The sequence below is a fragment of the Pholcus phalangioides genome, unplaced genomic scaffold, assembly GCF_987345545.1.
Source record: "Pholcus phalangioides strain wild (caught in Gottingen) unplaced genomic scaffold, Ppha-v1.0 ptg000017l_1, whole genome shotgun sequence".
In the NCBI taxonomy this organism is placed as follows: domain Eukaryota; kingdom Metazoa; phylum Arthropoda; class Arachnida; order Araneae; family Pholcidae; genus Pholcus; species Pholcus phalangioides.
Window position 1 is genome coordinate 1 of NW_028301610.1, and position 140,628 is coordinate 140,628.

Here is a 140,628-nt window from a genome sequence, read left to right on the forward strand (position 1 = left end):
TATACATTAGATCAGTTGAATCCACCTTTGACGCTGGGGGGGGGGGGCAATGCCTTCCCAACGCCCCCCCCCGTATCTCCGCCCATGGGCCGTCACCTCACATACAAGCACTTCAAAAGTTCGTCTCAACATCCACTTCTTATCACTCTCCCAGCGCTGCTGAAGGTGTGAAAAGTTCACAACACACACATAATATGCGTGATTGTTGCCTTAACAGAGTAATGAGTGCATGAATATCCGTGACTAGAAAAATGTTATACTTACTACTTTTGTAGGCAAAATAAGGTTGAATAAAGATAACATGCGGATTTATCATACACTGGCACTGTTGATATTTCAATATGGTCTTAATAAGTAACGTAATTTTGCATCCACTTTAGCAATGTTCTGTACTTTTTTCCTGTATTAAAAACATTGAAGAATCACTTTTATTTCTGGTTCAAAAGTATGGATACGAAACGCGTTTGTATTTTAGATATACAAAAATATTCGGTTATAGCGAGTTGAAAATTAGGAAGCATTCCCTACGTGTAAAGAATTTTCAAAAATGCTCATTTTTCCCCTCTTTCCATGAATTAAAATTCATGTTGAGTGGCAAAATATTCGCTGAAACATGCTCTAAAATAAAGATAAATACTACGCATGAATGTACGTAGCTGCCGTTTTTTCGCGATTTGCAGCAAATAGCTTAAAATTTTAAGTTACAAAACAATGGTTGACACGAAGCTCACTATTTTATATTTTTTGCTCCTTCAAAAGTTAATAGGACCTTATTTCGTGTAAGTACCTTTATTTCTTCTGGAAAAAAATTGGCATTATTTTTATAAGTCGGGATGGATAGACATCAAATTGTCGATTAAAAAAAAAAAAAATTCATTCATGTTTGCTTCTTCATTTACTTATTGTAATTAATAAATTTTATAGAAATAAAAATTTACAGTTTAGTTTGAGTAATGTACACTAGATGGTGGACCAAACACATAAGGGACATGTTTTGAACCTCCTGAAATTCAACGTTTCTTTTCTGAATGGAATCCAAATAAAAATACACAATATAAATAAGCATCCACGTTAAACCAAAAAATAATTCATATCTGAACAATCAAGCTGTGAAATGCAAAAATTATTAAGACAAGAGTAATTGGAAAAATGGACGTGGATTTTTCAGTTCAAACATTGCCCAGTAGATGGCGACACAAGTCGCCAATTAAGTTAAATAAAAGGGTTAAATTTAAATATTGAAATAAAAGCATTCAAAATTCCGATGCCATGGGCTGTAACGGGAAATGCTTTTATCATACAAACAATCTGGGGAAATAAGTCTACGCTTAATTTTTAGTTTTACGCAGTGGCGGATTAAAGTCGGTCAAGGCTACTGATCTATAAGTGGAGCGAGGACTGTGCGAGCCGTCGTCCTACGCGACCGCATCACCCTTTTGGAGCGAAGCGGGCAAAGCACTTCCTCACCATGTTAATGCAATGGGGCAATTCCAAATACGGGACATGTACATTCCGTTTTTTTTTCACTTTTCGGCCAATAATTAAAAAAATAATTTCTTTATCTTCAAAAAAATGTAAAAATGAATACTTACTTTCGTACACGAAATACCTTGTCTTTTCCAAAACTTAAGAGGGACTATTTATTTTATAAAAAAAACAACATACATTCATTTCTAACATTATGTTTAGCATTTTTTTTTCGAAAGCTTCCACTTCGAAAATTCATAGCAGTGAATATTTCCGCGAATTAATTGCTGAAAAAGAACTTTCAATGCAAGAAATGAAATAAAAATTAGAGAGAAAAAAAAGTTTAATATTTTTTTTCAAACATATATACAACAATGTGCACATACAAGTTTTTTCCAATAAACAATTTACAAACAGGTCCACAGGGAATAATTTAGGATATTAAAATAGCAATTCACAAGAGCACTCATGTTTGCTATCAAATAATTACTTAGTTACAATGCAAACCTTTTATCTAGTATTTTATACAAACTCTAAATTTGAAGGGGTTCCCCCCCCCCCTCAACATATGCAATTATTCACAGCATATAAGAAATTCTTTACATTTTCATTAGATTTATTTTCATCATGACTCTATAACTGCCATGTTTTCTCACATCGCAAGGGTACCAGAAACTATCACTTTCTCCTCTAATTAAGACTTGGTAATAATTATAATTATTGCATACATAGCTCAGCAGTAATCAACACATTAAGGAAGATGACCAGGTGGTGGCCCAAAATTTCAATAAAAGATATTTCACAGGTGATACATTAGAATTTGAATGAACGCTTGAAACTATCCAAAAAACTACATTAAATTGGCATTTTCACAATTATGCAATCGAAGCTCAAGGGGGGACCAGAGGTACCAACATGAAGAAAGCAGGGCATTGCGTATTCATTAATTGGGAGTTGACATGGAACAACACGTAAGTCACAAATCAAATCTTACAGGACCTAACATATAGACAGTAAATTATTAGAGAACAGGGAGTGCTTCCTTGTGCTGTAACATTTTCAACATATGAGAAAGCTTCGCTCATGAAACCTGGGTAACATTCGGTAGAGCTCACTCATGATCTCAGCATCGCTGGGTGGGGAAGGGTAAACTTTTTTCACAAAGTAAGTGCAAATTCTTTCATACATGATGTGTATCGTCTCCTACTCGGTTTCACATTTTTATTTCTCAGCTGATATACTAGGAGTTCAAATGGGACAACTCCAAAAGTGTCTTTTAACAAGGTAACAGTTTGCATGGGCATTCCACGTACTTTCTGCGCCGTTGTTATCATTGACGTAAGATCTGATATTTTTTTGTCCCTCCATTTCGATCTTTACTGGAGCAGTTTTATTTTGCACCTCAGTTCAGCTTTGGTGGGACTATCTGACTTTGGCACTTCAGAACTGATCTGGAAAATTAGAGCAATCCTCCCTCGACAAAGCAACTGTAGCCAGTTCTGATAATGCCTGTAGTAGCTGCTTCAAGCTCATTTTTGCCATCTGAATCATCAGTGTTCGCCATGTTGTCATGATTGTGAACAGCAGTTTTCAACCTTTTAAAAATCTGCAAAAAAAAAACCTAATTAAAATATTAATTTCATATACAGTAAACCTCTTCTAATGGTCACCTCCGAAATACTGCCATATTTTGTTGAAACCAAAGGACGCTGTCTCAGACTTAACATTACAAGTAACCTCCGATCAACTATTTCTGAACGATCACTTAACACTGAGCTGAAGAAACATGCTCAGCACAATGAGAAAAATTAAAATTCAAGTTGATTTTCAAGGCAGTCCCCCCCCCCACCAAATTATATGAAAAGAAAGACTGTATGCTTTCTATTCCTGGGTATAAATGCTAGATAGGTGTTGAAGGCAGTGGAGAGGGGAAAAAATCTTACAGATTAGAGCGGGACAACATAAGACATGCTGTCAACACTAATACACAAGCTGTCCAATAACTAGAAAAGATTTGTTTATGTGGCACTCCCTACTTCAAGGCATGGTTCAATACAAAAAATGGACCTTGAAAATAACAATTGAATAGAAATATCCAGGGCATAAATTTTTTGGGAGGGATGTGTCAATCTTTTCACATGAACATCTTCAGCTATCGGACTGAACATAAAAATGCCCTGGAAAGAAGGCTTTTATTTATTTTAGATGGTCCTGTTAGTGGCAGCTCTTAGGAGGTTTTACTGTAATTTTCCATTATAGTTTGCAAATAAAGTTTTCTAATTTTTACACGAAAAACAGAAGTTGTCAAGATTTTGAAAATTATATAAATATTTATAACTATATATAATATATATATATATATTGCAATATAAAAACTGTGTACAATAGCAATTTGACTGTTCGCCGCATAATTGAATACACTAGTTAATCAAGTATTATGTGCCAGAACTGTTGATAATCATTTAAGTGAGGCCGATTGTACTTGAAATTTGAAACCACTTAACTGGGAAAAATAACTTAATATCTTATCAGTGGAGGGCATTTAATAAGTGATCAGCGTCACTTCTGCAAAGGTTGAGGGTGATGTGGAAAATTGAATATAGTAGAAACAGCATGTTCTTTCAAATAGCATTGAGAAGAGGAGTTATAGCTGTCAGCTGCGAAATTCTCAGCACAAATGTTTTAGCAGCATGTCAAGACCTTTCTTTCACAGCTTCCACCCATTATTTAAGAACTTCTGGGTTTCGAAGAGGGAAACATTTATTTAAAAAAAAAAAAAGTATATTCATTACCAGGCTTCAAGAAAGCAATAGAATCAATCATTGTTCATAATAGTAGCTTAACAATGATAATTGATAATTATACATTAATAATATAATTAGATATTATGAACATAATTATAACACTGATGATTAAGATACATTTGATTTTATATAATTGGCTTTTCATATTTAGCAAAAACTGATAATGTAAATAGTATTAATTGCATTTTACTACTCCTCATTCTCACATTATTTCCCCAAAATTATTTTTACCAGAAACAGAAAAGTTTAGATCCTTTGTTTCTTTGATATTTACACGGGATAATTTTAGTTATTTAAAGCATTATCAGCATTTTTCAGACATAAATGCAATTTTTAATGAAGCATATTTTGTCAGTATTTCTGTAATAAAAATTCTAACCCCAACAGTAAGTAATAAGCAATTTCTACACGATTTAAAAAAATATTTTTGAAGTTTAAAATTCATTGGATATTAATTTGTTATTTTGAATTATGCTCATTAAACAGGAATTGAACGTGAAATGAAAACTACATGCGTTTAATTTTACAATTGTAGTATAAAAATGAATGCATCTTTTAACATAAAACCATGCGCAATTACTTATGAAATTGAAGTTTATTTCCACCTTCCTTCAATTTCATCATTGGTTGGACCAATTATAGGCAGAACACAGTATCAGCATTTGTGTTTGTGCAGATGGACAACTACATTAGTGAAATAATACGAAAACGAAGTCGCGTCTTTGACAGTTGCTTAAATGCGGTCTGACATTATCATTTTAATATGCCTCGAAAAAATTTTTTATGAAAAAATCGACAGGACCCTCCCTTACATAGTTAAAATTGAAACAGATTTCTGGAATTTTCTCCTTACGCAAATGATTACTTTAAATATGGATTTGTTTACTTTATTCGCCATAAAATTCCCTGCAAAATTCACGTTATTATTTTAATATACCTCGAAAAAAATTTTTATGAAAAAATTAACAGGACCCTCCCTTACATATTTAAAATTGAAACAGATTTCTGGAATTTTCTCCTTACGCAAATGATTACCTTAAATATGGATCTGTTTACTTTATTCGCCATAAAATTCCCTGCAAAATTGACATTATTATTTTAATATACCTCGAAAAAAATTTTTATGAAAAAATTGACAGGACCCTCACTTACATATTTAAAATTGAAACAGATTTCTGGAATTTTCTCCTTACGCAAATGATTACTTTAAATATGGATTTGTTTACTTTATTCGCCATAAAATTCCCTGCAAAATTCACGTTATTATTTTAATATACCTCGAAAAAAATTTTTATGAAAAAATTAACAGGACCCTCCCTTACATATTTAAAATTGAAACAGATTTCTGGAATTTTCTCCTTACGCAAATGATTACTTTAAATATGGATTTGTTTACTTTATTCGCCATAAAATTCCCTGCAAAATTCACGTTATTATTTTAATATACCTCGAAAAAAATTTTTATGAAAAAATTAACAGGACCCTCCCTTACATATTTAAAATTGAAACAGATTTCTGGAATTTTCTCCTTACGCAAATGATTACCTTAAATATGGATCTGTTTACTTTATTCGCCATAAAATTCCCTGCAAAATTGACATTATTATTTTAATATACCTCGAAAAAATTTTTTATGAAAAAATTGACAGGACCCTCCCTTACATAGCTAAATATTTAAAATTGAAACAGATTTCTGGAATTTTCTCCTTACGCAAATGATTACCTTAAATATGGATCTGTTTACTTTATTCGCCATAAAATTAGCTGCAAAATTGACATTATTATTTTAATATACCTCGAAAAAAAATTTTATGAAAAAATCAACAGGACCCTCCCTTACATAGTTAAAATTGAAAGAGATTTCTGGAATTTTCTCCTTACGCAAATGATTACGTTAAATATGGATTTGTTTACTTTATTCGCCATAAAATTAGCTGCAAAATTGACAATATTATTTTAATATACCTCGAAAAAAATTTTTATGAAAAAATTAACAGGACCCTCCCTTACATATTTAAAATTGAAACAGATTTCTGGAATTTTCTCCTTACGCAAATGATTACCTTAAATATGGATTTGTTTACTTTATTCGCCATAAAATTCCCTGCAAAATTCACGTTATTATTTTAATATACCTCGAAAAAAATTTTTATGAAAAAATTGACAGGACCCTCCCTTACATAGCTAAATATTTAAAATTGAAACAGATTTCTGGAATTTTCTCCTTACGCAAATGATTACCTTAAATATGGATCTGTTTACTTTATTCGCCATAAAATTAGCTGCAAAATTGACATTATTATTTTAATATACCTCGAAAAAAAATTTTATGAAAAAATCAACAGGACCCTCCCTTACATAGTTAAAATTGAAAGAGATTTCTGGAATTTTCTCCTTACGCAAATGATTACGTTAAATATGGATTTGTTTACTTTATTCGCCATAAAATTAGCTGCAAAATTGACAATATTATTTTAATATACCTCGAAAAAAATTTTTATGAAAAAATTAACAGGACCCTCCCTTACATATTTAAAATTGAAACAGATTTCTGGAATTTTCTCCTTACGCAAATGATTACCTTAAATATGGATTTGTTTACTTTATTCGCCATAAAATTCCCTGCAAAATTCACGTTATTATTTTAATATACCTCGAAAAAAATTTTTATGAAAAAATTGACAGGACCCTCCCTTACATATTTAAAATTGAAACAGATTTCTGGAATTTTCTCCTTACGCAAATGATTACCTTAAATATGGATTTGTTTACTTTATTCGCCATAAAATTCCCTGCAAAATTGACATTATTATTTTAATATACCTCGAAAAAATTTTTTATGAAAAAATTAACAGGACCCTCCCTTACATATTTAAAATGGAAACAGATTTCTGGAGTTTTCTCCTTGCGCAAATGATTACGTTAAATATGGATTTGTTTCCTTTATTCGCTATAATATATATTGCAAAATTCACATTATTTTAATATGCCTCGAAAAAAAAATTTATGAAAAAAATTTACAAACAGAAATTGAGCGTGAAATGAAAACTACATGCGTTTAATTTTATAATTGTAGTATGAGAATGAATGCATCTTTGAACATAAAACCATGTGCACTCACCTATGAAACCGAAGTGTATTTTATTTTTTCACATGTTCCTTGAATTTCATCATTGGCTGGAGCAATTATAGGCAAAACACAGTATCACCATTTGTGTATTAGCAGATGGACAACTATATTAATGAAAGAATATGAAAACAACTGAAAGAAACACTCAAGATAGAAGTTTTTCCCATTGCTTACATGCTGAAATAACAATGTTTTGCCCGTCTCTCTTGCCCATTTTTGTATTCCTCAGCGTTGGCTCACGCACGTCTATGTTATTGTATAGGGAGTCTTCACTCCAGTTTACTTATGTGACCTAGTGCCTGAGATTTGTGAATCCCTGGTAGATAAATACTTATAAATCCAATGTGGCACGCTTCTATGAAATATTTAGAATGGGCCGCTTTTTCATTTAATTTGAAAAAAAATTAAATGCTTAAGTCACACATTTTTCATAACTGCACACACTTAATAAATGCTATAAAGGGACAAGAAAAAATGTAGAAAATATCTATAAAGATAAAACCTCTGGAATTGCTTATCATTGCAAAGTTTAAAGAAAATGGACTATGATATGAGAAAAGACATTGTAAAAATTTTATTTCATTTATAACATAAAAGTTACAAGAATAATCCATATAGTAAACTGATGTTTATATATACACAAATAAAATATACACTTTAGGGCAAAGTGTATTGCAAATATTTGCAATAACAAAGAAAACGAGCTATGAATAATACAACATAAGATAGCTCTGTCTGTGAGACTGAGCTATGTTGAAAGTGATAGACCCTTATACACCTTGATTGTATAACACGAGAATGAACAGATGAAATTGAAATGTTACTGTTACAAAAAAAAAAAAATTTTAAATACGCAAAGGACTATTTAAAATTTTTGAAAATGCAGGAGAATTCAATCAGTGCTAATACCTTTTTACCCAAGAGACCATAGAAAAATATCATTATACACAGCAAAACCTCTCAATAACAGACACCCATGGGATGGAAATTTTTGTTCACTAACAAGACGCATCTGTTAACTTTAGTGTGACCATTTGTCCAGTATTTGCTAGGACATTCTCGTAATGCAACGTAATTTAGGCCATCTCCCAACTTTTTTTTTTTTTTGTAAAAATGACTCATTCCCCCCCCCCCCCCATGTATTTCCAACGAAGCCTTCTTGAATTTTTATTCTTTATTGAAATCATTTTCCAACTTATAAATTACATTATGATAATTGCAACTGTAAATGAGAATATTCATTTCACATTCATTATTTTAAACCTTTTATTTCGTAGAATTCATTGTAATCCACTGCAATTTGCATTAATGCTTCATTTCCTGCCATTGGCAATTTTCAGTGCTTTCAGAAATAGTTGGCAATTCTGGCATTGTTTTTGGTGGCAATATGCAATGTCCTGTATTTTCCTTTGAAATTCCAATGTCCTGCATTTTTTTTTTGGTCAGCCTAGTTAACGTGAGGTATCTGCTAACAGGGAATGTCTGTTACTAGGAAGTTGATAACACACCAATGAGATGAAAATTTTTGTTCGCCAACAAGTATCTGTTAATATGAGGCATCTGCTAACACTGCTAGTGGGAAGCGTTTCGCTGACAGAGTGCCCACTATAAAAGGTTCCACCGTATATCACCATTATGAGATTTACACCAAAATAGTTATATATTTTATCACAAAAAATGAGTAACTTTGCCTGGTTTTAATTTATACAAAAATTGCCACGTTTTTAAGACAAATAAATTCAATTGGTCGAATGGTCGACGCGTTTCGGCTCTTCAATGGAGAGCCGTCATCAGGACCTCGTGGTCAGAGTTCACACGGATGAGTCGTGGAAGAGTGATGTTTACGTCTGGTCGTCCGAAGAGTTCGCCTTTGTATTTGCTGCGTCCGAGTGGCGAACTCTTCGGACGACCAGACGTAAACATCACTCTTCCACGACTCATTCGTGTGAACTCTGACCACGAGGTCCTGATGACGGCTCTCCATTGAAGAGCCGAAACGCATCGACCATTCGACCAATTGAATTTATTTGTCTTAAAAACGTGGCAATTTTTGTATAAAAAAAAAAAAAGTTATATATTTGATTATTGTTATAGAGTAGGGCTCGACAAATCCCAGGCACCAGGTTATCAAAATCAGTACTGGCATGTAAAGCTTTCACTGTCGTTGCTAAATTGGAGTCTAAGAGAGAGGATGTTACAATATATTTTGATTTCATGACAGTGTGTCTGTCTTCCTACTTGGAAAAGGGGGGGGGGCAGTCAATTATGTCTCAGAAAATTAAAAAAAACCAAAAAACAGGACTTGCAATCTACTACATTTGTATTATTTGGCAATATATTGATGATTCCCTCCTCAATAAAAATCAATTACATAAATTTTGGTGATAGGATTTGGTTAAAAAGTAGAACAAAAGTAGGACAAAGTGAGAGCTCTGCCAATCTGGCAGTTTCTATGATGAACGAGGAAGGGTTTTCTATTCTATCTTCGATGAAATCGTGATAAATTTGTATATTTGCAACCCTATTTGCGGCTGAAGCTACCTACACAAGCCTTTGCTCATTGTTGGTTCAGCTCTCGGATATGATTTATTGTAGAAACAATTCCCACAAGTACATAACAAGTTTGGCTCGCTAATTTACAGTGAAACGTTGGTTAACCCACTAACAACGACTTTGATTTTTTTTAAAAACAAAAAATGAGTGGAATCGCTTCCAATATTTATTGGCAAAGAAAAAACTTAAAATTTAGAATGGCAAATTTTCTTACAAACTGGCGTTAATGGGCTAATCGTCACTCGTTTAACAGTGAGTTAATAAAAATACAGGAAAAACTAGCCCTATGTTTTAGGGTCCAAAAAGATCTGATCACTGCTATGGTCTGTGCAAATGCCATCAGTGATCATTGATTGCTCCTGCTTGTAATTAGTAAATCCAAAAAAACCATATGCTTTCAAAAATTTAACGAACATATTTATATGAACTCATTGCCTATGAACTATTATGCCCAAAAAAGTGCTTGGATGGACCAAACAATTTTTCAGAATGGTTCCACAATGTTTTCGTGTCTCAAGTTAGAGCTCATATGGCCGAAAAGCAATTGCCACAGGAAGCACTGCTGTTAATGGCTCCAACACACCCCTCTTGTGAACTGAAAAGTGATGATGGCAAAATAACATGCCTCTTTCTCCCAGTGAATACAACTTCACTTATCCAGCCTATGAACCAGGGCATAATTGAAAATATAAAGCACGTTACAGAAAAGCTTTTATCAAAGGCTTGCTCTTATATGACTGTCAAAGAATTTTGGAAAAGGTACACAACATAAAGGACGCTATTTTCAATGCTGCCACTGTTGTGTCTTCTCAGCACTTACAAAAAATTATTTTCCTTTTTGTGGCAACACCACAAAAATTCAATGTCAAGGCTGTCTGGCCAGAGAGCTATTATTGTTTACATCTGCCGGTCGCATCTTTGTACATGTCCCTGCTCTCGTCCAAATCCCCAAATCCAGTGTATTATTTTAAATTCATTTATATTTGTAAATAGATAGTTGTTTTATTGTTTAATCAACTGCTTCGAATAATATAGTTATGTCTCAAAGCCAGCTCACATAACTATATATTGGTGACCCCTGTTTTCCCGAACCCGCCCAATATGGCAACCGATTCTACTGATGGATCCACCACGCAAGGTCTGCAAACACAGCAATCAATCAAGCCACCCCGTTTCTGGTGTGAGACACCAGCGTTATGGTTCGTGCACTCGGAGGCCCAGTTTAAAACAGCAAGAGTGACAAGTGAAGAAACTAAGTGCAACATCGTGGTCGGCGCCATGGACCAACGACTGCTCAATGTTGTCTTCTCAGCACTTACACCACTGCTTAGGCTGGCCTTATATTGAAGTTTATATTGATTTTTTGTAAAATTAAATACAATATGTATGTACCAGAACAGATGCAGTATGGTCCGCCACGACTTTGGCAACTTTTTCCTCACAATAAGTCGCTAAGACCATCGTAATGGGGCTCTGGGTTGCCGTATTATTTCACATCTTTCCAGTTTTTGCTTTGTGATATTAGGTGGCATTAGCTTCACCAAACAGGAATTTTCTTTTGTTCACCGCGTTTTTTCAAAAATTCCAAACAGCCATTTTTTTTCATTTCGAGTGTGTCTCTTCGATAATTATTCCTTCTGTAGCTCGCATCATTTGCATTATCATCTACTGGTCAGGTTGTATCATACAGTTTTATTATTTCGTTGTATTTATTACTTATTCATCCATTGTCATGTCTTCTGTCTTATCGGTTTATTATTTAAAATGAACCTAGAAAATTTTTCATGCCCGGAACTCCTTATGCCCCCATCCGTTTATTATTAAAAAAAGGATCCGGGTTTTAGTTTTTAATATATAGAATATTTATTTATTCAACATGCCCGGAACTCCTTATGCCCTGATCTGTTTATTAAAAAAATGGTCCAGGTGTAATTTTTTGTTAACTGATATTTTTCCTATTTTTATGCTTGGTGATTTCTATTATGTTTTGCACGTTTTTTTTTCGGCGTCCGTAGTTTCTGATGGCCTTGGCGACTTTTCGTCGGGCCATCAGACATGTTTGGCGCCAAGTGGCGGACCATTTCACTTTTAAAGGATTTTATTTTCATTTTCTTCCTAAGCCTGCAGTGAAATCATGTTACTGTATATATATATTCAGAGGCGCTATGACGCGTCAAATACCCGGAATTTCGGAAAAGGATACATAAAACTTTTGTTCACGCGCCCTCCGGGATGCGTTCTTTCCTATTTATAAGAAGAAAAAAGTAGAGAACCCTCCCACTTTCTTTTCTTTTACAGTGTATCATGATCGCGCGACCTTCAAAAAGTGGTTTTACTACTTTGTACACTGTATTATATTGATATACACACGAATGAGGTGAGGGATATCTAGTTGCTTCCCTGAATGAGGGGCCGTGTTACTGTCAAAATTTTGGAGTTTTTATTCCCCTGCGGATTTTCTCCCTTCTGGTTACATACCGGAAATTATAGTACTTTTGCAGCTATTTGCTGGCATTCAAAGACGGCGTCTAATATGGCGTAAATTCACCTTGTTCCTACAATACTGTGAATGCACATTTTTGTAAAAATCGTAAAGGATTGGAACGCTCGTTGGAATTGTAAAACTTTCCCGAGATCGTGGAAAAAACACAGAATCTGTAAAAACTCGACCTTGAATATCAGCAGTTTTGTCATCCAGCTGCTATGTAGTCAGTTTCAGAATAGTATCAAAGAAATTATTTTATTCTAATATTTTAATTCTCTACAAAAATATTTTTAATTTTTGATCTTTGAGTGGTGGGGGAGAAGAGACCCCTTATACCCCCAAATTTTGGTTTGGGAAAAATCCGGGTTTGGAACCCGAAATTGCGCAATGGTAATCGGCTAAAAATGTGATTTTTCTAAAGTTTTAAAATTTTGAGTTGGTTATTCCTTTGAAAAACTTCTGGTTGCCACGGCGATCACATAGACCTACAACACAAATATGTATACATTAAACTTCAAATGCACACATTACTAGTTTGGAGGATGGATGCAGGGCCACAACTGGGAGGGGGAGAGACAGGCGGGTCTAGTGTCCCAGTCTCTGGACTAGAGGGGGCACCAAGTTCACCCTTTATAACTGCTTCTTCTACATTACATGGGTTTGCCAAAATGTGTGCATGCCCCTTTGAGAAAGTATCTAGTTGCAGTGCTAGATAGATGGCACCATCTACTGAACACAAAACACGCCAAATGCTGGGCACACATATAAGCACACTGTTAAATTTCTCCACCACAAATCTCACATAGCTCCCATATTCAGGTGTGAAAACATGCGGCAGTTAAATGACAACACATATCAGTGGTGGACCATCAGGGAGGGAAAATAAAATTACTTTACCAGGAAAACCAAAGTATGAATAGGGAATCAGAAAATAAGTGTCTGAGAATCTAATTTGCTTTAAATTTAATCAGAAGATATTGAAAGTGCTAAGATTTTTTTAACGAAATGTAAAATCAATCAGAAAGGAATTTATAGAATTATTTATTAGTAAATATATAAATGTGCAACCCCCAACTGTTAAAGTGGATCCTGCTTACATTTTTAAAAAACCGTCGCAAAAACGTAAAAAGGAAAACACTTTAAACGGGAAATCTTAATGAGAATTATTTATTGTTAGGACCACAAAAATAAGTTGTACTAAGTGGAAAAACGTTTTAAATGGGAGAAACGTTATAAGTGGGATCAACTGTATGTTTGTTTGATTTATTATGTGCGCGGAATTCCATACGTTAAATTCTCAGTGCTAATGAGCTTCTTTGCAAGCTTTTCCTACTAGTAGACAATGAAAGTAAATTAACCATTTTGGATAAAACACATTTTTAGAAATGAAATTATACTTGATTCACAGATACCTTCTTCTCCTACCCAGAACATGACCCACCGCTGTCTCAACGAAGAAATATAAAAGACCTGGGGCATGCTGGAAAAAAATTCATAGAGATACCAGTGAATTATGGTGGGGGGGGGGGGGGGGTGCATAATTTTTTTTGAGAGGGACCCACTTTCACTCAAAAAGGACCCAGATAAATTAGAGTACAGCAGCATCTCTGTATATTAAAAGATTTCAGTTAAACTGTCACAGCCCTGGTTCGGATAGTGACAGTTAATAACTTCAGTCATTTCATATTATAAAATAGGGTTTAAAAAGAATATTACCTGAAATATCATTTTCTTTTTTTGTGATATGGAGCAATAAATTTGGCAGTTATGGGTCATGCAGGCCTACAAGAAGAAAAAAAAATTAATTTAAAAATATCTACATTTTAGTTTATGCGAAATGCGTCGCATCTGAGTTCTACAAACCTCAGAACAAATATTCCAGCAGAAATGAATATTTTTGTCAAGATCCACATAAACTATATAGCAATATACACTCCAAGAGTTCTATAATTCTAAAAGAACACGGAACAGCAACTTGGTGAGTTTCAATCAAGGCAGGGCTCGAGAAATCCCAGGTGCCATGGCAGCTAAAAAATCAGCATTGCTGCCTAAAATTTTCTATGAGTGATGACAAACATTGTTTAACAAATTTCAGGCGCCAGGTCACTATAGCAAGTATAAAATCTATATTGGCACCATCGCCCCCACATCCTGCAGTAAGGCCCCTAGGCTGGAATCTTTCACGGGCCCCTTTATGATGGATTTATATAGCGTGAAAAAATAATGAAAATCATCCCAGGCCTTAGGACTGGAGCCTTGCCCACCCTTCCCTTGTGGGGGGGGGGGGTCATGATTGGCGCCTAAAATTTTCTTTGTAATTGCTAAATTGGAGTCTATTTGCTGATTTCATGAAAGTATGTCTTTTAACATAGGAAAATGATACAAAGTCCGGAAAAAAACATTTAGGACTGTTTCTCTGGAGATTAAGATAACCCATGGCACATTAGACCCTAAAATTTTTTTCAGATTTGTCAAACCCTGCGCCCATGTATTTTCAAGTATCACCACCTTTGAACTTATTTTTCCAACGTTAAGTTTGTGGTTCCTTAATTTCCAACACGTTAAGTTTTCTGATTGGAGATTTCATTGTTTTTGTATTTTTAGTTTGCTAACATATTCCTTTTGAATTTTTGTATTTCTACTGAGCGTGCGTTTCGCTTCGAATCAGATCGAAAACCAGTCAGTTGTGTTGGGGTTTTCAGTGAAAAATATGTATTTCCACAACTTTTTTTTTTTTAATGGCATGATCGAGCGTCATCAATGTCCATCCCTTATGGAATAATAGCCAATTAAAATAATAACAAAGGCCTTATTTCAAATACACCGAGATACATGAAAATTCAGAAAATTTACCAGTTCAATATTCTATGCGATCCGCTCGATGTCCAACATAAGAAAATGAAAAATACCTGCCACAGGAAATGTGGAAATAAGCGGAAGAAAAAGCCCAAATGTGGAATGAGAGAAAATAAATTAACATTCCCAAAATGTACTTCTCTGGCAGGCGGTAATTTAAAATTAAATCGAGGTTAAAATCATCATAGACAAATCGAACAGACACCAGATGGTATTCTCAAGCTTTTTACGCGCGCACACACACTAAAAGCAACTCCTTCGGAGGATTGGAAAAAAATAACAGGAGCAACAACAAAGGAGAGCAGAAAATATAACATCTTTCAAAAATATAACCAACTTCTTTGTTCCTGAAGATTGACGAATGGGCCACAACGACCACATTCAACACGTTGCCATCCACAAAAAAAAAAATCGGAATCGCGTGCGTTCTCGCGACCAGCAGTAAGCACATTTCATCAATCGGAGAGCATGTTATTCAAACGTTAAGACTATTCTTCAAACACAAGGTCTTTGATTGGACAAATTGTGAAAGTCGAAAAGACATTTCAATAGTCGTCATATTATGGGCTAAATAGGAGATGGAAAGGGGGGTGAAAATGGTTTTCTTTGGTTTGCTTGGTTTTCTTATTCCTTTCATAAAGGGAAAAAATTAAATGCCATAAAAAACACATTTTTCTCTTCGAAGGGGGAAAAAAAGTACAAAAACGTTTGTACTGAAATCGCTAGTTGTCGCCAAAAATAATACTAAAAGTGAGCAAAATTGCCAACCTTTCGCTGAAATCATAGAAAAATCCTCTATTATGGGAAATGAAGCACCACTGCTACTTGATATAAATGAACTTTTCGAAAAGAACGTCTTCACATGCTGACCATATTCCCTTGAAGAAAATACGGGGTATTGCTAATTTTCGCCAAAAGATGTGAAAGGTCAGGAAAGTCGCCAATGGCGGGAAATGAAGCTACATATGACTAGGGTTACCAACCGTCCTCCTACGTTTAGGAAAATTCGTCCATTTGTATCCTTTTTAGAGGGGGGGGGGGGGTTCCAGAATCAGGAAATTTTTTTTTTTCAATCTGAAATATATATCTCTTCATTGGTAAGAGTCTTTTTCCCCCACAGTTTTACACGCTTTGACCAACATCCTCGAAATTCCCAGACGAATCCAAGTTGCCTCCAAGCAGGGCAGATGCTATTCTTACCATAGCCCAGCTTGCCCGAAGATAATATGAAAAAGAGTCGGAAAAACAGCTCTCCGAAAGAAAACCGCAATATTCATTTTAATACCATTGTTTGCTCACCAATAGCAGATGCCGTGTACTAAAGGGGGGTTAACCCAAAGGCCTGTCCCACGAGTCTTGGTACGCGACGCAGGGTAAGGTAATTAAAGTAAAAGATAATAAAAAGTCTTTGTTGGACATAAAACCGCAAAAACCACAGCCGGCGTGTTTGTTCCGAACAAGTACGGGAGGCTGTGGTTTTTGCGGTTTATGTCCAACAAAGATCTTTTACTTTAATTATCTCGCGTACAGCAGGGATCCCACGAGAGTTTGCTAGGGGACGCTGGGTAAGATAATTAAAGTTAATAAAAGTCTTTGTTGGACATAAACCGCAAAAACCACAGCCGGCGTGAAGTAATCCGTACTTGTTCGGTCATTCACAAAGGAAGACTCTCGTTCCGCTGCCTTTTGCGCCTTGAAGTTGGGAACCACAGAAAACCAACTTCAGCCGACCACCACTGTGGGGTTCAAACCCGGATCCTCGCATCGTGAGTCCGTCTCTATACAATGCTGATTCCTCTGGCGAAAAAAACCAAACTCTCCCAAAAGATAAACATTTTTACGCTTTTTGGGTAGAAAGAAACCCGCTTTTTGTGCTCCAGGCGCAAAATAATAAAACTGACCAGACTGTGGGCACAATTTATTGAGAGGGGGAGAGATCGCTATTTTTTTTCTCCTCCAACTCATATCTTTGCTAGACATATGCCAAAATGTCCAGACGTTTCAAGTAGAAAACTATTGTATATATCTTTTTGGTGGTCATCATAATACTCCCTTCTCCGTCTGGTCGGAAATTCTGAAGGGAAAAAAAATTAACCAATGGACGGCATCATTAAAAAAAGCTTGACAACTGTAGGAGCTACGTATTACTTTTTGCAGATATAATGACGGTTCTACTTCAAAACAGCTGCTATACCACTACTATTTGTTCCTCTCTTTGTTGACAACTTATCGGGCGAGTTCGTATAACTTTTCCATAACTAGAGCCCGGATTATATGAAAATGCATATGTGCACATGTATTTGCAAATTTTGACCTTTTTGTGTTAATGCACATAAATGTTTAAAATTGAAGAATTCCAGAATAAGTGCATATTTTTGAAGCTTAACGAAAGTGTGTTCAATCACATTTTTATAATTTTTCGAATGAGTATTGTTTTTAAAAATTCACATGAATAATGCATCACGTAAGATACGAACAGTTGCCAATAAGCAATTGGCAAGTGTTCGTATCTTACTTGAAAGATAAACAGCATTTAGAGAAAGGATTTTTTAGTGAATTACGAAAGATGTGTTTGTTACCTTTGATGGTATCCGTTGCTCAAAAAAAAAAAACCAGATTTAAAAAATAAAATTACTTATTTCATCCTGGCTAAGATAGAGCGAGTATTAAAATTTTGCAGATTTTTTTTGCAAAAAATGCAAGATGAACCAATTGCTCTATAAAGAAATAATAAATTATAGTGAGCATCACTCAGGACCGCAACTAGGGAGGAGCAGGTGGGTCTTGTGGCCTGGGCACTGGATGAAAGGGGGTACGGAATGTACCATTTAACTGCTGCTTTTACATTACAAGTGGGCGCCAAAATGCGTTCTTGCCCCGGATGAAAAAGTATCTAGTTGCGGCCCTGGCATCATTGCTAGGGTAACCAACTCACCCATTACTAGAAATTTCCAAATAAAAGACGTGTAGAAATAATTTGTACGAGGATTTTTTTTTTCTAATTAATATGCACTGAGAAATTTAAAATATACATTTTAAAAACACGTTTGCTTTAGTTTTCAAATGCATATTTTCTCAGTTTCACTACATATTTTGGAATTTTTAACCACTTTTTTGGGAATGTTTTTTTTGGTGCATATTTTGTGATTTTTAGCGCATGTAATCTGGGCTCTATTCATAACTATTAAAACGAGCAAACAGAAATAAAATATTTTACCGATGAAATTGTAATAAGGTTAAAAACATTTTATCTTGTTTTTATATTTATCTTTTTCATTTAAGATGAATTCCTATCATGCCGAAAATGAAATGTATAACAGATAAATTCCGTGAAAGATTTCCGGCCCTTCGGCCGGGCAGAGTGCACACACGACTTGTTGCCCAGTAACATGTTTCGATAAGGTTGTTAATTGTAATGTTAGCTTTCTTCACATTTGTCAACATTTTTAAACTAAGTAACATCACTGATCGAATCCATCATCCTAAACTGAAATTTGAGCAAAATCTCCAGCAAATTTAAATAATTTATTGATTTATCATATTTACCAATACGAGTTGGGATTACACATAATCATCGATAAATGTGAAAAATAAAATTTACTAAACTTGGTTGGTAATTATGTATATAATAGACGGTGTGATTATGCATAAAAATCGGATTTATTAAATTCCCGGAACCTATACGGGTTCTGTTTTAGTTGGAAATTATTGTAGTGGTGGTTTTTTACAGAAAGTGGCGCCATCTGTTGGGTAAATGACGTCATCAAGGGTGAGCACGCAGGTGTCCTCCTTTCTGTTTTCGAATATGGTAATCCTACATATGACCTGCAATTTGTCGGAAACTCCAGTGTTATTTTTAGTTTAACGCGACTTCTTTTAAAAAATTGAATTCTTTTTCAATAAATAATTTAATAAAATTCAAAATCGATAAAGGGAAATGCATCAGATCATCGATATTTATTAGTTATCGATGATCTTATACGGAGCAAGATTATTATATTATAATTAATCGATATTCATCAGCGGCGCGCAGGCGAGGGAAGTGGGCGAATCGTCATGAATTCCGCGTCATCGATTATGTCTAGACAAGGCATCGATTATTCATGAATTTATATCGATTGAAAGAATTTGTTAAACGAACAGCCGAAATAACGCGAAAATCGCATCGAAATCCTTGTCGCAAGGATAAAAAAAAGGATAAAAAAAAGGATAAAAAAAAAGGATAAAAAAAAGGATAAAAAAAAGGATAAAAAAAAGGATAAAAAAAAGGATAAAAAAAAGGATAAAAAAAAGGATAAAAAAAAGGATAAAAAAAAGGATAAAAAAAAGGATAAAAAAAAGGATAAAAAAAAGGATAAAAAAAAGGATAAAAAAAAGGATAAAAAAAAGGATAAAGTGAGGGAGGACCATGGTAACCTCCTTGGTTAATAAAAAATCATGCCGGTTAACCAGGGTTCAATCAATGGTCTACGAAATTCCTCAATTTTGTCTGATATAATCTCATTATAACCCAAAACAATAGTTTCATGTTCAATATATGCTTGATATGTCAAATATCTTTGTTCAGCTCTAAGATCCAACGGAAGACATCCGGATATAATACCTGTAATGCTTCTGTTGAAACTGAATCATAACATCTTGTAATCATCAATAACAGTATAAGTTGTATTTGTATAATAGTTTTGTTCGCACGTAAAGCAGGTTCCTAAACCCTAAACCATGCTTCGCAAGCATGTAATATCGATGTTTCTATTGTCTTAATATATATTTCCTTAACACCTTCTGGTCTAATATTCCCCAAGTTGCTTTCATAATACGTCTTAATTTATGAGAAAAATCAAACACGTTTTCCCTCAGTTCAAAATGTTGTTGAAAACTGAATCTATGAATCACCTAAGTATTTAATATCTCCTTTATTGCTATTATTTTAATCTCTATATTGCCCATCCTAAATATTGGCGGGCTCTTAAATTTTTCCCCTCTCTTTTTACAAATAACATACCGTATATACTCGTGTATAAGCCGAGTTTTTTTGTAGAAAAATTCGTTCCTCAAGTGGGGGTGTTCAATCTCCAGTCCCGCAGGCGTCAACAACATCGATGAAAAACACTGATAAATTTAATTCGAATGTATGGTGCATACATTCGAATATGGAAGTATCTCAGCACCAATCAATGGTGACGAGATACTTTCTGGGTACTTGTGGTCTAGCAACAAAATCAATAAATGCATTACATAATATCTATACATATTATGTTTAACAGCACGTCCTAAAGTGTATTTTGAAATAGTGAAGTATCTTTTCAAAATTGTTCCGTGGACAGACTAAAATTTTACACGGGCCTGCCAGTGGTTTGTGCATTAGAAAAACTGGTGGCAGATGCATGATGGCAAACTGGCACCACACATAACAAGCATAACACAGTAACAGATTTCATGTTGGGTTCACAACACGTACACGCACATTCCAACATGTACCAATTTATTAGAGGTTCCGCAGAGGAATATGGACGAGGTGCATGTCTGGTTTAGTAGTAGTAGTGGTTTGTGCACTCGTGTGATTTAAATGCTTGCATTACTTGAATGTACAGTGTGTCCCATAATCGCCTGACGGTTTGAAAATGGGAATAACAAGAAAACGGTGACAGATATTAAAGTCATTCTTGCGGAATGTAAATGTGCGAAGTCAGAAATTTCAGCAATGTCATTCATGTTTCAAGGGATTGTATAGATATTAAAATAAAAAAATTAACCTTTTATACAGACAACCTGTGCCCAAAAACCGAATTAAAAAGTTGTTGCCCTGTTTCTTCTGACGCCAACGAAGAAATTTCTACATTTCTAAGTGCAATATTCGCATGTATATCTTGATTCAAAAATCAGAGAAAAGGTGGGAAAGTAGCGATGTCCGTTAGATTTTCGAATTAAAATATCTCAGTAAATACTGAGAAACAAGGAAATTCTTATTAATTAAACTGCTTTCTTCCTTCCATTTTTGTTCTTTTCCCTATGCTACGTTTATGTTGGAAGCTACATAATAAAAAAAATATAATAGTAGTATAGATTACATGTATAAAAAATTCTTTGAAAAGTTGATTTAGTACTTAAAAGGTTAGAATAATAGATTAATAATAGATTTTATAGATTTTCTTCTGATACCAAAATCAATTTTTGTGAAAATTTTAAGTGATATTCAAAAATGAGCCACATTAAAAAATCTGGTGACCAAAAATGTGCCACGAAACTTCATGGTTTCCAAAACTTGGCATGTTCATCAGTTTCCAGACAATTTTCCAAAATTTCAATTCTATGAATAATCAAATTTATTATATTAAATTGATTCTAAATACGAATTAATGTGGAATTTACTGAGTGGCAAATAATTTTTTTATTAGAATTAAAAATGAAATGAGCAATAAATATATTTTATTGTGGTCTTTTGTTTCTATATTTCAATGCATGCTGCTTTACTTCGCTGGGCGCCTACTTACCCTCCCACCTCTACTTGTAACAATATTATTTGGGAAGGCCGCACACAGTAAATAGGGGAAAAAGGTTAGACAATTATACATTTTTTTACTTCGACGGCAGTCTGTGTGGAAAAAACAAAAAAAAAAAACCAACAATATGGTTTAATAATTATATATTATTTACGATAGAAATGGCGCATATGGCACTTTCACACGTTTACGAAAAGTGAATTAAAAAAGTTTTTTTTTCTCCCCAGCCAATTTTTTATACTCCAAAATTCACTGCCCCTAAGAATTTACCGCCCTGGGCTATAGCCCGCTTAGCCCCCCCCCTATGCCTATGGGCACTGGATTAGGAATGAAGGAGAAAAATAATTACAAAAACTCCAAAAAAATAGACAAAAGAAATTCATGAATTTCAAACTAAAGATGCAGGCGAAACGCCTGCATCCTTAGTGCTCGTGTGAAAGGGGCCTTAGCCGCTGTATGGTTTGATCAGTGGCCTGCCTGGGTAACAAACACTTCATGTGTTACCCAGTGTATGTTCACATAGTATTGGTTCAGTCATATCCTCCACAGATTGACTGGTAGCCTGTCTGGCTACCTCCTGACCTGCCTTGGTATCAGCCTGATCTCGCCCTCAAAGCTGTGGTTGACTGGTAGCTTGACAGGATACATCATGGTGCGAATCAACGCTATCCTGGTTCGGGCATCTCTGACCATTCGGCACATAAAAGACTAATCAACTGACTGAAACAGAGATCTTGGACTGTCTTGAAACTGACTGTGGCCCCACCAATACAGATCTAGTGATATGGACGATATGACCGAAAGGGTCCAGTCATCTCAACAAGTGGTGAGAGCGTTCTAATTATTGTTTCAGTAAAATAAATATGCTGAGAGAAAGGAAAAATTAACTTACTGTGATAACCAAGTGTGCAAATATGTTATACTAAACTACAAATTTTAATATTTAACTGAATAAATTTTTATTTATTTTAATAAAAGCTGATTGATTTGTTTCATTGTTGTCATCTGATCAATGAATTAATACTGGATCAAATAAGTAATAATTGAACCGGGAAATACAAAAAGGTACGTTGCACTGTGTGCAGGTTATACTCTGTGGTCCTCTTCATCACTTGTTGCAACTTCCCTTTCATCTGATTTTCACCCACGAGTCCTGTTAAAATATCCTAGGATAGCAAGGGGTCATATGACCCGATGTTGAGAATTGCTGCATTTGTGTACCGCGACACACCATTTCATAATGGCAGTCCAGTCACTAGTCTGGAACCAAACTGTGTGCCGCAGTTCACTGAGGTACCGTGATATTCTGGGTATTAAATCATATTGCATGGTTCAATAAAATTATCAGCAGAATATCGTAATATTTGCAGCACAAATAGCAACGGCAACCCAAGATGCTGTAGCTAACCATTCGGGAATTAAAGCCCAGTCACTGTTTTCAATGTAATTCCTAACATAGGCTATCCTGTGGCACTGCCGTACTTGGAGGGAAGAGCAGGCCCATACATTAAGACAGCACTGCTTGTTACTGCTTCTTATCCACGGGCGCCATGGCATCCCTGTTTGGGAATCAATTTTTCACCACATTATAACTGTTTAAATAAGTTCATGCATGTTTGCATTGTGCAAGAAATCTGCGAGCGTACATTGCTCTAATTTAGGTGCGGTCGAGTTCGAAACAATAATAAACAAATACTTGTATGAGACCAAGAATTTTTTTTTTTCAATTCAATCAATTAAACACTTTTAAATGTTGTATCTAATGTTTTTCTTTCCCTGTATGTTTTTTCTTACAAAGATGCGTTCCCCTCAAGGTTTCTAAAAGTTCCTTCTTATGGAAGAGAGAAGCTGCTTCCATTAACTTAACATTGCATACATGAGTTGGGGAAAAAATTCATTAAAAATCAAATAAATTTTTTAAAAATTAAAAAAAAAAAAATCTTGCCAATAAGCAGTTTTTGTTTCATCCACTCAAAAAAAATCATGAGGTTTTGAGCATGAACACTATGCAAAAAAAAATTCATTAAAAAACCAGCGCGGGGAATTGAACCCACATCCTTTCACTTTAAGGGTAAACGCCCTAGACCACAGAGGCACCGATCTCTCAATCTTTCCCTGGAGCTCGTGTACACTGAAAGAGACCGTACATAGGCGGCCGGACCAGACTCAGGCCAAGCTCTAACTGCTGACGCTGCCACCAGATAGCGACTTATACAAGGATGACGTCACTCTTCGCTACCATACGAAGGTTTTAACAACTGGCTGTTGCGTAGGAATCGAACCCATGTCCTTTCATTTTCTGGGTGAATGCCCTAGACCAGTGGTTCTCAACCCGGGGCCACGGATGAAAATCTCGCAAAAGGGGAGCCACGGCTGCTTATAGGGGGGCCATGAAGAAATGTGGAAAATGCGTGTCTAAAAACATTTCATTTCCAACAAAAAAATATGTAGAATATTTTCCCCATTACTTTCCTTGTTAAAGTAACATTAACATGAGGTGAAGGGGGGGGGGGAAGAAAAAGTTTTGCGTGTATCTGGGTGGTTTTACCACATACGTTGTGGGGGCTGACAATGCACCAAGACACAACATCCATAGAAATAGCTTCGGGTCAAAAGTTTAGTCTTTCTTTTTAGGAGGCTTTCCTTCAGAGGCCTTTGCTCATGAGATAATTTGATAAAATGGAATTACAGAACCCCCGGAATAATTGTAAAGACAGGAAATTGTCCGGAGACTTTTCATACAAAGAAGCTGCCATTTAAAATGCAAACAAAGATTTTTTTACCATTCATTGATATTCTTTTGGGTGCTGGCTATGGTGATTGTGTAATAAATGTAATCCTGGAAGAAGAGGGGTTAAAAAAATATTAGTTCGTCAATGTGGGGGGATATGGAACATCCTTTCCAAACAAATACAGACAGATAGCCATCTAGCATAGAACAAACTCTCCCCAGCTGGACACTGGGTGGTCTGTTGGAGTCAGAAAATCGAATAAAGAATGATTGCTATATGCGTGGTTTTTTTTATGACTTTTGAGTGGGGGTGCAATGCATTGCCACTGCCAAAAAGAAATAGCAGTATACTATGAAAGCCAGGGAAATCGAATTCCTGTTACCGTAATAATAAAAATAAAAGAAGGAGGAATGGTGTCGCCTGTCTTAAAGGGATATTTGTTAACCCTCCTCCCCCCCCCATACCCACCCACGTACCTAGGCTAGCCAATATGGTCCTTAAGGCAGAGTCATAAATACAATTCAAACAAATAAAAATAATAATTTGGACCCGTGATTGGATGGCAGGATAGTTCAACGCCTACTGTAAGAATTTGAGTAGTTAAAGATCAAATTTAGTACTTGAGCAAGTCTCAGATAATCTTATTAGTTTAACGAAAACACAAGTGAATATAGTGATTTGTGTGTGTGTGTGTGTTTATGTAATTTGTCATAAACTCATAAGAGATTGTGCAACATCATTATAAGATTTCGAGACAAATGTTTATGTATATATACGGTGTAATTCTATTGAATCTGATATCTTCTGCAATCTAAAAGAAGGTAAGACTTGTTTGCATTGCTTTTTTTCTCAATTTTAATTTAAAATGCGAAGTAAGGACTTTAACGAAAATAAGCCCTTAACAAATTTTCAACTTGATAGATAAATCCCTGGTGCTATGTCGCCACGGTGACTAGAAAATCGGTATTGGCGCGTAAAATTTTCTGTATGTGATTGATAAATTTGAGTTATGAATGACACAATTTTTTTTCTGATTTCATGACTTTTTTTTGGATTTAGTACTTGATTTAATATACAATAACAATACACAATTTAATGTGTGTTTGTTCAGAGCCTTATCAAGTTCGTGTAGTTTGTAGAGCTTGACAATATAGTTCGGGGACTATTCACTTCCACACTTATATGTGAAATACTCATCTACGTGAAATATGTATATCATTACACATTTGGGCATGTCAAAATCCAAAACATTTTTGAAGCCCTAAAACAGGATGGCCTTAGTCGCAGTAATATTCATTGCATTATATATGTACCATTGAACATTTAAACACACTCTGTGTTTGCTTTTAGTAAACTATTACTCAATACAGTGGAACCTCGTTTATACGGCCATAAAACAGTTGGCTGCACAAAAATGCGAAAATCACACACCTCAAACTTCTCTGAAAGTTACCCTCCCCTCATATGATATATCTCAATGAAAATATAAAAAAAGAAAATAATTTCTTTGATTAGGTGTGAAATTTTATAATATAAAAACCCATAAACGGGAAAAAGTACCCACGAAATTCAATTTTTTTAAATTATATTACTGCATAACTGACCTAAGAAACTTTTAATTGGCATAATATTACTGTTGCTTCAATCCCACGAATTCTTATGCTATTCCTTTCAGGATTTAAAAGGAAAAAGAGAAAACATAATTTCAAGCACATTTAATATTTAAAAATATCTTATTTTCGTCTATTTTGGTCATCGTTCGGTCTTATTTTCGTTTGTTTTGCTGATTGGTTTCTATAATGCTGATACAATGTATTGAGACCTCCTCTAAGATTAACACCAGCAGCTCTTTAATGGTTTTCTAAACGAAAGAACCGATATTGTACATATGCTGTTTGATACTGACCTATTACTGATACTGTTTCCTATTAACAGCCTTGTATCATCCCAAATAATTTCAATGCACTACTCTGCAGGAATAATGTTGTGGACATTAGAACAAAAAAAAATCCTAAAGGGAATATGGCCACATTTTAAATACCTAATTCAAATCCATTTGTTTGAGACTCACTGTGTCTGCTGATTTCTCAGAAAATGCAATGAATTCTGACCTAAGTGTTAGCTATGCATTAAAATTTCTATAGCTGGCTCAATGTATCTCTTCGTATCTGTCAATTTAAAGTTTATGGCTTTTGAGGTAGAAAATTCCGCAAAAATTACGCGTATTTTATACATAGAAATAATTTACATAGATTTCAAACATTTAGAGTTCAAGTCGAAGTGAAAATGCCAAATACTGTAATTGAAGTTGCGCGTCACATAGTGGCCAGTTTTGCAAAAATCGTGACCAAAAAACACCCAGAAAAAAGTTTTGTCGTTCAACTCTGATTTTTTCACAGATGAAGAGTGAATAAACTTTACCTTCTTGAAGCGTTTTTTTTCTTTGCTCATCACGCATCTTAGTTTTTGCCCAGAAGGAGCTTCAAGTATACTGCACACATCAATCTAAACTTCTTAAAAAATCACTCTCGTTCAGAAATTTTGTAGCTCTTCAGGTAATTTTAGGAAGTTAATTTTTTTTTCTTCAACTGTGTTTGATTTTAATTTATAATACATAATATTAATTATTATAATTAATAATTTATAAATACATTGTTAATTTTGTTTTGGTATTTTTATTAAACAATAAATTATTGTTTCAACCAAATCAAGAATAAGTATTTTAGAAGCTACTGTTAATTGCTCCTGACAACACGCATGAAAGATTTCAGTTGAACAATATCGTGTGGATACAGTCCCTTTGTTAGTTATGGAAAAGAAGAAAAGGACGGGAAGGAAAAGAGATAAAAGGGCAACTAGATGGGAGATACCTTTTGCACAAATGCCCCGAAGTCCCTATGATCGCAAGTGACACCGTGCATATTTGTTTATACATCGTGGGAATCCAGGGAGTTGTGTCAGAGGAGATTTATTATGTAGGTTTGTTAGACTGTCCCGCAAAATCAGGGACGGGCTTAAGTATTTTGAGGCCCGGTGAAAAAAAAAAATTGCGGTCCCTCCGAACAGGGGTTTTCCATGTCCATGGGTGACTCTGGCCCGCCAGGTTCACACTGGTGTCCGAAAACGACTGTAAAACTACTTCGTGGTCATAAAAAAGATACCATTTGACAATAAATATGGACGAAAGTGTGCGCTTCCCAGTGAAAAAATTGCGAGTGCTCCCCCAGGTACTTGAAGGTTTTGGGCTCTCAGGGATAGAAAACCGATTATCTACTCAGGCTTCAAATTCTTTATCTTGGACTGAATTTTAAGCTATTGGTTTGTTAAGAAGTTGAAGTCAAAAATGTAATCAAAACATTTTTATTCCCTTTTGGAGCCCCAAAAATTTAGCGGCCCGGTGCGGACGCACCCTTTGCACTTGCCCAAGTCCGGCCCTGCATAAAATACAGGACAGAACAATAATTCTCATATTATTCAGCAATTGGGCAGGCGAGGCGATCCTTCCCCTCGGGACCTACGTTTGGTCCTAGAGATATAATAGTTTTTAGAGATATGACAACGCATTTCAGTATAATTAACTGTGACATTAATGACGAATCTCTACTACAGGGGTTTTCAACGCATGACTCGCGGTACACATTCGTCTCTCGGAGCTTTTTGTTATGGCCCACCGGTCATTTAACAATTAATTCTAGAATTAATGAAAGAAATTATTTCGGAATCGATTATGGAAATAATTTTAAAATAAATGAAAGAAATAATTTTAGAATTGATGAACAAATGATTTCAGAATTGATGAAACAAATAATTTCAGAATTTGTAAAGAAAAATTACTTGTAAATCAATGAGAGAAATAATTTCGTAATTTCTGATAGAAATTATTTCACGATCAATAAAAGAATAATTGGGTAATTCTTGAAAAAAATAATTTCAAGAATATAACTCACTAATATATATTTTTAATACCGCACATATGTATATAGATTATATATTTTTTTGCATCATATTCTCCGCTCAAGATACTCTCTATGAATATTTCGTGCAGCTGTTCTCGTGGACACCAAGCATTGTGCCGCACTGTTTAGCTATATTTTCTATCTCGTGTCACGCTGAGGGAGTGTTTGACTGATGAGCGGGGGGGGGGGGTTTCGTTTGGCCTTGTCACCGACTGGAATTTTTCCCGACACAACCACGTCCTTCGGGAAACTATGCAAAAATCACTTCGGTGACAGAGCCTGTGGTGTTTGATTAACTTGTTTAACTTCCCTCCCCTGTATTGCATCACGTTTACTGTACTTTTTATTACATACCATTATTATATACTTTTATACCATTATTTTAGTAGATTCAAAAAAATAAAAATAAATTCAAATATATATGTTTACATGCACAATATTTGACCAACTATTTTCTAACAGCGGGGGGGGGGGTGAATTATTGTCACAAGGGGGGCCACAGCAATGAAAAAATGTTGAAAGGGGGCCATGGGCAAAATAAGGTTAAGAACCACTGCCCTAGACCACTTTACATTATGCTCCCGTTAGAGTGGGTCATGTGATGAACCGGGTAACATCAAAACGAGTATCATTCTGAAGCACGCTTGCTAACCTTATATATTTTATAAATCTTGGTGTTCACCTATATGTCATATACTCATAGGCATATGCAGAATTTTCTCGAGGGGGGGGGGAAGGGGGGTTCAGATTTTTTTTTGCTTCTGGGGGTTACGTTTCTTCCTGCAAAATAACACTATAATCTTGGCGGAAGTGTGTGGGGGGGGGGGGGTTAGAACCCCCAAAACCCCTTTGCGTATGCCAATGCATATACTATATCTAATGCTCTTTACCCCCATCAAGTTTATATTACTGAAGCATCCAACTGCCCCAATGACAGCGGGGGCAGTTGGATGCTTCAGTAATATAATTGATTGACATTGAATGCAAGGGACTGGGTTAGTACTTGGCAAATTTCCCCATTGAAATGTACAGTTTGATCTCTAAATATTGGATTTTAAAGATTAAAAAAAAGGATGGAAAAAATGGATGAAAAAAAAAGATTAAAAAAATATATTATTTATTTCATCAATACTGGAATAATTTCTTTCCTTAATGCTGAAAATTTTTTCATGAATTCTGAGACTTTCCATCCGGAATCTTTCATTAATTTTGGAATTCTTTTCATTAATTCTGGAATTATATTTCATTAATGCTGAAATTCTCATTAATTTTGAAATTATGGGGGGGGGGGGGGATGCTGAAATTATTTTTTTCATTTATTGTTTTAAACTCCTATTTATGCCCAATGAAGCACTATTTCATTGCAGTGAATTAAAATAAAAACAAATGTATGGCAGGAATATTCTTATTTGTAATCATAATTATCCTAGCATAATTTCTAAGTTCGTTGTTTTGAAGAAAGTCAAGTTGGCTTCCTTATAGAAATACGTGAAAACCGGGACATTCTAGCAAAAAAATCGGGACAGCCAGAAAAACAAAAAAAAACGGGACTTTCCCGGGAAATGAGGGACGTATGGTCACCTTATTTATTTTATGCCATAAGAAAACTGCGCATTATGTGTTTTCACCGAGTCGAATGATGTTGGAGGCAACGTTCTCAGCACTGCCACGGCGAAGACCTCTGACGTCATACGTCCAATTCAAGCTCGATGCTCTTCACTCAATCTAGTAAGTCCGTCCACATGACGTCATTATAATGGCGATTCTTTCTCACACAATACAAACACGAGGCAATTACTAAATAATTCACCAAAAATCAGCAAATTGTCCTATTTGCACAAACTAAATTTTAAAACATTGGAAAAAAATTCACTCTTTCTAATAAATTTATTTTCTATGCCCCTGCCTACCTTTCCCCACAAATTATTTTTATACTTTTAACAATGGATACGCCATCTTACCACATGATCTAAACCAGTGTTTCCCAAAGTGGGCGATGGAATGGTACAGGTGGGCGATAGAAGCTACGGACTTAACATAAGATCCTATGGGTTCACTTGAGTTGGGGGGCGATGAGAGGAAACAAATTGCTGATGAAGGGGGCGATAGAACAAAAAGTTTGGGAGACTATGATCTGAACTGACAAGCAAATAATACTCAATGCAATAATTCCTCACTTATATCAACCCCTATTTTATATATAATTCAACCTCAAAAAAAATAATTTTTAAAACTTACCACACCATACTCTCCTGTTACACCTAATCGATTATATTCCTCCTTTTAAAGCTTATCAAACGCGATCATTTAGTTTCAAGCTCAAGAATAAACATTCATCCTTTGTGATGACTTGACTGAACTCGTCACCGCCACCTCCTCCTTCTTCTTCAATTATACAGGGCTTTATGCCTAAGGGCCATCCCACCGTCCCCTTGGTTTGTCACCGAACACCGTACGGATTGGCCTTGGTCTAATAAAATAACGCTCGTCATCCTCGCGGGATCAGAGCACCGCTGCATGTATTAGCTCTAGAATTACCACAGCAACGTGGTAATTATCCAAGTAACGTAGCACGATCTAAGGAACCATAACCGATTTAATGAGCCATTCGTGATTTCGCTTTGTACATGCCGTATGACTACTGGCAGAATCAACCTCCAGACCAACCATGGCCCCCGCTCTGTTCCCCTAGGGGATATGGCAGAATCAACCAGGTAACGTCGATTCCGTGATCGATTTCTGACACCACTGTCAAGGCAGAGACCACAATCGGACAGTGAACGACCCCTTACAAACACGCACCGTAAAGCAAGGCCGTAGCAGGGGGGGAGGGGAATTGGGGGATCTGGTCCCTCCCCGAAATGTGAGAAAATGACCGGGATATCACTTTGGTTTCCCCTCCCGAACGAAATTTCTGGCTGCCGTAGAGTCCGATTCTCAACCTCTCGTTCACCAAAAACGGCTACGAAAGCGAGAAACCGGAACGCACATTCGCAACTCGTTCTCTCCATATTACGATGTCCAACTTACATCAATAGCAAGACTGCCGAGTCAGAAAGAAAAAGGAGCCGTCAGCGAGAGCCCCAGTTTTACGAGCAGAAAGACAAAAACGGGGGAAAAAATACTTTTCATTTCTTCCCTGCTCTGACCATAGGCGGAGATTGACTTGGAAGTCTGGGGGGGGGGGCACGATGATGATGATGTCAATTATGTTATGATTATAATGAATATATACATTAGATCAGTTGAATCCACCTTTGACGCTGGGGGGGGGGGGCAATGCCTTCCCAACGCCCCCCCCCGTATCTCCGCCCATGGGCCGTCACCTCACATACAAGCACTTCAAAAGTTCGTCTCAACATCCACTTCTTATCACTCTCCCAGCGCTGCTGAAGGTGTGAAAAGTTCACAACACACACATAATATGCGTGATTGTTGCCTTAACAGAGTAATGAGTGCATGAATATCCGTGACTAGAAAAATGTTATACTTACTACTTTTGTAGGCAAAATAAGGTTGAATAAAGATAACATGCGGATTTATCATACACTGGCACTGTTGATATTTCAATATGGTCTTAATAAGTAACGTAATTTTGCATCCACTTTAGCAATGTTCTGTACTTTTTTCCTGTATTAAAAACATTGAAGAATCACTTTTATTTCTGGTTCAAAAGTATGGATACGAAACGCGTTTGTATTTTAGATATACAAAAATATTCGGTTATAGCGAGTTGAAAATTAGGAAGCATTCCCTACGTGTAAAGAATTTTCAAAAATGCTCATTTTTCCCCTCTTTCCATGAATTAAAATTCATGTTGAGTGGCAAAATATTCGCTGAAACATGCTCTAAAATAAAGATAAATACTACGCATGAATGTACGTAGCTGCCGTTTTTTCGCGATTTGCAGCAAATAGCTTAAAATTTTAAGTTACAAAACAATGGTTGACACGAAGCTCACTATTTTATATTTTTTGCTCCTTCAAAAGTTAATAGGACCTTATTTCGTGTAAGTACCTTTATTTCTTCTGGAAAAAAATTGGCATTATTTTTATAAGTCGGGATGGATAGACATCAAATTGTCGATTAAAAAAAAAAAAAATTCATTCATGTTTGCTTCTTCATTTACTTATTGTAATTAATAAATTTTATAGAAATAAAAATTTACAGTTTAGTTTGAGTAATGTACACTAGATGGTGGACCAAACACATAAGGGACATGTTTTGAACCTCCTGAAATTCAACGTTTCTTTTCTGAATGGAATCCAAATAAAAATACACAATATAAATAAGCATCCACGTTAAACCAAAAAATAATTCATATCTGAACAATCAAGCTGTGAAATGCAAAAATTATTAAGACAAGAGTAATTGGAAAAATGGACGTGGATTTTTCAGTTCAAACATTGCCCAGTAGATGGCGACACAAGTCGCCAATTAAGTTAAATAAAAGGGTTAAATTTAAATATTGAAATAAAAGCATTCAAAATTCCGATGCCATGGGCTGTAACGGGAAATGCTTTTATCATACAAACAATCTGGGGAAATAAGTCTACGCTTAATTTTTAGTTTTACGCAGTGGCGGATTAAAGTCGGTCAAGGCTACTGATCTATAAGTGGAGCGAGGACTGTGCGAGCCGTCGTCCTACGCGACCGCATCACCCTTTTGGAGCGAAGCGGGCAAAGCACTTCCTCACCATGTTAATGCAATGGGGCAATTCCAAATACGGGACATGTACATTCCGTTTTTTTTTCACTTTTCGGCCAATAATTAAAAAAATAATTTCTTTATCTTCAAAAAAATGTAAAAATGAATACTTACTTTCGTACACGAAATACCTTGTCTTTTCCAAAACTTAAGAGGGACTATTTATTTTATAAAAAAAACAACATACATTCATTTCTAACATTATGTTTAGCATTTTTTTTTCGAAAGCTTCCACTTCGAAAATTCATAGCAGTGAATATTTCCGCGAATTAATTGCTGAAAAAGAACTTTCAATGCAAGAAATGAAATAAAAATTAGAGAGAAAAAAAAGTTTAATATTTTTTTTCAAACATATATACAACAATGTGCACATACAAGTTTTTTCCAATAAACAATTTACAAACAGGTCCACAGGGAATAATTTAGGATATTAAAATAGCAATTCACAAGAGCACTCATGTTTGCTATCAAATAATTACTTAGTTACAATGCAAACCTTTTATCTAGTATTTTATACAAACTCTAAATTTGAAGGGGTTCCCCCCCCCCCTCAACATATGCAATTATTCACAGCATATAAGAAATTCTTTACATTTTCATTAGATTTATTTTCATCATGACTCTATAACTGCCATGTTTTCTCACATCGCAAGGGTACCAGAAACTATCACTTTCTCCTCTAATTAAGACTTGGTAATAATTATAATTATTGCATACATAGCTCAGCAGTAATCAACACATTAAGGAAGATGACCAGGTGGTGGCCCAAAATTTCAATAAAAGATATTTCACAGGTGATACATTAGAATTTGAATGAACGCTTGAAACTATCCAAAAAACTACATTAAATTGGCATTTTCACAATTATGCAATCGAAGCTCAAGGGGGGACCAGAGGTACCAACATGAAGAAAGCAGGGCATTGCGTATTCATTAATTGGGAGTTGACATGGAACAACACGTAAGTCACAAATCAAATCTTACAGGACCTAACATATAGACAGTAAATTATTAGAGAACAGGGAGTGCTTCCTTGTGCTGTAACATTTTCAACATATGAGAAAGCTTCGCTCATGAAACCTGGGTAACATTCGGTAGAGCTCACTCATGATCTCAGCATCGCTGGGTGGGGAAGGGTAAACTTTTTTCACAAAGTAAGTGCAAATTCTTTCATACATGATGTGTATCGTCTCCTACTCGGTTTCACATTTTTATTTCTCAGCTGATATACTAGGAGTTCAAATGGGACAACTCCAAAAGTGTCTTTTAACAAGGTAACAGTTTGCATGGGCATTCCACGTACTTTCTGCGCCGTTGTTATCATTGACGTAAGATCTGATATTTTTTTGTCCCTCCATTTCGATCTTTACTGGAGCAGTTTTATTTTGCACCTCAGTTCAGCTTTGGTGGGACTATCTGACTTTGGCACTTCAGAACTGATCTGGAAAATTAGAGCAATCCTCCCTCGACAAAGCAACTGTAGCCAGTTCTGATAATGCCTGTAGTAGCTGCTTCAAGCTCATTTTTGCCATCTGAATCATCAGTGTTCGCCATGTTGTCATGATTGTGAACAGCAGTTTTCAACCTTTTAAAAATCTGCAAAAAAAAAACCTAATTAAAATATTAATTTCATATACAGTAAACCTCTTCTAATGGTCACCTCCGAAATACTGCCATATTTTGTTGAAACCAAAGGACGCTGTCTCAGACTTAACATTACAAGTAACCTCCGATCAACTATTTCTGAACGATCACTTAACACTGAGCTGAAGAAACATGCTCAGCACAATGAGAAAAATTAAAATTCAAGTTGATTTTCAAGGCAGTCCCCCCCCCCACCAAATTATATGAAAAGAAAGACTGTATGCTTTCTATTCCTGGGTATAAATGCTAGATAGGTGTTGAAGGCAGTGGAGAGGGGAAAAAATCTTACAGATTAGAGCGGGACAACATAAGACATGCTGTCAACACTAATACACAAGCTGTCCAATAACTAGAAAAGATTTGTTTATGTGGCACTCCCTACTTCAAGGCATGGTTCAATACAAAAAATGGACCTTGAAAATAACAATTGAATAGAAATATCCAGGGCATAAATTTTTTGGGAGGGATGTGTCAATCTTTTCACATGAACATCTTCAGCTATCGGACTGAACATAAAAATGCCCTGGAAAGAAGGCTTTTATTTATTTTAGATGGTCCTGTTAGTGGCAGCTCTTAGGAGGTTTTACTGTAATTTTCCATTATAGTTTGCAAATAAAGTTTTCTAATTTTTACACGAAAAACAGAAGTTGTCAAGATTTTGAAAATTATATAAATATTTATAACTATATATAATATATATATATATATTGCAATATAAAAACTGTGTACAATAGCAATTTGACTGTTCGCCGCATAATTGAATACACTAGTTAATCAAGTATTATGTGCCAGAACTGTTGATAATCATTTAAGTGAGGCCGATTGTACTTGAAATTTGAAACCACTTAACTGGGAAAAATAACTTAATATCTTATCAGTGGAGGGCATTTAATAAGTGATCAGCGTCACTTCTGCAAAGGTTGAGGGTGATGTGGAAAATTGAATATAGTAGAAACAGCATGTTCTTTCAAATAGCATTGAGAAGAGGAGTTATAGCTGTCAGCTGCGAAATTCTCAGCACAAATGTTTTAGCAGCATGTCAAGACCTTTCTTTCACAGCTTCCACCCATTATTTAAGAACTTCTGGGTTTCGAAGAGGGAAACATTTATTTAAAAAAAAAAAAAGTATATTCATTACCAGGCTTCAAGAAAGCAATAGAATCAATCATTGTTCATAATAGTAGCTTAACAATGATAATTGATAATTATACATTAATAATATAATTAGATATTATGAACATAATTATAACACTGATGATTAAGATACATTTGATTTTATATAATTGGCTTTTCATATTTAGCAAAAACTGATAATGTAAATAGTATTAATTGCATTTTACTACTCCTCATTCTCACATTATTTCCCCAAAATTATTTTTACCAGAAACAGAAAAGTTTAGATCCTTTGTTTCTTTGATATTTACACGGGATAATTTTAGTTATTTAAAGCATTATCAGCATTTTTCAGACATAAATGCAATTTTTAATGAAGCATATTTTGTCAGTATTTCTGTAATAAAAATTCTAACCCCAACAGTAAGTAATAAGCAATTTCTACACGATTTAAAAAAATATTTTTGAAGTTTAAAATTCATTGGATATTAATTTGTTATTTTGAATTATGCTCATTAAACAGGAATTGAACGTGAAATGAAAACTACATGCGTTTAATTTTACAATTGTAGTATAAAAATGAATGCATCTTTTAACATAAAACCATGCGCAATTACTTATGAAATTGAAGTTTATTTCCACCTTCCTTCAATTTCATCATTGGTTGGACCAATTATAGGCAGAACACAGTATCAGCATTTGTGTTTGTGCAGATGGACAACTACATTAGTGAAATAATACGAAAACGAAGTCGCGTCTTTGACAGTTGCTTAAATGCGGTCTGACATTATCATTTTAATATGCCTCGAAAAAATTTTTTATGAAAAAATCGACAGGACCCTCCCTTACATAGTTAAAATTGAAACAGATTTCTGGAATTTTCTCCTTACGCAAATGATTACTTTAAATATGGATTTGTTTACTTTATTCGCCATAAAATTCCCTGCAAAATTCACGTTATTATTTTAATATACCTCGAAAAAAATTTTTATGAAAAAATTAACAGGACCCTCCCTTACATATTTAAAATTGAAACAGATTTCTGGAATTTTCTCCTTACGCAAATGATTACCTTAAATATGGATCTGTTTACTTTATTCGCCATAAAATTCCCTGCAAAATTGACATTATTATTTTAATATACCTCGAAAAAAATTTTTATGAAAAAATTGACAGGACCCTCACTTACATATTTAAAATTGAAACAGATTTCTGGAATTTTCTCCTTACGCAAATGATTACTTTAAATATGGATTTGTTTACTTTATTCGCCATAAAATTCCCTGCAAAATTCACGTTATTATTTTAATATACCTCGAAAAAAATTTTTATGAAAAAATTAACAGGACCCTCCCTTACATATTTAAAATTGAAACAGATTTCTGGAATTTTCTCCTTACGCAAATGATTACTTTAAATATGGATTTGTTTACTTTATTCGCCATAAAATTCCCTGCAAAATTCACGTTATTATTTTAATATACCTCGAAAAAAATTTTTATGAAAAAATTAACAGGACCCTCCCTTACATATTTAAAATTGAAACAGATTTCTGGAATTTTCTCCTTACGCAAATGATTACCTTAAATATGGATCTGTTTACTTTATTCGCCATAAAATTCCCTGCAAAATTGACATTATTATTTTAATATACCTCGAAAAAATTTTTTATGAAAAAATTGACAGGACCCTCCCTTACATAGCTAAATATTTAAAATTGAAACAGATTTCTGGAATTTTCTCCTTACGCAAATGATTACCTTAAATATGGATCTGTTTACTTTATTCGCCATAAAATTAGCTGCAAAATTGACATTATTATTTTAATATACCTCGAAAAAAAATTTTATGAAAAAATCAACAGGACCCTCCCTTACATAGTTAAAATTGAAAGAGATTTCTGGAATTTTCTCCTTACGCAAATGATTACGTTAAATATGGATTTGTTTACTTTATTCGCCATAAAATTAGCTGCAAAATTGACAATATTATTTTAATATACCTCGAAAAAAATTTTTATGAAAAAATTAACAGGACCCTCCCTTACATATTTAAAATTGAAACAGATTTCTGGAATTTTCTCCTTACGCAAATGATTACCTTAAATATGGATTTGTTTACTTTATTCGCCATAAAATTCCCTGCAAAATTCACGTTATTATTTTAATATACCTCGAAAAAAATTTTTATGAAAAAATTGACAGGACCCTCCCTTACATAGCTAAATATTTAAAATTGAAACAGATTTCTGGAATTTTCTCCTTACGCAAATGATTACCTTAAATATGGATCTGTTTACTTTATTCGCCATAAAATTAGCTGCAAAATTGACATTATTATTTTAATATACCTCGAAAAAAAATTTTATGAAAAAATCAACAGGACCCTCCCTTACATAGTTAAAATTGAAAGAGATTTCTGGAATTTTCTCCTTACGCAAATGATTACGTTAAATATGGATTTGTTTACTTTATTCGCCATAAAATTAGCTGCAAAATTGACAATATTATTTTAATATACCTCGAAAAAAATTTTTATGAAAAAATTAACAGGACCCTCCCTTACATATTTAAAATTGAAACAGATTTCTGGAATTTTCTCCTTACGCAAATGATTACCTTAAATATGGATTTGTTTACTTTATTCGCCATAAAATTCCCTGCAAAATTCACGTTATTATTTTAATATACCTCGAAAAAAATTTTTATGAAAAAATTGACAGGACCCTCCCTTACATATTTAAAATTGAAACAGATTTCTGGAATTTTCTCCTTACGCAAATGATTACCTTAAATATGGATTTGTTTACTTTATTCGCCATAAAATTCCCTGCAAAATTGACATTATTATTTTAATATACCTCGAAAAAATTTTTTATGAAAAAATTAACAGGACCCTCCCTTACATATTTAAAATGGAAACAGATTTCTGGAGTTTTCTCCTTGCGCAAATGATTACGTTAAATATGGATTTGTTTCCTTTATTCGCTATAATATATATTGCAAAATTCACATTATTTTAATATGCCTCGAAAAAAAAATTTATGAAAAAAATTTACAAACAGAAATTGAGCGTGAAATGAAAACTACATGCGTTTAATTTTATAATTGTAGTATGAGAATGAATGCATCTTTGAACATAAAACCATGTGCACTCACCTATGAAACCGAAGTGTATTTTATTTTTTCACATGTTCCTTGAATTTCATCATTGGCTGGAGCAATTATAGGCAAAACACAGTATCACCATTTGTGTATTAGCAGATGGACAACTATATTAATGAAAGAATATGAAAACAACTGAAAGAAACACTCAAGATAGAAGTTTTTCCCATTGCTTACATGCTGAAATAACAATGTTTTGCCCGTCTCTCTTGCCCATTTTTGTATTCCTCAGCGTTGGCTCACGCACGTCTATGTTATTGTATAGGGAGTCTTCACTCCAGTTTACTTATGTGACCTAGTGCCTGAGATTTGTGAATCCCTGGTAGATAAATACTTATAAATCCAATGTGGCACGCTTCTATGAAATATTTAGAATGGGCCGCTTTTTCATTTAATTTGAAAAAAAATTAAATGCTTAAGTCACACATTTTTCATAACTGCACACACTTAATAAATGCTATAAAGGGACAAGAAAAAATGTAGAAAATATCTATAAAGATAAAACCTCTGGAATTGCTTATCATTGCAAAGTTTAAAGAAAATGGACTATGATATGAGAAAAGACATTGTAAAAATTTTATTTCATTTATAACATAAAAGTTACAAGAATAATCCATATAGTAAACTGATGTTTATATATACACAAATAAAATATACACTTTAGGGCAAAGTGTATTGCAAATATTTGCAATAACAAAGAAAACGAGCTATGAATAATACAACATAAGATAGCTCTGTCTGTGAGACTGAGCTATGTTGAAAGTGATAGACCCTTATACACCTTGATTGTATAACACGAGAATGAACAGATGAAATTGAAATGTTACTGTTACAAAAAAAAAAAAATTTTAAATACGCAAAGGACTATTTAAAATTTTTGAAAATGCAGGAGAATTCAATCAGTGCTAATACCTTTTTACCCAAGAGACCATAGAAAAATATCATTATACACAGCAAAACCTCTCAATAACAGACACCCATGGGATGGAAATTTTTGTTCACTAACAAGACGCATCTGTTAACTTTAGTGTGACCATTTGTCCAGTATTTGCTAGGACATTCTCGTAATGCAACGTAATTTAGGCCATCTCCCAACTTTTTTTTTTTTTTGTAAAAATGACTCATTCCCCCCCCCCCCCCATGTATTTCCAACGAAGCCTTCTTGAATTTTTATTCTTTATTGAAATCATTTTCCAACTTATAAATTACATTATGATAATTGCAACTGTAAATGAGAATATTCATTTCACATTCATTATTTTAAACCTTTTATTTCGTAGAATTCATTGTAATCCACTGCAATTTGCATTAATGCTTCATTTCCTGCCATTGGCAATTTTCAGTGCTTTCAGAAATAGTTGGCAATTCTGGCATTGTTTTTGGTGGCAATATGCAATGTCCTGTATTTTCCTTTGAAATTCCAATGTCCTGCATTTTTTTTTTGGTCAGCCTAGTTAACGTGAGGTATCTGCTAACAGGGAATGTCTGTTACTAGGAAGTTGATAACACACCAATGAGATGAAAATTTTTGTTCGCCAACAAGTATCTGTTAATATGAGGCATCTGCTAACACTGCTAGTGGGAAGCGTTTCGCTGACAGAGTGCCCACTATAAAAGGTTCCACCGTATATCACCATTATGAGATTTACACCAAAATAGTTATATATTTTATCACAAAAAATGAGTAACTTTGCCTGGTTTTAATTTATACAAAAATTGCCACGTTTTTAAGACAAATAAATTCAATTGGTCGAATGGTCGACGCGTTTCGGCTCTTCAATGGAGAGCCGTCATCAGGACCTCGTGGTCAGAGTTCACACGGATGAGTCGTGGAAGAGTGATGTTTACGTCTGGTCGTCCGAAGAGTTCGCCTTTGTATTTGCTGCGTCCGAGTGGCGAACTCTTCGGACGACCAGACGTAAACATCACTCTTCCACGACTCATTCGTGTGAACTCTGACCACGAGGTCCTGATGACGGCTCTCCATTGAAGAGCCGAAACGCATCGACCATTCGACCAATTGAATTTATTTGTCTTAAAAACGTGGCAATTTTTGTATAAAAAAAAAAAAAGTTATATATTTGATTATTGTTATAGAGTAGGGCTCGACAAATCCCAGGCACCAGGTTATCAAAATCAGTACTGGCATGTAAAGCTTTCACTGTCGTTGCTAAATTGGAGTCTAAGAGAGAGGATGTTACAATATATTTTGATTTCATGACAGTGTGTCTGTCTTCCTACTTGGAAAAGGGGGGGGGGCAGTCAATTATGTCTCAGAAAATTAAAAAAAACCAAAAAACAGGACTTGCAATCTACTACATTTGTATTATTTGGCAATATATTGATGATTCCCTCCTCAATAAAAATCAATTACATAAATTTTGGTGATAGGATTTGGTTAAAAAGTAGAACAAAAGTAGGACAAAGTGAGAGCTCTGCCAATCTGGCAGTTTCTATGATGAACGAGGAAGGGTTTTCTATTCTATCTTCGATGAAATCGTGATAAATTTGTATATTTGCAACCCTATTTGCGGCTGAAGCTACCTACACAAGCCTTTGCTCATTGTTGGTTCAGCTCTCGGATATGATTTATTGTAGAAACAATTCCCACAAGTACATAACAAGTTTGGCTCGCTAATTTACAGTGAAACGTTGGTTAACCCACTAACAACGACTTTGATTTTTTTTAAAAACAAAAAATGAGTGGAATCGCTTCCAATATTTATTGGCAAAGAAAAAACTTAAAATTTAGAATGGCAAATTTTCTTACAAACTGGCGTTAATGGGCTAATCGTCACTCGTTTAACAGTGAGTTAATAAAAATACAGGAAAAACTAGCCCTATGTTTTAGGGTCCAAAAAGATCTGATCACTGCTATGGTCTGTGCAAATGCCATCAGTGATCATTGATTGCTCCTGCTTGTAATTAGTAAATCCAAAAAAACCATATGCTTTCAAAAATTTAACGAACATATTTATATGAACTCATTGCCTATGAACTATTATGCCCAAAAAAGTGCTTGGATGGACCAAACAATTTTTCAGAATGGTTCCACAATGTTTTCGTGTCTCAAGTTAGAGCTCATATGGCCGAAAAGCAATTGCCACAGGAAGCACTGCTGTTAATGGCTCCAACACACCCCTCTTGTGAACTGAAAAGTGATGATGGCAAAATAACATGCCTCTTTCTCCCAGTGAATACAACTTCACTTATCCAGCCTATGAACCAGGGCATAATTGAAAATATAAAGCACGTTACAGAAAAGCTTTTATCAAAGGCTTGCTCTTATATGACTGTCAAAGAATTTTGGAAAAGGTACACAACATAAAGGACGCTATTTTCAATGCTGCCACTGTTGTGTCTTCTCAGCACTTACAAAAAATTATTTTCCTTTTTGTGGCAACACCACAAAAATTCAATGTCAAGGCTGTCTGGCCAGAGAGCTATTATTGTTTACATCTGCCGGTCGCATCTTTGTACATGTCCCTGCTCTCGTCCAAATCCCCAAATCCAGTGTATTATTTTAAATTCATTTATATTTGTAAATAGATAGTTGTTTTATTGTTTAATCAACTGCTTCGAATAATATAGTTATGTCTCAAAGCCAGCTCACATAACTATATATTGGTGACCCCTGTTTTCCCGAACCCGCCCAATATGGCAACCGATTCTACTGATGGATCCACCACGCAAGGTCTGCAAACACAGCAATCAATCAAGCCACCCCGTTTCTGGTGTGAGACACCAGCGTTATGGTTCGTGCACTCGGAGGCCCAGTTTAAAACAGCAAGAGTGACAAGTGAAGAAACTAAGTGCAACATCGTGGTCGGCGCCATGGACCAACGACTGCTCAATGTTGTCTTCTCAGCACTTACACCACTGCTTAGGCTGGCCTTATATTGAAGTTTATATTGATTTTTTGTAAAATTAAATACAATATGTATGTACCAGAACAGATGCAGTATGGTCCGCCACGACTTTGGCAACTTTTTCCTCACAATAAGTCGCTAAGACCATCGTAATGGGGCTCTGGGTTGCCGTATTATTTCACATCTTTCCAGTTTTTGCTTTGTGATATTAGGTGGCATTAGCTTCACCAAACAGGAATTTTCTTTTGTTCACCGCGTTTTTTCAAAAATTCCAAACAGCCATTTTTTTTCATTTCGAGTGTGTCTCTTCGATAATTATTCCTTCTGTAGCTCGCATCATTTGCATTATCATCTACTGGTCAGGTTGTATCATACAGTTTTATTATTTCGTTGTATTTATTACTTATTCATCCATTGTCATGTCTTCTGTCTTATCGGTTTATTATTTAAAATGAACCTAGAAAATTTTTCATGCCCGGAACTCCTTATGCCCCCATCCGTTTATTATTAAAAAAAGGATCCGGGTTTTAGTTTTTAATATATAGAATATTTATTTATTCAACATGCCCGGAACTCCTTATGCCCTGATCTGTTTATTAAAAAAATGGTCCAGGTGTAATTTTTTGTTAACTGATATTTTTCCTATTTTTATGCTTGGTGATTTCTATTATGTTTTGCACGTTTTTTTTTCGGCGTCCGTAGTTTCTGATGGCCTTGGCGACTTTTCGTCGGGCCATCAGACATGTTTGGCGCCAAGTGGCGGACCATTTCACTTTTAAAGGATTTTATTTTCATTTTCTTCCTAAGCCTGCAGTGAAATCATGTTACTGTATATATATATTCAGAGGCGCTATGACGCGTCAAATACCCGGAATTTCGGAAAAGGATACATAAAACTTTTGTTCACGCGCCCTCCGGGATGCGTTCTTTCCTATTTATAAGAAGAAAAAAGTAGAGAACCCTCCCACTTTCTTTTCTTTTACAGTGTATCATGATCGCGCGACCTTCAAAAAGTGGTTTTACTACTTTGTACACTGTATTATATTGATATACACACGAATGAGGTGAGGGATATCTAGTTGCTTCCCTGAATGAGGGGCCGTGTTACTGTCAAAATTTTGGAGTTTTTATTCCCCTGCGGATTTTCTCCCTTCTGGTTACATACCGGAAATTATAGTACTTTTGCAGCTATTTGCTGGCATTCAAAGACGGCGTCTAATATGGCGTAAATTCACCTTGTTCCTACAATACTGTGAATGCACATTTTTGTAAAAATCGTAAAGGATTGGAACGCTCGTTGGAATTGTAAAACTTTCCCGAGATCGTGGAAAAAACACAGAATCTGTAAAAACTCGACCTTGAATATCAGCAGTTTTGTCATCCAGCTGCTATGTAGTCAGTTTCAGAATAGTATCAAAGAAATTATTTTATTCTAATATTTTAATTCTCTACAAAAATATTTTTAATTTTTGATCTTTGAGTGGTGGGGGAGAAGAGACCCCTTATACCCCCAAATTTTGGTTTGGGAAAAATCCGGGTTTGGAACCCGAAATTGCGCAATGGTAATCGGCTAAAAATGTGATTTTTCTAAAGTTTTAAAATTTTGAGTTGGTTATTCCTTTGAAAAACTTCTGGTTGCCACGGCGATCACATAGACCTACAACACAAATATGTATACATTAAACTTCAAATGCACACATTACTAGTTTGGAGGATGGATGCAGGGCCACAACTGGGAGGGGGAGAGACAGGCGGGTCTAGTGTCCCAGTCTCTGGACTAGAGGGGGCACCAAGTTCACCCTTTATAACTGCTTCTTCTACATTACATGGGTTTGCCAAAATGTGTGCATGCCCCTTTGAGAAAGTATCTAGTTGCAGTGCTAGATAGATGGCACCATCTACTGAACACAAAACACGCCAAATGCTGGGCACACATATAAGCACACTGTTAAATTTCTCCACCACAAATCTCACATAGCTCCCATATTCAGGTGTGAAAACATGCGGCAGTTAAATGACAACACATATCAGTGGTGGACCATCAGGGAGGGAAAATAAAATTACTTTACCAGGAAAACCAAAGTATGAATAGGGAATCAGAAAATAAGTGTCTGAGAATCTAATTTGCTTTAAATTTAATCAGAAGATATTGAAAGTGCTAAGATTTTTTTAACGAAATGTAAAATCAATCAGAAAGGAATTTATAGAATTATTTATTAGTAAATATATAAATGTGCAACCCCCAACTGTTAAAGTGGATCCTGCTTACATTTTTAAAAAACCGTCGCAAAAACGTAAAAAGGAAAACACTTTAAACGGGAAATCTTAATGAGAATTATTTATTGTTAGGACCACAAAAATAAGTTGTACTAAGTGGAAAAACGTTTTAAATGGGAGAAACGTTATAAGTGGGATCAACTGTATGTTTGTTTGATTTATTATGTGCGCGGAATTCCATACGTTAAATTCTCAGTGCTAATGAGCTTCTTTGCAAGCTTTTCCTACTAGTAGACAATGAAAGTAAATTAACCATTTTGGATAAAACACATTTTTAGAAATGAAATTATACTTGATTCACAGATACCTTCTTCTCCTACCCAGAACATGACCCACCGCTGTCTCAACGAAGAAATATAAAAGACCTGGGGCATGCTGGAAAAAAATTCATAGAGATACCAGTGAATTATGGTGGGGGGGGGGGGGGGGTGCATAATTTTTTTTGAGAGGGACCCACTTTCACTCAAAAAGGACCCAGATAAATTAGAGTACAGCAGCATCTCTGTATATTAAAAGATTTCAGTTAAACTGTCACAGCCCTGGTTCGGATAGTGACAGTTAATAACTTCAGTCATTTCATATTATAAAATAGGGTTTAAAAAGAATATTACCTGAAATATCATTTTCTTTTTTTGTGATATGGAGCAATAAATTTGGCAGTTATGGGTCATGCAGGCCTACAAGAAGAAAAAAAAATTAATTTAAAAATATCTACATTTTAGTTTATGCGAAATGCGTCGCATCTGAGTTCTACAAACCTCAGAACAAATATTCCAGCAGAAATGAATATTTTTGTCAAGATCCACATAAACTATATAGCAATATACACTCCAAGAGTTCTATAATTCTAAAAGAACACGGAACAGCAACTTGGTGAGTTTCAATCAAGGCAGGGCTCGAGAAATCCCAGGTGCCATGGCAGCTAAAAAATCAGCATTGCTGCCTAAAATTTTCTATGAGTGATGACAAACATTGTTTAACAAATTTCAGGCGCCAGGTCACTATAGCAAGTATAAAATCTATATTGGCACCATCGCCCCCACATCCTGCAGTAAGGCCCCTAGGCTGGAATCTTTCACGGGCCCCTTTATGATGGATTTATATAGCGTGAAAAAATAATGAAAATCATCCCAGGCCTTAGGACTGGAGCCTTGCCCACCCTTCCCTTGTGGGGGGGGGGGGTCATGATTGGCGCCTAAAATTTTCTTTGTAATTGCTAAATTGGAGTCTATTTGCTGATTTCATGAAAGTATGTCTTTTAACATAGGAAAATGATACAAAGTCCGGAAAAAAACATTTAGGACTGTTTCTCTGGAGATTAAGATAACCCATGGCACATTAGACCCTAAAATTTTTTTCAGATTTGTCAAACCCTGCGCCCATGTATTTTCAAGTATCACCACCTTTGAACTTATTTTTCCAACGTTAAGTTTGTGGTTCCTTAATTTCCAACACGTTAAGTTTTCTGATTGGAGATTTCATTGTTTTTGTATTTTTAGTTTGCTAACATATTCCTTTTGAATTTTTGTATTTCTACTGAGCGTGCGTTTCGCTTCGAATCAGATCGAAAACCAGTCAGTTGTGTTGGGGTTTTCAGTGAAAAATATGTATTTCCACAACTTTTTTTTTTTTAATGGCATGATCGAGCGTCATCAATGTCCATCCCTTATGGAATAATAGCCAATTAAAATAATAACAAAGGCCTTATTTCAAATACACCGAGATACATGAAAATTCAGAAAATTTACCAGTTCAATATTCTATGCGATCCGCTCGATGTCCAACATAAGAAAATGAAAAATACCTGCCACAGGAAATGTGGAAATAAGCGGAAGAAAAAGCCCAAATGTGGAATGAGAGAAAATAAATTAACATTCCCAAAATGTACTTCTCTGGCAGGCGGTAATTTAAAATTAAATCGAGGTTAAAATCATCATAGACAAATCGAACAGACACCAGATGGTATTCTCAAGCTTTTTACGCGCGCACACACACTAAAAGCAACTCCTTCGGAGGATTGGAAAAAAATAACAGGAGCAACAACAAAGGAGAGCAGAAAATATAACATCTTTCAAAAATATAACCAACTTCTTTGTTCCTGAAGATTGACGAATGGGCCACAACGACCACATTCAACACGTTGCCATCCACAAAAAAAAAAATCGGAATCGCGTGCGTTCTCGCGACCAGCAGTAAGCACATTTCATCAATCGGAGAGCATGTTATTCAAACGTTAAGACTATTCTTCAAACACAAGGTCTTTGATTGGACAAATTGTGAAAGTCGAAAAGACATTTCAATAGTCGTCATATTATGGGCTAAATAGGAGATGGAAAGGGGGGTGAAAATGGTTTTCTTTGGTTTGCTTGGTTTTCTTATTCCTTTCATAAAGGGAAAAAATTAAATGCCATAAAAAACACATTTTTCTCTTCGAAGGGGGAAAAAAAGTACAAAAACGTTTGTACTGAAATCGCTAGTTGTCGCCAAAAATAATACTAAAAGTGAGCAAAATTGCCAACCTTTCGCTGAAATCATAGAAAAATCCTCTATTATGGGAAATGAAGCACCACTGCTACTTGATATAAATGAACTTTTCGAAAAGAACGTCTTCACATGCTGACCATATTCCCTTGAAGAAAATACGGGGTATTGCTAATTTTCGCCAAAAGATGTGAAAGGTCAGGAAAGTCGCCAATGGCGGGAAATGAAGCTACATATGACTAGGGTTACCAACCGTCCTCCTACGTTTAGGAAAATTCGTCCATTTGTATCCTTTTTAGAGGGGGGGGGGGGGTTCCAGAATCAGGAAATTTTTTTTTTTCAATCTGAAATATATATCTCTTCATTGGTAAGAGTCTTTTTCCCCCACAGTTTTACACGCTTTGACCAACATCCTCGAAATTCCCAGACGAATCCAAGTTGCCTCCAAGCAGGGCAGATGCTATTCTTACCATAGAAGATAATATGAAAAAGAGTCGGAAAAACAGCTCTCCGAAAGAAAACCGCAATATTCATTTTAATACCATTGTTTGCTCACCAATAGCAGATGCCGTGTACTAAAGGGGGGTTAACCCAAAGGCCTGTCCCACGAGTCTTGGTACGCGACGCAGGGTAAGGTAATTAAAGTAAAAGATAATAAAAAGTCTTTGTTGGACATAAAACCGCAAAAACCACAGCCGGCGTGTTTGTTCCGAACAAGTACGGGAGGCTGTGGTTTTTGCGGTTTATGTCCAACAAAGATCTTTTACTTTAATTATCTCGCGTACAGCAGGGATCCCACGAGAGTTTGCTAGGGGACGCTGGGTAAGATAATTAAAGTTAATAAAAGTCTTTGTTGGACATAAACCGCAAAAACCACAGCCGGCGTGAAGTAATCCGTACTTGTTCGGTCATTCACAAAGGAAGACTCTCGTTCCGCTGCCTTTTGCGCCTTGAAGTTGGGAACCACAGAAAACCAACTTCAGCCGACCACCACTGTGGGGTTCAAACCCGGATCCTCGCATCGTGAGTCCGTCTCTATACAATGCTGATTCCTCTGGCGAAAAAAACCAAACTCTCCCAAAAGATAAACATTTTTACGCTTTTTGGGTAGAAAGAAACCCGCTTTTTGTGCTCCAGGCGCAAAATAATAAAACTGACCAGACTGTGGGCACAATTTATTGAGAGGGGGAGAGATCGCTATTTTTTTTCTCCTCCAACTCATATCTTTGCTAGACATATGCCAAAATGTCCAGACGTTTCAAGTAGAAAACTATTGTATATATCTTTTTGGTGGTCATCATAATACTCCCTTCTCCGTCTGGTCGGAAATTCTGAAGGGAAAAAAAATTAACCAATGGACGGCATCATTAAAAAAAGCTTGACAACTGTAGGAGCTACGTATTACTTTTTGCAGATATAATGACGGTTCTACTTCAAAACAGCTGCTATACCACTACTATTTGTTCCTCTCTTTGTTGACAACTTATCGGGCGAGTTCGTATAACTTTTCCATAACTAGAGCCCGGATTATATGAAAATGCATATGTGCACATGTATTTGCAAATTTTGACCTTTTTGTGTTAATGCACATAAATGTTTAAAATTGAAGAATTCCAGAATAAGTGCATATTTTTGAAGCTTAACGAAAGTGTGTTCAATCACATTTTTATAATTTTTCGAATGAGTATTGTTTTTAAAAATTCACATGAATAATGCATCACGTAAGATACGAACAGTTGCCAATAAGCAATTGGCAAGTGTTCGTATCTTACTTGAAAGATAAACAGCATTTAGAGAAAGGATTTTTTAGTGAATTACGAAAGATGTGTTTGTTACCTTTGATGGTATCCGTTGCTCAAAAAAAAAAAACCAGATTTAAAAAATAAAATTACTTATTTCATCCTGGCTAAGATAGAGCGAGTATTAAAATTTTGCAGATTTTTTTTGCAAAAAATGCAAGATGAACCAATTGCTCTATAAAGAAATAATAAATTATAGTGAGCATCACTCAGGACCGCAACTAGGGAGGAGCAGGTGGGTCTTGTGGCCTGGGCACTGGATGAAAGGGGGTACGGAATGTACCATTTAACTGCTGCTTTTACATTACAAGTGGGCGCCAAAATGCGTTCTTGCCCCGGATGAAAAAGTATCTAGTTGCGGCCCTGGCATCATTGCTAGGGTAACCAACTCACCCATTACTAGAAATTTCCAAATAAAAGACGTGTAGAAATAATTTGTACGAGGATTTTTTTTTTCTAATTAATATGCACTGAGAAATTTAAAATATACATTTTAAAAACACGTTTGCTTTAGTTTTCAAATGCATATTTTCTCAGTTTCACTACATATTTTGGAATTTTTAACCACTTTTTTGGGAATGTTTTTTTTGGTGCATATTTTGTGATTTTTAGCGCATGTAATCTGGGCTCTATTCATAACTATTAAAACGAGCAAACAGAAATAAAATATTTTACCGATGAAATTGTAATAAGGTTAAAAACATTTTATCTTGTTTTTATATTTATCTTTTTCATTTAAGATGAATTCCTATCATGCCGAAAATGAAATGTATAACAGATAAATTCCGTGAAAGATTTCCGGCCCTTCGGCCGGGCAGAGTGCACACACGACTTGTTGCCCAGTAACATGTTTCGATAAGGTTGTTAATTGTAATGTTAGCTTTCTTCACATTTGTCAACATTTTTAAACTAAGTAACATCACTGATCGAATCCATCATCCTAAACTGAAATTTGAGCAAAATCTCCAGCAAATTTAAATAATTTATTGATTTATCATATTTACCAATACGAGTTGGGATTACACATAATCATCGATAAATGTGAAAAATAAAATTTACTAAACTTGGTTGGTAATTATGTATATAATAGACGGTGTGATTATGCATAAAAATCGGATTTATTAAATTCCCGGAACCTATACGGGTTCTGTTTTAGTTGGAAATTATTGTAGTGGTGGTTTTTTACAGAAAGTGGCGCCATCTGTTGGGTAAATGACGTCATCAAGGGTGAGCACGCAGGTGTCCTCCTTTCTGTTTTCGAATATGGTAATCCTACATATGACCTGCAATTTGTCGGAAACTCCAGTGTTATTTTTAGTTTAACGCGACTTCTTTTAAAAAATTGAATTCTTTTTCAATAAATAATTTAATAAAATTCAAAATCGATAAAGGGAAATGCATCAGATCATCGATATTTATTAGTTATCGATGATCTTATACGGAGCAAGATTATTATATTATAATTAATCGATATTCATCAGCGGCGCGCAGGCGAGGGAAGTGGGCGAATCGTCATGAATTCCGCGTCATCGATTATGTCTAGACAAGGCATCGATTATTCATGAATTTATATCGATTGAAAGAATTTGTTAAACGAACAGCCGAAATAACGCGAAAATCGCATCGAAATCCTTGTCGCAAGGATAAAAAAAAGGATAAAAAAAAGGATAAAAAAAAAGGATAAAAAAAAGGATAAAAAAAAGGATAAAAAAAAGGATAAAAAAAAGGATAAAAAAAAGGATAAAAAAAAGGATAAAAAAAAGGATAAAAAAAAGGATAAAAAAAAGGATAAAAAAAAGGATAAAAAAAAGGATAAAAAAAAGGATAAAAAAAAGGATAAAAAAAAGGATAAAGTGAGGGAGGACCATGGTAACCTCCTTGGTTAATAAAAAATCATGCCGGTTAACCAGGGTTCAATCAATGGTCTACGAAATTCCTCAATTTTGTCTGATATAATCTCATTATAACCCAAAACAATAGTTTCATGTTCAATATATGCTTGATATGTCAAATATCTTTGTTCAGCTCTAAGATCCAACGGAAGACATCCGGATATAATACCTGTAATGCTTCTGTTGAAACTGAATCATAACATCTTGTAATCATCAATAACAGTATAAGTTGTATTTGTATAATAGTTTTGTTCGCACGTAAAGCAGGTTCCTAAACCCTAAACCATGCTTCGCAAGCATGTAATATCGATGTTTCTATTGTCTTAATATATATTTCCTTAACACCTTCTGGTCTAATATTCCCCAAGTTGCTTTCATAATACGTCTTAATTTATGAGAAAAATCAAACACGTTTTCCCTCAGTTCAAAATGTTGTTGAAAACTGAATCTATGAATCACCTAAGTATTTAATATCTCCTTTATTGCTATTATTTTAATCTCTATATTGCCCATCCTAAATATTGGCGGGCTCTTAAATTTTTCCCCTCTCTTTTTACAAATAACATACCGTATATACTCGTGTATAAGCCGAGTTTTTTTGTAGAAAAATTCGTTCCTCAAGTGGGGGTGTTCAATCTCCAGTCCCGCAGGCGTCAACAACATCGATGAAAAACACTGATAAATTTAATTCGAATGTATGGTGCATACATTCGAATATGGAAGTATCTCAGCACCAATCAATGGTGACGAGATACTTTCTGGGTACTTGTGGTCTAGCAACAAAATCAATAAATGCATTACATAATATCTATACATATTATGTTTAACAGCACGTCCTAAAGTGTATTTTGAAATAGTGAAGTATCTTTTCAAAATTGTTCCGTGGACAGACTAAAATTTTACACGGGCCTGCCAGTGGTTTGTGCATTAGAAAAACTGGTGGCAGATGCATGATGGCAAACTGGCACCACACATAACAAGCATAACACAGTAACAGATTTCATGTTGGGTTCACAACACGTACACGCACATTCCAACATGTACCAATTTATTAGAGGTTCCGCAGAGGAATATGGACGAGGTGCATGTCTGGTTTAGTAGTAGTAGTGGTTTGTGCACTCGTGTGATTTAAATGCTTGCATTACTTGAATGTACAGTGTGTCCCATAATCGCCTGACGGTTTGAAAATGGGAATAACAAGAAAACGGTGACAGATATTAAAGTCATTCTTGCGGAATGTAAATGTGCGAAGTCAGAAATTTCAGCAATGTCATTCATGTTTCAAGGGATTGTATAGATATTAAAATAAAAAAATTAACCTTTTATACAGACAACCTGTGCCCAAAAACCGAATTAAAAAGTTGTTGCCCTGTTTCTTCTGACGCCAACGAAGAAATTTCTACATTTCTAAGTGCAATATTCGCATGTATATCTTGATTCAAAAATCAGAGAAAAGGTGGGAAAGTAGCGATGTCCGTTAGATTTTCGAATTAAAATATCTCAGTAAATACTGAGAAACAAGGAAATTCTTATTAATTAAACTGCTTTCTTCCTTCCATTTTTGTTCTTTTCCCTATGCTACGTTTATGTTGGAAGCTACATAATAAAAAAAATATAATAGTAGTATAGATTACATGTATAAAAAATTCTTTGAAAAGTTGATTTAGTACTTAAAAGGTTAGAATAATAGATTAATAATAGATTTTATAGATTTTCTTCTGATACCAAAATCAATTTTTGTGAAAATTTTAAGTGATATTCAAAAATGAGCCACATTAAAAAATCTGGTGACCAAAAATGTGCCACGAAACTTCATGGTTTCCAAAACTTGGCATGTTCATCAGTTTCCAGACAATTTTCCAAAATTTCAATTCTATGAATAATCAAATTTATTATATTAAATTGATTCTAAATACGAATTAATGTGGAATTTACTGAGTGGCAAATAATTTTTTTATTAGAATTAAAAATGAAATGAGCAATAAATATATTTTATTGTGGTCTTTTGTTTCTATATTTCAATGCATGCTGCTTTACTTCGCTGGGCGCCTACTTACCCTCCCACCTCTACTTGTAACAATATTATTTGGGAAGGCCGCACACAGTAAATAGGGGAAAAAGGTTAGACAATTATACATTTTTTTACTTCGACGGCAGTCTGTGTGGAAAAAACAAAAAAAAAAAACCAACAATATGGTTTAATAATTATATATTATTTACGATAGAAATGGCGCATATGGCACTTTCACACGTTTACGAAAAGTGAATTAAAAAAGTTTTTTTTTCTCCCCAGCCAATTTTTTATACTCCAAAATTCACTGCCCCTAAGAATTTACCGCCCTGGGCTATAGCCCGCTTAGCCCCCCCCCTATGCCTATGGGCACTGGATTAGGAATGAAGGAGAAAAATAATTACAAAAACTCCAAAAAAATAGACAAAAGAAATTCATGAATTTCAAACTAAAGATGCAGGCGAAACGCCTGCATCCTTAGTGCTCGTGTGAAAGGGGCCTTAGCCGCTGTATGGTTTGATCAGTGGCCTGCCTGGGTAACAAACACTTCATGTGTTACCCAGTGTATGTTCACATAGTATTGGTTCAGTCATATCCTCCACAGATTGACTGGTAGCCTGTCTGGCTACCTCCTGACCTGCCTTGGTATCAGCCTGATCTCGCCCTCAAAGCTGTGGTTGACTGGTAGCTTGACAGGATACATCATGGTGCGAATCAACGCTATCCTGGTTCGGGCATCTCTGACCATTCGGCACATAAAAGACTAATCAACTGACTGAAACAGAGATCTTGGACTGTCTTGAAACTGACTGTGGCCCCACCAATACAGATCTAGTGATATGGACGATATGACCGAAAGGGTCCAGTCATCTCAACAAGTGGTGAGAGCGTTCTAATTATTGTTTCAGTAAAATAAATATGCTGAGAGAAAGGAAAAATTAACTTACTGTGATAACCAAGTGTGCAAATATGTTATACTAAACTACAAATTTTAATATTTAACTGAATAAATTTTTATTTATTTTAATAAAAGCTGATTGATTTGTTTCATTGTTGTCATCTGATCAATGAATTAATACTGGATCAAATAAGTAATAATTGAACCGGGAAATACAAAAAGGTACGTTGCACTGTGTGCAGGTTATACTCTGTGGTCCTCTTCATCACTTGTTGCAACTTCCCTTTCATCTGATTTTCACCCACGAGTCCTGTTAAAATATCCTAGGATAGCAAGGGGTCATATGACCCGATGTTGAGAATTGCTGCATTTGTGTACCGCGACACACCATTTCATAATGGCAGTCCAGTCACTAGTCTGGAACCAAACTGTGTGCCGCAGTTCACTGAGGTACCGTGATATTCTGGGTATTAAATCATATTGCATGGTTCAATAAAATTATCAGCAGAATATCGTAATATTTGCAGCACAAATAGCAACGGCAACCCAAGATGCTGTAGCTAACCATTCGGGAATTAAAGCCCAGTCACTGTTTTCAATGTAATTCCTAACATAGGCTATCCTGTGGCACTGCCGTACTTGGAGGGAAGAGCAGGCCCATACATTAAGACAGCACTGCTTGTTACTGCTTCTTATCCACGGGCGCCATGGCATCCCTGTTTGGGAATCAATTTTTCACCACATTATAACTGTTTAAATAAGTTCATGCATGTTTGCATTGTGCAAGAAATCTGCGAGCGTACATTGCTCTAATTTAGGTGCGGTCGAGTTCGAAACAATAATAAACAAATACTTGTATGAGACCAAGAATTTTTTTTTTTCAATTCAATCAATTAAACACTTTTAAATGTTGTATCTAATGTTTTTCTTTCCCTGTATGTTTTTTCTTACAAAGATGCGTTCCCCTCAAGGTTTCTAAAAGTTCCTTCTTATGGAAGAGAGAAGCTGCTTCCATTAACTTAACATTGCATACATGAGTTGGGGAAAAAATTCATTAAAAATCAAATAAATTTTTTAAAAATTAAAAAAAAAAAAATCTTGCCAATAAGCAGTTTTTGTTTCATCCACTCAAAAAAAATCATGAGGTTTTGAGCATGAACACTATGCAAAAAAAAATTCATTAAAAAACCAGCGCGGGGAATTGAACCCACATCCTTTCACTTTAAGGGTAAACGCCCTAGACCACAGAGGCACCGATCTCTCAATCTTTCCCTGGAGCTCGTGTACACTGAAAGAGACCGTACATAGGCGGCCGGACCAGACTCAGGCCAAGCTCTAACTGCTGACGCTGCCACCAGATAGCGACTTATACAAGGATGACGTCACTCTTCGCTACCATACGAAGGTTTTAACAACTGGCTGTTGCGTAGGAATCGAACCCATGTCCTTTCATTTTCTGGGTGAATGCCCTAGACCAGTGGTTCTCAACCCGGGGCCACGGATGAAAATCTCGCAAAAGGGGAGCCACGGCTGCTTATAGGGGGGCCATGAAGAAATGTGGAAAATGCGTGTCTAAAAACATTTCATTTCCAACAAAAAAATATGTAGAATATTTTCCCCATTACTTTCCTTGTTAAAGTAACATTAACATGAGGTGAAGGGGGGGGGGGAAGAAAAAGTTTTGCGTGTATCTGGGTGGTTTTACCACATACGTTGTGGGGGCTGACAATGCACCAAGACACAACATCCATAGAAATAGCTTCGGGTCAAAAGTTTAGTCTTTCTTTTTAGGAGGCTTTCCTTCAGAGGCCTTTGCTCATGAGATAATTTGATAAAATGGAATTACAGAACCCCCGGAATAATTGTAAAGACAGGAAATTGTCCGGAGACTTTTCATACAAAGAAGCTGCCATTTAAAATGCAAACAAAGATTTTTTTACCATTCATTGATATTCTTTTGGGTGCTGGCTATGGTGATTGTGTAATAAATGTAATCCTGGAAGAAGAGGGGTTAAAAAAATATTAGTTCGTCAATGTGGGGGGATATGGAACATCCTTTCCAAACAAATACAGACAGATAGCCATCTAGCATAGAACAAACTCTCCCCAGCTGGACACTGGGTGGTCTGTTGGAGTCAGAAAATCGAATAAAGAATGATTGCTATATGCGTGGTTTTTTTTATGACTTTTGAGTGGGGGTGCAATGCATTGCCACTGCCAAAAAGAAATAGCAGTATACTATGAAAGCCAGGGAAATCGAATTCCTGTTACCGTAATAATAAAAATAAAAGAAGGAGGAATGGTGTCGCCTGTCTTAAAGGGATATTTGTTAACCCTCCTCCCCCCCCCATACCCACCCACGTACCTAGGCTAGCCAATATGGTCCTTAAGGCAGAGTCATAAATACAATTCAAACAAATAAAAATAATAATTTGGACCCGTGATTGGATGGCAGGATAGTTCAACGCCTACTGTAAGAATTTGAGTAGTTAAAGATCAAATTTAGTACTTGAGCAAGTCTCAGATAATCTTATTAGTTTAACGAAAACACAAGTGAATATAGTGATTTGTGTGTGTGTGTGTGTTTATGTAATTTGTCATAAACTCATAAGAGATTGTGCAACATCATTATAAGATTTCGAGACAAATGTTTATGTATATATACGGTGTAATTCTATTGAATCTGATATCTTCTGCAATCTAAAAGAAGGTAAGACTTGTTTGCATTGCTTTTTTTCTCAATTTTAATTTAAAATGCGAAGTAAGGACTTTAACGAAAATAAGCCCTTAACAAATTTTCAACTTGATAGATAAATCCCTGGTGCTATGTCGCCACGGTGACTAGAAAATCGGTATTGGCGCGTAAAATTTTCTGTATGTGATTGATAAATTTGAGTTATGAATGACACAATTTTTTTTCTGATTTCATGACTTTTTTTTGGATTTAGTACTTGATTTAATATACAATAACAATACACAATTTAATGTGTGTTTGTTCAGAGCCTTATCAAGTTCGTGTAGTTTGTAGAGCTTGACAATATAGTTCGGGGACTATTCACTTCCACACTTATATGTGAAATACTCATCTACGTGAAATATGTATATCATTACACATTTGGGCATGTCAAAATCCAAAACATTTTTGAAGCCCTAAAACAGGATGGCCTTAGTCGCAGTAATATTCATTGCATTATATATGTACCATTGAACATTTAAACACACTCTGTGTTTGCTTTTAGTAAACTATTACTCAATACAGTGGAACCTCGTTTATACGGCCATAAAACAGTTGGCTGCACAAAAATGCGAAAATCACACACCTCAAACTTCTCTGAAAGTTACCCTCCCCTCATATGATATATCTCAATGAAAATATAAAAAAAGAAAATAATTTCTTTGATTAGGTGTGAAATTTTATAATATAAAAACCCATAAACGGGAAAAAGTACCCACGAAATTCAATTTTTTTAAATTATATTACTGCATAACTGACCTAAGAAACTTTTAATTGGCATAATATTACTGTTGCTTCAATCCCACGAATTCTTATGCTATTCCTTTCAGGATTTAAAAGGAAAAAGAGAAAACATAATTTCAAGCACATTTAATATTTAAAAATATCTTATTTTCGTCTATTTTGGTCATCGTTCGGTCTTATTTTCGTTTGTTTTGCTGATTGGTTTCTATAATGCTGATACAATGTATTGAGACCTCCTCTAAGATTAACACCAGCAGCTCTTTAATGGTTTTCTAAACGAAAGAACCGATATTGTACATATGCTGTTTGATACTGACCTATTACTGATACTGTTTCCTATTAACAGCCTTGTATCATCCCAAATAATTTCAATGCACTACTCTGCAGGAATAATGTTGTGGACATTAGAACAAAAAAAAATCCTAAAGGGAATATGGCCACATTTTAAATACCTAATTCAAATCCATTTGTTTGAGACTCACTGTGTCTGCTGATTTCTCAGAAAATGCAATGAATTCTGACCTAAGTGTTAGCTATGCATTAAAATTTCTATAGCTGGCTCAATGTATCTCTTCGTATCTGTCAATTTAAAGTTTATGGCTTTTGAGGTAGAAAATTCCGCAAAAATTACGCGTATTTTATACATAGAAATAATTTACATAGATTTCAAACATTTAGAGTTCAAGTCGAAGTGAAAATGCCAAATACTGTAATTGAAGTTGCGCGTCACATAGTGGCCAGTTTTGCAAAAATCGTGACCAAAAAACACCCAGAAAAAAGTTTTGTCGTTCAACTCTGATTTTTTCACAGATGAAGAGTGAATAAACTTTACCTTCTTGAAGCGTTTTTTTTCTTTGCTCATCACGCATCTTAGTTTTTGCCCAGAAGGAGCTTCAAGTATACTGCACACATCAATCTAAACTTCTTAAAAAATCACTCTCGTTCAGAAATTTTGTAGCTCTTCAGGTAATTTTAGGAAGTTAATTTTTTTTTCTTCAACTGTGTTTGATTTTAATTTATAATACATAATATTAATTATTATAATTAATAATTTATAAATACATTGTTAATTTTGTTTTGGTATTTTTATTAAACAATAAATTATTGTTTCAACCAAATCAAGAATAAGTATTTTAGAAGCTACTGTTAATTGCTCCTGACAACACGCATGAAAGATTTCAGTTGAACAATATCGTGTGGATACAGTCCCTTTGTTAGTTATGGAAAAGAAGAAAAGGACGGGAAGGAAAAGAGATAAAAGGGCAACTAGATGGGAGATACCTTTTGCACAAATGCCCCGAAGTCCCTATGATCGCAAGTGACACCGTGCATATTTGTTTATACATCGTGGGAATCCAGGGAGTTGTGTCAGAGGAGATTTATTATGTAGGTTTGTTAGACTGTCCCGCAAAATCAGGGACGGGCTTAAGTATTTTGAGGCCCGGTGAAAAAAAAAAATTGCGGTCCCTCCGAACAGGGGTTTTCCATGTCCATGGGTGACTCTGGCCCGCCAGGTTCACACTGGTGTCCGAAAACGACTGTAAAACTACTTCGTGGTCATAAAAAAGATACCATTTGACAATAAATATGGACGAAAGTGTGCGCTTCCCAGTGAAAAAATTGCGAGTGCTCCCCCAGGTACTTGAAGGTTTTGGGCTCTCAGGGATAGAAAACCGATTATCTACTCAGGCTTCAAATTCTTTATCTTGGACTGAATTTTAAGCTATTGGTTTGTTAAGAAGTTGAAGTCAAAAATGTAATCAAAACATTTTTATTCCCTTTTGGAGCCCCAAAAATTTAGCGGCCCGGTGCGGACGCACCCTTTGCACTTGCCCAAGTCCGGCCCTGCATAAAATACAGGACAGAACAATAATTCTCATATTATTCAGCAATTGGGCAGGCGAGGCGATCCTTCCCCTCGGGACCTACGTTTGGTCCTAGAGATATAATAGTTTTTAGAGATATGACAACGCATTTCAGTATAATTAACTGTGACATTAATGACGAATCTCTACTACAGGGGTTTTCAACGCATGACTCGCGGTACACATTCGTCTCTCGGAGCTTTTTGTTATGGCCCACCGGTCATTTAACAATTAATTCTAGAATTAATGAAAGAAATTATTTCGGAATCGATTATGGAAATAATTTTAAAATAAATGAAAGAAATAATTTTAGAATTGATGAACAAATGATTTCAGAATTGATGAAACAAATAATTTCAGAATTTGTAAAGAAAAATTACTTGTAAATCAATGAGAGAAATAATTTCGTAATTTCTGATAGAAATTATTTCACGATCAATAAAAGAATAATTGGGTAATTCTTGAAAAAAATAATTTCAAGAATATAACTCACTAATATATATTTTTAATACCGCACATATGTATATAGATTATATATTTTTTTGCATCATATTCTCCGCTCAAGATACTCTCTATGAATATTTCGTGCAGCTGTTCTCGTGGACACCAAGCATTGTGCCGCACTGTTTAGCTATATTTTCTATCTCGTGTCACGCTGAGGGAGTGTTTGACTGATGAGCGGGGGGGGGGGGTTTCGTTTGGCCTTGTCACCGACTGGAATTTTTCCCGACACAACCACGTCCTTCGGGAAACTATGCAAAAATCACTTCGGTGACAGAGCCTGTGGTGTTTGATTAACTTGTTTAACTTCCCTCCCCTGTATTGCATCACGTTTACTGTACTTTTTATTACATACCATTATTATATACTTTTATACCATTATTTTAGTAGATTCAAAAAAATAAAAATAAATTCAAATATATATGTTTACATGCACAATATTTGACCAACTATTTTCTAACAGCGGGGGGGGGGGTGAATTATTGTCACAAGGGGGGCCACAGCAATGAAAAAATGTTGAAAGGGGGCCATGGGCAAAATAAGGTTAAGAACCACTGCCCTAGACCACTTTACATTATGCTCCCGTTAGAGTGGGTCATGTGATGAACCGGGTAACATCAAAACGAGTATCATTCTGAAGCACGCTTGCTAACCTTATATATTTTATAAATCTTGGTGTTCACCTATATGTCATATACTCATAGGCATATGCAGAATTTTCTCGAGGGGGGGGGGAAGGGGGGTTCAGATTTTTTTTTGCTTCTGGGGGTTACGTTTCTTCCTGCAAAATAACACTATAATCTTGGCGGAAGTGTGTGGGGGGGGGGGGGTTAGAACCCCCAAAACCCCTTTGCGTATGCCAATGCATATACTATATCTAATGCTCTTTACCCCCATCAAGTTTATATTACTGAAGCATCCAACTGCCCCAATGACAGCGGGGGCAGTTGGATGCTTCAGTAATATAATTGATTGACATTGAATGCAAGGGACTGGGTTAGTACTTGGCAAATTTCCCCATTGAAATGTACAGTTTGATCTCTAAATATTGGATTTTAAAGATTAAAAAAAAGGATGGAAAAAATGGATGAAAAAAAAAGATTAAAAAAATATATTATTTATTTCATCAATACTGGAATAATTTCTTTCCTTAATGCTGAAAATTTTTTCATGAATTCTGAGACTTTCCATCCGGAATCTTTCATTAATTTTGGAATTCTTTTCATTAATTCTGGAATTATATTTCATTAATGCTGAAATTCTCATTAATTTTGAAATTATGGGGGGGGGGGGGGATGCTGAAATTATTTTTTTCATTTATTGTTTTAAACTCCTATTTATGCCCAATGAAGCACTATTTCATTGCAGTGAATTAAAATAAAAACAAATGTATGGCAGGAATATTCTTATTTGTAATCATAATTATCCTAGCATAATTTCTAAGTTCGTTGTTTTGAAGAAAGTCAAGTTGGCTTCCTTATAGAAATACGTGAAAACCGGGACATTCTAGCAAAAAAATCGGGACAGCCAGAAAAACAAAAAAAAACGGGACTTTCCCGGGAAATGAGGGACGTATGGTCACCTTATTTATTTTATGCCATAAGAAAACTGCGCATTATGTGTTTTCACCGAGTCGAATGATGTTGGAGGCAACGTTCTCAGCACTGCCACGGCGAAGACCTCTGACGTCATACGTCCAATTCAAGCTCGATGCTCTTCACTCAATCTAGTAAGTCCGTCCACATGACGTCATTATAATGGCGATTCTTTCTCACACAATACAAACACGAGGCAATTACTAAATAATTCACCAAAAATCAGCAAATTGTCCTATTTGCACAAACTAAATTTTAAAACATTGGAAAAAAATTCACTCTTTCTAATAAATTTATTTTCTATGCCCCTGCCTACCTTTCCCCACAAATTATTTTTATACTTTTAACAATGGATACGCCATCTTACCACATGATCTAAACCAGTGTTTCCCAAAGTGGGCGATGGAATGGTACAGGTGGGCGATAGAAGCTACGGACTTAACATAAGATCCTATGGGTTCACTTGAGTTGGGGGGCGATGAGAGGAAACAAATTGCTGATGAAGGGGGCGATAGAACAAAAAGTTTGGGAGACTATGATCTGAACTGACAAGCAAATAATACTCAATGCAATAATTCCTCACTTATATCAACCCCTATTTTATATATAATTCAACCTCAAAAAAAATAATTTTTAAAACTTACCACACCATACTCTCCTGTTACACCTAATCGATTATATTCCTCCTTTTAAAGCTTATCAAACGCGATCATTTAGTTTCAAGCTCAAGAATAAACATTCATCCTTTGTGATGACTTGACTGAACTCGTCACCGCCACCTCCTCCTTCTTCTTCAATTATACAGGGCTTTATGCCTAAGGGCCATCCCACCGTCCCCTTGGTTTGTCACCGAACACCGTACGGATTGGCCTTGGTCTAATAAAATAACGCTCGTCATCCTCGCGGGATCAGAGCACCGCTGCATGTATTAGCTCTAGAATTACCACAGCAACGTGGTAATTATCCAAGTAACGTAGCACGATCTAAGGAACCATAACCGATTTAATGAGCCATTCGTGATTTCGCTTTGTACATGCCGTATGACTACTGGCAGAATCAACCTCCAGACCAACCATGGCCCCCGCTCTGTTCCCCTAGGGGATATGGCAGAATCAACCAGGTAACGTCGATTCCGTGATCGATTTCTGACACCACTGTCAAGGCAGAGACCACAATCGGACAGTGAACGACCCCTTACAAACACGCACCGTAAAGCAAGGCCGTAGCAGGGGGGGAGGGGAATTGGGGGATCTGGTCCCTCCCCGAAATGTGAGAAAATGACCGGGATATCACTTTGGTTTCCCCTCCCGAACGAAATTTCTGGCTGCCGTAGAGTCCGATTCTCAACCTCTCGTTCACCAAAAACGGCTACGAAAGCGAGAAACCGGAACGCACATTCGCAACTCGTTCTCTCCATATTACGATGTCCAACTTACATCAATAGCAAGACTGCCGAGTCAGAAAGAAAAAGGAGCCGTCAGCGAGAGCCCCAGTTTTACGAGCAGAAAGACAAAAACGGGGGAAAAAATACTTTTCATTTCTTCCCTGCTCTGACCATAGGCGGAGATTGACTTGGAAGTCTGGGGGGGGGGGCACGATGATGATGATGTCAATTATGTTATGATTATAATGAATATATACATTAGATCAGTTGAATCCACCTTTGACGCTGGGGGGGGGGGGCAATGCCTTCCCAACGCCCCCCCCCGTATCTCCGCCCATGGGCCGTCACCTCACATACAAGCACTTCAAAAGTTCGTCTCAACATCCACTTCTTATCACTCTCCCAGCGCTGCTGAAGGTGTGAAAAGTTCACAACACACACATAATATGCGTGATTGTTGCCTTAACAGAGTAATGAGTGCATGAATATCCGTGACTAGAAAAATGTTATACTTACTACTTTTGTAGGCAAAATAAGGTTGAATAAAGATAACATGCGGATTTATCATACACTGGCACTGTTGATATTTCAATATGGTCTTAATAAGTAACGTAATTTTGCATCCACTTTAGCAATGTTCTGTACTTTTTTCCTGTATTAAAAACATTGAAGAATCACTTTTATTTCTGGTTCAAAAGTATGGATACGAAACGCGTTTGTATTTTAGATATACAAAAATATTCGGTTATAGCGAGTTGAAAATTAGGAAGCATTCCCTACGTGTAAAGAATTTTCAAAAATGCTCATTTTTCCCCTCTTTCCATGAATTAAAATTCATGTTGAGTGGCAAAATATTCGCTGAAACATGCTCTAAAATAAAGATAAATACTACGCATGAATGTACGTAGCTGCCGTTTTTTCGCGATTTGCAGCAAATAGCTTAAAATTTTAAGTTACAAAACAATGGTTGACACGAAGCTCACTATTTTATATTTTTTGCTCCTTCAAAAGTTAATAGGACCTTATTTCGTGTAAGTACCTTTATTTCTTCTGGAAAAAAATTGGCATTATTTTTATAAGTCGGGATGGATAGACATCAAATTGTCGATTAAAAAAAAAAAAAATTCATTCATGTTTGCTTCTTCATTTACTTATTGTAATTAATAAATTTTATAGAAATAAAAATTTACAGTTTAGTTTGAGTAATGTACACTAGATGGTGGACCAAACACATAAGGGACATGTTTTGAACCTCCTGAAATTCAACGTTTCTTTTCTGAATGGAATCCAAATAAAAATACACAATATAAATAAGCATCCACGTTAAACCAAAAAATAATTCATATCTGAACAATCAAGCTGTGAAATGCAAAAATTATTAAGACAAGAGTAATTGGAAAAATGGACGTGGATTTTTCAGTTCAAACATTGCCCAGTAGATGGCGACACAAGTCGCCAATTAAGTTAAATAAAAGGGTTAAATTTAAATATTGAAATAAAAGCATTCAAAATTCCGATGCCATGGGCTGTAACGGGAAATGCTTTTATCATACAAACAATCTGGGGAAATAAGTCTACGCTTAATTTTTAGTTTTACGCAGTGGCGGATTAAAGTCGGTCAAGGCTACTGATCTATAAGTGGAGCGAGGACTGTGCGAGCCGTCGTCCTACGCGACCGCATCACCCTTTTGGAGCGAAGCGGGCAAAGCACTTCCTCACCATGTTAATGCAATGGGGCAATTCCAAATACGGGACATGTACATTCCGTTTTTTTTTCACTTTTCGGCCAATAATTAAAAAAATAATTTCTTTATCTTCAAAAAAATGTAAAAATGAATACTTACTTTCGTACACGAAATACCTTGTCTTTTCCAAAACTTAAGAGGGACTATTTATTTTATAAAAAAAACAACATACATTCATTTCTAACATTATGTTTAGCATTTTTTTTTCGAAAGCTTCCACTTCGAAAATTCATAGCAGTGAATATTTCCGCGAATTAATTGCTGAAAAAGAACTTTCAATGCAAGAAATGAAATAAAAATTAGAGAGAAAAAAAAGTTTAATATTTTTTTTCAAACATATATACAACAATGTGCACATACAAGTTTTTTCCAATAAACAATTTACAAACAGGTCCACAGGGAATAATTTAGGATATTAAAATAGCAATTCACAAGAGCACTCATGTTTGCTATCAAATAATTACTTAGTTACAATGCAAACCTTTTATCTAGTATTTTATACAAACTCTAAATTTGAAGGGGTTCCCCCCCCCCCTCAACATATGCAATTATTCACAGCATATAAGAAATTCTTTACATTTTCATTAGATTTATTTTCATCATGACTCTATAACTGCCATGTTTTCTCACATCGCAAGGGTACCAGAAACTATCACTTTCTCCTCTAATTAAGACTTGGTAATAATTATAATTATTGCATACATAGCTCAGCAGTAATCAACACATTAAGGAAGATGACCAGGTGGTGGCCCAAAATTTCAATAAAAGATATTTCACAGGTGATACATTAGAATTTGAATGAACGCTTGAAACTATCCAAAAAACTACATTAAATTGGCATTTTCACAATTATGCAATCGAAGCTCAAGGGGGGACCAGAGGTACCAACATGAAGAAAGCAGGGCATTGCGTATTCATTAATTGGGAGTTGACATGGAACAACACGTAAGTCACAAATCAAATCTTACAGGACCTAACATATAGACAGTAAATTATTAGAGAACAGGGAGTGCTTCCTTGTGCTGTAACATTTTCAACATATGAGAAAGCTTCGCTCATGAAACCTGGGTAACATTCGGTAGAGCTCACTCATGATCTCAGCATCGCTGGGTGGGGAAGGGTAAACTTTTTTCACAAAGTAAGTGCAAATTCTTTCATACATGATGTGTATCGTCTCCTACTCGGTTTCACATTTTTATTTCTCAGCTGATATACTAGGAGTTCAAATGGGACAACTCCAAAAGTGTCTTTTAACAAGGTAACAGTTTGCATGGGCATTCCACGTACTTTCTGCGCCGTTGTTATCATTGACGTAAGATCTGATATTTTTTTGTCCCTCCATTTCGATCTTTACTGGAGCAGTTTTATTTTGCACCTCAGTTCAGCTTTGGTGGGACTATCTGACTTTGGCACTTCAGAACTGATCTGGAAAATTAGAGCAATCCTCCCTCGACAAAGCAACTGTAGCCAGTTCTGATAATGCCTGTAGTAGCTGCTTCAAGCTCATTTTTGCCATCTGAATCATCAGTGTTCGCCATGTTGTCATGATTGTGAACAGCAGTTTTCAACCTTTTAAAAATCTGCAAAAAAAAAACCTAATTAAAATATTAATTTCATATACAGTAAACCTCTTCTAATGGTCACCTCCGAAATACTGCCATATTTTGTTGAAACCAAAGGACGCTGTCTCAGACTTAACATTACAAGTAACCTCCGATCAACTATTTCTGAACGATCACTTAACACTGAGCTGAAGAAACATGCTCAGCACAATGAGAAAAATTAAAATTCAAGTTGATTTTCAAGGCAGTCCCCCCCCCCACCAAATTATATGAAAAGAAAGACTGTATGCTTTCTATTCCTGGGTATAAATGCTAGATAGGTGTTGAAGGCAGTGGAGAGGGGAAAAAATCTTACAGATTAGAGCGGGACAACATAAGACATGCTGTCAACACTAATACACAAGCTGTCCAATAACTAGAAAAGATTTGTTTATGTGGCACTCCCTACTTCAAGGCATGGTTCAATACAAAAAATGGACCTTGAAAATAACAATTGAATAGAAATATCCAGGGCATAAATTTTTTGGGAGGGATGTGTCAATCTTTTCACATGAACATCTTCAGCTATCGGACTGAACATAAAAATGCCCTGGAAAGAAGGCTTTTATTTATTTTAGATGGTCCTGTTAGTGGCAGCTCTTAGGAGGTTTTACTGTAATTTTCCATTATAGTTTGCAAATAAAGTTTTCTAATTTTTACACGAAAAACAGAAGTTGTCAAGATTTTGAAAATTATATAAATATTTATAACTATATATAATATATATATATATATTGCAATATAAAAACTGTGTACAATAGCAATTTGACTGTTCGCCGCATAATTGAATACACTAGTTAATCAAGTATTATGTGCCAGAACTGTTGATAATCATTTAAGTGAGGCCGATTGTACTTGAAATTTGAAACCACTTAACTGGGAAAAATAACTTAATATCTTATCAGTGGAGGGCATTTAATAAGTGATCAGCGTCACTTCTGCAAAGGTTGAGGGTGATGTGGAAAATTGAATATAGTAGAAACAGCATGTTCTTTCAAATAGCATTGAGAAGAGGAGTTATAGCTGTCAGCTGCGAAATTCTCAGCACAAATGTTTTAGCAGCATGTCAAGACCTTTCTTTCACAGCTTCCACCCATTATTTAAGAACTTCTGGGTTTCGAAGAGGGAAACATTTATTTAAAAAAAAAAAAAGTATATTCATTACCAGGCTTCAAGAAAGCAATAGAATCAATCATTGTTCATAATAGTAGCTTAACAATGATAATTGATAATTATACATTAATAATATAATTAGATATTATGAACATAATTATAACACTGATGATTAAGATACATTTGATTTTATATAATTGGCTTTTCATATTTAGCAAAAACTGATAATGTAAATAGTATTAATTGCATTTTACTACTCCTCATTCTCACATTATTTCCCCAAAATTATTTTTACCAGAAACAGAAAAGTTTAGATCCTTTGTTTCTTTGATATTTACACGGGATAATTTTAGTTATTTAAAGCATTATCAGCATTTTTCAGACATAAATGCAATTTTTAATGAAGCATATTTTGTCAGTATTTCTGTAATAAAAATTCTAACCCCAACAGTAAGTAATAAGCAATTTCTACACGATTTAAAAAAATATTTTTGAAGTTTAAAATTCATTGGATATTAATTTGTTATTTTGAATTATGCTCATTAAACAGGAATTGAACGTGAAATGAAAACTACATGCGTTTAATTTTACAATTGTAGTATAAAAATGAATGCATCTTTTAACATAAAACCATGCGCAATTACTTATGAAATTGAAGTTTATTTCCACCTTCCTTCAATTTCATCATTGGTTGGACCAATTATAGGCAGAACACAGTATCAGCATTTGTGTTTGTGCAGATGGACAACTACATTAGTGAAATAATACGAAAACGAAGTCGCGTCTTTGACAGTTGCTTAAATGCGGTCTGACATTATCATTTTAATATGCCTCGAAAAAATTTTTTATGAAAAAATCGACAGGACCCTCCCTTACATAGTTAAAATTGAAACAGATTTCTGGAATTTTCTCCTTACGCAAATGATTACTTTAAATATGGATTTGTTTACTTTATTCGCCATAAAATTCCCTGCAAAATTCACGTTATTATTTTAATATACCTCGAAAAAAATTTTTATGAAAAAATTAACAGGACCCTCCCTTACATATTTAAAATTGAAACAGATTTCTGGAATTTTCTCCTTACGCAAATGATTACCTTAAATATGGATCTGTTTACTTTATTCGCCATAAAATTCCCTGCAAAATTGACATTATTATTTTAATATACCTCGAAAAAAATTTTTATGAAAAAATTGACAGGACCCTCACTTACATATTTAAAATTGAAACAGATTTCTGGAATTTTCTCCTTACGCAAATGATTACTTTAAATATGGATTTGTTTACTTTATTCGCCATAAAATTCCCTGCAAAATTCACGTTATTATTTTAATATACCTCGAAAAAAATTTTTATGAAAAAATTAACAGGACCCTCCCTTACATATTTAAAATTGAAACAGATTTCTGGAATTTTCTCCTTACGCAAATGATTACTTTAAATATGGATTTGTTTACTTTATTCGCCATAAAATTCCCTGCAAAATTCACGTTATTATTTTAATATACCTCGAAAAAAATTTTTATGAAAAAATTAACAGGACCCTCCCTTACATATTTAAAATTGAAACAGATTTCTGGAATTTTCTCCTTACGCAAATGATTACCTTAAATATGGATCTGTTTACTTTATTCGCCATAAAATTCCCTGCAAAATTGACATTATTATTTTAATATACCTCGAAAAAATTTTTTATGAAAAAATTGACAGGACCCTCCCTTACATAGCTAAATATTTAAAATTGAAACAGATTTCTGGAATTTTCTCCTTACGCAAATGATTACCTTAAATATGGATCTGTTTACTTTATTCGCCATAAAATTAGCTGCAAAATTGACATTATTATTTTAATATACCTCGAAAAAAAATTTTATGAAAAAATCAACAGGACCCTCCCTTACATAGTTAAAATTGAAAGAGATTTCTGGAATTTTCTCCTTACGCAAATGATTACGTTAAATATGGATTTGTTTACTTTATTCGCCATAAAATTAGCTGCAAAATTGACAATATTATTTTAATATACCTCGAAAAAAATTTTTATGAAAAAATTAACAGGACCCTCCCTTACATATTTAAAATTGAAACAGATTTCTGGAATTTTCTCCTTACGCAAATGATTACCTTAAATATGGATTTGTTTACTTTATTCGCCATAAAATTCCCTGCAAAATTCACGTTATTATTTTAATATACCTCGAAAAAAATTTTTATGAAAAAATTGACAGGACCCTCCCTTACATAGCTAAATATTTAAAATTGAAACAGATTTCTGGAATTTTCTCCTTACGCAAATGATTACCTTAAATATGGATCTGTTTACTTTATTCGCCATAAAATTAGCTGCAAAATTGACATTATTATTTTAATATACCTCGAAAAAAAATTTTATGAAAAAATCAACAGGACCCTCCCTTACATAGTTAAAATTGAAAGAGATTTCTGGAATTTTCTCCTTACGCAAATGATTACGTTAAATATGGATTTGTTTACTTTATTCGCCATAAAATTAGCTGCAAAATTGACAATATTATTTTAATATACCTCGAAAAAAATTTTTATGAAAAAATTAACAGGACCCTCCCTTACATATTTAAAATTGAAACAGATTTCTGGAATTTTCTCCTTACGCAAATGATTACCTTAAATATGGATTTGTTTACTTTATTCGCCATAAAATTCCCTGCAAAATTCACGTTATTATTTTAATATACCTCGAAAAAAATTTTTATGAAAAAATTGACAGGACCCTCCCTTACATATTTAAAATTGAAACAGATTTCTGGAATTTTCTCCTTACGCAAATGATTACCTTAAATATGGATTTGTTTACTTTATTCGCCATAAAATTCCCTGCAAAATTGACATTATTATTTTAATATACCTCGAAAAAATTTTTTATGAAAAAATTAACAGGACCCTCCCTTACATATTTAAAATGGAAACAGATTTCTGGAGTTTTCTCCTTGCGCAAATGATTACGTTAAATATGGATTTGTTTCCTTTATTCGCTATAATATATATTGCAAAATTCACATTATTTTAATATGCCTCGAAAAAAAAATTTATGAAAAAAATTTACAAACAGAAATTGAGCGTGAAATGAAAACTACATGCGTTTAATTTTATAATTGTAGTATGAGAATGAATGCATCTTTGAACATAAAACCATGTGCACTCACCTATGAAACCGAAGTGTATTTTATTTTTTCACATGTTCCTTGAATTTCATCATTGGCTGGAGCAATTATAGGCAAAACACAGTATCACCATTTGTGTATTAGCAGATGGACAACTATATTAATGAAAGAATATGAAAACAACTGAAAGAAACACTCAAGATAGAAGTTTTTCCCATTGCTTACATGCTGAAATAACAATGTTTTGCCCGTCTCTCTTGCCCATTTTTGTATTCCTCAGCGTTGGCTCACGCACGTCTATGTTATTGTATAGGGAGTCTTCACTCCAGTTTACTTATGTGACCTAGTGCCTGAGATTTGTGAATCCCTGGTAGATAAATACTTATAAATCCAATGTGGCACGCTTCTATGAAATATTTAGAATGGGCCGCTTTTTCATTTAATTTGAAAAAAAATTAAATGCTTAAGTCACACATTTTTCATAACTGCACACACTTAATAAATGCTATAAAGGGACAAGAAAAAATGTAGAAAATATCTATAAAGATAAAACCTCTGGAATTGCTTATCATTGCAAAGTTTAAAGAAAATGGACTATGATATGAGAAAAGACATTGTAAAAATTTTATTTCATTTATAACATAAAAGTTACAAGAATAATCCATATAGTAAACTGATGTTTATATATACACAAATAAAATATACACTTTAGGGCAAAGTGTATTGCAAATATTTGCAATAACAAAGAAAACGAGCTATGAATAATACAACATAAGATAGCTCTGTCTGTGAGACTGAGCTATGTTGAAAGTGATAGACCCTTATACACCTTGATTGTATAACACGAGAATGAACAGATGAAATTGAAATGTTACTGTTACAAAAAAAAAAAAATTTTAAATACGCAAAGGACTATTTAAAATTTTTGAAAATGCAGGAGAATTCAATCAGTGCTAATACCTTTTTACCCAAGAGACCATAGAAAAATATCATTATACACAGCAAAACCTCTCAATAACAGACACCCATGGGATGGAAATTTTTGTTCACTAACAAGACGCATCTGTTAACTTTAGTGTGACCATTTGTCCAGTATTTGCTAGGACATTCTCGTAATGCAACGTAATTTAGGCCATCTCCCAACTTTTTTTTTTTTTTGTAAAAATGACTCATTCCCCCCCCCCCCCCATGTATTTCCAACGAAGCCTTCTTGAATTTTTATTCTTTATTGAAATCATTTTCCAACTTATAAATTACATTATGATAATTGCAACTGTAAATGAGAATATTCATTTCACATTCATTATTTTAAACCTTTTATTTCGTAGAATTCATTGTAATCCACTGCAATTTGCATTAATGCTTCATTTCCTGCCATTGGCAATTTTCAGTGCTTTCAGAAATAGTTGGCAATTCTGGCATTGTTTTTGGTGGCAATATGCAATGTCCTGTATTTTCCTTTGAAATTCCAATGTCCTGCATTTTTTTTTTGGTCAGCCTAGTTAACGTGAGGTATCTGCTAACAGGGAATGTCTGTTACTAGGAAGTTGATAACACACCAATGAGATGAAAATTTTTGTTCGCCAACAAGTATCTGTTAATATGAGGCATCTGCTAACACTGCTAGTGGGAAGCGTTTCGCTGACAGAGTGCCCACTATAAAAGGTTCCACCGTATATCACCATTATGAGATTTACACCAAAATAGTTATATATTTTATCACAAAAAATGAGTAACTTTGCCTGGTTTTAATTTATACAAAAATTGCCACGTTTTTAAGACAAATAAATTCAATTGGTCGAATGGTCGACGCGTTTCGGCTCTTCAATGGAGAGCCGTCATCAGGACCTCGTGGTCAGAGTTCACACGGATGAGTCGTGGAAGAGTGATGTTTACGTCTGGTCGTCCGAAGAGTTCGCCTTTGTATTTGCTGCGTCCGAGTGGCGAACTCTTCGGACGACCAGACGTAAACATCACTCTTCCACGACTCATTCGTGTGAACTCTGACCACGAGGTCCTGATGACGGCTCTCCATTGAAGAGCCGAAACGCATCGACCATTCGACCAATTGAATTTATTTGTCTTAAAAACGTGGCAATTTTTGTATAAAAAAAAAAAAAGTTATATATTTGATTATTGTTATAGAGTAGGGCTCGACAAATCCCAGGCACCAGGTTATCAAAATCAGTACTGGCATGTAAAGCTTTCACTGTCGTTGCTAAATTGGAGTCTAAGAGAGAGGATGTTACAATATATTTTGATTTCATGACAGTGTGTCTGTCTTCCTACTTGGAAAAGGGGGGGGGGCAGTCAATTATGTCTCAGAAAATTAAAAAAAACCAAAAAACAGGACTTGCAATCTACTACATTTGTATTATTTGGCAATATATTGATGATTCCCTCCTCAATAAAAATCAATTACATAAATTTTGGTGATAGGATTTGGTTAAAAAGTAGAACAAAAGTAGGACAAAGTGAGAGCTCTGCCAATCTGGCAGTTTCTATGATGAACGAGGAAGGGTTTTCTATTCTATCTTCGATGAAATCGTGATAAATTTGTATATTTGCAACCCTATTTGCGGCTGAAGCTACCTACACAAGCCTTTGCTCATTGTTGGTTCAGCTCTCGGATATGATTTATTGTAGAAACAATTCCCACAAGTACATAACAAGTTTGGCTCGCTAATTTACAGTGAAACGTTGGTTAACCCACTAACAACGACTTTGATTTTTTTTAAAAACAAAAAATGAGTGGAATCGCTTCCAATATTTATTGGCAAAGAAAAAACTTAAAATTTAGAATGGCAAATTTTCTTACAAACTGGCGTTAATGGGCTAATCGTCACTCGTTTAACAGTGAGTTAATAAAAATACAGGAAAAACTAGCCCTATGTTTTAGGGTCCAAAAAGATCTGATCACTGCTATGGTCTGTGCAAATGCCATCAGTGATCATTGATTGCTCCTGCTTGTAATTAGTAAATCCAAAAAAACCATATGCTTTCAAAAATTTAACGAACATATTTATATGAACTCATTGCCTATGAACTATTATGCCCAAAAAAGTGCTTGGATGGACCAAACAATTTTTCAGAATGGTTCCACAATGTTTTCGTGTCTCAAGTTAGAGCTCATATGGCCGAAAAGCAATTGCCACAGGAAGCACTGCTGTTAATGGCTCCAACACACCCCTCTTGTGAACTGAAAAGTGATGATGGCAAAATAACATGCCTCTTTCTCCCAGTGAATACAACTTCACTTATCCAGCCTATGAACCAGGGCATAATTGAAAATATAAAGCACGTTACAGAAAAGCTTTTATCAAAGGCTTGCTCTTATATGACTGTCAAAGAATTTTGGAAAAGGTACACAACATAAAGGACGCTATTTTCAATGCTGCCACTGTTGTGTCTTCTCAGCACTTACAAAAAATTATTTTCCTTTTTGTGGCAACACCACAAAAATTCAATGTCAAGGCTGTCTGGCCAGAGAGCTATTATTGTTTACATCTGCCGGTCGCATCTTTGTACATGTCCCTGCTCTCGTCCAAATCCCCAAATCCAGTGTATTATTTTAAATTCATTTATATTTGTAAATAGATAGTTGTTTTATTGTTTAATCAACTGCTTCGAATAATATAGTTATGTCTCAAAGCCAGCTCACATAACTATATATTGGTGACCCCTGTTTTCCCGAACCCGCCCAATATGGCAACCGATTCTACTGATGGATCCACCACGCAAGGTCTGCAAACACAGCAATCAATCAAGCCACCCCGTTTCTGGTGTGAGACACCAGCGTTATGGTTCGTGCACTCGGAGGCCCAGTTTAAAACAGCAAGAGTGACAAGTGAAGAAACTAAGTGCAACATCGTGGTCGGCGCCATGGACCAACGACTGCTCAATGTTGTCTTCTCAGCACTTACACCACTGCTTAGGCTGGCCTTATATTGAAGTTTATATTGATTTTTTGTAAAATTAAATACAATATGTATGTACCAGAACAGATGCAGTATGGTCCGCCACGACTTTGGCAACTTTTTCCTCACAATAAGTCGCTAAGACCATCGTAATGGGGCTCTGGGTTGCCGTATTATTTCACATCTTTCCAGTTTTTGCTTTGTGATATTAGGTGGCATTAGCTTCACCAAACAGGAATTTTCTTTTGTTCACCGCGTTTTTTCAAAAATTCCAAACAGCCATTTTTTTTCATTTCGAGTGTGTCTCTTCGATAATTATTCCTTCTGTAGCTCGCATCATTTGCATTATCATCTACTGGTCAGGTTGTATCATACAGTTTTATTATTTCGTTGTATTTATTACTTATTCATCCATTGTCATGTCTTCTGTCTTATCGGTTTATTATTTAAAATGAACCTAGAAAATTTTTCATGCCCGGAACTCCTTATGCCCCCATCCGTTTATTATTAAAAAAAGGATCCGGGTTTTAGTTTTTAATATATAGAATATTTATTTATTCAACATGCCCGGAACTCCTTATGCCCTGATCTGTTTATTAAAAAAATGGTCCAGGTGTAATTTTTTGTTAACTGATATTTTTCCTATTTTTATGCTTGGTGATTTCTATTATGTTTTGCACGTTTTTTTTTCGGCGTCCGTAGTTTCTGATGGCCTTGGCGACTTTTCGTCGGGCCATCAGACATGTTTGGCGCCAAGTGGCGGACCATTTCACTTTTAAAGGATTTTATTTTCATTTTCTTCCTAAGCCTGCAGTGAAATCATGTTACTGTATATATATATTCAGAGGCGCTATGACGCGTCAAATACCCGGAATTTCGGAAAAGGATACATAAAACTTTTGTTCACGCGCCCTCCGGGATGCGTTCTTTCCTATTTATAAGAAGAAAAAAGTAGAGAACCCTCCCACTTTCTTTTCTTTTACAGTGTATCATGATCGCGCGACCTTCAAAAAGTGGTTTTACTACTTTGTACACTGTATTATATTGATATACACACGAATGAGGTGAGGGATATCTAGTTGCTTCCCTGAATGAGGGGCCGTGTTACTGTCAAAATTTTGGAGTTTTTATTCCCCTGCGGATTTTCTCCCTTCTGGTTACATACCGGAAATTATAGTACTTTTGCAGCTATTTGCTGGCATTCAAAGACGGCGTCTAATATGGCGTAAATTCACCTTGTTCCTACAATACTGTGAATGCACATTTTTGTAAAAATCGTAAAGGATTGGAACGCTCGTTGGAATTGTAAAACTTTCCCGAGATCGTGGAAAAAACACAGAATCTGTAAAAACTCGACCTTGAATATCAGCAGTTTTGTCATCCAGCTGCTATGTAGTCAGTTTCAGAATAGTATCAAAGAAATTATTTTATTCTAATATTTTAATTCTCTACAAAAATATTTTTAATTTTTGATCTTTGAGTGGTGGGGGAGAAGAGACCCCTTATACCCCCAAATTTTGGTTTGGGAAAAATCCGGGTTTGGAACCCGAAATTGCGCAATGGTAATCGGCTAAAAATGTGATTTTTCTAAAGTTTTAAAATTTTGAGTTGGTTATTCCTTTGAAAAACTTCTGGTTGCCACGGCGATCACATAGACCTACAACACAAATATGTATACATTAAACTTCAAATGCACACATTACTAGTTTGGAGGATGGATGCAGGGCCACAACTGGGAGGGGGAGAGACAGGCGGGTCTAGTGTCCCAGTCTCTGGACTAGAGGGGGCACCAAGTTCACCCTTTATAACTGCTTCTTCTACATTACATGGGTTTGCCAAAATGTGTGCATGCCCCTTTGAGAAAGTATCTAGTTGCAGTGCTAGATAGATGGCACCATCTACTGAACACAAAACACGCCAAATGCTGGGCACACATATAAGCACACTGTTAAATTTCTCCACCACAAATCTCACATAGCTCCCATATTCAGGTGTGAAAACATGCGGCAGTTAAATGACAACACATATCAGTGGTGGACCATCAGGGAGGGAAAATAAAATTACTTTACCAGGAAAACCAAAGTATGAATAGGGAATCAGAAAATAAGTGTCTGAGAATCTAATTTGCTTTAAATTTAATCAGAAGATATTGAAAGTGCTAAGATTTTTTTAACGAAATGTAAAATCAATCAGAAAGGAATTTATAGAATTATTTATTAGTAAATATATAAATGTGCAACCCCCAACTGTTAAAGTGGATCCTGCTTACATTTTTAAAAAACCGTCGCAAAAACGTAAAAAGGAAAACACTTTAAACGGGAAATCTTAATGAGAATTATTTATTGTTAGGACCACAAAAATAAGTTGTACTAAGTGGAAAAACGTTTTAAATGGGAGAAACGTTATAAGTGGGATCAACTGTATGTTTGTTTGATTTATTATGTGCGCGGAATTCCATACGTTAAATTCTCAGTGCTAATGAGCTTCTTTGCAAGCTTTTCCTACTAGTAGACAATGAAAGTAAATTAACCATTTTGGATAAAACACATTTTTAGAAATGAAATTATACTTGATTCACAGATACCTTCTTCTCCTACCCAGAACATGACCCACCGCTGTCTCAACGAAGAAATATAAAAGACCTGGGGCATGCTGGAAAAAAATTCATAGAGATACCAGTGAATTATGGTGGGGGGGGGGGGGGGGTGCATAATTTTTTTTGAGAGGGACCCACTTTCACTCAAAAAGGACCCAGATAAATTAGAGTACAGCAGCATCTCTGTATATTAAAAGATTTCAGTTAAACTGTCACAGCCCTGGTTCGGATAGTGACAGTTAATAACTTCAGTCATTTCATATTATAAAATAGGGTTTAAAAAGAATATTACCTGAAATATCATTTTCTTTTTTTGTGATATGGAGCAATAAATTTGGCAGTTATGGGTCATGCAGGCCTACAAGAAGAAAAAAAAATTAATTTAAAAATATCTACATTTTAGTTTATGCGAAATGCGTCGCATCTGAGTTCTACAAACCTCAGAACAAATATTCCAGCAGAAATGAATATTTTTGTCAAGATCCACATAAACTATATAGCAATATACACTCCAAGAGTTCTATAATTCTAAAAGAACACGGAACAGCAACTTGGTGAGTTTCAATCAAGGCAGGGCTCGAGAAATCCCAGGTGCCATGGCAGCTAAAAAATCAGCATTGCTGCCTAAAATTTTCTATGAGTGATGACAAACATTGTTTAACAAATTTCAGGCGCCAGGTCACTATAGCAAGTATAAAATCTATATTGGCACCATCGCCCCCACATCCTGCAGTAAGGCCCCTAGGCTGGAATCTTTCACGGGCCCCTTTATGATGGATTTATATAGCGTGAAAAAATAATGAAAATCATCCCAGGCCTTAGGACTGGAGCCTTGCCCACCCTTCCCTTGTGGGGGGGGGGGGTCATGATTGGCGCCTAAAATTTTCTTTGTAATTGCTAAATTGGAGTCTATTTGCTGATTTCATGAAAGTATGTCTTTTAACATAGGAAAATGATACAAAGTCCGGAAAAAAACATTTAGGACTGTTTCTCTGGAGATTAAGATAACCCATGGCACATTAGACCCTAAAATTTTTTTCAGATTTGTCAAACCCTGCGCCCATGTATTTTCAAGTATCACCACCTTTGAACTTATTTTTCCAACGTTAAGTTTGTGGTTCCTTAATTTCCAACACGTTAAGTTTTCTGATTGGAGATTTCATTGTTTTTGTATTTTTAGTTTGCTAACATATTCCTTTTGAATTTTTGTATTTCTACTGAGCGTGCGTTTCGCTTCGAATCAGATCGAAAACCAGTCAGTTGTGTTGGGGTTTTCAGTGAAAAATATGTATTTCCACAACTTTTTTTTTTTTAATGGCATGATCGAGCGTCATCAATGTCCATCCCTTATGGAATAATAGCCAATTAAAATAATAACAAAGGCCTTATTTCAAATACACCGAGATACATGAAAATTCAGAAAATTTACCAGTTCAATATTCTATGCGATCCGCTCGATGTCCAACATAAGAAAATGAAAAATACCTGCCACAGGAAATGTGGAAATAAGCGGAAGAAAAAGCCCAAATGTGGAATGAGAGAAAATAAATTAACATTCCCAAAATGTACTTCTCTGGCAGGCGGTAATTTAAAATTAAATCGAGGTTAAAATCATCATAGACAAATCGAACAGACACCAGATGGTATTCTCAAGCTTTTTACGCGCGCACACACACTAAAAGCAACTCCTTCGGAGGATTGGAAAAAAATAACAGGAGCAACAACAAAGGAGAGCAGAAAATATAACATCTTTCAAAAATATAACCAACTTCTTTGTTCCTGAAGATTGACGAATGGGCCACAACGACCACATTCAACACGTTGCCATCCACAAAAAAAAAAATCGGAATCGCGTGCGTTCTCGCGACCAGCAGTAAGCACATTTCATCAATCGGAGAGCATGTTATTCAAACGTTAAGACTATTCTTCAAACACAAGGTCTTTGATTGGACAAATTGTGAAAGTCGAAAAGACATTTCAATAGTCGTCATATTATGGGCTAAATAGGAGATGGAAAGGGGGGTGAAAATGGTTTTCTTTGGTTTGCTTGGTTTTCTTATTCCTTTCATAAAGGGAAAAAATTAAATGCCATAAAAAACACATTTTTCTCTTCGAAGGGGGAAAAAAAGTACAAAAACGTTTGTACTGAAATCGCTAGTTGTCGCCAAAAATAATACTAAAAGTGAGCAAAATTGCCAACCTTTCGCTGAAATCATAGAAAAATCCTCTATTATGGGAAATGAAGCACCACTGCTACTTGATATAAATGAACTTTTCGAAAAGAACGTCTTCACATGCTGACCATATTCCCTTGAAGAAAATACGGGGTATTGCTAATTTTCGCCAAAAGATGTGAAAGGTCAGGAAAGTCGCCAATGGCGGGAAATGAAGCTACATATGACTAGGGTTACCAACCGTCCTCCTACGTTTAGGAAAATTCGTCCATTTGTATCCTTTTTAGAGGGGGGGGGGGGGTTCCAGAATCAGGAAATTTTTTTTTTTCAATCTGAAATATATATCTCTTCATTGGTAAGAGTCTTTTTCCCCCACAGTTTTACACGCTTTGACCAACATCCTCGAAATTCCCAGACGAATCCAAGTTGCCTCCAAGCAGGGCAGATGCTATTCTTACCATAGCCCAGCTTGCCCGAAGATAATATGAAAAAGAGTCGGAAAAACAGCTCTCCGAAAGAAAACCGCAATATTCATTTTAATACCATTGTTTGCTCACCAATAGCAGATGCCGTGTACTAAAGGGGGGTTAACCCAAAGGCCTGTCCCACGAGTCTTGGTACGCGACGCAGGGTAAGGTAATTAAAGTAAAAGATAATAAAAAGTCTTTGTTGGACATAAAACCGCAAAAACCACAGCCGGCGTGTTTGTTCCGAACAAGTACGGGAGGCTGTGGTTTTTGCGGTTTATGTCCAACAAAGATCTTTTACTTTAATTATCTCGCGTACAGCAGGGATCCCACGAGAGTTTGCTAGGGGACGCTGGGTAAGATAATTAAAGTTAATAAAAGTCTTTGTTGGACATAAACCGCAAAAACCACAGCCGGCGTGAAGTAATCCGTACTTGTTCGGTCATTCACAAAGGAAGACTCTCGTTCCGCTGCCTTTTGCGCCTTGAAGTTGGGAACCACAGAAAACCAACTTCAGCCGACCACCACTGTGGGGTTCAAACCCGGATCCTCGCATCGTGAGTCCGTCTCTATACAATGCTGATTCCTCTGGCGAAAAAAACCAAACTCTCCCAAAAGATAAACATTTTTACGCTTTTTGGGTAGAAAGAAACCCGCTTTTTGTGCTCCAGGCGCAAAATAATAAAACTGACCAGACTGTGGGCACAATTTATTGAGAGGGGGAGAGATCGCTATTTTTTTTCTCCTCCAACTCATATCTTTGCTAGACATATGCCAAAATGTCCAGACGTTTCAAGTAGAAAACTATTGTATATATCTTTTTGGTGGTCATCATAATACTCCCTTCTCCGTCTGGTCGGAAATTCTGAAGGGAAAAAAAATTAACCAATGGACGGCATCATTAAAAAAAGCTTGACAACTGTAGGAGCTACGTATTACTTTTTGCAGATATAATGACGGTTCTACTTCAAAACAGCTGCTATACCACTACTATTTGTTCCTCTCTTTGTTGACAACTTATCGGGCGAGTTCGTATAACTTTTCCATAACTAGAGCCCGGATTATATGAAAATGCATATGTGCACATGTATTTGCAAATTTTGACCTTTTTGTGTTAATGCACATAAATGTTTAAAATTGAAGAATTCCAGAATAAGTGCATATTTTTGAAGCTTAACGAAAGTGTGTTCAATCACATTTTTATAATTTTTCGAATGAGTATTGTTTTTAAAAATTCACATGAATAATGCATCACGTAAGATACGAACAGTTGCCAATAAGCAATTGGCAAGTGTTCGTATCTTACTTGAAAGATAAACAGCATTTAGAGAAAGGATTTTTTAGTGAATTACGAAAGATGTGTTTGTTACCTTTGATGGTATCCGTTGCTCAAAAAAAAAAAACCAGATTTAAAAAATAAAATTACTTATTTCATCCTGGCTAAGATAGAGCGAGTATTAAAATTTTGCAGATTTTTTTTGCAAAAAATGCAAGATGAACCAATTGCTCTATAAAGAAATAATAAATTATAGTGAGCATCACTCAGGACCGCAACTAGGGAGGAGCAGGTGGGTCTTGTGGCCTGGGCACTGGATGAAAGGGGGTACGGAATGTACCATTTAACTGCTGCTTTTACATTACAAGTGGGCGCCAAAATGCGTTCTTGCCCCGGATGAAAAAGTATCTAGTTGCGGCCCTGGCATCATTGCTAGGGTAACCAACTCACCCATTACTAGAAATTTCCAAATAAAAGACGTGTAGAAATAATTTGTACGAGGATTTTTTTTTTCTAATTAATATGCACTGAGAAATTTAAAATATACATTTTAAAAACACGTTTGCTTTAGTTTTCAAATGCATATTTTCTCAGTTTCACTACATATTTTGGAATTTTTAACCACTTTTTTGGGAATGTTTTTTTTGGTGCATATTTTGTGATTTTTAGCGCATGTAATCTGGGCTCTATTCATAACTATTAAAACGAGCAAACAGAAATAAAATATTTTACCGATGAAATTGTAATAAGGTTAAAAACATTTTATCTTGTTTTTATATTTATCTTTTTCATTTAAGATGAATTCCTATCATGCCGAAAATGAAATGTATAACAGATAAATTCCGTGAAAGATTTCCGGCCCTTCGGCCGGGCAGAGTGCACACACGACTTGTTGCCCAGTAACATGTTTCGATAAGGTTGTTAATTGTAATGTTAGCTTTCTTCACATTTGTCAACATTTTTAAACTAAGTAACATCACTGATCGAATCCATCATCCTAAACTGAAATTTGAGCAAAATCTCCAGCAAATTTAAATAATTTATTGATTTATCATATTTACCAATACGAGTTGGGATTACACATAATCATCGATAAATGTGAAAAATAAAATTTACTAAACTTGGTTGGTAATTATGTATATAATAGACGGTGTGATTATGCATAAAAATCGGATTTATTAAATTCCCGGAACCTATACGGGTTCTGTTTTAGTTGGAAATTATTGTAGTGGTGGTTTTTTACAGAAAGTGGCGCCATCTGTTGGGTAAATGACGTCATCAAGGGTGAGCACGCAGGTGTCCTCCTTTCTGTTTTCGAATATGGTAATCCTACATATGACCTGCAATTTGTCGGAAACTCCAGTGTTATTTTTAGTTTAACGCGACTTCTTTTAAAAAATTGAATTCTTTTTCAATAAATAATTTAATAAAATTCAAAATCGATAAAGGGAAATGCATCAGATCATCGATATTTATTAGTTATCGATGATCTTATACGGAGCAAGATTATTATATTATAATTAATCGATATTCATCAGCGGCGCGCAGGCGAGGGAAGTGGGCGAATCGTCATGAATTCCGCGTCATCGATTATGTCTAGACAAGGCATCGATTATTCATGAATTTATATCGATTGAAAGAATTTGTTAAACGAACAGCCGAAATAACGCGAAAATCGCATCGAAATCCTTGTCGCAAGGATAAAAAAAAGGATAAAAAAAAGGATAAAAAAAAAGGATAAAAAAAAGGATAAAAAAAAGGATAAAAAAAAGGATAAAAAAAAGGATAAAAAAAAGGATAAAAAAAAGGATAAAAAAAAGGATAAAAAAAAGGATAAAAAAAAGGATAAAAAAAAGGATAAAAAAAAGGATAAAAAAAAGGATAAAAAAAAGTCCAGGAATCCCGGCTCGTGGGTACGCGACCTTCGGACTACGAGCTCCCGACCTTCAACTCGTTTCAAGAATGCGGGAGCCCGATGTCCGTAGATCGCGTGCCCCCAAGCCGGGTTGTAAACGAATTAACATCTGTGCGGTTTCCGGCCCGGACGTTGATTCGTTCACCGTTAACGTGATGTATCGAGACGGTATCATTTTGTCTAATTGAAACAATTTAATAAAATCAAGTAAATTCTAGTTAAGCAGTATGTCTTGATACATCTCGTTGTTAGACATAAGTGTTTACATCTGATGGCTTTCTCTTTGGGCTGTGTTCTGTCTCACTTATGCAGCAGTAAGATCAAACTCAGTATGAAGAGAAAGGTCAAATGCCAACCCTTAAGTTACACATATGAATGCACAAACCAATGAATCGAAAATGAAATAATTTGAGAAATAATCATTATACATCAAAAAATTTGTCATCACGTTTAATTAAAAGGTTAACTAAAACAAAGTGTAAACCATCTATACTAAACAAATAGTAACAATGATATAAAAAATTAATCAGTCTAAATGACAATCAGGGTGGGGGAATCAACACTAATCTTAGGAGATAAATAAGAACATGGTATAAAAATAAGAACTGGAACGAAACAATTTGCAGTTTAAATCTTGAATAATTTTAAATAGTGTACGTACCTTTTCTTGATTGCAGATGGTCTTCAGAATGAAAAACAGACTACAATATATATATTTTTTATTTACAGTTACATTTCAGATATTTTAAAGTTTTAAAATAAGAAAAAAGCATCCATATTCATTCTATTTATTTCAATTTTTAAAACCAAAACATTCATGACAAAATAGTTTCAATGTTTTAAAATGAAAAAGTCCATGTTCAAATAATTTTTAATTAAAATATCAATTTTCAAATACTTTCAAACTTTTAAAATCAATGCGTTCGTGTTCAAATAATTTTATACCTTCAAAACGAAAACTACACACATTTGATCAAGAATTTAAACTTATAAGATCAAAAAGTTCATGTTCAAATAATTTTGAACTTGAGAGATAGAGTAAACAAGCCGTTTTTAATTATTTTGAAATTTTAAATAATTTATGACAAAAAAAAAAAACCAGTTTTAATATGAATGATGTTTTACAGAAAATAATTCATATTTGAATAGTTCTGAACACTTCAAACTGATAAATGTTTAAAATAAAATGTTCAAATTCTTTGAATGGAACCTTTCATAATTTCAAATAATAATTTCAAAATGAAAAAAAATTCATATTTAAACAATTTCAAACTTTTGAAATTTAAGTGTTCAATTTCAAAATGTTCAACAATAAAAAGTTTAATTTCACACTTTTGAAATCAAACATCAATTTTAAAGTGTTTCAAACTTTTAAAATTGAACATGAATTTACAATTAATTTCACACTTTTAAAATCAAAATTTCCGTGTGCAAATAATTTTAAACTTAGAGATAAAAATAATTAATGACCATGTTTTTAATTATTCTGAAAATTTAATTTATGACAAAAAATCGTCTGGTCAAATAGCTTTAAAGTTCTAAGACAAAAGAAATCATTCATATTTGAATATTTTCAAACACAGAATTAATATGTTGAACTTTTAAAATTAAATGTTTATATAATTTGAATGAAAGCTTGCGTAATTCTAAATAATGATTAATTTCATGCATTCAAAGGTAAAAACAAAACATACATGTTCGAATAATTTCACAATTTTAAAATTAAAATGTCCATCCCAAAGGATTTCAAAGTTCTAAAATGGAAATAAAACATTCAAACTTGAAATTATTTGAAGCTTTGAAATTAATTGAATATGGTTGTTTTAATTTTAAAAGTGTTAAAATCTAATGAATCATTTACAGTTGAATAATTTCAAACTTTTAAAATTAAGTGTGTGTTTTCCAATAATTTCAATCTCAAATCTTACATAATTCTAAATATGATAAATTCGAGAAATTGCTTCAATCCAAAATTTAATTTCTCAGTAATCTTGAAGCACTGACTATCCAAGCAATCAGACAAGTAATCATAATTTCTATTACATCTTTATATATAATAAAAAAAAATCAAAATGCCAATCATGTAACACATTCTCGACAAATAAAAACTTTTCAATAATTAAAAAAAAATTCACTTCCAACTAATTTGTATGAAATGGTTCACATTTAAATTATTTGAAATTTTCAAAGGATGACCTGACCTATTTGCGAGACCACAAAAAAATCTAAACCTATTTCTAAGGGGAAAACACATTTACATGCAATAGCTGTCAAATAATTTAAGGCTATGGGATCATTTATTCAAGAATCACTTCAATTGAAAACACTGACAGATATGGCAAAATAAATTACTCATTTCCAATGCACATTATATTCTAAATGATAAAAAAAAACTTCAATTTTAAAAATCTAAACTTTTTTCAAGATTTTATAATTTTAATTCAAGAATCTGCTCCTCTCTTATAGTTCTATTACTAACACAATTTACTTTCCAATAAAAATGAAAAGTTTTCAAATTTTTTCGCACACAGTGAATTGTTACTTGAGAAAATACTAATCAGATTTATTGGGATATGGTTTCATTTTATCATAATTCTTTGGAAGTCACTCAGAATTTTTTCAATTTCAGATATAATGTGGAAAGAACCAACGAATGATAGATAAAAAAGACAAAATAAGCTGAAAAACCAAAATTTTCATAATAAAAAAATGTGAAATAAAAGGGCACTAAACCTGCGAGAAGCATCAAAAACTGTATATTCAAATCATAACAAGACAGAAACTCATGAGTAGAGCCCGGATTATATGCAAATGCATATGTGCATATGCATTTGCATATTTTGGCCTTTTTTAGCATTAATGCATATAAATGCATAAAATCAAAGAATTTTCAGTATAAGTGCATATTTTTGAAGGTTTATTTAATCCACTCATTTTTTTTTTGTAACTTTTCAAGTAAATATTGATCATAATATTTTCATAACATTGATTTTTTCCCCGCAGGTAAAAATTTAGTAAATTGATGCATATTTATAAAGCATTTTACGAATATTTACCGTTTTATTGTAAGGCTATTTCTTTAGATATGTCAAAGTGTCAAATTTTTTTTAGAAATAGTGCCGAAATTCTTTTATTACTGCTATTTTCGTTATTGAGCAACTATAACAAACTGAAAATTAAAAAATGCCTGAATAAAAAAATATGTAGAAATTATTTGCATATGCGGGTATACATATATAAGAGGGGATATTTTTTTGTAAATGAATACATATGCACGAAGAAATAGAAAAGATGCATTTTAAAAACACATCTGCTTTTTTTTGCATGGTAATTTTTTTTATCCATACATTTTCATTTTTTGCACATATTTCGGAATTTTTGACTTTTCAAGATTTTTAGTGGATATTCTGGGGTGTTTAATGCATATTTTGGCATTTTAAGTGCTTAAGTGCATATTTCTGCATTATTTAGTGCACATTTTTTCATTACTTAGTGCATATTTTTTCATTATTAAGTGCCTATTTTTTCATTTTTAAGTGTGCATGTTTCTTTGTTATAATTATTTTGTTACTGCTATTTTCGTTATTGAGCAACTACAACAAACTGAAAAGTAAAAAAATGCCTGAATAAAAAATATGTACAAGTTATTTGCATATGCGGTATATACATTTTTTGTAAATGGTGCTGCTTTTTTTGCATGGTAATGTTTGTAATGTATATTTTCTCATTCTTTGTACATATGTCGAAATTTTTGACTTTTTCAAGATTTCTAGTGCACATTCTGTTGTGTTTAATGCATATTTTAATATTTTAAGTGCACATTTTCACATTTTAAGTGCACATTTTGGTATTTTAAGTGCATTATTTGTATTACAGAATTTTTAAGTGCATATTTTTGCATTTTTAGGTGCATATTTTACCACTTTTTTAGTGCATATAATCCGGGCTCTACTCATGAGAAACAAGATTTATTCAGGGGAAGAGGGAAAGATTTCATTTTTTTTCTTCTGAAGGGGTCGGTTTTACGTTTCTTCCTGCAAAACAACAGTATAATCTCGGCTCGGGGAGTTAGAACTCCCACCTTTGCGTACGCCAATGCCTTCCATTATGTCATTATACATACATTTTGGGCAAAAAGTCCATAGAAACTTTAAAAATGAATAAAAATCGGAAAAAATAACCAAAATAAAAAACGGTTTGCAGGGTCACCGCTAGGTCACGGGAATTTTTAAAGAAAAAAATAACTAAAAAAAAACAACCGATAGGTGGCACTGACGTACACAAGTCAAAGAAAAGATAAGACGCAAATAACGAACAGAATGCCTTCAAATCGTTTATTACAGCATTATGTGTTCCACATGACCACCACCACAGGGGATAACACATTAGCTATGTCTTCACTGGTGCGTTTTCTTTGCGCTAAGTAGGCATGCTTGGTGGAACGTGACGTCAGTGATGGGGGCATGCCTTAAATCGTGTTGAAAGGCGGCCATGTTTCCGGTCGCTAGTAGCAGCGCACGTGTTTCCAGCACCCTTGGATTTCCTTGCACTTTCAACTAGGTTTCTTGGAAAGTATTTTTTTTTTTTTTTTGTGTCGTGATGTCTCCCGAAGATACTCTAATGTTTATAGAAGATTATAAGGAACTTGATTCATTATGGGACGTAAAAAACAAGGACTACACGAACAAAACCAAGCGAAACGATGCTTATATGGTGTTATCTTCCAAATACGGCATGAGTGTCAACAGCGTGAAAAACAAGATCAAATGTTTACGGTCTTATTTTTCGAAGGAACACCAGAAGAAAATTTCAAAAAAGAGTGGTGCTGGTGCCGAAGATACATACCAATCTTCGTGGTTTGCCTATAAATCGATGTTGTTTATTTTGGATTCGCTGACCCCGAGGTCAACTAGGGATACCGTGGATATTATACCCTGCGTAACAGAAGAAAGCAATCGTGTAAGTAGAGGTTATAATTTCAATAATTTATTAAAAATTTGGAATGAATAAAATAATTATTCAGAAACAAATGCTAACAAACATGTTCATACAAAAACAAGTTATACAAAAATAATTGTTAAATAAGATTATCGAATCCTCGACTGTTTAAACATAAAAAGCTGTAAAAAATAATTATTTCGCTCATGGCACCGCATGGGATAAGCTGCTAGTACTTCAAAGTACGGAATGAATTTCAATATATTTTTATTTCAGTACTTACACTTTTCACTATGAATTTACTAAGATCCAGACCTTGGGACCCTGGTTCAGGGTGTGAAGTTTGTGATTCTTTTGAAACAAAATAATTATGTATACAGAGATAACATTATAAAATTCAAAATCGATTTTTAAAATTCTTACATTCACAGGAGTATTTACAGAATGGGGGGGGGGGGAAGGAGGCTAAGCGACTTATAGCCCAGGACGGAAATTTTGGAGGGTTCAGAAAAGTTTAGTAATTGGTTGTTAATTAAATCTAAATTTTTACGGGAGAAAGGCGGCTAGACAGCAGGCGGGAGGCCCTCAATAATGCACATCTGCTTATGGTTTTAGCACATTTTTCAAATTTATTTCACAACCTGTTTCATTTCAATATTTCGTTCAACTTGAATCAATGGTAATAAAGAAAATAAATTGAATCAAATAAGAAGTTGAAAACATGTTGAATATCTTATGGTTGGATTAAATATCAAAATACGAGTAGATTTGTTCTTTTCTGTTCAAATATTCTTGCGGAAAAACCTGTGTTACGGAGTTAGCCTACTACTGTGTAAATTATTTTTACAAATATTTGTTTTGACGCGATATGGAACCCTGTGCTGACATAAAATAGTTCATAAACTCTTCCCGGATTTCTTTTGCATTCCTTGTTGTATTCCGTGGAAGTACACGAAGATTACTCAGTCCACTATCGCCTGCAGTGACGCGTCGCCAAGATCCTGGAATTACCTCTCCAGTGCTGGAATCCTCATTATCAAAGCACCCTTGAGGTGAATAATATTTTGCTGCATCTGGTTGGGAACGGAGGAAATTATGGAGATATGTGCAAGCCAGTACAATGTCAACTACAGTACTCTCAATTTTAATTTCTATAGGTTTCCGAAAAATTCGGAATACAGATGTAAGTAAACCAAACGAATTTTCTACAATGCGTCTTGCTCTCGATAACCTATAGTTAAACACCCTTTTCGGTGATCCTCGATTCAAATCAGTTGCATAAGGTTTCATAATGTTCTCTACCATAGGAAAGGCATCATCAGCAACCATTACGTAAGGGACTGGTGTTGTGCGGCCAGATAAAGGTTCGTCTTGAGGCAGTTTTAGATCGTGGTTCACGAGTCTTTTATAGAATTCGGTGTTTCTGAAAACACCTCCATCGGAAATTCGTCCCTGGCAACCAACATTTACATGTATGAAATTGTAGTTTGCGTCTACAATAGCCATCAGGACGATACTGTTGGTTCCTTTGTAGTTATAGAATTCCCCCACTGAATTCTCTGGTCGTTGTATTACGACATGTTTCCCATCCAGTGCACCTATGCAGTGGGGAAAATTCCATCGTGCACCAAATTCGTCGGAGATTTTTTTCCATTGTTGCTCCTCAGCTGGTAACTAGAAAAATAAATATATAAAAAAAAATTTTTTAAAAAGGATTTTATATATATATATATATATATATATATATATAACAGAAGTGTGTTATGTGTGTATATGTGTGTTATATAACAGAAGGTATTTTTCGTGATGAAAACCCCAACCTTCCCTCCCGACGAGAATTTATGTAATGTAAACATGTGGTAAGCAGAGTGTGTGTGGGAGTGTATTCAAAACCAGAAGGGAAGAATTTACAGCTGGGGACGTCTTAAAAAGGGCCCCTGAAAGGTCAACCTCAAAGTGGGTAGTATAAATATAATATGCTGGTGCGTGTGGGAGTGTTTAGAAAAAACCCATACCCTCCAAGAAAAAGTTCAGTGAGTTCTTTGAGAATAATAACAGCTTATCTGCTCGTTTTCAAAATGCTTTTCTCATAGAACAACTGCTTATTATGTGCCGATAATGTAATTGATAAACCCTATAGTAAATGCGACACACACATAATATATATATAGCGATAATAGATGATTTAGTAGTTACATAGTAATAATTTGTTCATAAAAATTTTTTTTTAATTTAAAGTAGGAAATATTTTTTTAGGATATTCCAGTTGAGGCTATGGCACCTGAACCAACAACTGAGTCTCCAACTAGCAACAGCAGTTTGATAGAGACCAATACATTTCAAAAATCTCAGCCCGCAAATCTTTCGGAAAACGAACATGGTCTAAGATCAAAGAGAAATTTAAAAAGGGGATTATCTGAAGATGAAAAAAAAGAAGAGAAGGCGTTCCATTTTCTGGATGTTGCTGCTAAAGTATTAACTAGCAAAGATGAGTTTCATGTTTTCGGCCAAATGGTTGCATCCCAAATCAGGAAACTTGGCAAACGGAATCAAATAATTGCAAGAAACCGTATTCAAAACTGCCTTTTTGAATTAGAAATGGAAGAACTCAATAATTCTGCAGAACCAAACCCTTCAGAGCATCTAATTTCCGAAGTCCCTCCGTTCTCTAACTCGCCATCTACCTCCTCATATTCGATAATATTAAGTCCGGCAAATTGTTCAGAAAATTACACATATTCACAACCATCCACTCCCCAAGGAGAGTGATCTCTACAAGATGACAATTATTTACTCAAACGACTTTAGTAGCAATGCTTATATAACTCAAATTAATAAGTAATTTTTAAAAAATGCCAAAAAAAAAAATATATATATATATATGTACATGTCTATAAAGTGTTTTGATATATTTATGTTTATCTATATAATAAAACTACTTACCTTGATGTGATCTTGTAGACTTTCAATTATTGCCTTCAAGACCTCGGGTAGCATTGATGAAATAAATTGCTTGGATACTTTGAATAAATACATTAGAGACATAAATGAATCTCCGGTCGCTAAATATCTGAGTGTGATTGCCAATTTGATCTCGGCTGGCACTGCCTCTCTGAAACGAGTATTCTGTTTAGTTATTTTTAGTTCCACCATTCGTAAAAGCTCATAAAAATTTCTTTTAGACATTCGTGTAAAGTTTTTGAACAAAATGTCTTTATTCAACTCTAATTCTTTTAGTATCCCGAAGTTTCGCGATTTTAAATAATCTTTCATCCAAACTTTTCTTCGTTTTGCGCTCCTTTTTTTCACATTTTTTAATATCAGAAACGCGATACTAATTCCAGCCAAAAGAGCTGCATCTGTTACGTCCATAGCGACTGATTTCTACTACGAAATGAAGGGTTTTGACGCGCAGGTGAAGACAGAAAAGGCATTTCAACTAACGCATTCATCTCAGGCATCACGAAGTTAGAAAAGTAAAGTGAGAGTTGAAAATGAATTGAAAAGACGAAAGCGCACCAGTGAAGACATAGCTATTCCAGGCAATGGATCACAAATCCAGCAACGGCAGAGCGCAGCAGGTCCACATACACGGTTTACAACGGTGAACTGATTGTGGATTAGGAGCGCAAGTTCTTATAACCCTCTCATTTGCATATTTCCACCGAAGTCACTCGTATCAGCGCCACCTATCAGTGTGTTTTTGAGTTATTTCTTTTTCCTGTCTTAAATTCTCCAGACCTAGCAATACTAACCCTGCAAACCGATTTTTATTTCGGTTCTTTTTCCGGTTTTTATTCATTTTTAAAGTTTCTACGGACTTTTTGCCCACCATATGATATCCATGTACAATTTATCAAGTTTTTGAAATAATTTAATTATGACCAAGTACAAGGAGTGGTTTCAAGTACAGCCGCTGTGGTGGTCGAGTGGTCATAGTGACGGACTCGCATCGCGAGGACCCAAGTTCGAACTTCGCCATTCCCACAGTGGTAGAAGTTGGTTTTCTGTGATTCCCAACTTCAAGGCACGAATTTCGAGCCGATCTCCCCTACAGAGAGCAACAGGCCTACAAACGGTACAAATCATTACACATAACTCACTTTACTTCTGAAATATAGATGGCAGCAAAGAAGAATTAGATACGCACTCAGACTTAGGTACACGTACTTACACTTCCGGGTCCGGCACAACTCACTAGGTAGTAAATTGCCCATGGCGATAAACCTGAGTTGTGCTCAATTTGAAAGAAAGGTTTCAAATACGGTGGAACCTGTCGTGAACAGAATCAAAAGATAGTCTGATTAGCACTCTGATGGAAGATGAAAAAGTTACGTAAAATACATTTATCACGTAAGTTAAGAACTTCGTTCCAAAAGAAAAATGCTTAATGATAATCATACCGATTTCATTTATGCATCAAATTCAGTCTGATATTACTGATTTACAAGATGTATTCATATCAAATGTTAAAAAATAAAGCTAAAAAAATTATTTCGAAATGGAATAATGATTTTTCAACCCAACACAATATTAAACAAAACTTACCTGCTTTCACATCTTAAAGGCGGATACACACTACACTGACGTGGCGTGTTACCACACGTTAATGCGTGTGATATAAAGTTCCACCTATGAGCCTTCTGTAGGTACGTTCACACTGCTGACGCGACGTGGGAATGTGTCTGATGATGAAATCCGACGTAACACGCCTTATTACGTGCCACAAAAAAAATAAAACCGTTCAGATTTTCGTCAGTCGTGTGATGGCATGTGAAGACGCCATATTTGTTTTTCTCGTTCTTTTTGCTTTGTTCGTGTTTTGATCAATTTTGTTTTTTGTTCGAGTTTTGATTTATTTGAATTTTTTCGTGTTTTCATTTAATTTGTTTTTTGGTAGTGTGTTGATGATGGAAGAGCAACTGATCGAACACGTTCGATCACAGTCTCTGCTCTATGACCCTACCCACCGAGAATACAGAAATCAAAATGCACGGTATGGGACGAGTTCGGAGAAAAACTTTCAGGTCAGTAAACAAATTATTTATTTAGTCTTTGAAATTGTAAAATTAAACAAGTGTATTTGTGAATATGAGATAAACATACGTTCCGGTAAATTTCATATATGCGGTTATTATACATAGTAACTGATTATTATGTACTTACTAATCGTCTTGGTGAATTTGATAAATTGCCCTAAATTTATCACTTTTACCGGTGGTTATGCATAGTACCCAAGCATCATTGGTAAATTTAATAACTAATAAAAAATTGTAGCTTTTACTATAATAGCCATGCGTCACGTCGTTGGTAAACATGATAAAACGTACTATATATGATATACATAATAATTCATACATGTATTGCATCATTATATCGGGGCACGATCGTAAAATTTGTTACCCTGATGTAATCATCAGGGTACGCTCGTCAAATTTGTTATTATATCGGGGTCCGACTATATTCAGAGGCATAACTCAGTTTGTACTTACAATATTATGTCTACAAGTGGTAAAAATATCCAGGGACAGCTTCGGTATAGGAGACAGGTTGGCGATTTTCGGCGACTTTTTTTTTCGGCGCCAAATATGTCCGACGACCCCATCAGAAGTCGCCAAGGCCGTTAGACACATTACGGGCGCCGAAAAAAAAATCGCCAGCATAGAAAACAATATGAAAAATATCATGTACACACAAAACCAAGCTGTTCCGTCAATTCATATACAAATACATTAGATCAGTTCACTCCAACTTTGACGCTGGGGGGGGGGGGGAAGGGGGCATATCTCCGCCCTCCGACATCAACATTTTTAAAACACTTCCGATGCTCTGCTTTTCGGGTATTATAGCCGGCTGTTTCGAAGGGTATTGCTGTTCCTATTCCAGTCTTAAAAATTACTAGGGATATTGGCAACTAAAGGCCGTTTCCCCTATGCTTTTAAATAAAGGTAGTTAATGGAGAGCTAGCAGAGCCTCTGTCAGGATGGCTAAAAAAGAAAGGTATACTGCATACATAGGCGGAGATAGACTTGGAATGCTGGGGGGCAGGATGATGATGTCAGTTCATATATACATTAGATCAGTCGACTCCACCTTTGACGCTGGGGGGGGGGGGCCCGCTCCCCCCGTATCTCCGCCCATGACTGCATAGCACCAAACGAACTCTCTCCGGTACCAAGTGGGGTTGGTTATCAATCCGAAAGCTGTCACTATCAATTCAAAAGACGTTACATGTCAATTGTCTCCGCAAGCAGATGCGAATTTTAGAGTTCGTAGATTGTAAGAGAGAGAGGGAGTGTTTGTGGTTGTTTGACTTTGGTTTATTTATCACTTTGGGTCTCTCTCAAACCTTCGACTATAAAAAAGGAGCAGATGGCCATCTTGTTATGTTCAGCTCATATCGAAAAAGCTGTATCATTTATTAGTTTTTTAACGTGAGTTCCGCATGGACAGGTTGAAGTAGTGTACGGCCATAATTACACTATAAAAGTTGATAAAAAATACTTTACAGAACTTGAAAATTGCATTTAAGTTTTATGAAAGAAATGTTCAAAAACTTTTAAGAGTAATCCCGGCCTTTGTCAATAAATCTTCATTTTGAGAAAAATCAAAATAGAAGTTCTCAAAACAATAGTAGGTATCACAACCAACGCACACAACGGCTACACTTCGACCGATGGTGTAAAAGCTGAAACACACTAAACTGACGTCACGTGGTTACACATCACGTCATAGTAGTGTGTATCCGCCTTACTCTTTGCTGCATATACATGTCAATTAAATAAGTAATGCAGTCTCATAACTTCCCCCAAACAAACTCGAAAACCAAATCGTAGACTGGCAAGACTCTGCAGTCAACTAAGATGTACAACACACACAATTACAGCCAATTGAGATGAATAACTTGCACTTTGCAGCAAACTAAGATGAATAACTTGCACTTTGCAGCAAACTAAGATGAGAAACACGCAAATTGCAGCAAACTAAGATGAGAAACACGCAAATTGCAGCAAACTAAGGTGAGCAAATCACGCATTGCAGTAAACAATGATGAGAAAATCACGCATTGCAGTAAACAATGATGAGCAAATCACGCATTGCAGTAAACAATGATGAGCAAATCACGCATTGCAGCAAACAATGATGAGCAACACACTCTGCAGCAAATTGAGATGCGTTTTCAACCTTCATCAGCAGCTCGAGGGATATGTTTGGATTAGCAGGAAGCAAACTGTGGAAGATACCAAGTGATGTATCCAACACTCTTCTTCCTGACAAGAAAGGAAATTTGTTCATCTGAAAATTATGACATACTGTACAGAACATTAAATGAAAATATGAACAAGCATAGGCATATACAGAGGGGAGATCACACCCCTTCCACACTGTAAACTAAACAAGTTTTATTATAGTAGGTAGGAGAGAGGATCATTGATCATTTTTGTCGCACCACGGTCATTTTGTGCACACGAGGGCTAATTAGACCGGGACCTACAATTTATTGCCGATTCCGAACGGCAGGCTTGCTTTTTATACTCATCAAGAGGTTGGTGCGCATCGACTCCCTACGGTAGCAATCTTTCTCCGTGGTCAAGTCGCCGTTTGTTGTTGTACCATTTGTTTTGTACAATTTGAAAAAAAATCACTCAAAATAAAAATGATCACACACACATAATTTATACAGTCGATATTCATTTTCACAGACTTGAGAGATTAGTTCGTAAAATCAAAAATCACGAATCCAAAAAAATAATATACTGTTTGGGACCAAAGAACGAGTTTGTAAAATGTGTGGGTTGCAAAATCAAGCAGCAAAAGTTTAATCACATACCTACACACTTCAATTAATTTCATAATCTGTTTATCTTATTCAATCATGCGTCTGTGTTTCGGAGATAAAATAATAATTAATCATAGTCAAAATCAAATTAATATTTAAGAAAAGCTCAGCAATTACTTCAAACTTGTATTAGTATATAAGGCAATACTTAATTCCATCAGGTTAGTCTCTCCAATTTAAGACCATTCTTATGACAGATTCCATTTCCTTGTTCATATATCTATAAATAGACAAATGACAAATATATTTCAGCTATGCAAATAAAATAGACAGACTTACTCTATGAATGTAACCTGGTGTGCAGAGTCGCCCTTGGATGTGTGAGATAGGTGCGGTCGCACCTGGCCAACACCTTCTATAGATAAGATTATCTCTTTTCTATAGGGGGTGTTGACCTGGCTCCGCGGTTTGAGAAGGCCCTGTACCCCGATTTTCAACAACTCTAGGAATTTTTTCTCTCATTAATTCTCAATTTTCATCGATTCCGGAATTCCCCCCTTAATTCTGAATTTTCATCAATTTTTAGATTTTTATCTCATTAATTCTGAATATATCAATTTGAGTTTGATTAATTCTGAATTTTTATTGGTGAGTAGATATTTTCAACATTCTCGTGTATAGAGAGACATAGATAGCTTTTTCTCAGCACAAGATATATCAGGGAAACATTTATTTTCTGGATATTATGCTGAGGTGAACTCGGAAAGAAAAGTCATATTGTCTCCGCAAGAGCCAAGGGTTCGAGTCCCGGCGGAGACAAGATGACTTTTCTTTCCGAGTTCACCTCAGCGTAATATCCAGAAAATAAATGTTTCCTTGATATTCTCGTGTATATTCTGCGATATTGCACATGAATCTTTATACCGATTCTCCTCCCTTATAAAATATATAAAATCGGGTCTAAGGACCCTGAATATTTTCGCACCAGGCCCCGCGTCTGATAAGGGCGACATTGCTGGTGTAATGTAAGCTTAAGTGACCTTCAAATGAAATTTTATATTTCAAAAGTTCGCAGAATATGATGTGAATATTACAGTATTTCTAAGCACACAGTTCATTTATTTGAAAGGTCCCCCCCACTTTTTCTACTTTTGCAAAGTCTTTGACATCTTCGAGACCAATGCTACGTGACACATATTTGCTACTTTTAGTAGAGATGACCTCTCTATTGTTCTGCAAATTTTTGTTTCAATGCTCGACACGTCAAAACGGCTTCAAAATTACAAAGTTACATTTCTGTAGCTTTTCATTAAAATTTTGCTTGAGAAATTCAATATTTTTCTTAGTTAAGAATTCTAATAAATTTTACATTTCATTTGTTAGAATTGAACAAGCCAAAGAAACGCAAGTCAATGTTACTATATATCTCAAATACATATTTCCAAAAAGACAAACCTTTGATTTTTACCCCTCTTGTCTTTTAAATATATTTCAAGATATTTGCTCCCATTGACGGCTTTTTAGAATATCCAGAAACCACTTGTTAATATTTGTTATGGGCATCCTTTTCTCAGCAACCTATTTGGGCATTTTGCCTGTTGTGGTCTTGTAGTTATATTTGCATTTATGTTATTTAGAAGTGCCCTTTTTTGGTTAATCTGATACATTTTCGTTTCAGAGTTCGTTTGCAATGTAGCATTTCTTTTGCTTCTACGTTGGATCAACTACACAGTAAATTGCACCTGAGTTGTGCTTGGTTTGAGGGAAAAAATACTTACTCACCAAAATTTTAACCAGATCTAATTGTTATAGAGAATGGGAAAAATGGAAGATGTAGTGTTATTATTTTTGTGATTATTACTTATTCCACTCATTTTTCATACACACATGCACACGTAAATACTCCCTATTCATATATGTGGCCCACACGTAAAAACAAACACTACACAGTAACTAATTACTCTTATTAATTATTATATGTTTCAGCGAGGCTGAAAATTGTATTATTTTTTATATATTTTGAAATTGTCAAATCCTCACGTCACACCTGAATTTTCCCATATCATCAAGTATGTGACCCCACCCGAAACACCTCCCACACTAATTGATTGCATTAATTAGGAACCCCCAGTGATTAACACGTAAGGAAATTAAATTCCTCTTTTGTCCCACTTAACTATGTTCGTCGACGCAGCGATTGGTCTCGTTCGACGGGAATAAAATCAAGAAATCGAATTCAAGATCTCAGAACTCATAATTTCAGCAGAAATTCAAATTTCATCAAATTCAAGAATTCTATCATGATCGTGTTTCGACATGAAACCTTGCTTGCTGTCCCTTCCCTAGTCCCTCCTCCTCTTCTCCCCCCCAGGGGTGAGTCACCATTTTCGTGCGTTTTCATCGAGAGGAGTATGACGTGCACCTCCGCGTCCAATTGGAAGTGAGACAAAGTTCAAGATCTGGAAAAAAGTAGAGAAAAACGAGGCTTTTTGCTCGATGCTCGATGAGATGATGCTGTTCGGTCACACTCTCCTCTGTCTCCGTGGGTCTCTCGCCCCTCACTCCCCCCTTGAACTCTCGTTGTCTATCAAGGCAAGGGGGATCCCGTTTCCTGAATAAAAGATCCTCAGGACCAGGGGCGTCGGAAGTATTTTTGACCCGTGGGTGCTCACACTGGCATAAGCGGGGAAAGGGGGGGTGACCCCAAACTTCTCTTCCACCCCCCCCCCCGCTTTGAATGATCTCAAAAATTTAAAATGTATTTGTAAAAAATGTATATATAAAGTGAAAAAAATTAAAAATACTTGTTATTAAATTTTATAATTTTATTAACTCATAACAAAAGGCTGGACGAATCTCAGGTGCCAGGTCACCATGGCGTCTAAAAAATTGGAATTGGTGCCAAATCTTTTTTATTTGTGATAAATATTTTTTATTTGAGATATAAATATAAAGATAATATTTGAATACGAAGGGCAGCAAAAAATTATCGGAAATTATGTTAGCGTGTCTGCTACCATTCAAAGGGGTATCTAAGTCCTTGGACAAGTCAAAAAATGAACTAATTTGGACATTTTGTCGGAGAAAAAATTGCTTTATTCCTATTTTTTTTTTTTGATTTATAATAATAACAACGCCACATTAAAACTTTAAATGAGATGTCACCAAAATTGTAAGTTTAAGAGTACGTGATAAGGAGTTTCCTATAATAAACAATAATCCTAGCTTTTTTACCGATACCCCCCAAAGCAGAATGTGCCAAAATCTGCGACGTACGTCGCAGAGCAATTAGTGCTACTGCAGAACAATTTGGAAGAATTTTAAGAAAAAGTGCAAAAATGCACTATTACATGTATGGGGATTTTTACCACACAACATTTCGTCAGCTGATATCTCGTCGCAGAACAGTACGAAACATTCTGCTTTGGGGCCCGATACCTTTAATTCCTATCACCCCCCACACACACACAAAGCAGTAAAAGCAGTATATCCCGAAATCTGCGACGAACGTGGTGGCAGAAAAAAAAAAATCAGTGCCACTGCAGAACAATCTGGAAGAATTTTAAGAAAAGAGTAAAAACACTGTTATGGTTGTTTTTACTGCAGAACATTTCCTGTCAGCCGGGGGATGGCTTGTTGCAGAACAGTGCAAAACGTGTTCTCGATCGACCCGCGCGATGCCCTCTACGATGTTTACACTAGTACACGAGAACGACTATCAAACTGTGAATTACTATAGAATGGTAATAAAGAGCTATTTGACAATAAATTTGGGCAATAGTACCCACCGCCCAACAAGAAAATTTGTAATTTGTATGAGTGGGCCCGGGCACTTTAACTGCTCTATTATGGGCTGACATGGCTCCAGCCTGAAACGATTCTTATTATTTTTCTCCTTCACCCTGTAAATTCACCATAGAGGAAGGCCCATGAAAAATTGCCCTAATGGTTCACCATAAAGCACAGCCAAGAGGGCGCGACAGCCCAGATCAATAAGATACTCGCCTAAAGTACCAAAGGTGTCGCGTATTCGATACCCAGTTCGTCCTTTTCAGAAAACTTTCCAGACACAGGGGTACAACAGAAACGGCGACATGACTGAAGAAAAAATTGCTACCGCAGGAAGTCCCCCCCTCGAAGGATTAGCGCACAATCTCTCGATGAGCATAAAAATTGAGCCTGAAGTACGGAATCGGCAATAAATGGTAGGTCCCAGTCTAATTAGCCCTCGTTTGCAGAAAATGACCGTGGTGCGACAAAAATGATCAAATGATCATAGCCATGAAGCCATGTCTATAGTATCTATACGCAGGCCACCAAAACGAAAGGGCTTTCAAAGCTAGACGATCACTTCCCAGAGCCGCATTTAAATACATACTACGGCCGGAGCAAGCATGCATTCCCCTTTAATGTAGTTCTAAATACGTCGTTGAAAGGAGAATTTAGCGCTCTTTCTTATCAAGCGCACAGGGCATAAAACCTGCGCGATTTTTGGCTTTGGGGGGGGGGGGTCTAAACTCTAGGCCTGTGTTCCCTGTATGGAAAGAATTTTAAGCTATTGCTCTATTAATAAGTCAAAACGTAACTTACTAAAATTATTACTTTTTATTCCGTTTTAAAGTATTTTTACTCCGTTTTGCGGCCCCTAAAATTTAGAGCCCTGGTGCCTCTAAAATCCAGCACTGATTTCAATCCCCGCATACTCCGCTGAAATCAAGTGGTTGAATAAAACCAACACCAATACACTGAAGAGCCAAAAAAACTGGTGCAGGCATGCGTATGCAAATAAAGAGATATGGAACCATTCAGAGTACGGCGCTGCGGTCGGCAACGCCTATATAACACAACAAGTGTCTGGCATAGTTGTTAGATCGGTTACTGCTGCTACAATGGCAGGTTATTGAGATTTAAGTGAGTTTGAACGTGGTGTTATAGTCGGCGCACGAGAGATGGGACATAGCATCTCCGAGGTAGCGATGAAATTTGGATTTTCACGTACGACCATTTCACGAGTGTACCGTGAATATCGGGAATCCGGTAAAAAATTAAATCTACGACATCGCTGCGGCCGGAAAAAGATCATGCAAGAACGGGACGACTGACGAGAATCGTTAAACGTGACAGACGTGCAACCCTTCCGCAAATTGCTGCATCAACAAGTGTCAGCGTGCGAACCATTCAACGAAACATCATCGATATGGGCTTTCGGAGCCGAAGGCCCACTCGTGTCTGCACGACACAAAGCTTTACGCCTCGCCTGGGCTCGACAACACCGACATTGGACTGTTGAGGACTGGAAACACGTTGCCTGGTCTCGGTTCCAATTGCTTTGAGCTGATGGACGTGTACGGGTATGGAGACAACCTCATGAATCCATGGACCCTACAAGTCAACAGGGGGACTGTTCAAGCTGGTGGACGCTCTGTGATGGTATGGGGCGTGTGCAGTTGGCATGATATGGGACCCCTGATACGTTTAGATACGACTCTGACAGGTGACAGGTACGTAAGCATTCTGTCTGATCACCTACACTCATTCATGTCCATTGTGCATTCCAACGGACTTGGACAATTTCAGCAGGACAATGCGACACCCCACACGTCCAGAATTGCTACAAAGTGGCTCCAGGAACACTCTTCTGACTTCAGACACCTCCGCTGGCCACCTAAATCCCCAGACATGAACATTATTGAACATATCTGGGATGCAACGCGCTGTTCAGAAGAGATCTCCACCCCCTCTTACTCCTACGGATTTATGGACAGTCCTGCAGGATTCATGGTGTCAATTACCTCCATCACTACTTCAGACATTAGTCGAGTCCATGCCACGTCGTGTTGCGGCACTTCTGCGGGCTCGCGGGGGCCCTGCACGATATTAGGCAGGTGTACCAGTTTTTTTCGCTCTTCAGTTTATATATATATAAATTCTTTTATAGTGTGAGTAAGTGGATGTATTGAGGAATTACTTAAATTAACATTATTCGAAAAGTAATATAATACACATGCACACACACACTCATCAGTGGTGGATTAAAGTCGGTCGAGGCTCCTGGCGTAAAAGAAAATATTGGGCCCCTTAAATTAGAGAAAAGTGTGAAATTCGGTTTTTTCTGGGTCCTTTTGAAGTCGAGGCGTCCGGTGCACCCACTGTTAAATTCGCCTCTGTTACCCATACATAAAAAAAAATTCTTTTCACCGTATAGCGCAGTTTTTTGTTAAAGATACAAAGGCCACAAAAGGCGAAGTGCCCAAAGTTGGCTTATAAAAAATGCTCATAAAAAATATGGATGTCAAATATGTCTAAAAATATATATATATATATAATATGCAGCAAGATATCTCGCCTCCTTATAGTCCTCATATTTAAACATTAAACAGCTAAATTATTTTTGTGAAGTTGATTTCTCAACTGAACACTTTTCCGTATATTATATATCTCAATCCCTTAATTTTCACCCGCTAAAAAGCGTCAGAAAAACAACTTCCCAGGGCTGCAGCCCTGGGGCCCGGGACAGTTCTCGTCATTTTTTGCTTTTTCATGTTATAAATTAACTACAGAAGGGGCCCGTGAAAGGTCTAACCGAGGGCCAGCAAAAATCTCAGCCTGGGGGCCCCACTCCAGGATGCGGGGGCCATGGATATAGCATTTGTAGGGGTTTGGCGGTTTCTGCTGTGCTGCTTAAAGGTTTAAGCATTGCTGTATCTTAATTTACAGCAGGGCATTTTCATTAAACAAATTATCAGTGTTTTCTGCGTACGCGGGATACATGTGACAAATACACGCCGTATTTTTCCCTAAAAATTAATTTTAATGAAAATAACTGTAAATAAGATAACGATATAAATTTTTAGTTTTGTATAATTTTGGCTGAACCTCGCCACCTAAAAATCTATAAGAGAATTTCATCATTACTTTTCAGACAATTATCATTCGTAGGCCTTCGTTAACTCACTTGAACTACAGTCGAATCCCCCTTTTAACGAATACCGTTATAGCGAAAATCTCGTTTTAACGATCACTTTTCTAATCCCTCTCCTAAGTTTACATATTACAATGCAAAAACCTGGGATTCCTTTATAACGAAATTTCGTTATAAGGAAGTGATTTCACCGGTCTCTTGGAGTTCGTTATAACGGGATTCGGACTGTCTATACCTGGAAAACTTCGAAATCGATTCCTTAGAACGGTGGTTTCGAACCCGGTGCTTCGCAAAGCCCTTGGGGCTCCATTGTGAGCTTCCTAGGACGTCCACAACCGCTCTAGAAAAATAAAATCAGTAAATTTGATAAATGAACAAAAAAAGAAGAATGGGTTCCGTCATATAAATTATATGTTAAAAAGGGCTCCTTGAGTCAAATAGGGCTCCGCCATAGAAATTAAACACTGAAAAGGTCTTCGCGAGTCAGAAAAGGTTGAAAACCGATGCCTTATTAGAAATCCGGTTTTTGATAGTATTTTTTTTGAATGAATACTTTTTTGACTGCTTCATGCGAGAAAGCTTAGTAAATAAATAATTATTTAATAATAAAAATTTTCAACTGCAGTAGAACCTCGATTTTCCGGAATAATGTTGGAGAACAAGGTCACGGATATCTAAGAACCATAGTAATCACAAAACAGTTCAAATAAAATATAATACTCATACTAGAATTGTCCGAACCACCGAATCAGTTTTTAATACTGTCGTGAGCGTGACTCAGAAAAAAATCGAAAAATTTATCAAATGGTAAAAAACATACATGCAGAGCCGCTACTAGATGTTTGGTCACCCGGGGCAAGTGCTCATTTTGGCGCCCCCTTGTAATGTTGAAGGGATTTGAGAATAAAATTTGCGCCCCCTCTGGTCCAGCGCCCAGGGCACGAGACCCGCCTGCTCCCGCCCCTCTAGTTGCGGCCCTACATACATGATACTGCTTTTTCCGGCTGGAATCAATAAGTAAAGAACAATTCATCTCGAATTTTGAAGTGCCAAAAAATATGTTATTTAGTTTGGTTTTTGAATTAATTTTCAAAGAGTCAGAAAAACTATTAACCATAGTCTGAAAAATATATACATATAAAAGAACTTATAAAAATTAATTAATGTAATTAACTGCAAAAACTAAATTTCATAACAAATAGAAAACGTATTACAGTATCTAAGGGGGTGCAAGAAGGTAAATCGTATTGCACAGGGGGTGCAGAATGGAAAAAGGTCAAGAACCAGTGGGGTATATAGATATTTTAAATACAATACAAATACAACGCCACAACAGGCAGATTGCCCAACGAGATGACTGACTTAAGAACACCATGGATCCCCGAGCCCTACCTACTACTGCTACACTACACATGCACACCCCACCGAATCGGTACATGCGGGAATGTGCGTGTACGTGTAGTGAAACCTGACGGGAAGTTTTTTGTTTCTTTGTAATGCTTGTTATGTGTAGTGCTGCCATCTGCCACCAGTTTTTTCTAACTATGAGTGAAGTGTTATGATTGAATGATTTATCGTTGTAGGACTGTTGCTCTCTGTGGCGAGACTTTTTAACGGGGAGATCGGCTCGCATTTGCGCCTTGAAGTTGGGAACCACAGAAAACCAACTTCAGCCGACCACCACTGTGGGGTTCGAACCCGGATCCTCGCATCGCGAGTCCGTCACTATAACCACTCGACCACCACAGCGGCATTATCCATATAAAAGAACTACTTCAAAGCATAAATACAAATCAATATCTCCAGCTAAGTGCGACGCCCGTAGGAGCCAGGACGCACACTTTGAGAAACACTGCAGTGGGCCATCCAAAGCCCCTCTTTTAGATACTCTCTCTTATAGATGAGTGATCAAGGGAGAGACTGAGTGATTAACCGTTTGAGTGACCGAGTGACTGACCGCATGAGTGACCGAGTGGTTAACTGCATGAGTGACCAAGCGAGTGACTGTATATGTGACCAGGTGAGTGACGGTACGAGTGTTCAAGTGAGTGATCAAGGGACTGACCGTGTGAATGACCAAGGGAGTTACTGAGTGATGGAAAGCATAAGTGAATGTGTGACCAAGTGAGTGACTGCATGAGTGACCGAAAGATTGATAAAGTGAATGACTGCATGAGTGACCGAAAGACTGATAAAGTGAATGACCGTATGATTGACCCAGTGAGCGACTGAGTGATTGACAAAGTGAGCGATTGAGTGATTGGCAAAGTGCGAGGGTGGAGTGTCTGCAAAGATGATCCTCCTCATCCCCTCCCTTTTTATAGGTGGTTAAGTGGTGGCACTGAGTGACCACCAACACCAAACATGGCCCCCGCTCTGTCCCTTGCGGGATATAAGCAGTTTACCTTGCGGCTGGGCCATGCTGGAAAAACTCTTCGAGTATCCAGGCTCAGCCGCGGGATTCACCCCCACCGGGGATCCACGCCACTCCACTGTTGTCTCTTCTGGCTGGAAGTCCGATAGCTGAAACGAGAGCACAAAAAGCATTCATTCATACATACAAAAATCTGCGATATTATAAACAGACTTAGTGAAGGATAAAGCGAATATATATATATATATATATATATATATATGATTCCACAGAACAGTATGACAGTTTCACAGTTCCAAGGAACGGAAGGGACCGAATGTGATGAGATGACAGTCGTCCATCAGTTTTCAATGCTGATCAATTGGAATCATACAAAATATTAAAGTCTCTGTCAGTTTTTCCCCGACGAGTCAGGCAGTGGAAATTCGCATGCACAAAAGCAATGTCCATGCAAAACATCAATGTCCTAATCAATCAGAAATTTTTAAGACAAAGCTATGGGAATTTATACAAGTCCAATGAAACCGACAAATGCAGGATTTATACAACAATTTTCAATTAACATAATGAAAAAACATAGCTATATATGGCAAAAACAGTATGAAGCAATACACAAAAGATTGAAAATTATACATACATTTCAATGGAAATTCTTACGAAACATCATTGTTCAAATGTTATTGTGAAAATGATGACAATGGCAACACAACGGACTTTTTTTTAATATTAAATTATTTAGGGTTCATAGTCCGAGTCAGAGCAGGAGTCTTGCATCTCATTCCGGTTTTGTGCACCATTCGGTCTAGGAACGATGATATGGTCTTCATTGTTTTCTATGTAGTTAATTAATTTATTGATCTTTCGATGGAATTCTTGGTTCCCAAGAAGATGCAATTTCCACTGATGTACATTGACAGGTGGAGAAGAGACGTGATAAGCTTTTGTAAGAGGACATGACGTGGCGTAGTGTAATACTGTGCCTTCCTCACCACACCTACATTTGTCCGTTCTTCGATGGAATCTAGCTAAATAAGAAGGAAATGGACCGTGTTCTGAGAAGAAGAGAAATATTTCTCTGGTCCATCTCCTGAATTTGGCCTTGACTGTAGGAATGAGAGCGAAGATTTTACGTCCTGTTTTTCTCTCATTAGACCATCTGTATTGCCTAGCACTGAGTGACCAAGTGACTCACACTTTAATGGATTCTAAGAATTTAGAATTTTCAGTTTAAGCATAAAATATTTTTCCCAAATTTACGACTCACACCGGTGTGGTCACTCACACTATCATTCATATATTCACTCATACGGTCACGCGTACGGTCAAGGTAGGCAAAATGACAGGGGGTCAATTTCCGATTCACTTGATTACTCACTGAGTAACTCATATGATCACTCACTGGGTCACTCATATGGTCAGGGTAGGTGAAATGTCCGGGGATAAATTTTCAATTCACTCGATCACTCGGTTCACTTGGTCACTCATGCGATCAGGGGAAGCAAAATGTCACGAGTAAATGTCCAACTCACTTGATCACTCATGTGGTCACTCACTTGGTCACTTGTACCATCATTCATATGTTCACTCATAGAGTCACGCGTACGATAAGAGGGCTGGCGAAATATCAGAGATAAATTTCCGATTTACTGGATTACTTACTGAGTCACTCATATGGTCACTCACTGGGTCACTGATATGGTCAGGGCAGGCGAAAGGTCAGGGTGAAATTCCCGGTGTGAAATTTCCGGGGGCTAAATGTACCGGGGTGAGATGTCAGGGGCGAAATTTCCGGCGGCCAAATGTACTGGGGACGAAACGTGCCAGGGGCGAGATGTCGGGGACGAAATGTTGGAGGCGAAATATCGGGGACGAAATGTCGGAGGCGAAATATCGGGGGCAAAGGTTCCCGTGAACTGTATGCTATACCCAAACGACAATCAATGTTGTCTCGCTCCAGGGCAGTCGTATTCCCAGCGACGTCCATGCTAAACCGCGCCGTAGTCAGGTCCCAGCCTAGGCTGGGACCTGACTACGGCGCGGTTGCACGCGGTTGAGGTTGGGGGGGAAGGCATCATCTATAGTTTTATTCTGTCAACGTACAGATACAACTGCAACCGTTGAGCGCGGTTTTTTTCAACCGAGAAAATCCACATTTTTTGGGACGGTTGGGGTAACCGGAAAGCTGCCATCATGTATTGCAAAGGCTTGAGCTCCCTGATGACGGTTCGGCTGGACCTGCGGTTGCTCTCTTCCATTGTCTATTAAGTGGTTTGACAAGGAGGGTGATGGGATTTCGGATGCACTGGACAAAGGAATTGCTCTCCTTCTCAGGCTGCCATAAAAAAATGAGAGGAGAAGACAAATCCGAGGAACTGTATGGTGAAGTTCCATGCGACGGAAACTAATTCTTTGTTTGGCGCTTTTGCACTGATAACAATAAAAAAACCAATGAAGAAAAAATTAAATTTTTCTAACTAGTGAAATTTTTTTGCTTTCCTACATGAGCATACATTGAAACTCGGTTATAATGACATTCATAAACTAACGTGATTACGCTAAAACCGAGATGTATATTTTAGAACACTTGAATGAAATGCATTGGATCCCGATTCAAGGGCGTAAAGTTATTGGAAATGTTGGGGGGGGGGGGGGGCTCAAGCCCCATACAATGGAACATCGTTTATTCGTCGCGTCGTATAAACGAGGTTTTTAAGCACGTCGCCGAACAGTCGGGTCAGGGCGTCGTATAACTGAAAAATCGTATAACTGAAACTTTATCTCTACCTTACTCTTCCGCAAAAAATTACCCTAAGAAAACTAAAAATTATTGTAATTCAAAACCATATTTCATGAAATTGAAATCAAGAAAAAATTATATTACAAAAAAAAATTACTCGAAATACAGCACTAAGATTGACATAACATTGCTGTTTCATAAACCTCAAGCACTCTTATGATGTTCCTTTCAAGATTTGAAATACAAAAATGCGTTATTTATAAACTTAAACAAAAAATTCGTCTGTGTTGTTCGATTTCCATATTCAAGAAAAAAGTCAATAAAGCATAGAGTTCAGCTCTTTTGAAAAAAAATCAGTTCTGCTTTAAAGAACTGTTTTTGCGTGCATCTACGGTCAACAATCAACCTCCGTTAGCAGTCAGTTCATTTCGGAACTTGCAACAGATATTGTTGAAGCCACCTCCATTCCGTGGTCACATCCGCAGGCGATCAACGACCAGCCTGGCCCCAAGAACTTTTTCAGTACATATGTTATATCGATATGTTATACTCGGTTCCTACAGGAAAGTCTGTTCAAAGGTTCTGGTGCACCATGCGCTGGACCAGAGAGGGTGCCAATTTCACCATTTAACCTCTCCTTCAACATTACAAAGGGGCGTCAAAATGCGTGCTCACCCTGGCCGACCAAGCATCTACTTGCGGTCCTGTTTGCAACTGACATTCATTAATTTAATAGTTTGAAATAATTTCAGAGCAATATCTCAAGTGCAGTATTTTTCTGTCAGATTTAAGAGCAACACCTTTTAAAGCTCAGAAATACCTCAGATATGCGTGACCATGTATTCTGTTTTGAACATTGTCCCGTAACTCAAAGGTTCTGACTTTTGTCAGCAGCGGCTTTTTGCCCAATTCATGGTTCATCCGCGACTCCACGGAATAGCTTGGTAGATATTTTTACTTATAAAAGAACCACTTTTCAAAGAATAATAAGCATACAAATCAATATTCCAGCTTGTCGCGCCGCCCCTGACAAAGGTTAGCTACACCGCTAGAAGCCACTACGCACACTTTGAGAAATACTGACGTAACTCATATGATCGTTGTTGTTCAGTTCGTTTCCATCTCAGCAGAAAGTAGTTTAGCGGGGATTGCGGAGGAGGGGGGGGGGGGGGGGGTAAGACAAAAATTGATGGAAGAAATTCGCGAAAAAAAATTCAAACACCTTGAAAATGATTATAATTTTTTTCAAGGACTTTTAAAGACTTGAAAATGAACTTTTTCTCTAAGGATTTTCAAGGACGGTACGAACCCTGTCCCTATATACCAGGGCTGTATATAGTTGAACAGTTTTCTTCTTTTTTTTTAACTCATAATGGGTATCTGTCACAGGCATAGTACAGAAGTGCATTCAAGAGGATTCACTGATGGCATTTTCTACTTCTGTCGCCAGTTGATCTACAGAGACAGTAAACAATCGTCAGCTAAGAAAAAATAAATTAGTGATTGCTCTTTTCTGATGCCCGTGTCAGAAGTACGTGCTTTGTTGTCCTCAATGGTTAATCCTGCTACCCAACGCTTTTCTTTGATCTTGTCCCAAAGCGATTTGCCTTGTCCTATCTACCCGCGAAAGCTGGTTGTCTGGAATAACTACTATATGGTCATACAGGCCCCCTAACTAGGCTCGGGCAACCGGGGCATTGCACCAGGGCCACATGCCAGGTGCCACAAAATAATGTGCATTTATTTTGCATAATAATAATCCTTTGCAAGGGCCCCCAGAAAAAGTGTGCCCTGGGGGCCCCGAAAAGGCACGCTATGGTCCTGTGTTCCTAGAAAAAGAATTTTCTCGCTAAACATGGAAAGGAAACCTATCAATGTATAATTTTTTCTTTGTTGAATTAATTTTCAATTTGAAATCTTATAAACGGATGACCGAGAGAGAGGCTTGAAAAGATCTCGTTGTAAAGTCACAACTATTAACATCATCAGGCATACATTGCACTATAAACATGCCCCCCCCCGCTCAACGGTGGGACTAACCAACACCTTCTAGAGCAAGTTGCTTTAGAAGGTATTGGACTAACAGGGCTCCAGTGCGGGGGGACGATTCCCCCCCCCCTATCATTTTTTGTTTTTCACACGAAAAATTTACTATATCCACCAAAGGCCCCAGCCTGAGGCCCTGATGCAGGATAGGGGGCAGCATCTCTTTTATAGTCCTTGCCAACAAAATTAGTGAAATGGGATTACTCGTTATCAAGTTATCGCAGCTTCCGGTCATTTTTATTTGGTCCCCGAGTGACGTTATACCGAGGACTGACTATTTATGATTTATTGAATTTTAAATAGATACATTTTGCGGCACTTACATACTGATATTGTGCATGCATTTCACTATTTATAAAGGGGTGGCCAACCTGCTTCCTTAGGTAATTGAAGATTAATTTTTACTTTTTAAATTGAAGAAATTCTTTTCAATTTGTGAGCGATATTTTTTTTATGAATGAATGAGTCTTGTAGCCAACTTGTAGGCTATCTCCCTCCGATAATGTGCAGTAGGCCATCTTTGCAATGACCTAATTGATAACTTTTTATTGAACTAGTTTTAGTTTCGTTTCTCATCTTCGAAATTCCCAACCAGATGGGGAGAAAACGTTGAGGGGGCGGGGATATCACATACCTCATTGGCGTTGCTGTCACTGCCTTTTCAGTCACCTCATCAATAAAAATTATACAGTTTGTACAATTTTTATTGATACACATGCACAATTTAGATTAGGATGTTCAGTTTTCCTACTCAAAAATTCAAAAAAAATTTCTAATTTTCTTTCTTAAATGAGCATTCTTACGAAAACGAAGAGCCAGTCAAATTATATTAGTGGAGGGTGCAAATCTGTTCCACAAAACAAGGGTTATGGTGTTGACTACACTCTTTAGGAAGACGTTGGCTGAGGTGTTGGGCAACATTTAAAATTTCCATGAGTGCTGCGAACGTAAATAGTTCAGGAATCCCTTAGTTATAAAGATAATAGTTTGTATTCATTGTTAAAATGTAGTAGTGACTTAACGAATGGGCCAATAAAGCCCGGTCGAGGGGTTGGTCTTGGACCTTTGAAAAATTATCATTTATTTTCATTTCATTTTTTAAAATCAATATTGAGAAAAACATTGGGGAAAAAAGCACATTCTAAATGCCCATTCATAACAGATCTTGAGGACCGATGCCGAAACATTTTTCAAGCCCCTTTACAACAAAATTTGACTGGGGGTGGGGGGTAGAACGTAGAATCAAATAAACAACAAGTGAATTATAATATTGATTTTAAAAAAGGAAATGAAAATAAATGATAATTTTTCAAAGGTCCAAGACCAACCCCTCGACCGGGCTTTATTGGCCCATTCGTTAAGTTAAGTGGGCCCTAAAAGTTATTGGTCCTCCCGCATATACGTGACTCAAGCGTGTACGAAGGAGAGGGAGAATGCATTGCACAATGGTTTTTTTCAGTAATTACTGGGGAGGCTCAGTCCCCTTACAAAATTTATTGCGGGGGGGGGGCGGCTCAAATGGCCTCAGCCTCTAGGTTCTGGCACCTATTCTTTATAGAGTGTAATTTATTTCGGTTTCAATATCATTGCTTCCCAATTTTCAACCTCCCCCCACCATGCATCTTTGGGCTTATTTTCATGTTGGCGCCATGGCCGTCCTCCGGTCGCAGTGAACAAAAGAAGAGACACTCAGTTTTTGCCACAGGCAAAGAAGAAAGAGCCCCCTCAACACCTCAAAGAATCTTCCTCTCAGCCGTGCCTTCTGGCAGTAAGGATTGGAACCGATGGAGGGTGCAATTGGGGATTGAATGGCATGGAAGAAATGAGATAAACGTATTGTCATGGAACAAGAAAGCCGAAGACCATCCAGATTTTTTAAAAGAACTAAAATTTTGAGCAGATTATTTCCATTAACTAATTCATAATTAGGACAACTTTTGGTTAAAAAAAAAATTTCATCATTGCAAAATGAATAAGCCATATTCATACGAATTTTTGGGGGGGTTGAGCCGCGTCTTCAAAAATGTTGGGAGGGGGGGCTCGGGCCCATGGGCCCTATAGAAGTTTACGCCTATGTCCCGATTATAACGTTTTAGCAAAAAACCAATTAGTTACCTCATCCAAAAGAGTACAAATTACCACGGGGCCCAACCATTTATAATAAATTCATAAAAAATTAGAAGTAAAAATAATCAGACATCTGAAGGAATATATTTTTATATTTGCAAATTCTCCATATCAAACTTTTGAAACATTTATTAAAAGCCTAAGTATGAACCGGGGATGAAATATGTCCCTAAGAGCTGCATTGCGTGTTTTGCTTTCATTATTCTGTCTTTTTGGTATTTATTTTTGTATCGTATATGAATGTGGCTGTCTATCTGTTGTTTTTGCAATGAAAAAAAACCCATCAAGGCCAGCGGTTCTCAACCGGTGCTCCGTGTGAACTCCCAAGAGCTCCGCGGCCCTCGGGGAAAATAAAAAAAGAACCAGTAAATTTGAAAAAAATAATTATTAATATTTTTGAATAAAAATAAATCAGTAACTTTGATGAATAAATAAAAAATAGGCCTACGGGGCTCCGCCATAGAAATTATATACTGGAAAGGGCTCCGTGGGTCAAAAACGATTGAGAACCGCTGATCTAGGCAAAACGTTGTATGCGGGTAATATCGAAGAGTGCACTAAAACAATTTTCACACCTACCGTTCTTTTCAAGCAGTTTTTAATTTACATACACACACAAAGTCGCAACTAGGGAGAGCGGGTCCACTGTATCGAGTGCTGAACTAGAGGGGGCGCCGAATTGCCCCTTTAACACCACTCCTTCTAACCTTTCCTTACACGGGGACGCCAAAAGCTTGCTAGCTCCAGTTAAAAAAGTATCCAGCTGCGGCCCTGTATGTACCTTAAACCTTGCAACATACATACTGATGAACAGGGCCACAACGACATGCGTGGTCAGCCGGGGCAAGCACGCATTTTGGCGCCCCCTTTTAATATTGAAGGAGAGATTAAGGGTTAACATTTGCGCTCCTGTCTGGCTCGGAGTTCGGGGGCATTAGTCAGTGCCGTCTTAACGCATGGGCCCACCCGAGCACGGCCCGGGTGCCTCAAGAGAAGAGGTGCCTCCCAAAAATGAGATACGATTAAAATTTTCAAGGATTTACTATGTAGGGCCTCCTAAAAACCACTTGGCCCGGGGGCCCATAATACTCTTAAGACGACCCTGGCACCAGTCCCACCTGCTCCTCTCTAGTTGCGACCCTGATGCCGTATGTACAGGGTGTTAAGCGGGCCGGGGTAGCAAGTTCAGAGGGGCGGCAAATTTGAGTAATTCGTGGTCAAGAACTTAACGTGAATGGGGGCAGAGCAATTCGAATAGCCAGCACGTGGCGAAGCCATAAATCTGTGTCTGGAAACGGATTTAGTGTGAAGCATGTAAATAATTTCGTATAAGGACATTACGTTCCCTTCGTGTCATCGCATCATCTGGAAAAAATCATCTGATAACTGATCGGGAGAAATGATAAACGAAGAAGTTTTTATGACGTTTTTCGTTACCACGGTTCTTCGTGTTCATCACAACGAATTTACTAATCCTCCGTTGATGGATGTTCTTAGTATTATTATATAGCGTTATACTGTATCATGTGTGATTGAATAAATTAAAAAAAAAATTACATTAAACGAAAATATCATATGTTCCAGTGGTTGCCAATTTTTTTGTGAGCTAATGGCCCTTTGTACCGTATTTCCTTCTCGTGCTACCCTCCCCCCCATCTTTCCCCAGGACCTTCTACTCCGGGTGGGGGGGGGGCACTATTTCACTTGTTGGTCGAAAATTGAACTGCAGCTTAATCCTATTATAGCAAACTTCCAAGAGACCGGAGAAATCACTTCGTTACAACGAAATTTCCTTGTAAAGGAATTCCAGGTTGTTGCCGTTGTGCCTATGTAAACTGCTGTGGGAGGTTAGAAAAGTCTTCGTTAGAACGAGATTTTCAACTGTAACGGCGGTATTCGTTAAAACGGGGTTAGACTGTATTTGTTTTACTTCATAAATCTCCCCATGGTCTCATTGAGATATCCTGAAAATTTGGATGTACTCGGTTAAGCAGTTTTTGAGGAAAAACTACTCGAAGTACGAGAACTTAAACCGTAATCACCCATTATGTAATTATTTACACTCTAAACCGGAGGTCCTCAATCTTTTTCTAGTTGTGAGCACTGGCTGTATCCATCATCGAAAGGAGAGCACCCTTACAAGTTTGATCATACGTATGCATGAAAAATTAGGATGATTTTAATCCTCGAATGCAATTTGAACGAGGTAATTTGATTGAAACGTCGAACGAATTCTAGCAAGCAATTATTGGACAGGAGCTTCGAGAACTCCAGTTGCTTCAGGTAGCACCGTGGTGCTCGCGAGCAACAGGTTGAAGATGCCTGCTCTAAACCATTATACTACATCTGGTCATGTAGGCCCTATGTGAACAAGAAGCCCAGGGTCACGCGAATATGGGTGGCTTTAAGATGGCCTTGGTCCCACGAACAGCTTTGCTGAGTTCGCAAAGTAGTCCCTTCCTCCCCCCCCTTCTTTCTTATGTACACCCCAAACCCAAAACAGAAGTTCTCGAGGTGTGGGTAGCTTTTTCTGGGAATGTTCGGCATTATCGCTGGGAAGGACGTCACGATGACTTTCCATTACCGTGAACCCCTGCAGTGCTTTGGAATGGCTCTTGCTATTCTTACGAGCAGGTCGAAGAAGCCGCGAGTGGCTAAAGTTTCAAGAACCCCTGCTAAGGTCTTCCAAACGGGTATACCAGTCGGTAACCGTTTTTCAGTTTGTTTGCCTTCATCCGAATTTCTGAGAATTATAAGAAAAACCATTATCTATTTTAAGGGCAATAGACCTGTTGGGAAAAGTAATAAAATTTAGATACTGTACTTCCATTTAAGCCCAATTGACTAGCCTTCCATGCACGCCCTTGGGAAATGTCTTGTCTTGGGAAAACGAATTGTCTTTTAAAAAAAGGGACTTCGCGAAACATAAAACAAATTTCGTGGAACCTGTCAACTCGGACATCTCCTACATGGGGCAACTTTGAAAGGCACCGTCATAATCCTACAACACAGAATGTCGGCAATACCGAACGGCTTAATTTAATTGTAATGGAACCGTAGAGGTGTCCACTTCAGACAGGTTTTGGTATCAGTAAGCCAATCTGAAGCCGCAGCTACGATTATTATTGGAACGCGTGAGGGCGCTTGCACAGTGTTGCAGTACATTACTAATCATATTTTATCCATCTCATTTCTTATTTACCAGTTCCATTAGTCAGCTGTGTCAACGAATTTTTTTTGTGCCACCATGTCTTCAGCAGATTTTGATTCGTTAATGGCTAGCGATAGTTATTCCGAAAAAATCATAAGCGCGGTTGAAAAAAGACCGGCTTTATATGACAAAAATATGTTTTTTAAATAGTTTTTTTATAATATATGTTATTTAAATAAATTATGATGATTCCAGTCATGATATATAAAAAAATTTGTGCGATTTGGTCACGAATCGTAAAAGCATCAAAAATGGGTCAACTTGTAAGTTGTCTTTCTTCAACTTTGAATTAATTTCAAACGGCAAATATTGTTACAGAAAATTAAATTCCATTACATGAATATTTTTATTAGTATATACAGTAAAACCCCTCCTTTTTGTGAACACGGACAGGACAAAAAAATTAAATACATGTAAAATGGGTGACCGTTAAAAAGAGGTTTGAAATTCATACTTTTATATATTATACAACTGTAAATTATTATTTGTCCGTAAAAGAGGAAGTATCCGTTAAGAGGGGGTTTTACTGCAATGCAGCTTATGATCACGAATTTGCATGCTAACTGGAGCCAACTTCAGCTTGGCGGAAATAATTTGGCCAATCCCGAGATGTCACGTGACATTAAAAAATAAAAAAACCCCGGTTGCTAACAGCAGTGTGTGTTTCACGCGAAATTCCACGGTTGCTGATAAGATCAACCACGCCAACCGAACCGTAGTGTGCCGGCAGCCAAAATCCAATTTAAAACATCAATAGTCAAGAAGAAATAAAGAAAATATAATAGAAAGCGATTAGCGCCCCGTCTACTAGGGAGGCAAGCGAATTACCCACCCATTCCAGACAAGTGGGGGGGGGGGGGTGTGCTATTGCCTACTAAACAATAAATATCTATAGCCGGTCGTGGTTCGGCTATTCAGTTTTAAAAAAAGCGGAATGCCCCTTTAAGCTGTTTCAAAACATCCCCAACTCAATGCTAAAATAGTGTTTGCTGCAGGCAGAGTGTTTAAGTAGATGTATATGTCCACAAAGCAATTTCTTTGTCGCCACTAGAACTACAGCGACAATAAACAGAAAGCAAAGAAAAATTCCACATTTTTTTTTTTTTGCGGTGCCTCTTTTCTCTTGATGTCCTAAACACGTGTTTAGTTTGCTTTTTTCCTTACTAAAAGGAGAAAACATACAAGAAGTTTTCCCTTTCAGTTTTTTTAAAAATTGTATTCGATGCTTGGGAAAAAAAATCAGAAATCTACATAGGAGATTTTTATTTCTGAATCTATAATTCTGTGGGTGCTCCGCCCCGTCGTACAAAGGACTGCGAGCACCCACAGCACCCCCGGCTCCGACGCCACTGCTCAGGACTTTCCATGGTGCTACGACGTCTTCGTATGACGCTGGTCAGCCGCAACCTAAGCACCATTGCGACGTCAGCTGCCTCCAGAATGATACGTCTCCGATATCATAAACACCACGCTTGTCAACCGCTACCCAAGTACCATTGCGATGTCAGCCGCCTCCAGAATGCTACGTCTCCGATATCATAAACACCACGCTGGTCAACTTCCATAATGTCCACACTGTCTTCCTCGGTTACGCAGCTTCCACCTCATTGCGACTAGAACTGTCCTCCTCCGATATGCCGCGTCCATGATGATGAACCCCGATGAATTCTGACGGTCAACCAGACCTTCCGCCGTCGATCATGCTCTTATCCTGGGCCGTAATTAACTCTAATCCTCTGACAAAACATATGTTCCGCCCAAGTAATGCCATTACCCTCCCCCATCCCATTTTTTTGTCTGTATAATTCCATAGGGTGCCCCTAAGTTTCATACCAAGTGTTATTGTTTTTGCTCATTGTACATTAAAATGTTCAATATTTAAATCTCACATTACTTGGACTCCTGGTGTCAATTGTTGGTTGAGATTGTGGTTTTTTTTGTTGTTGTTGTAAGTTTTTCAGCTATAACGAACCTGGGTGTATTGAATAATACCCCTCCCTTCACGGCCAACCCTAGTTAAATTTCTAAATAAGTTATATAGTAAACTTTAACAACTAATCTAAAATAAGTTATATGACATAATTGTCATGAAGCAATCTCTGCACTTCAGGTCCCCGAGGCGTGCTGGGATGGTCCCATGTGTGGAAAAGGCACAGCGGAGCAAAGTTCTACAGAATAAGGACATGAACTTAAAATGTGCAATCTACGTAATGTAAAATGTAAAATCTACGGGTATACTTGTTAAATGGATCAACTTATCCATTCAACTTATGAAGCGGCACAGCAGAAATCAGTAAACCCCCTTCAACAGGACCAGCACTCGTGGGTCGGAGCAGATGGGCCTAGTTCACTGGGCGCCAGACCTGGGGGGGAGGTGGCAAATCTATCGCAACCTTTAACCTCTCTTTCAACAATACAAGAGGGCGCCAAAATGAGTGTTTGCCCCGGCTGACCAAGCATCTACACTCATGTCCATAAATTAAGGATAATTCAGAATCACACGGAAATCGAAATCTAAAGTAAAAATTTCACCTGTAGAATTATCACACACATCTGCAAGAATGATATGCAAATTTCAGGAAGCCACCAGATGATGCCGATAGTACGTCACAATGACGAGAGTGTAAGAGGGGGGTATATAAGGAATGGTGGCAAAGAAGTAAAATTGTTCACAAGAGTTCTGTAAGTCGCTCAGTGCCATAAGCGAATAGTTATGACACAGAGGACGCATGTGGATGATTTTTTACGTGGTAGAATTATCGGCCGCCTGGAATGTGGGCGTACTCAGATGGATGTATCCGAGGAACTTGGAATTGCCCAAAGTGTCATCTCTAGGCTTTGGCAACGATTCCAAGATAACGGAAATGTCAGTAGACGTTACAGTACAGGTCGCCCTCGAGTTCCAACGCCTAATGAAGACCGGTATTTGGCAGTAACTGCCAAAAGAAGCAGACGGAGCACAGCATCCGACCTGTCTCGTCAGCTATCTGCAGCCACGGGTACCACAGTTTCAAGGCAAACCGTGTACAGACGTTTGGGAGATATTGGTCTATATGCTCGCAGGCCTGTCAGATGTGTTCCGCTCACGGCAACTCACTGTCGGCAGCGATTAGCCTGGAGTAGAGAACATGTAATGTGGACAAGGTCACAGTGGGCTTGTGTGATGTTTTCCGACGAGTCCAGGTTTAGCTTGCAGTCTGATTCACGTCTTTCATATGGAGAACGCCAGGTACCCGTTACCACCAAGACAACATCATTGAACGACACCGTTACGGTGGTGCAGTATTGCTCGTTTGGGGTGGAATTATACTGGGTTCCAGAACAGATCTGCATGTTCAAACCGGAACCATGAAAACCCAAATTTATCGGACATCATTCTGGAACAACATGTACGTTTGTTTAGGGGTGCCATGGGCACAGAATTTGTGTTTATGGATGACAATGTATTAACCATCGTACCAACCATGTAATAGTAAGTTTTTGTAAAGGAGATATTTTTTACAATTGCTCCAGGGAGCAAAAATCGTAGTTTTTATGAATGGTATCATACATACACCATCGTTTTTGTTCTTTATCTTTTGTTTAATAAATGGGCTTTATGAATAAGTAACGTTTGTTTTATTTCTGAACCTTTATTTCCCGGAGCTGGCATTATCCTTAATTTATGGACATGAGTGTAGTTGCGGCCCTGTTCTTCAAAATGCCATATCTTTTTAAAGTAAGCTTTCTTTTGATTTTCAGCTGGTGCAAACTAAGGGGCATAGACAAAAGTGTTCTGAGAAATAAACGTTACAAAATATCTCGGCTTATCAATGGTAAGATAAAAGTCTTTTAAGAAGGTGAGATATCTTGTCAATGCCGCTTAAAGGATTAATGAAATATATAAATGATATATCTCATTCTGAAACATCAAGCAGACGTGCCAACTTTTGGAATCCAGAAATCCGGAGATTCTCCCGAGGGGGGTACCCCACCCCGGCACTCCTTGACTCCATCAAAACAAATTAAAAATTTTTTTTGTTTTTTTTTCAATCAATTAAGTTCCATCCCCCCCACCCCAAGCCAGGTTCTGCATTGCCCTCGAGCAGAATATAATTTAATGTCAGTCTTTCCATGCATAATAGAGAGAGAAATCACATCTACATATACTGTTCATAAAACATAAGTATTTCCTTTCGTGGATGCTATCAGTGATTGATAATCTTGGGTATATGAACTCTTAAAAGCTTTATATTTAGCTTTATATAGCTTAAAATCTTATATTTTCTTTCTGAAGACATATTTAATCGGAGGAAACAATTTTAAAAACTTCAAAATACAAAACTGCTGACGAAAAAACTTATTGTGTTTACCGCACGACTGTTAATGGAATACAATAACGATTATACAGGAATTTCGGCAACCAAGGTCATGCCTTTGATAAATGATTGCCGATAAACGCTACGTAAACAAAGTCACGTCTTTGCCAGTTGCTTAAATACGGTCACCAAGACTTTTTACGGCTGCTCGATGGAAATGACCACGGCTGTCCTCTATGGGTGTTTTCCCTAACGACGACGGCAGTCATTGATGTCACGACAATGTGAAAGCTCGCATAAAATGTAATTTTCTGCCAAAATCCGGAGAGCGGGAGGAAGGATGAAAAATCCGGAGTCTTCTGCCGAAATCCAGACAGATGGCAGGTCTGATCAAGGTTCATTCCAAAAACATGAACAAGATATGGGTAAATTTTGGTTATTTTTGCAAAAGGTTCCATGTTGTTGAAGTTAATATTCGAAAAAAAATAACTAAAATTGTAAAAGCTCTCGTTCAATTGTATAAATATATCCACAGAATCTGAGGGGAAAAAATTGATGCAGGAATTGAGGATTGATAAATTTCTCATACCATCACACAGTGCTTCTAACCTAGGCGGCAATGAAGAGATATCTCGTCTAACTTGATGCACTTCATTTTAGCAATCGCGAAATATCTCGGCTCCTTAAAACCCTCTCATTTCGGCAATGACAAACCCAGCTAATGCATTGAAGTTGTTTTTGCAGTCAAACATTTTTCATCCCCCCAACATGTCGATCAACTGCCAGTGGGCGGAGTCAGCTTTTATGCAATGTTTGATAACAAAAGAGAGACTGTTTTTACTTTCTTTTCAGTGTAGTATAGGAATATGCGTACAGGATAACTAATAGAAAAACATAAGACAGTAGACTCTCGATAACTGGACACCTCAAAAGTATAGATAAACATGTTAACCTGACATCCATTTAAGTCAACAAGGTTTCATTTTTGATCTTGCCCTCAATTTTTAAATATCATTTATGCATGTACGAATACTTATGGTATTTTAAGTACTTATTTTGGTATGAACCTTGTATATAGTTAAAACAATTCTATTCCATCATCTATAAATTGCAAAAAAATTAACTGCAATTAATTATTTCTAATTCTTAATTCTATGAAAATTTTCCGAATAATCTCGAACTAGGGTGCAAAAAAGAACACAGCTTGTTTCAGCCCTTTCAGACCAAGTGTCCATCTCAATGAATATAACCTTCAAATGTACACAGCAAATTTGTTTATCGTACGATAAGGTTCATTATTGACTTGGTATTGACAACAATTCCTCCACTGAATTAGATTTATATTTCTACGTTGGCAACGTTGCCACGATTTATGTTAGTAATGGTGCTTCTTGGCTTATACAAAAAAGTTTGTTTTTATTTCTTTCACAAAAAATTCTTTTACGTGGAATCCCTTTCACAATTTTTTTTTACAGCGTCTCTATACCCTGTACTTCTTGTACCATAGATTTTTTCATTTGCACTCATATTTACGCATTTGCATGAAGATAATGTGATGTCTATTGAAATGGACACTGGACATTTTAAAGGTAGCAAAACTTCTTCCCTCCATGTCATGTTCTTATGTTTGAAATTTTAATTATATCTTCATTGGAAACTTATTTTATGACAAAGAATTTTCAAAGCAGTATGATTGGAAGATAAGCAGGACATTTCAGTGGTTATGTGTAATGTACAGGGTGCGCCAAAAGTCCCGGACTTATTTTAATAAATTAATATAAAATCAAGAAACTGATATCTTAGTGATGTTTTTTGGGTATTAAAAGAAATTGTGCAAAATTCCATGCATTGCTTGTATTGTACCTCAAAACATGTAAACAAAAGCAAAATTTTGACAAGCAGTAACAGTTTGCATTTGAGTTTTGACCTGCTTTTCACCAAGCACCGTTACACTTTGATGGATTGGTACACATTTGTAGGATAACCAAGTCGTATCTTAAATTTACTTTATTTCAATTCATGCATTTGCTAACATGATCTGCAGTATCGATTATACGTAATAAAGAACCGATACTTCTCATGATTCATCTCAAAGTTATTAATTTTAACCAATTATAAACGGCAGAGTATAAATTTCAGCTATGCATGAAATTTTGAACTTTTTTTGATTTTTCCAGAAAAAAAAATTGTAGCAATATGTTTATTTCACTGCCCTCTCATAAAATCTGTGATTTTATATATTTATATATTTTATATATATTTACATAAAATCTGTGATTTTATATAAATATATAAATTTATGGAATGTGTAAGTGTCAATGACTTCGGGCGCAACTTGCATAACCAGTCAACAGAAATTTCATATCAATAAACTCATACTCATTCTGGATCCTTATAAACTGGGCTCTTTGATGGGCTCCCAGGCCAGAGGTCTATCAGTCCACCCCCCCCCCACCTTATGGGCAGAGTCATATTGACCCAACTCAATGGACCCCATTCAGATCTCTTACAATTGAATAAATATAATTTTGCCTTAGAAAAACTTTTCCTCCGGTGAATTTGATGCGGGTCTGAAAGGGTTAAATCTGTTATTTGTGACTTTTTTTTAGTTCACAGGTCAAGTTTTTCGGTTCCAAACATTGGGAAAAGAAAGACCCTATCCTAAGGTCAAGGCTGTCTTAAGTGCACCATGGGTCCCTGGGCTAAGTGATTTTTCTGAGGTCTTACCAGGCAAATTTACATGAATACTCCTTGAAAATTTCAACTATATCTCTTCTTTTAAGCCCCCTGGCCGTGCCCGGGTGGACCCATGCGTTAAGATGGCACTGCTTAAGGTGTGAGGGAGAGTCTTTGACCAACAAAAAATATGGAACGGAAAAATGTATAAATATACAGTCATGAATAATGTCGTGAAAATGTATTAGCACATGAGCAATTTCAAAAAATTGGTTTTGATAACACTACAAATCATAGTCGACTTGAGCAGGTTTAGTGATCTTGTGTCGAGTTAGAGAGGTTTCTAACCATTGAATTTAGTATTGTCCCAATAATAAATGTTGAGTTACCAGTTATAACGGTAGTCAAGTTATCAGTGTCTTGAGTTATCGAGGTTCTGTATGTGTTCTACGCATGTGAAAGAACATTTGCAAAAAATGAAAATACAGCAAAAATCGCATATAACGATGATTCAAGGACAAGAAAAAAGTAATATTATACATGATTTATTTTATTGTTATAGGTAGAACACACAATTGTTATTCTTCTCTTCTATTTATTTCATACAAGGCTTTATGCAACTATAAGGCCATCCGTTTTATATTTGAATAATAGTTCCAAACAGTACTAGATAAATACTTATAAATTCATAAAATAGGACAAAAACATATGCTAGTAGCAAAATAATTCAAGACTGGGTAGAACAAAGGTAAGATAGATTTAGTGTTGTTAACCGGGGTGCACCATGAAGAAGCCTACAAACCTACATGGAACCATGGAGGAAAGAATAACAGGAGGTGACGTGACCAGCCAACACCTCCTCTAACATCTAGCTATAGATGGCGTTGGACCAGCGCGTCCGTTGAGAAAGCATGGGGAATCAGGGTTGCCAGATGAAGCCAGTGATCACTCTATTAAAGGGACCAAGTAAGCCCAAACAATCCGTGGCTTCCGATGCTTTCCTATGAGAAACATCCCCGTTTTTAAAAATCATTTAAAAATTTACTATTCACTTTAGGAACTCGATTTTCCCCCCTCAAATTCTATGGATATATTTATACAATTGAACGAGAGCTTTTACAATTTTAGTTATTTGTTTTCGAATATTAACTTCAACAACATGGAACCTTTTGCAAAAATAACCAAAATTTACCCATATCTTGCGCCACAAAATTTCTTCTCGGCATTTTAATTTAAAAAAAAATTATGCCAAAGCATGTAACACCTCAGTGCTGAGACAGAGACAATGTTTAAAGACACTTGAACAAGCGGTGTTTGAAAAAATATGACTTTTTTTACGAAAAACATTATATATGCAAAATATAATGGCTTAGCATATATAATGGCTTTCGGCTAATTATAGAAATATTTCCATTCCAGGTAGAAAAAAAACTCGAACACAGACAATTTTAGATTTCAAATTCAATTCGAAACTGTTTTTTGTCAAATTTTCGTGCACATACCACTTTAAAAGCAAGTAATAGGTACAAAATGAAGAGGAAAAAAAATAACAGCCCAAGCGATTATTTTCCTAAATACTATAGGCCAGAGAGATAGATGGCTTATCGCGGCTCGTAAAAAAAAAAAGGTTTATTTTTTTATTTTTTTCTCAATACTGCATCTACATAGCGGAAGGTTCGGATGGGCGGCATATATTTCCAGTAATACGTATTCAAGAATATGAGAGTGGAATGGCGAGATTTGTACAGCCTACATGCAGCAAAACCATAAATATACAGTGGCGGAGGACGCTCGAGCACTTCCAGTACTTTGAGGCACGGGGGGCGGCAAAATGCTGTTTGCCCCGGGTGGCAAAAATCCTAGTTATGGCCCTGTCAGAAGGTGCTCGAGCACCTCAGAATTGATTCAGAAATCAAAATTCCGCATGTAAAGCTTAAGAAGAGCGACCACGGGCCTGAAACACTTTCGAAATGTCCCGGATCTATCATAATGACGAACGAAACAAAAAGGCAAAATAAACAGTTAAAAGAAAAAATTATGAAAATTGTATTCTATTGGAGCTTCATAATATTTTAATTAATCATATTCCCATAGACATTAATGTGATGCATCAAATTTTTAAAATTAATTGAAGCACCAAACTTATGACGAGTCGAGAGTGAAAAGTGATCTTCCCCTTTCAAAAATAAATAAAAAATATAACAACCCCTATATAAAGATAAGATTTTATTTTTCCCCATTATCGGATCATGTAAATTACCTGAAGACGCATTAAACAGTCATGGTGCTTAAATTTATTTAGTTATTAATATTTTAAGAGAATTCGATCCGGCGAAACGGTAGCGAGCCAAAATCGGACGGTAGCGAGCCAAAAAACGCCGACATACAACCAACACTATAATAATATATAGCTTCAGTAGAACTATTGTTATTATTATTACCGGGCTCGGCGCGGAGGTCATCACAAGTCCTTATCCCGAGGGATTTCTATCCTATAAAGAGTCTCTGCAACCAATCTCGCCTGAGTATTATCAGCCCAGTGCGTGGACCACGGCAAACGAAAGGAAGTTGATTGTTTCATAAGTGGGAAAATTAGTAAAATCATACATAAATTAATGAGCACTTATACGATCATATACATAAACGATATCGATTGATCGTACATACAAGATATATCGTGGGAAAAGAAAAATAACTACATCAACTGAACTAAATTTAATCAATAAAAATCACGGCAACTCACAGATGCCACACGTGGATAGAAATATTATAATATAGAAAACATGTAAACTAGTTCGCAGAGCCGTCTTAAGAGTATCATGGGCCCCCGGGCCAATTGATTTTTCTGAAGCCCTACCAAACAAATTCTTGAAAATTTCAACCATATCTCATTTTTGTGAGGCCCCTCTTCGCTTGAGCCCACCCGGGCAAGACCCGGGTAGGCTCATGCCTTAAGACGGCACTGCTAGTTCGACAGAAACATTAAAAAAAAGATTTTATTCCAATAAAGTGATCTAAAACTATGCACTTATTTCGATTACAGTCAATCCTGTTTATAACGTTCTAGCTTATAATGTTCCCACTTAGTACGATTTATTTCTGTGGTCTCAACTCTAATAGTAATGCATCATAAAATTTACGACTTATTTTCTTATTTTAACTCTCTAGATGTTCTTTGCCTCTTTCAGGAGCTCAATACGTATCTGGTCTAGGTAAATCCTTGAGTTAGTGGAACTTGCGTAATTTATGCTCGCTTCCACGTTATTGAAGAACAAAATAAGCGTGACCATACGTCCCACATTTAAATAAACCTACCCGTTATGTGGTCCAGGATTATTTTTTTTTATGCTCCAGAGACCGGACAAGTGAGAAGCCGAATTTTGCCTTTGCTTATATTCAGTCGTTCGAGAAAAATTACTGGGGTATAATGCACACTTGCCTCTTGTCACACAGTATATTCTTGTTTCTGGTATTATGGTCCTAGACCCTGCCTGTCCATTTCTCATGTTCGTCGTTAAGACATGGCTTAAAAGCGTAATGTCTTGTGTGTGGGAATTTTACTTTTGAACATTTTTGAAACATTTTGGTGTCTAACTACAGCCTAAGATGCCGCTCCTTATCACTTGCGCCTGGATGTACCACACCACTTGCATCGTCGTTTAAGCTGCCTTGTTTGAGGGTTAATATTAGTTGCATTTCAAGCAACACTTGTAAAAGCGTCGTTATAGCGAGGTTTCACGGTATATTCAACATCATCAAACAAAAAATGTAAAATAATTACGCGAGTTAAGCAGTTGTTATAAGAAATGAAAAAAATTGTGGTCCCAAAAGGGAATAGAATAAGCAATTCGTGTTAAATTTGTTTGTGCAAATGCAAATATGTCTGAAAACCGTTTGGACTTGACCTCATAGTTCTTCTACCTCATAGTTTCGTATCACATTGTACAAATGGTCCTCCATTAGCAGAACCAGCTCCTGTAGCAGTGCCGGTACTAATGAACGAACCACGAAAGCTGGAAATATTTCATCAGTAAAATTCCGACTATCAATATATATACTCATATATTTGATGGAGTAATTTCCATAGAAAACCATAATTTTTATGTGAACGCATGGCGTATCTTCGAGTTTTCTGCGTTATTTCAATTATGCGGCTTATATGTCAAAGGTGTTTGTGTCAAAAGCTGTCCCGCATAGGCAATAAATCGGTTGGTTTCACGCCATCCCTGGCCACAGTGTTTTGCGGAACAGCCTCATAACTATCAAGGGTTCCGTGAGAGCTTTTATATTGGAACCTCTGCAGAGCAGAGTCGAAAATTCGGGGTGAATGGCACCGAGACTACCTCAAATTACCAAGGACTAAGATCAGGAGCTTCGGAAGTATTTCGAACCCGTGGGTACTTCATCTTTTGTTTTAAACAAATAAATTTGCTTTCTGAATCGATTCTGCAGGTGTCGGATGCATGTTAAAAATTACCATGGGTGCACAGCAACCCCGGCTCCGAACACTGACTGGGATTATCCGAAAAATGATAGAAAACGACTCTCGGGGGGGGGGGGCTATATTGATTTAATGGTAAATATAATAAAAAAATGTTAAGAAAGTACTAGGTTCATCCTGGGTCACCAAACTGGAGCCCCATCCGCGTCCTACTTGTGTAGCGGCATTTGAAACATGAGCAGTCTAAATGAAGGTAACGGCCATGAGGAACTTACTTCCATTTGATGACATACTGTGTAATAATTACATTAAAACAATTATTGTTCTAGTTTCTTTTCTTTGGACCTGCCTATTTGGACCTAATCTCCCCTGCTTTGTTATTAATTGAATAACTTAATTCGTTACGATTAGGACTGCTAAGACCCATGACATCTTTATAAGGGAGACTGACATGGGTTCCAGATCTATGAATGCTAGTTTTGTTATTTTTAATTCCTCAATTCTAAAATTTTCACCAGTTTCTGGAATATTGTTTCCTCTCATTACTTTAAAATTACCTTTAAGTACTGAATTATCATTAATTTTTTTTATTTACATTTTATTGCGTATTTAAAACTTTTTGTTAGGATATTTCTCAGCATTCCTGCATATTCTGAAATAATAGCTGATGATCTCCCCCCCCCCCACAAAATATATAAAATCGGGGCTAAGGGTGTCCTAAACAATTTTGATGCCTCGAAATTTTTGAGATGGCCCCGTGTCTGATAACGGCGCCCCTGTGTAAGTCACTTTTTGCAAAGCTTCATGAATAAAAATTATGAGGAATGTAGTGTATTAGTGTATTAAATTATGTTTGCAGAAGTCAGCGATTGTTAATTCTGAGGCAGAGATTATTACAAAACACCTTCTTAAAAGTCCTTTGATTTAAACCTTCTCTCTCAAAGTTTTAAAATTACTTTTTCATGGGCTGGATAAGAGTCGTATTTGGAGGTACGGACGGCAATGTTAGAAAACGACGTTTCTCAGAAGAAAACAAGGCGACAATTGATTCTAATCCTCCCAGCTCTCAGTCAATTTATTCTTCTTCATAGTACAATCTCCCATGGGGTCGGCAGCCGACATATATTGATTCTTCGTCAAACTTTCCAGGAACTTATTCTTCCCCCCCCCCCCATTCAACACATTTAGAAAATGTAGCTCGAAAAATCGCCAGAATCATTCGCCAATAAGTGTTAAATTATCGGTAAACATAAAATGTCCGATTTTGACCCGATCGCGATTAGAGAACGTACCTTAAAAATCGCCAGAATTACTCGCCAGTAACGTTTGATTATTGGTAAACATAAAATGCCCGCATATGTCCCGATTTCCGACATGTCAGCATATGTCTCGTCCGCTTTTAACCCCTAATCGGAAGAGCCAGAGAACGTTTTAGCGTGAAAAGGCGGGGGAGGCCCCACACTGTGCCTCCCCCCCCTCACTTATTTTATCTGAAGAGAAACTAAAGGCAAGGGGCATCTGGAGAAACAGGTGGCCCTACTGGGTGGAACACGGCGTTCGTGAGTGAAGACGCGTTTTGTGTCAACACTCTCCGTGATCGACAATAGGGGATTCAGCAACCACTACTCTGGCAAGAAATAAATAATTAAAAAAAGGAGCACCTAAAACAAAAACTTCTGCACCCATAAAGGGCCAATGGTATCCACGCTCTCGTGGAAGAGAAACACTTCCTGTTATCTATGAGTGAATATCTGAATTCACAGAAGCCTATTTTCGGAAGAAAGAAAAAAACTGATCGAATATTCGTATTGATGCAAGCCTATAACTGCATGTAAAACTGAATGAAAAATTGTATCGTTATGGAAAATTCAACCGAATAGCGATGCAAAATATGTATATACATTCAGTATATAAGGGGCCGTTCAAGTATTACGTAAGCAAATTTTCAGCCATTTTTGACCCCCTCCCCCCATGTCAGAAAAAGTCAGCATAACTCTGACCCCCTCCCCCCCTTGTCAGCAAAATTTCATCAGCTCTGCCCCTCTGAATCCTAACGCATATTGGTGGGATCAGAGACGTACACGGGGGGGGGGGGCATAGGGGGGCTCGTGCCTCCCTCCCACGATCAAAAATTTAGTTTTTTAATGCATAAAAATATTTTTTTTTAAGTTTGAAATTTCGGAAGACAATACCTTTATGTGTTATAATAAATTTCTGTTAATTTCAATGTTATTTGAAGGCTATGAACTCAAAATTTATCTTTAATAAATTCATTGCGACCCACCCTCTAAGCCATATAATGATAAATCGCATAAAGGCCGTTGGCCCGCGGATCAGATATGGCCCTGGTGGTTATCTACTGTAGCCTGCCCTCCTCAAACCTAATTTTGTAAAAATGAACTAAGCGGCACATTTAAAGATTGGTTGTGTCCCGTGGTACAATTCCAGAACATTTAAGCGGCCCGTGGCACATTTTCAGATCACTTAAATGACCCGGGACACAGAGTGACATGTGACGTAGTTTTAGAGCACTTATGTGGCCCCCAGTGTGGTTCTACATCACTCAAGTTACCCGCGGCACATTCTCAGATTATTGAAGTGATCCGCGGCATATAATTACGGATCACTTGAGTGATACCGTGGCACAGTTCAGAGCACTTTAGAGGAACGTACACATTTCCAGAGCACTTTAGCGGCCCGTGCACATTTCCAAAGCACTTGGATCCGCGAAACATTTATAGATCACTAAAGTGGCTCTGTAGGGCACTTATAATAGGAGGGAATGCTACTTCAAGTGCCCACAAACTATCGAAAGGTTTTTTCGTTTTTGGCGCAACGCGTAAAATGCCATGAAGAATATTTCATATTTTCATGAAGGGTGGTTGATGACGTAAGCATTATCCAAACCCCCCTCCCCCCTCGTCATCAAAAGTCAGTAAATCGGAAACCCCATCCCCCCCAGCGATGATGACGTAATACTTGGGTGTAACGAAAAAGCACGACAGTGATATTGGCGGAGAAAATTTCTAGGATATCGTGCCAGAATGTTGTTGCCGTTGCTATGGATTTTCGATAATGGTAACCAATTTTTTCTAATTTAAAAATTTTAAACGAATAAACATCGGTTCAAAACGATATTTTTTCAGTATTTTTTCAAAACCATAGAAAAAATTGAAATATTCTGCGTAAAGGATCACCTTAAACCACCGATGGATGGGAACTATATTTTGCGGCGAAGGAATACACTCTCTACCTTTCTCTTCACTGCAAAGTTAACCTGAAACGAACTATAATATATATATATACAGTGGCGGATTAAAGTCGATCGAGGCCCCGGGCGCAAAAGAAAATATTGGGCTCCTTAAATTCGAAAAAAAAGGGTGAAGTTTGTTTTTTTGCCCTATAGAAGTCGGGGCCTGGACGTGCGCCCGGTGCGGTCGCCGTTAAATCCGCCTCTTTATTACATATATATATATATGATTTTATAAAAGATTAACCAATTACTACTTTAACAAGGCTGTTGCATAATCCAATTAATTCTTTAATGTAATTTATATTGACCTACTGGAAGGACTTTCAGTCCCTTGGGTCTGTGTCATCATTGTCATTTTGTGTGTTTTTCTCATTTGTTGTGATTGTATGTTTTATGTGCTGTGTTCACAGTCCAGTAAAAAGAAAAAAAAAATACAGTAAAACCAGTCTTCAACGGAATCGCAAGGAACAGATTTTTTTCCGTTGAACACAGATTTCCGTTTAATAAAGGTTCAATTGTGTAACGATCTCATGTGAGATTAAAATAAAATAAATTAATCGAAGATGAAGTAAACAATTTTAATATAGATAAAATAAATAAATAATTAGTCTTATAATTACTAAATACTGTATTTAGATTTCGACAGCATCTGTATAAAATTACGACCTACACTGTTTTTCTTCTAAAATAACGACATTTATGTTCTTTTTAACTTTTCAATTAGTGTCAAAATCAGGTAATTCTCTCGTGTCAAGTTCGGTTTGCGCATTATCGTCTATATTTATGTAATCCTCAGCATCAGGGCCGTAACTAACAATTTTGTGAGGGGAGAGAGAAAGAGCGCACACAAGGTTTCGCGCCCTATCACTATAAAATTCAACGATTTTATAACGGTGTTTGTCACCACCTAAAATTTTCTACCCCCGAATTTTGCTGCCAGGGCAGTTGCCATTTTACTATCTTTAATTAATTCCGGCTCTACTCAGTCTTACGATCACGGAATGCACACAGTTTGCATATAATTTTGTAAGTCATTTGGAAATTCAACACTTGCACCCATTTCTCCCGTGGAACAGCCTGCTTTTCCGAAAAATGTTACAATTTCAGAAAGCAGCTGCTTTCTTACATAGAGCATATAACAAAACCACAATATCAAGTACAGAAACGAACTCACATTTACAAGCATAGATTGCGTAAAAAATTTTGGTGGAGCACTTCAATATTTTGTATGATCTTATGGTCGACGAAACTCAGTGTATGTGGGAAATTTTCCGTTTTTTTTTAAAGGGTTTTTCCTTTCTGTTTCCGCGTTAGACAGGTTCCGTTTAATCCAGGTTTTTTAATGTGTATTTTGACATTGAAATCACGGGACCATGATTTTTTTTCCATTGAAGACAGGTTTCCGTTTAATACAGGTTCCGTTAAAGACAGGTTTTACTGTGTATATATATATAAGAAAAAAAAAAGACATTTTTTGCAGAAAAAAGCGGGACAAGAAAACTAACGGAAAATACGTTACAGTACCATAAAATATTGTCATATGGCCACTCGTAATACACATATTACAGCAGGGTTGCAATCAGATGCTTGGTCAACCGGGCAAGCATGTATTTGGGCGCTCCCTTGTAACGTTGAAGGAGACGTTACAGGGTGAAATTTGCGACCCCTCTGGACCGGCGCCTAGGGCACCAGAGCCACCTACTCCTCCCCGAGTTGAAGCCTTGTAATACAGTATAGATTTGAGTTACTTCACTGAACGGACACGTAACAATAAAACTTACCCATTTTCAAAGCGACTAGAATGTCATGGACATCAACTGAAGCTTATTACGCCAAGAGCACCGACTGGAGATGACAAACATGCTTAAGTCTCTGCACCCAAAATAACTACCAACTTGAACTGAAGGCTGTCATTGCCAAATGGCGACCAACTTGAACATATCGGTCCGGTATGCAGATGATGGAGACAAGCCTGAATTTATGAAACTATACACCTCACACCAACAAATATTCACTATAAAAATAAACGTGCCCGAAAAATGGTTATTTTTAAATAATACCACTGATTAAATGAAATAAAAACTAATATTTCATTGGATGAATACGGCTGGCGTAAACGGAGCGGTGAGCGACACGGACAACTTAGGTCGACGATAGACAGCTGCCGAATGACGTATCTTCCCGCGAAAACGGGGATCTTGGGGTTTCAAAAGTTCGCGCAAGCTTCTTCCTCGAATCCTATTGGTCAGGCTTTTTGGCGACTGTATCAGTCTCTTGTGAATTGGGATTTATTTTTTTTTAATTTCTTTTAGCGGGAAAAAATTGGGAAGCTCGAAAAGTAGGGCCCTGAGAAAAGCAGAGGACAAAGATCATAGTTGTTTGGTTGGTTAGCGAACTTATATTGTTCGAGTTTGGGGGGCCGGGCAAATGCCCCATTTGCTCCTGATGAAATTGGGCCCTGCCAGGGCCAGTTCTGGATATTTTTAAGTGTAAGCGAATAATCCTGTACTGGAGCAACTATTTCAGGTGAGCGATTTTTATTCATTTTTTTTGTTTTGCGTTTTTTTTGTTTTTTAATTTGATAATGCTGGTGCATGCGCAGGACCAACCCGGGGCGGCTGTGTTACCACTGGGGCTGTCACTATAGGAGAGGCAAAGGGTATCTTTCAAGGGAAATTTTCAGTTATTATCTTTTCGAAAAGCATCTTAAAATAAACAGAGATTGTTAAAAACGGCATATGAAAAATTTTCTGCTTTTTTTATTACAAAAATATTTTAAATTTTTTTTACAGTTTGGGGGGGACATACCCTGCGTGAGCCCCTATATCGGGAGTGGCCCCCGCCCGTTCGAAGATCCTGTATTTCGTTATACTTACAGGAAGAACAATCTAATAATATTACTGGGGGGAAGCTTATAAGCAGGGCGCCAAAACGATGAAAACATTAGGAAGTAGGGCATAGGCGGGGATAGACAAGGTAATCAATCTGGGGGGGGGGGGTGACGATGATTGCTGGTGGCCATGGTGGCCATGATGATGTCAGTTCATATATACCCACATACATTAGATCAGTCGGCTCCGTCTTTGATTCTGGGAGAGGTAACTCTGCCTATGGAGGAGGGGAGTGAATTGTCAGACATCTCTTGCATACGGAATTCAAGTGCATACGAAAAATAATGGGACGTACGATGTGGATTATATATTCATGCCTTATTTCGAGAGCTGCGCCCTTACGAAAATACTTGGATGTGTTGGGCTCAGGCACCCTACTCCGAGTAGTCAAAATCCGCCACCGATGCTGTCCGCCATTCGATGATGCAAAGTAATAAGGGACCCCCCCGCCCATGCCAATCATATCTCCCATTTATGGGAAACAGCAGCGTCTTAAACGGATGGGCCAACGGAGTGCAGGGCCCCAATTTAAACAGCAGCACGAATCATTTAAAAATTTCCGGCTCGGGGTACTTGAGACGCTACCTCCCCATCCCACACCTGCGAATACATCCTGCGAGAGGGCTCACAGGGCTCCAACACATAGGACGATTTTTACCATTTTACCTTTCTCCTGCTTTAAATTCACTGCTACCGCTACAAATTCACTGCAGGGGGGGGGGGGGCTAAAAAGCTTGGCCTCAGAGCCAGTCAAAGATTAGAATCCTAGGAATTACAAGCCTAGGTGGCCCTGCTTCAGGATATAAGGGTCATGGTGCCCTACATCCGAAATAAATTTCTGGCTACGACCCAGCCACGGGACACCAATTATTCTGCGACGTTTAGAATTTTAAGATGGTATCCAAACTCATAAGGACTGAACGTAATATACAATCAACGGATGAGACACAGGGCCTAAACCCCCCCCCCCCGAGTTAAACAAAGAACAAAGGCTCTAAACTGATGGAGAGTTTCTCCATCAGATTGATTCTAAAATTATTTTTCTCACTAATTCTGGTTTTATTTACTTCATTAATTCTTAATTTTCATCAATTCTGGAACTTGTTCTTTCTTTTTCTTAATATTCAGCAAATTCCAAAATTATTTCTTTCATTAATTCTGAATTTAAGTAGGTGCTAGAATTATATTTGTTAGTAGCTTCTAATTTTCCCAAGTCTTAGAAGTATCTTTTTCATTAATTTTAAATTTTCGAATTGTAATTAATTTTTGTGTAGGAGAGGGAGGGATAGATTGCATTGTATAATCATTAATTATTGGGGAGGGGCGACTCAGCCACATCTCAAAATTTACTAGAGCTAGAGGGCTAAAATAGCCTCGGTCCCCATCTTCCGGTGCCTATGTATGAATTATATCAGAGTTTCTCAGCCTATACGAATGGTCGCTGTGGTGGTCAAGTGGTCATAGTGACGGACTCACATCGCAAGGTCGAACCCCACCGTCGTCACAGTGGTGGTCGGCTGAAGTTGGTTTTCTGTGGTTCCCAACTTCGAGAAGCGAATGCCAGCCGATCTCACCTTTAAAAAGTCTCGTCACAGAGAGCAACAGGCCTAAAACGATAAAATCTTTAATTATTACTAGAGCCCGGATTATATGCACTAAAAAAGTGGCAAAATATGCTCTAAAAATATGCAAATATGCACTTAAAAATGCAAAAATATGCACTTATAAATACAAAAATATGCACTTATAAATGCAAAAATAAGCACTTAAAATACAAAATATGCACTGAAAATTCCAAAATATGCATTAAACACCCCAGAATATGCATTAGAAATCTTGAAAAAGTCAAAAATTCCGAAATATGTATAAAAAAAGAGAAAATATGCATTAAAAAGAGAAAATATGTATTAAAAAGAGAAAATATGCATTAAAAAGAGAAAATATGCATTAAAAAGAGAAAATATGCATTAAAAAATACACCAAAAAATACGCAAAAATACACCAAAAATACGCAAAAAAAAGTTAATGTGTTTTTAAAATACATTTTTTCTATTAATGCATATGTATTTCATTTTTATCAAAAAATATCCCCTCCTATATATGTATACAGCATATGCAAATAACTTCTACATATTTTTTATTCAGTCATTTTTTTAGTTTTCAGTTTGTTGTAGCTGCTCAATAACGAAAATAGCAGTAATAAAAGAATTTCGACACTATTTCTAAAAACAAAATTAACATTTTGACACAGCTCTAGAAATAGCCCTACAATAAAGTAAAAAACAAGTCGTAAAATACTTTATAAATATGTATTAATTCACTAAATTTCACATACGGGGAAAAAAATCGATGTTATGAAAATATTATGAACAATATTTATTTGGAAAATTATAAAAAAAAAATTGAGTGAGCTTAAGTAAACCTTCAAAAATATGCACTTATACTGGAAATTCTTTGATTTTATGCATTTATATGCATTAATGCTAAAAAAGGCCAAAATATGCAAATGCATATGCACATATGCATTTGCATATAATCCGGGCTCTAATTATTACACTTCACTCATGGTTCGAAAAGTTTATGGCAGATAGCAGCACTACACGTAACACAGACACAAACTTTACGTTAGGTTCAAAACACTGACACGCACATTCCAACATGTACCAATTGGTTAGACATTCCGTAGACGAATATGGACGAAGTGCATGTGTGGTTTAGTAGTAGCCTATACATGAATGTAATGATATTTGTTGCATACACTAAAATAATTCAATGATTTATCATTTTTATGTGACCAATCTCGCCATCGTTGAAATGAAACTCTTCATAATGACCCTGATATGGAGAATGCACTACGAGCTCAGCCTTTCATCAACGAAATAATTCTCATTTATATAAATAGAAATACAAAAGCCACAACAGGCAAATTGCCCAACGAGGTGGCTGAAAAAGTTAAACCCATGAAAACTATGGATGTCAAGTATAACCAAAATACCCAATATAAAAGCATATATAGCATATATCACAAAAAAAAATTAATAACATAACACACTGCCCATAAAAGAGATTATGGTTGTCTTATATAAGTATGGATAGCTTTTCGATTTATCCCACTATGTCTATTGTACTTCTTTTTAAACGTAGCCGGGCCCTATGCCAGATTTTTCACTGGGCCTCTCTATAGTTAATCTATAGCGCGAAAAAACCAGAAATAATGACAACCGTCCCGGGCCTCAAGACTGGAACCCTGTCAGCCCCACCCTTGTGGGGGCCATTGTCGAAGCAGCTAATCGAAAGTGTATAAATAACTCATATCCATCCCGTTAAAAATTTTGAACACTTTGATTATATCCAACGACAGCTGCGTTCTTCCTATGTAAACACATTTTACATTGAAATAATTCAATCAGGATTAAATTTTCAAGTCTGCCTGTGAACCACAGATTGAGAAACGCTGAATTATACTATGCAGCACAAAAAAAACAAACACACGTCTCATCATATCGTCCCTCTTACGCCAGAAACATGAATATGCGAATTTCAAAAACTTGGGAAATGACGTTTGACTACTCGCTTTACCCATGTTACTCTGGATTTCGTTTCCCTAAAATGTCTCATAACGTGTTTTTCAGGAACGGATACATATTCGCGTTTCTGGAGAAACTCAGATAGCAAAATAAATTATACTCATAAAGTGGGAATTGGCACGTTCGTCTCTGGCAAAGGGAGGACCATATTATTGTGTGCATCAGTAAATTAGTTCCCAAGTTAGGCACAACATGACCTAACAACCTTATTGAGAGATAACACTTGTTGTCCCTTTCTCCAATGTCCCATTAAAGCAATTTTTATGGATGTTTCGACAATGTTTCTTACAAAATGGCCGGGGGCCTCAACGATGGTAATGTGAATTTTTTTTTTTATAAAAAAAGTAATTTACACTTCATGATGATGGTTATTTACTATTATTAACTAAATTAATTACTATTTATTAAGCGAGGTGTTTCTATTCCTACTTCAACATTGTGAGAGTTATTATTGCTATAAAAAAGGTGATTTACACTCCATCGACAAAGCGAGTTGTTTCCATTCCTCCCTCAACGTTGTGTGAGTTATTATTGTGTTTTCTTCATTTTACACTTATCTTCATTCAATCTGTTCCATCCCCAACATAATCAACAATTCGCCCCTTCGATAGGTCTTGATGGGAATGACCCTTTTAATCGTGACACTGAAGAATACAGAAAGAACGAAATACCTTTATATGTATTATATGGCTGACTGTGCAATGTTTCTTAACCTTTTTTCACCCATGGTCCCTTTTGATCCAAATATATTTTTTGTCACCCTCGTGTTTTTACCAAAGCCGCATACATCAATGATTTATATCCTTTTTATTAATAAATTTAGTTCTGTGCTAATTTTTCTGTCCAAGATTTTTGTAAATTAAACGAGGATCCTAGGGCTATAAATACTTGTTTGCCTCCTCCTTAGGCTAACTGCGCACTACGGTTCGCTGGTGCGGTTGATCTTATCAGCAACCGTGGAATTTCGTGTGAAACACACACTGCTGTTAGCAACCGGGGTTTTTTATATTTTAATGTCACGTGACATCTCGGGATTGGCTAAATTATTTTCGCCAAGCTGAAGTTGGCTACGATTATCATGCAAATTCGTGCTCATAAATTGCATTGCAGTAAAACCCCTCTTAACGGACACCCCTCAGATGCGATCACCCCCCCTCTTTTATGGCTAAATAATAATTTACAGTTGTGTAATATATAAAAGTATGTATTTCAAACCCCTGATTAACGGTCACCACCCTTTCACGGACGAATTTTTTTGTCCTGTCGGTGTCCGCAAAAGAGAGGTTTTATTGTATATACTAATAAAAATATTCAGGTAATTAAATTATTTAATTTTCTGTAACAATATTTGCCGTTTGAAATTAATTCGGAGTTGAAGAAAGACAGCTTACAAGTTAAACCCATTTTTGACCGCTCTTACAATTTGTGACCAAATCGCACAATTTTTTTTATATATGATGACTGGCTATCTAAATAACATATTTTTCAAAAAATTGGACATGAATTTAGCACATTTTTCTTTGTAATTAAAATAAATTTCCAATTAATTAAATTTCTAATTAACGGAAATTAATCATAATAGTTAAAATTTTGGGAAATCCCACGTGACCAAAAAAAATTAAGGAAAAAATTATTTTCTTCAGTTTAAAAAAAAATTATTTCTGTTGATGGTCAGGAAAGAAAATCGGAATGAAAGTTCTGTGAATTTCATGTTTTAAAAACTCTAAAAAAATCAAATTTGTAGGCCCAGGGTAGCTAGGAAACGGACTATGCTGATGTATCAGGAGCGGCGATTTTCTTACGTAGTAGGTTCGTTCCAACGTCTCGTTTACACAGACGTCCTGTTCCGAGACTTCGGTGTTAGCGAGGGATCGATCCCCTTCCTTTTGGATCCGCACCTGTCCGAGGGAGTTCCAGCGGCAGGCATTTATATATATATATATATATATATTTATTTATTTGTGCAACAAATTTCGTTTTGACTAAATTCAATTCACAACGAGGAGAAAGTGTCTCTCTCTTGGATGAGGGCAGAAGGTCCTGGGGGAAGGGGGGGGGGGCAACATGAAAAGAAAATATGGTGCAAAGGGCCATTGGCTAATAAAAAATTTGACAACCACTGGACCATATGATATTTTCTTTTACTGTAATTTAAAATTTTTTAATTTATTCAATTATGATATAACACTGTATAATAATACTAAGAACATCCATGAATGGATCATTAATGGATTCGTTCTGATGAACACAGAACCGTGGTAACGAAAAACTTCGTTTATCATTTTTCCCGGTTGATAAACGAATCAGATGATTTTTTCCAGATGGTGCGATGACACGAAGGGAACGTAATGACTTTACGAAATCATTTAAATGCTTCTTACTAAATCCGTTTGGAGACAGATTTATCGCTTTGCCACGTGTTTAACGCATGAGCCCACCCGGGCATGGCCGGGGGGCCTTAAGAGAAGAGGGGCCTCACAAAAATGAGATCCGGTTGAAATTTTCTAAGATTTACCAGGTAGGGTCTCAGACACAGATTTATGACTTTGCCACGTGCTGGCTATTCGAATTGCTGCCTTTTTCACGTTATAATTTAAAGTTCCTGACCACGAATTATTCAAATTTGCAGCCCCTCCGAACTTGCTACTAAGGCTCGCTTAACACCCTTAACTAGGGAGGAGTGGGCGGGACTGTTGTCAGGGCCGTCTTAAGAGTATCATGGGCCCCCGGGCTAAGTGGTTTTACGGAGGCCCTACCTGGTAAATCCTAAAATATTTCAACCGGATCTCATTTTTGTGAGGCCCTTTTTCTCTTGAGGGCCCTGGGCAGTGCCCGGATGTGTCCATGCGTTAGGACGGCGCTGACTAATGCCCCGCACTCCGAGCCAGAGGGGTGCGCAAATGTAATCCTTTCATCTCTCCTTCAATATTAAAAGGGGGCGCCAAGACGCGTGCTTGCCCCGACTGACCACGCATGTCATTGTGACCCTCTACGCCACAAGATTGCAAGACTTGCCCAATTGCAAGATTTAAGGTACATACAGGGCCACAGCTGGATATTTTTTTTAATTGGAACAAGCAAGCTTTTGGCTTCCCCGTGTAGGGAGAAGTTAGAAGGAGTGGTCAAAGGGGTAATTCGGCGCCCCCTCTAGTTTAGCACCCGCTTTCCCTAGCTGCGGCTTTGTGTGTGTATATAAATCAAAAACTGCTTGTGTGTGTGAAAATTGTCTTATTGCACTCTTCGATATTACCCGCATACAACTTTTTTCTAGACGGTTTTTTCTTTCATTGCAAAAACAACAAATAGACAGGCACATTTCATATACAATACAAAAATAAATACCAAAAAGACAGAACAATGAAAGCAAAACATGCAGCAACAACCAGCAACAACCTACAATGCAGCTCTTAGGGACATACCCGTATTTCCTCCCCGGTTTATACTTATATTTTCAATGAATGTTTCAAAAGTTTGATATAGAATTTGCAAATATAAAAATTTCTTCCTTCAGATGTCTATTTTTACTTCTGATAATTTTTTATGAATTTATTATAAATGTTTGGGCCCCCCTGGTAATTTGTACTTTTTTGGATGAGGTACTAATTGGTTTTTTGCTAAAACGTTATAATCGGGATCCAATAGCCCGTTGTAATCGGATCATTCTAGTATTTTAAAATATATATCTCGGTTTACGGCGAGTTTTAATGTCTGCTCTTGTAGGAAAGCAAAAAAAAAAAAAAAAAAAAAAATCATTTCGTTAGCAAAATTTAATTTTTTCTCCATCGGTTTTTTTTATTGTTATCAGTACAAGAGCGCCAAACAAAGAATTCGTTTTTGACGAATGGAACTTCACCATTAAGGCCGGGACCTGACTGCGGCGCGGTTGAAGGCGGTTGAGGTTGCTCCCCCCCTAGTTGCGACCCTGTTCCCTCCTCTCGCCCTCGCCCAACCTATGATCGGAATTCGTGAACTCCTTCCTCTCGGCTCACTTTTCTTCGGCGTTTTAGATTTGATTGTTGATAATGCCGGGCTGTGCATAAAAGCAAAGAATCAATTCGTGTTGTGTTTAACTTTTGTTGTGGGCGTTTGTATTGAGGCGTGTGCGTGTTATTCCCACAATTTTACCAAGCACCTACTACTCACGTGATTTGCGCTATGGATTAGTGGCTAAAAACTGGATCTGTGTGGAAGCGCAAGTTCACTGAAACACCAAAATGAAATACCGTGCACCTGTAAACG

At 36.4% G+C, this 140,628-nt stretch overlaps 3 protein-coding genes and 1 long non-coding RNA gene across 13 annotated transcripts; 1 reads left to right on the forward strand and 3 right to left on the reverse strand.

The window, feature by feature from the left end:
* Positions 1–1,798: 1,798 nt before the first annotated feature.
* Positions 1,799–30,848, reverse strand: LOC149072081 (uncharacterized). Of its 5 annotated transcripts, none has more exons than XR_016194371.1 (4): positions 30,722–30,848; positions 14,156–14,221; positions 7,393–7,505; positions 1,799–3,073 (listed from the first exon to the last, which is right to left on the reverse strand). XR_016194371.1 is itself a non-coding variant. In XM_089246370.1 (3 exons), the coding sequence occupies exons 1-3, from the start codon at positions 15,744–15,746 to the stop codon at positions 2,927–2,929; spliced, it is 327 nt and encodes a 108-aa protein (XP_089102496.1). In that variant the 5' UTR covers positions 15,747–17,728; the 3' UTR covers positions 1,799–2,926. The 5 variants fall into 5 exon arrangements, 1 of the variants encoding a protein (XP_089102496.1); XR_016194373.1 differs by lacking the exon at positions 30,722–30,848 and adding an exon at positions 15,633–17,720; XR_016194372.1 differs by lacking the exon at positions 30,722–30,848 and adding an exon at positions 15,293–15,626.
* A 2,663-nt stretch (positions 30,849–33,511) lies between these two features.
* Positions 33,512–62,548, reverse strand: LOC149072082 (uncharacterized). Of its 5 annotated transcripts, none has more exons than XR_016194382.1 (4): positions 62,422–62,548; positions 45,869–45,934; positions 39,106–39,218; positions 33,512–34,786 (listed from the first exon to the last, which is right to left on the reverse strand). XR_016194382.1 is itself a non-coding variant. In XM_089246443.1 (3 exons), the coding sequence occupies exons 1-3, from the start codon at positions 47,457–47,459 to the stop codon at positions 34,640–34,642; spliced, it is 327 nt and encodes a 108-aa protein (XP_089102569.1). In that variant the 5' UTR covers positions 47,460–48,159; the 3' UTR covers positions 33,512–34,639. The 5 variants fall into 5 exon arrangements, 1 of the variants encoding a protein (XP_089102569.1); XR_016194384.1 differs by lacking the exon at positions 62,422–62,548 and adding an exon at positions 47,346–48,155; XR_016194383.1 differs by lacking the exon at positions 62,422–62,548 and adding an exon at positions 47,006–47,339.
* A 2,663-nt stretch (positions 62,549–65,211) lies between these two features.
* LOC149072083 (uncharacterized) lies at positions 65,212–81,137 on the reverse strand. 2 transcript variants are annotated; one of them, XR_016194368.1, is made up of 4 exons: positions 78,706–81,137; positions 77,569–77,634; positions 70,806–70,918; positions 65,212–66,486 (listed from the first exon to the last, which is right to left on the reverse strand). It is a non-coding gene; the product is annotated as an uncharacterized LOC149072083 (long non-coding RNA). The 2 variants fall into 2 exon arrangements; XR_016194367.1 differs by having other exon boundaries at positions 77,569–81,133.
* A 6,570-nt stretch (positions 81,138–87,707) lies between these two features.
* Positions 87,708–90,850, forward strand: LOC149072084 (uncharacterized). The gene is made up of 2 exons (XM_089246952.1): positions 87,708–88,067; positions 90,303–90,850. Exons 1-2 carry the CDS (start codon positions 87,708–87,710, stop codon positions 90,813–90,815), a joined length of 873 nt encoding a protein of 290 aa, XP_089103078.1. The 3' UTR covers positions 90,816–90,850.
* Positions 90,851–140,628: the final 49,778 nt, after the last annotated feature.

Excerpts from the sequence above, each read along its gene's own strand:
- LOC149072081 (XM_089246370.1), bottom strand. The coding sequence starts at position 15,746 with ATGTGCTTACTGCTGGTCGCGAGAACGCACGCGATTCCGATTTTTTTT. Across the intron at positions 14,222-15,632 it reads CAATCTTCAGGAACAAAGAA|GCCTGCATGACCCATAACTG; the intron begins GTTGGTTATATT and ends TTCTTCTTGTAG. Across the intron at positions 3,074-14,155 it reads AAAAGAAAATGATATTTCAG|ATTTTTAAAAGGTTGAAAAC; the intron begins GTAATATTCTTT and ends TTTTTTTTGCAG.
- LOC149072084 (XM_089246952.1), top strand. The coding sequence starts at position 87,708 with ATGTCTCCCGAAGATACTCTAATGTTTATAGAAGATTATAAGGAACTT. Across the intron at positions 88,068-90,302 it reads TAACAGAAGAAAGCAATCGT|GATATTCCAGTTGAGGCTAT; the intron begins GTAAGTAGAGGT and ends ATATTTTTTTAG.
- LOC149072082 (XM_089246443.1), bottom strand. The coding sequence starts at position 47,459 with ATGTGCTTACTGCTGGTCGCGAGAACGCACGCGATTCCGATTTTTTTT. Across the intron at positions 45,935-47,345 it reads CAATCTTCAGGAACAAAGAA|GCCTGCATGACCCATAACTG; the intron begins GTTGGTTATATT and ends TTCTTCTTGTAG. Across the intron at positions 34,787-45,868 it reads AAAAGAAAATGATATTTCAG|ATTTTTAAAAGGTTGAAAAC; the intron begins GTAATATTCTTT and ends TTTTTTTTGCAG.